The sequence below is a fragment of the Amphiprion ocellaris genome, chromosome 14, assembly GCF_022539595.1.
Source record: "Amphiprion ocellaris isolate individual 3 ecotype Okinawa chromosome 14, ASM2253959v1, whole genome shotgun sequence".
Classification (NCBI taxonomy): Eukaryota; Metazoa; Chordata; class Actinopteri; family Pomacentridae; genus Amphiprion; species Amphiprion ocellaris.
In genome coordinates this window covers 25,815,992-25,960,170 of record NC_072779.1, presented here as the reverse complement: position 1 = coordinate 25,960,170, position 144,179 = coordinate 25,815,992, and the positions used below count along the sequence as shown (strand labels likewise).

The 144,179-nt window shown below is 40.4% G+C and overlaps 2 protein-coding genes across 2 annotated transcripts; both read left to right on the top strand.

The window, feature by feature from the left end:
- The first annotated feature begins 26,940 nt into the window (after positions 1 to 26,940).
- med13a (mediator complex subunit 13a) lies at positions 26,941 to 114,124 on the top strand. The gene is made up of 30 exons (XM_023267427.3): positions 26,941 to 27,541; positions 35,287 to 35,521; positions 48,752 to 48,920; positions 66,766 to 66,911; positions 73,045 to 73,245; positions 73,360 to 73,554; positions 73,689 to 73,851; positions 75,326 to 75,436; positions 78,530 to 79,285; positions 83,440 to 83,656; positions 87,581 to 87,611; positions 88,091 to 88,212; positions 88,524 to 88,614; positions 90,963 to 91,174; positions 92,478 to 92,674; positions 95,118 to 96,040; positions 96,819 to 96,986; positions 97,582 to 97,805; positions 98,073 to 98,262; positions 98,602 to 99,013; positions 99,209 to 99,440; positions 100,474 to 100,665; positions 101,488 to 101,711; positions 102,356 to 102,498; positions 102,598 to 102,756; positions 103,656 to 103,844; positions 104,319 to 104,461; positions 104,582 to 104,746; positions 112,631 to 112,731; positions 112,999 to 114,124. The coding sequence occupies exons 1-30, from the start codon at positions 27,476 to 27,478 to the stop codon at positions 113,129 to 113,131; spliced, it is 6,510 nt and encodes a 2,169-aa protein (XP_023123195.1). The 5' UTR covers positions 26,941 to 27,475; the 3' UTR covers positions 113,132 to 114,124.
- A 2,887-nt stretch (positions 114,125 to 117,011) lies between these two features.
- ints2 (integrator complex subunit 2) lies at positions 117,012 to 140,114 on the top strand. The gene is made up of 25 exons (XM_023267426.3): positions 117,012 to 117,329; positions 118,076 to 118,378; positions 118,474 to 118,612; positions 119,224 to 119,326; positions 121,179 to 121,292; positions 122,199 to 122,329; positions 124,418 to 124,588; positions 125,578 to 125,798; positions 125,941 to 126,066; positions 126,282 to 126,353; positions 127,810 to 127,924; positions 128,398 to 128,466; positions 129,583 to 129,717; positions 129,824 to 130,000; positions 130,821 to 130,935; positions 131,650 to 131,754; positions 131,876 to 132,040; positions 134,018 to 134,219; positions 135,321 to 135,446; positions 135,619 to 135,820; positions 136,662 to 136,943; positions 137,422 to 137,529; positions 137,718 to 137,823; positions 138,170 to 138,346; positions 139,407 to 140,114. The coding sequence occupies exons 2-25, from the start codon at positions 118,086 to 118,088 to the stop codon at positions 139,586 to 139,588; spliced, it is 3,636 nt and encodes a 1,211-aa protein (XP_023123194.2). The 5' UTR covers positions 117,012 to 117,329; positions 118,076 to 118,085; the 3' UTR covers positions 139,589 to 140,114.
- Positions 140,115 to 144,179: the final 4,065 nt, after the last annotated feature.

Here is a 144,179-nt window from a genome sequence, read left to right as displayed (position 1 = left end):
ACAGTGCCAGGGGGGGATATGCCTGTGCAGCTGCCTGTCTTGCTGGCTTGTGTAATCAGTCCTCAGCATACCCCCCACTTCACCCTCACACCCCTCAATTTACTTATAAAGAGTCACTCTTCACTAGCCCAGTTGCCAGACTTGTTAGCTCCAAGTATCTTGATAAAGCAGAACAGCAGCTTTGATTGGTTGTCAGGAGTGAGAGTAGGAGGTTGTCCTGTTTTATGATCTGAGCTTCACTCCATTCACCCACCAGATGTCCTCAGATGTCTCTCTTTCTGCTTCCTCTCATCAGTCTGTCACACCCACCTCACCTGTGCGCAATTTCCAATCAGCTCCCTTGTACACACAGCTGCTCTCCACATTCACTCCTCTACCAGATCATTTTTGTGCTCTTGGCTGAACTCTTCAGTCTTGTTGTCCTGCCTTGTTTGCTGAGGGTACTTGTTTGCAGCACAGCCTCAGCCTTGCCCTCTGGTTTTGTTTGCCTGGCTGCCACCCTGCTTGTAAGCTTCTGTTTTTTCAAACTGCTCCTGCCTGGTTCAGTAAGCATTTGGGTCCTCATCCCTGCTCTCGTGGCACACACCATGACTGAATCAAAGAATCCAGGTTGATCTTAACTTGAATAAGAAAGTAACTTTGTGTATCTGTGCTTTGAGCTGAATGCTAATGTCAGCAATGTAATATACTCACTGTGATAATGGCTGCATGTTGATGTTTTAAAATCTCCCTTCAGTTGTTGATTAAACCTCTAATCTCATCTGTGTGTCAGATTTACATAGAGTTATTTTTTCATGAAAATAATCTTTCCCTGCCTTAAAATGTCTTGCTTCCTCGGGTCTATGTCTCCCTTCCTCTCTCTCCATTCACCCCTCAAGCACACCAGCTCACCGACAACTCTGCTCAAACACTTTAAATCTACTCTACGCTGCAGAATTGCAAGTTGTTATGTTGGAATAATTCAGCCACACATGTTCAAACTGGAATTCTAAAGAAGAAAATGATACAAAAAGCTCCTGTGAAAGCTTGTAAGTTTACAGGATTGATTCCTGAGATTGGTTCCACTGGAAAAGCTGAAAGTCGGAATCTGTGTTTTCAGTCTGTCATCAATACACTGCAGTTTTAATTTGGAAATTGTCAGCTATGCTGCTGACTGCTTATTTTGCTCATAGTGTGTCTTCTAATATGTAAAAACCATCATATGGACACATTAACAAGGTAAAATAGTAGATTTTGACCAGGGGGTATTTAATGCATGATTAGTAATGTTTAGTACTACATACAGGTTTTTCAGATATTTAGTCAAAAACCAAAGTACTGAATGAAACAATATTTATATAAATTATTCTCTGGGAGTGTCTTTTATAAATGTCTGCACAAACCTATATGGCTATCCACAGTTACTCAGACATTTCGCTACAAACTAAAATGTTTTAAAACTGTGCATTGCCAACCCAGTAAGTAGTTGGTGAAACTGGAAAAGTCAGATCATTACTTTTTATTTGCCTTGTAATACTTACTGTTTATATATTTGCGTAGATTCTCAGTCATCCAGGCCATGATAATCCTTTTAGGTTCAAGGTTAACATTTCAAGAACCTTCAAAATAACCTCATGTCTTCAAGAACATAAAACTCCAGTTGCTTTTGACTAAAGCTACTATGACTTACACTTGTGTGTGTGTGCGTGTGTGTGTGTGTGCGTGTGCGTGTGCGTGTGCGTGTGCGTGTGCGTGTGTGTGCGTGTGCGTGTGCGTGTGCGTGTGTGTGTGTGTGTGTGTGTGTGTGTGTGTGTGTGTGTGTGTGTGTGTGTGTGTGTGTGCGTGCGTGTGTGCGTGCGTGTGTGTGTGTGTGTGCGTGTGTGCGCGCGCGCGCAAGTAAATCTTTTACCTCTGTTAAAATTTTCTGCTTGTTCGTGTTTTTACTGTTATGGAGCAAACAATAAATCGAATTCCTTCTGTGTGAAAAGCCTACTTGGTGATAAAATGAATTCTGATTCTCATCATAAGAATAAATTCTAAAGACACCTTGAATATGGCTCAGTGGCTCAGTGGTTTCCACCGTCGCCTCACAGCTCAAAGATCCCCACTTTGCATCCTGTCCTTCCTGGGATCGTTCTGCATGGTGTTGGCATGTTCTCCCTGTGCATGTATGAGTTTTTGTCCAGGTACTCCAGCTTCCTCCCGCAGTCAAAAAATATGCTGAGGTTAATTGTTATCTCTAAACTGTCTGTAGGTGTGAATGTGAGTGTGCTTGTTTGTCTCTACATGTAGCCCTGTGATAGACTGGCAACCTGTCCAGGGTGTCCCCTGCCTTCACCTAAGTCAGACTCCAACCCCTAATGAGGACTAAGCAGTGTACTGTATAGATAACGGATGAATGGATAGACCTTGAAAATCTGTAAATTCCAAATTCCAATTTGTTTTGTGAGTATAGTCATCTTGCATCACAATTGTCAATCTCATCAAACTGCTAGAAAAAGGGACTGAGGATTGCCAAAGTCAGTAGGGTGGATCCCCCTGAGACCATGAATGTCTGTACAGTATTTCATGGTGATCCACTTAACGCTTGTTGAGACATTTCCGGACTGAACAACCACCATTGCCATCCTGTGAGCCATGAAGCTAGCGTGGCAAAATATAAGTAAACTGTGCTCACTGTCAAATGTCTTTACTGTAGCAGCGCTAACAAAGATGAAAGTGGGATTAAGTTGCGTTTTGCTTCAGACTCTGCTCTCTACGAGGCGTTCTGTGATAATTAGATCACTATTAGCATTGTGATTAGTCAGACACAAAGTGTTATAGGGAGGTGGGTTTCTTCATGTCTTTTTATCTCTGCCTGTCTTCTCTGTCTCTCTTTCTGTTCCCATTTCCTTCACCCCCGCCCCTCTTCTCTCCTGACCCCTCCTCTCTTTCCCTCTTCTGATGGCAGATTCTCCCTGGCATCTCGCAGTGTCAGGAATCAAAGCAGGCGGAAAGCTCCCAGGAAGGCATGCAGCGTGCTGTGAAACAGGCTTCAGGCTCCCACCCTCACTCCCTCTCTGTATAATTGAGCATCACCACCTTCACCGTTGAACTGCAATGACTCACACTGTTCATAGATACAGCATCCATTAGAATAACACTACCTACCCTGATGATTATTAGAAGCACACTTCACTCTCAGTGAGGTTGGTTATTGGAGTGTGTGTGTGTGTGTGTGTGTGTGTGTGTGTGTGTGTGTGTGTGTGTGTGTGTGTGTGTGTGTGTGTGTGTGTGTGTGTATGTGTGTGTGTGGAGACAGTAAAGAGGAAAAAGCTGGTTAAGATGCAGTACAGTGTAGTTTGACATGAAAGCAAACCTCCAACCACTTCAAAACTACAGAGAACAGCTTACTTTAGAAAATAAGCTGTGCTGCCATGATAGGAATTGAAATACCGTAGCATACATACAGAAATTGTCCTGTGAGAGTGTGTCTGCATTGTTTGATCAAAAGAGCCATGTGGAAATGTACACTGTCTACAGAAATGTAAAGTGTAGTAAGGCTTTGTAATGAAAGATCTGTAATTACTTTGTTGTGAACAGTAATGGTAACCTCCCACTCCACAGGCTTTTGACAGCCATACAGCTCTCTCTGTGGAATGCAGATTTCTTTATATGACACGGTTCTTTAATCTGAGTACTATGGGATCTAAGATATACTGTGCTGGGTCCAGTTGAGAATTATCAGTGGGAAGGACATTGGAAAAGTCTGCCGTTGAGATGGCTGCCGTTCCATTCTTGGTCTAAATCCTGTATGGCACATGTAGTGGGAATGAATGAAGCAGTAAGGAAGAAATTACTGGAATACAGTATGGTTTTTTGATACTATTTTCTGAACAGGCATCTTTAAAGTAGAGTTCATAATCAAAAGCTTAGTAAAAGATTAGCAGTGAGTCACAATAAAAAAAATAAAATCAGTTGCTGTTTATTGTCTACTATCAAAATGAATGTGTCTTTTTAAATAGGTTTAACTGATCACAGGATTTTAAAAAAAAATCTGTCCAGGTTAAAGATGCTATACAGCTCATAAAAGTCAAAATTTTAAACATAAATAGAATATTAATATAGCAGCAAACACCTATCTGTTATGTAACATAATGGAGTAATGGCATCCGTAGCTGAGAATAAAGTCACACTCACTCTGTGTGAGTTTTAAAAGACTTTGTAATGTGTTGCTTATTAAGAAGTTATATTTTGTTTTTCAGTATGGAAACAGTCCATTTCTAGTGAAAATTTTGTTGCATTGTGTCCGTACATTATACCAAATTTATATTTTGTTTATCTGACATAGTTATTTTTTTTAAAAAAATGTTTTAATAGCTCAGTATATATCCGAGCACTGTGGTGTTATTTAATGTTGGTGAATGAGCACCTCTGTTGGGTTTTAGTGTTGAGAGATTTTCTTGGATGCCCCTTGGACATGCACTTCTGTTCAAAAGTTTGGAGTCAGTTAGAAATGTCCTTATTTTTGAAAGAAAACCATGTTTTTCAATGAAGATAACATTAGAAATACAATCAGAAATATAGTCTAGACATTGTTAATGATGATTTTTAATGGACTATCTCCATAGGGGTACAGAGGAACATTTCCAGCAACCATCACTCCTGTGTTCTAATGCTACATTGTGTTAGCTAATGGTGTTGAAAGGCTAATTGATGATTATGAAACCCTTGTGCAGTTATGTTAGCACATGAATAAAAGTGTGGGTTTTCTTGGAAAACATGAAATCGTCTGGCTGACCACAAACTTTTAAATGGTAGTGTATTTTTTTTTATTATGAAACTGAAGAGCATTGTTCATTCCAAACCACATTTTCCACAGCAGGTCCTCAGAACTGAACCTGCAACCTGCTGGCCATGAACCTGCCTCCATCACATAGAAGCTGCTGCTCCTCTTGCAGCAAAGAACATATGTTTGGCTCTAATGTTTGCTCACTCAGAGACATCTCAGTGATCTTTCATATCACTTTAATAAAACCTTTGACTCCTCTGTTTTATATATTCTTGACATTACTACAGGGCTGCTACTGTCCTTTTGCAATGAATTCCTCTATGATATACTCCTGTGTGTAACCTGAATGATGATTGGCTGCTGGGCCACAGTGCGTCTCTGCCAAGCACCTGCTTTGTTGTTGTTTGTGTTGACACATGCAGGGACTGGAAAAGGTCAATGGCTTCTCCCAGAGAGGGAAATAAGAGAACCTCTGGATCATAACTTGTGCATATCTATGAGCCTGAGAGAGTGGCTGTGACTCGCTTCCGTGGATTTATTGACTGCGTACAAGTCTAAATGGGGAGTCATAATTGTGTGGAGACGAAGGAACCCAAGCAGGCTATATTATGTTAATGTGGCGTCTGCTAGAAGGCAAGAAAGGACTGTAGAATAGTATTTGTGTTTTCCTGCCACTCAGAGTCTACATCTCATGAAAGCAGTTGGCTTCAAGGTTTTCACTCTCTGTGTGTACTAACCAGAGCTATTCATAGCTTTGATTGCCCCTGAGCACAGCTTTGTCTGTGTGACTGACTTACCAAATCGTGCAAGACGCAATATTTCTGAGAAACAGTTGCGTGTTTTTTTGTTTTTGTTTTGTTTAGTTTTTTTTACTTTGTATTCATGGCAGAGAATTTTAAGTAATTCATTCATTTTTAGTAATTCTTTTTAGGAATCTGGAGTCACATTAATTTGACTCTCCAAGACAGACTGAGTCACTTACCAAGTGGAGTGAATCTGTACATAGCAGGGCTCAGCTCCACTGAGTCAGCCTCTGTCTTATGAATGCTCCTCTACCTTTTCCAGCTCAGACCTTTAGATTTTTGCTCTTTCAGTAATGACTGGAAAGTGGCTGCTGTCTTCAAGCCTGCCAATCTTCATTACTGGCTGAAATGGAGTAAATTGATTTTAAAGATTCTGTTATTTTCTCTGAGAGACAGACCTGACTCCCTGGGAACTGATCTTTGTCTGTTCACATGCTTTTGAATGGGGTGTATACCGTGTGATTGTGTGAGCACATGTGCAGTGGCTAGATGAAATAATAACACCAAATGAGAATATAGGCCAATCCAATGAAGCGGCTCTGAAATAATACCACCTTGCAATTGGTACATTGTCAAACTTTAAGCACTCATACACTACCGTTCAAAAGTTTGGGGTCACTTGTGCCCTTATTTTTTGAAAGAAAATAATTTCTTTCAATGAAGATGCATTAAATGAATCAGAAATACATTCTAGACATTGCTGATGTGGTAAATGACTATTTAATGGAATGCAAAATTCTTAATGGAATATCTACATAGGGATACAGAAGCCCATTTCCAGCAGCCATCAGATGTGTGTTCTAATGCTACATTGTGTTAGCTAATCGTGTTGAAAGGCTAACTGATGATTAGAAAACCCTTGTGCAATTATGTTAGCACAAGAATAAAAGTGTGAATTTTCATGGAAAGCATGAAATTGTCTGGGTGACCCCAAACTTTTGAACAGTAGTGTATGTGGAGAAAAGGGATTTGCATGTACTTAGAGTAAAAAACCTTAACTGGCCACATAGCGTGTCCATGACACAACAGAAAACCAACCAGTTTTGATCTTGGCAGGTCTTTATTAAGGTTCAGATCAGAAGGCAATGCCTGAATCTGGATTTTTTTTTTAACCAGCTGTGTGTCCTGCAGTTGATAAATGACAACAAAGCAGAATGGGAGTCAGTGTGCAAATGCTGCAACATGACAAATACCAAACTATTTAATGGAACACACACCAGCAGTGAGAGTGCACATCTGTGTATCGGTATCACTTCTGAAGTCAGTGTCAGGCGAAACCTCAAAAAAACAATCGATATTTGAGTTTCAGGGTTTGTACAGCAGCTGTTATATTTAATCCAGATAGTGGCATAGGGGTGGGCTAAAAATGTGTTCATCATCAGCGTAGATTTTGTTTAAACACATTAAGCAAGGGCCTAAGCATCCTATGCTCGTCCTACAGTCTAACGGTCATTTTTAGCACTCAACTCTTACGTAATTTCTTGCACTGTGTAGAGTTTAGATGCAGCAGTGGTCTATTAAAGGTGTGGGTTATTTGTGCAACAACCTCTAAACAGAGATTCTTTAAAAAAGTAAAAATAGATTTCAAACTCCTTGTGAAAAAAAAGTTTAAAATGGTGTTGATGTAACTACTGTTGCTTCCTTTAGAATGTGCAGATCTATAAAGTCCGTGTTTCTCTCTCTACCCACCCCTCCACACTTGCTGCAGCTTGAGTACACCAGCTCACCTCCAACTGTTGTAAAATCAAAGTGATTGAGCCATACATGTTTGAACCTGGAACTGATTCTAAAGAAGAAGAATGATAGCAAAAGCTCCAATCTGCAAAGTGACAGAATCTGTTCCTTAATTTTGTTATGTATGAAACACCAGCAGTCCGAATCTGTTTTTGAGATGGTCATTTGCAGTTTAAAAATTCAGCCTTAATCCTGACTGTTTCACGGTGTGTCCTCCGGTGTATAAAAACACCGTATGGACATGTTAACAATGTTAAAAACAAAAAAAGCTGATTTTTTGTTGTTGTTTGAGATGGGAAAATCAGGCTTCGGTATTGTCTGCTTTTTGTCAAGAGCTCCAGCCTGTGCAATGTTTACCCACTGAAGACACAACTGAGTTTTTTAATGTACAGTTTTCAACAGGTGTAGATTTCAGGGGGACACAAGTACAGTATACATGCCCCTCACTATTTTAAACATGTGCATTCTTCCCCCTTGTAAAAACATGAAAGAAGCAAAAGAAAACTGCAGTAAGGTTACTTGTTTTTCCTTCTTTTTATGTTTTCCTGTGAATAAGTAAGACATTTCCACAATACATGGATTCAGAAAACGCATATATTTTTGCCTAAAAATCATCAGAATGCACAAAATTAAGAAATTGATGTCAAAAAACCCTGGAGGAGGGAAGTTAAACCCATTAAACTCATTAAACCCAATGTTCACGTGAAACCTACACCAATAATTTGGCTTACAGAAGGGCAAACTATATTTTTTTCCCCCTGTAAAAACCCCAGAATTCAAATACGAATATTTTTACAAAGTTTCCGCCTGACACTGACTTCCCATGTGATGATACACAGGTGTGTATTCTGCAAGTCCTATGATGCTGTCTGGTTTGCTCACTACAGGGCAGACTGACTTTGCCGCTGATTAAGAGATTACCAGATTGTGTTGTGTGTCACTTGCTGTGCAGAAGACAAATATATGCACAGTTCACAAATACTCTACTTTCATTGCGTTGGGAAAAGCCTCTCTACACATTGCTTCACAACTGAGCTTTAGCCGAGCCGCTACTGTATGCCATGTGTGGGATTAGATGTGACATGGCGGTGGATACAGGGGATGTCATGGTGATTCCATCTGTAGTGTGTGTGTGTGTGTGTGTGTGTGTGTGTGTGTGTGTGTGTGTGTGTGTGAGATCACTCTGTAGATGAGGAGGCTGCTGAGCTCATATGTTATTTATATATGCTCATAGTGTTATTTAGAGGTCAAGCTGTATATCCTGAGTGGTGCTGCAGGAGCGTTGCACTACACGATGATAATCTGACTCAAGTGTTTATTCAGACCGTGGGGATAATATCTGAATATCACATAACAACGTCCAGTGCTTCCTTTTTACAGCTTCTTCTCTCCTCATGTATTGCCCTCGGGTAAACATTTCTCATCATAACAAGGCAGTTTAGGGGGATTATTTTGCCCCACAGAGGGATGCTTTCTCACCGTGATGTGTGTCAGGATCGTTCTTAATGACTTCCTTGTGTTTTCAATGGCCCACCAGTCAGTGTGTCCTTGACTCTGTCAGCTGCTTAGCTGCCTGGAGAACATAAAGAGAATGTCATCCTTGAGGCGCGTGTGTGTGTGTTTGCAGGAGATATCTAATCATGTGTGTGTATACATGCTCAGTATACATGTTTGTCTCTTCATGTGCCGTTTTTGTGTGCGTGATCTCTGTGTGAATCCAGTGCAGCAATCCTGTCCTCCACTACAGCACAGGCCCAGACTCCGTTCTTCAGACATCTTGAGGGTCTCTGGTGAGTAATCAGGTAATTGATCATAGAGACAGGTAATTATTCCTGTGCCAAGCTCACTGGCAAATGAAAAGTCCAGCAAAAAGCATCCGTCTCATCCAACACAGCCTGGAGTAAGAGGACAAGGGAAGAGTAAAAATGGGACTCTGGGAGGATAGATGGCCAAACGAAAAGGCCTTAAATCACATGCGTGTATTTTTTTTTGTTTGTTTACATCCTTTAGTCTTGGTATATTAGAGAGGTTTGTGTTCCAGATGTCCATAACCACAACCTGAGACAGATCGAGTGGCAAGCATTGAAATTAAATGGATGGATTCCTGTGAGATACCTCTCAGGGTGCTTCAGCATACATTTCACATGGTCACACTTAAAAAGTTTGAATAGAAGCCTGAAATCAGGATTCATTTGCTGCAATGATTGGATCATTTAAATGGTCAGGTAGTGTTTCTCTCTTGATCCTGCACTCTGTCAGTTATAAAAGGTGAGCTACTCTTGATGTGACAAAGTGCTTACAGGCAGAATTTTACATTCTCCTGCCTACATCTGTGATCTAGATTGCTTGCTTCATTGGTGTCATTTAGGTTTGTTCTGGAGCAGTGAGTAAACCAATCTTCTTACATACACCCCTGTCTGCAGTTTGCCTTGATTTATGAACAGGGTATAACCCAGCCGAACTTGAGGCTCATTTGTCACCTGTCATTAAGATGTACTGGTAAGGTGTTTTCCTGTTACAAATAGCCCCCCTCAGCTCCTTTAGCCACCTCAGTCACTGTGCTGCTGCTGCTGCTGGGCCTGTGCTGTGGAGAGCAGCTGAAGAAGAAGAAGAAGAAGAAAAAGAAGAAGAAGAAGAAGAAGAAGAGCCTTCCTGCCTCTCCAGCTGTGTGTAGCTTACACCGAAGGGAAGGGTATTATGTGTTGTCCAGTTTGTCTGCCGTAATTGCATTGCCGTCTACACCAGAAGATCTCGTTCCCCTCACGGCAATCACTCATTGTCATTTTTCATCTTTGCCAGTGAGCAAGCGATGCCTCTTTTTTTTCCTCTCCCCTCTCCCCCCCTCTCTCTATACCTCCCTCCTTCCTTCCTCACGCACCCCTCCACCACTCACAGAAGTGGTTGCGCTCTTGTGGGCTGAAACTCCCACTGGAGACAGACACTTATTTGGCTCCAGGATAAAGCTAGATGTGTGCTGAATTGAAATGCTAAGTCTAGCATGAAACTCTGGGGCCATGGGAGACTAATCAGTTGTTGAAAGGCAAATAAATAAATAAAGACACGCTGCAAATCTAATTTAGCCCGGACGTATGCTCCTGCATTTTGTGAGCCTGACTGCTGCTAAAGCCTTAGTTGTAAAACAGGCAAGTGCATGAGTTTTTTTTTTTTCCTGCCTTTTGTCTCTGCGTGGAGTGATGGAGGGATGGGGAGAGGGGATAGGAAGGGATATTATCCCCAGAGAGTTGAAGGAGGAGGACGAGTGAAGCTGGCTGAATGGGTGAGGTTGAAAGAGACACAGTTGCAGATTTGTCATTAAATATGTATTTCCTTCAGCAGAAATCCCTCTAAATGTACTCCCTGAACTGACATTCAATTGGTATCCTCCGAGCTGTGTAGGGGGAGACAGAGTGGGGGTGGGTGGGGTGAAGAGAGAGAAACAGACACATAAAGGAAGAGAGACATGCAAACAGTAAGGCAGAGAGAGAGAGAGAGAGAGAGAGAGAGAGTTTGACAGGAATAAGAAACAGAAGCAGGAGAAGCTGTCTGGGTGGAAAAGCTGAGCCGACAATCGCATTAATTTAGCTCTAATCAAATGTATGTCTTAAATATTCAGAAAGTAAACAATGACAGAAAACCTGAAGTATAAATGAGAGCATTGTTAACCAAATGCTGCTTCAAATCCACATCAGATTCTTTTCTGCTGTGAAGGCAGAACTCAAGCTACTGTTGCAATGAAATAACTGGAGCATGAGCGTGGACAGCTAAGATTACATGGTTACACAGCTAACACTCATTAATAACTGAGTCTAATTATAGCATTCAGAATTGAACTTATATTATTAACAGTCAGTCTATTTCCAGAGAGGCTCAAAGTGTTCATTTACCTGCTCACACAGTACAGAGGCGCTTCCATGACTTGTGACAGGTGCCTTTATATGTTTGCTTTAAGCTCCCATGCAGATGAACATGCACAACAACAAAGATGCACAAAAAATTATTCTGCTGCAGCCTGAGCCTCATTAGATCAGAAGGAAGAAACTGAAGATATGTTATTTTTCTTGGCCTGTCTCTTCTTACACTGCTACTCTCCTGCTCACTACGCCTATGTGTAAAACAGCAACTGAGAGCAACAGGTTGAAATCAGCTTTTTGGAGGATGATAAAATACTAAAAATTCACTACATGGGCAGAAAGAAGCTGAAAACAGGATCAAACAAGATAAATTCAACTTTAGTCTGCAGCCATGCAAGCAGCTCAGTCAGGCTGTGCCTGGGCAGGTCAAATGTTTAACATTAGAGTTTAGTGTGTTTGGTTATAAACCAACAAATGGACAATTTGAAATTCATTTTGGGTGCACATTTATATGCCATTTTGTAGCAATTTATCCAGTAGCTGTAGAGACTTTTCATTTAAAACTACCCAACATCATGGCAGTGTGAGGAGGTAGAAAGGTCAACTGACTGTCAAAGTCATAAAGGTTCATTGTCTGGAAAAATTACAAAAAACTATTGCAATGGAATGAATATGAGTCTGATGATGCAACTTGCCATATTGAAGAGGATGATGAGAACCCCAGTCAGCCCCAAAAGTAAATAGTTGTGTGCTGTATGTGAGTCTCTTCATTTCTGTGCAAACATTTAGTCCTCAGAAGTAGAAGAAAACGGCAAACCTTCAAATGCCTAAGGAGTCATTCCAAGCTACTACTTGGCCCCATCTGATCTTTATCTTATCAAGCATCAGGAGATATGCAGTGTGTCAGTACTTGTTACTTAAGGCTAAAGCTACCAGACACAACACAAGGATCTGAGGAATGCAAGCCAGCAGTAATGGGTGGAAAGACACTGGCTGTGGCATGCTGGAGTTAAATAAACTGTTGACTAATCACCAACGCAGCAATTGCAGGATTTTGCTGGTTTGTAAAGACCACTAACTAGAACCAGTATAGTTAAAATGATAATAATCATTATCCTTTTTCTGTTTTATTGAGCTCGAACAGTGGGATGTTTTAGTTAAACTATCAAAGGGGAATTTCTAACATGATACTATAGCATTGCATATAAATAGGAAGCTATTTCAACCACCTTTTGTGTGTAAAGAATATGCATTTTAAGCTTTTTGTGTGTCATTTTATGGTGCTGTAAATAGTTAACATCAGAATGAGATGGGTCATTCCTCCACATGTTGTGCAATGAACTGTCAAATCGAAAAGAAAAAACACTTGTGATGTGACTTGTTGTGTTATTTGGCCTCGAATGATCTTAAGATGGAATTTCCCAAATGTAAATGTGCCTTTCCAGCTCTTTTATAAGTTATTATTTGGTGTTGACTGTGGGAGCATGGCATCCATATCACACGTATAAAGCTGGTCTTAGTGTGCATTGATAGAAATGAATTTCAGATTGTCAAGCATCACATGCATTCAGTTACCTCTGCGCACCAAACTGACAAATGGATTACTATAATAAAAATTACTCAAGGGCATTGTTGAAAGCAAATAAAGCATTTATTTGTTTATTCAGAGTTTAAATAGATTAAAGGCTGAAAAAAGGTTCCAAATGTTATCGAATATCTTTCCCTATGATTTTGTTATTAGAATTTGGAGTAAGCTTTCTAGAGTTCTTTTATAACTACATGTTGTTTTATTCTCAAGCCATAACAACACAAGTGCAGGATGGAAGTGATTACTCTCTGCAGCATGTGCTGATTTGAGTGCAGCTTGGCTCCTTGGCCAGTTTAAAAATGATTACATGCAAGATTGTCATAAAATGTCCACTTGGCCGAAAAAGCGTTTATAGAACTCCAGGAACATTTCTCATAAATTATTTAGCCTTCATTCAGCTCCTCAGAAGTTCCTTCATCAGTTTCTATAGGGAAGTAAAGTCATGTCCACATTTCCCTAACAGTTTAACCAGTGTTAAAACACACAGCCTGATCACACATAAAATTGTAATATCCCTTTTATGAGTTCAGTATTGCACACCACTTGTCAGAAAGGAGAAACCTTCAGCAAAATATCTAAACCTTTACGACTAGAGCTGGAATTGCCATTTATTACTCCAAACCTGCCATATTGGCTCCTTTAGTTGTTCAATCAGTGCACAGTTGTTTGTAATTATAATCCTCTTTAAGCATATACCTTTTTGTTTTCTACTTAAGGTTTTCCTCTTGTCTTTAAAAAAGAGAGCTAAAAATGCTGAGCCATTTTTGAAAGCCTTTGCAAAAGTAATCGAGGGAAGCACTCAGCACTAGTCTGATTTACTTTTGCTTTTTGCTGCCCATCCTCTCAAAAGGAGGGTGAAAAGGCTGTTGAGGCTTTTTACATTTGGTCCTTGAGACCAAATGTACAAAGCCTTGCTGGTCTTGAGGCAGCAGCTGTTCTGTAAAGGTTTAATTGTTAATTGTGAGCTCAGTGCAGCTAGGCCCGTCTGACTCTCAGCAGTTCACCCTGATAAACATAGGTAGTGGATGTCCAGTATGCTCACATCCCTGCTGTGAATGGAGGCTGGAAAAACATGGAAATTGCATTGACAGGCTCAGTGAGAGCTGCTCTCCTCCTCCCTATTTGCCTGATCCCTCAAGGTGTGCAATAAAACCCCTACTGTATACTATAAAAGTGTAGATAAATGATGTCTAAAATACCTTTCCTCCTCAAAATGTGGCCTACAATATATTGTCATCAGCAGAAGAAACTTTTCAGTTGCTTTATTGATGTATTATGTTTCACTGAACTGGTGATTAGTATATTTTACATAATTGCTCTCATGACTGTAATTATGCAATTACAGCCATATTTAGATTGCACTTGTGTACTGTCAGACTAAACAACTGAACGATTTCAAATCAAAATCACAATGTGAAACAATTATTGTTATTACTTTATTTAATTTGATTGCAGAATGTGTAAGACTGACATGCTGCTCCTGAGCCATGAGCCACTGACATGTTAACAGAAATGTCTTATTATTTTCTTCTGAATTTTTATTACAACCAACAGTTATTACTCCGCCAAGGAATGCGGCGGAGTGATGATGGGCATGATCTGTCTGTCTGTCTGTCTGTCTGTGCACAACCTTACTCAAAAACGGACTAATGGATCTGGATGAAATTTTCAGGGAAGGTTAGAAATGACACAAGGACCACCTCAATAGATTTCGGCAGTGATGCGGTTTATAGTGTGTATCCGCGGATTTGTTCAGTATTTTCGTATCATTGCGAGATTGCGCACAGCATCACTGTAACTATGACAACAAGTGAACGCCAAGTCAGCTGCCTGCTGGCGATCACATGATTGCGATCTTACGACAAAACCACCACTGTGGACTTATTGGAAATGATACCAGGAACAATTGATTAAATTGTGAGGGTGTTTCCAAGTCCCATCAATTCCCGCCATGACTATAACTAGCAGCCATAGGTCTTTGAAGTTTGCACAGTTTAAAAGACGTGATCATCTACTATTCAACATAATTTTCATGTTGTGCATGATACACATGTAAATGTATTTTTTTTCTAAATGAAACAAGCTAAAAATTTCTACTTTTTTGACTATAGCAAAAATGTGGTTTCCCAGCAATATGGAAGTCTTGATTGATTATATCTATCCATCCATTATCTATACACCGCTTAATCCTCACTAGGGTCGCGGGGGGGGGCTGGAGCCTATCCCAGCTGACTCAGGTGAAGGCAGGGGACACCCTGGACAGGTCACCAGTCTGTCACAGGGCCACATACAAAGACAAACAAGCACTCTCACATTCACACCTACGGGCAATTTAGAATAATCAATTAACCTCAGCATATTTTTGGACTGTGGGAGGAAGCCGGAGTACCCGGAGAAAACCCACGCATGCACAGGGAGAACATGCAAACTCCATGCAGAAAGATCCCGGGAAAGCCGGGACGCGAACCAGGGATCTTCTTGCTGCAAGGCGAAAGTGCTAACCACTACGCCACTGTGCAGCCCCGATTATATCTATCATTATATATAATTGTTTCAGTATTTTCTACTGCTAATTGTCATTAAAACTAAATTCATTAGAGAGCAATGCTGTCTTTTTAAAATATGCAGGATGGGATTTGAAAGTACAAACACTATCAGAGGGAAATAACTACCAAAATATTTATCTGCATACGTGTTATGTGTTAATCTCTACACTGCAGTGCATTGCATAAATGGAGGTAGGAGTCCTGTGATGTGGCTGTTGTGAGGGTTAAAAGGCCAGAGATTGTCATGGAAGCTAACCAACTCCCACCGCTTGTTCACGCTTTACCCAGGCCAACTGACTCATCAGGTGAAACAGTGTCATGAATCAGAGAGAAAAGGCCAGAGTGAGTGGTGTATTTACTGTGTATGTGAGCAGTGGGCGGAGGTGCCAAGAGTGCAATAAAAGGGCTTAATATGTCTTCAAAACCACATCAACACAGAGCCGCTGCGGCTGATAGGACCTGGCAGATGTTTATCTCCAATCAATATGAGCACAGAGACTACAGCAAAGTCTTATCATCTGCCATCTATTACAGAGTCGCTCCAGTAAAATTACTGTTGTTGTTGTCTGCTCCACCTGTTGTGGGAAGTACAACTTGCACTAGTGAACTGAGTGAGCAGCTTTGCGTTTCAGCGGCAGTGGTTCAGTCAGAGCTATGGTGATGATAATGAAGCGAACTCAGCCAGCTGCGCCCTTCCCAAGCTTTGTAAGTGGTATCATGAAAGCATTCAAACATGTAAGGGCATATCTGATTTGCAAACCAAATACTCTCATCCAAAAACAGTCCCTTTTAGTTATTCACAAGCAGAGTATATTAAAAAGCATTTGACACTGAATTATATCACTTACAGTAGGTAAACAGTCTGTTTTGCTGCTACAAGCTGCAGATAAACTAACAGAATGATAAGCTACACATTACCCATACATGTGCAGACATCTTTAGATCAGGATGACGGAAGCTTTGGAAAACAGTACTGCAGCTGTAAACATGCTGCTGTTTTTATGCTTGACTTATTTGCACATGCACTGAAAGTTTACATGATCAAGGCTTTCAATTCTAAACCATGCATTGCAATTAACTTTATCTTTTTCAGATGCAAGACATTATTATTGGTGTTAAACTGGTCATATGAGGCAGTATATCCCAGTTGAGATTATGAGCTTTTGTCTAGTCCATTCCATTCTGTGCAGGAAATGGTGCAAGCTGATCACACACATTATGCCGACCATATTGCCCCTCAGAACAAGACACTCTACACAGTAAATGCAAGATGCAGATGCAAACATGCATAATGCATGAGTGTTGAGCAAGTGTTCATGTGGCAATGTGAGTGTGCTGTATTGAGAGTATTTATGGCATATTGCACCGTGTATAATGACTCCAAACTCACATATGTGTACGCATATTTGCATATACATTGATGCATGTATGTCTCACACACACACACACACACACACACACACACACACACACACACACACACACACACACACGCACACGCGCACACTGAACAATCCAGTCTCTGCTGGCAACACAGATGGATGCCTTCTTGGCAGCTTATAACCTGTATCTAACTACCTGCTTTGCTTGCACAGAGCAAGTAATGACATGTGCACAATATTATTATGTGTAATAATAGAAATGTACTTTACAGCCCTCACTAGATTGTCAGCTATATTTTGCAGTTTTTATGATAGTGTTCTTTGCTTCCAGAACAGATTTAGTGAACTCTACCTATTGATCAGTGAGAAGAGGAGGATACTGTATCTTTCAGTATTCTCTTCTGGGAAGAGACTGTGTTCATAGACCTTGGATGCTGCACTTGGTAAACTTATTGACAAGTAACAAGTATGTTCAAATAAATCCTGCTCATGAATATTGACCATCATCCTATAAAATATTGACGAGTATGCTGTGTTGGATCCCTGGTTGTGCGTTTTTGTTTGTTTTCCTGCAGATGAATCGATGAAATTCTTTTAAAATGTGTTACATGGACATTGCAGTCTGTAAATAGTCTCAACGTAGGTTTTGACCTTAAAAAAAAGCTAAAAATATGAAGGTTTTGTGTGTAAAACCTGCAGTGAAACTTAATGGGTTGAAGGCTTATGTTGCATTTGAAATTAATTCTTCATTTACAGACCTAACGAATTCCAAAGTGTCTTCTGAATTTCTGATAAAATGTATTAATATACAATTAAGTGCAATTTCATTTCATTTAAAAATTTAAAACATAGGATGACTGAGCATATTCCTAGAGGAACCTGCCCAAATGAAATCTTAATAAAGGTTATTTTACTGTACATCTAGTCACAAAATCTTTGATACAAGAATACAAATTAAAATGTCTGTAAATTTGTGAAAAGGATACAAAGAAAAATGTGGAGAAAATGACAGTTCTTGGAATAAAGTGATGTAAATGATAGTAAGATAAATTATTAAAGCTTTCTATTATAGAATATAGTCTGTTGCACAAGTTAATCACATGATTTTAACTCTGATCAAACAAATATGAAGAGTTTTTATTGATCAAAAATAGATTCTTGTAATAACAGAATAATAATCTCCCAAATGATTGCAAGAAAACAACTGGATAGGATCCCTCTTGTTTCACAATCTACTTGTGAGGTGATTTAACTCTGTTGTCACACTTAAGCTTAGATCTTGACATTTATGAGCTGAAAACTGAATCGAGGCTCGGACCTGACATGTTAAGTGACTCAAGCAAGGTTCGCTGTGTCTCACATCTGTTGTTTGGAATAGAGGCCGGTGATATCCATCAATCACAGTGCCACTTTAATTTACACATTTCTGCAAGTGTTGCATTTTTTCCAGCACGATCAACTAATGAAATGAGCTGAATGCAGGAAGCTAAGGGGCGAAGTTGGATGGGGGGATGGGGTGCTGATGTGTGTTTGTGGTGGTGCTGATGGGGCAATCAGATGATATCAGGCCTACTGGGCAGTAAGCAGGCCTCTCTATCAATCAGCTGACTGGGAGAGTAGAACACATGGGCTCTGGAGCCTCCTCCATCCCACACACAGTCTCCAATTAAGCAATTAGGGGCCGGGGCTGCTCTTACTGGAAACATGGCTGGTCCTGCTGCACACAAGCCTCCACTGCATCAACAGCCCTTCAGACACCCTCCTCAGTGCCACTCAACATGCCCTTGAGTTGAACTCTAACATCTCCATTGCTGTCTGGCTCACTGTCCCCTCTTGTGCCTTCTTTCTCTCTCTGTAAACTTGACTCTGTGTCTCCCTCCACTTCTGTTTCTGATCTAATTGCAGCAGTCCATATGGATGCTGGGAAAACTGCAGTGTCTGCAAACCTGTGTATTTCCTGTGGCTGATGTGTCCTTTATTACAGCACAAGCTTCCATAATCCAAGAAGATGCAGGATTGTGCTGCAGCACTATGTCACACTCCATGTGTCTCTGTGCAGCCTCTTGCATGTGTCCTTTTAAAGTTTTCTTTCTCATTTATTCCTTCACAGAGAAGCTGACTTTGTAAACCTGAATAATTACAGCTCACTGTGTGAATGCTGCTTCCTTGGATGTGACTCGTCCCTCAGTGTCACGGTGAAGAAAATGACAAAGCACCATGTCACAGAAGAATGCTGGGCATGTTGTAGCCAGTCACCCAGGTCAGCCTCCTGACAGCGGGCCAGTTTTATGGTTTTGCTGACTGCTCCTTTTAATGGTGTAATTGTGACAATGATCTCATTCTCTCCTTCCCTCTGCCTGATCTCAAGGAGCTCTATGCTCAGCCTTCTTCTCAGAGGCTGGCAGGCAGGAGAGAGAGGTGGGGGTGCACATTTCATTAGCTTTCAATTCATATTGAATTTATTAATCCCATGCTGGTTCTGCAGGGTGGAAGGCTGCTTAAGAAGGGGGAAAATATCTTCGATATAGACACCTTTTCCTCCATCTGCTTGCAATGTGTGCAAAACTGTCTGGAAGAGGGGAGGGAGGGGGGAAGGTGGGGGAAAGAATGAAGGAACCAAGAAGGCGGGAACGGAGAAAGAGAATAACAACGACAGGCTCACAACAAGGGCTTGTGAAAAGACTGCAGCGGTAAAAAGTGTGTCAGATCATTTACCAGCGGGGATGCACTACTTCGTCTTTTTAAAGGCAGCAGCCCTGCAGAAAGGCTCTTGTCTAGTCAGCAGTGCAACAAAGGCACAGCAATGGCTTTATTTGTGTGCCTGGAATGTTCCTGTGTGCACAAGGGCAGCACCCGAACAACTCACCCTCAACTCCATCAAGGGAGGGAACATGGCACTAACCTCGGCCAGACCTCGACCTCACCCCAGATAGAGAAGGAAAGCATTGTTGCAACCACTGAACTGACAAGCACTTCACACTATTTAACTAAAGAAGTGACTCAACAAAGAGCAGCTCTCTGCCTAACTGCCTCTGAATAACCCTGTTTGACGTCGTTCTGAAGAGACTCGTGTTGTAGCACACTGGTTCTGTTACAAAGCACGCTGTACAGTTGGATTTTAGCAGGTGTCAGATGACAAAGAAAGTGTATCCATCCCTTGTGAAGAGACTCCCCAAGCGTATGTCTACTTTTTTCCAATGCTATAATACCTTGTTGACCTGCAATGCTAACAAGCTTTTTTGGTTGGAGCACTTCTGGTTCACAATCAGCTACGCATGACCCCTCACTCAGCGATCCTTTACATACTCCAGCTTGGCTGCTCAGATGGAGGCTGTGAGGGCACCGAGCCAGCCGCTCTGCATCCTCAGCACTCTGCAGCCCTCTCAAGCTAATGACAAGGGGGCTGCTCCCACTTTGTCATATGAAGAATTTTCAATTTGGTATTTTTCTTCTGTCTGTATGTGGGAGGGGCTGGCTGGTTCCTGTTCAGATTCAGGCCAACTTTGAGCCTTGTCAACCCAGCAGCATGCTGGAGTAAAGTAAAATTGGAGACTGAAAACAGTTTTGGCATTTTCTTCCAGTTCAAAGCTTGTTTGTTTCTCATTCCATAAGTTCAGAACTTTCTGATTTGTGTGTTGCCTAATAACACCTTCTGTCACTTCAGATCATCCCAGCAGCAGCCAGTGGACCTGCAGGCCTCCGGCTCACACAAGCAGCTATTAATCCCAGATATTTAATTTCAGTCATTAATTTATAATCAGGGTTCCACAGAGAGTTCCACTTCAAGGCTACTCAAAGTATGGACAGTTTATTTTGTGGGGATCCTCAATAGGCAAGACTGCATCTTTACGAATATCCAAAATCCAAAAAAGGAAAATTTAAATTTCTGGTTTTGCCATATTTGTATTGCTCCTAAACTGTAAGTCATTTTAGGTTCAATCAGCTAAGGAGCATAAGTTCTCCTGCTGCCTTAAATATATCATTTAACAATACTTCAGTTCATTATTTGTTCGAAATTATGAGTTGTGAAAGTGTAAAACATGTTGAGTTAAATAACTGATCATGAGAAAATAAGTTCAATAAACTTAAATTAATAAGTTGGAACAATAGACAGTGGTTGTAGACACACTTTTCTTTTACATGTCCTAAGTCTAAAGAGAATACACAGCACATTTGTGTCTGTACCATGTCTGTCTTCCCAAACGCCAAAAAACAAGCTTCCTTGGAGAAGTTTAACTCTGGGAAGTCTGCTGATTTGTTAGTTGTGTTTCTTGTCAATAAAATTCAATTAAGTGATGATGAGTTGAAATCTTAATCAACTCAACATTATAAGTCAAAATGGCTCATGTTATAAGAATTTCCGTTTTTAAGATTTAAAGTGGTCTGAAAATGACAATGTGAAATTATATGTTCAGGTAACTAAAAATTAGAAAAAAAATATCATGTATTGACATTAAACAAACTAGAAAAAATGAGTTGATTCATCTAAGTTCCCATATGATACTTTGCAGTGTATACATATTTCTCACATCTCTGTTAACTAGAATAATCACTGTATTAATGATAACAGTCTGCAGTGAATTGCACTGTCTAGATGAAAGTCAGTGTAGCAGTGATGCCACAATGACCCTCAGATAACTTCACTACTAGTACATGCACTGTTCCTAGTGTCAGGAAAGTTGTTCTCTACAAGTTATTTACATGATGAATATTAAATATGTCTGAACTCAGACCAAACAAGGGCCAATTAAATGCTGTGCATGATGTTCCGTTTCTTCCAGTTCATCGGTCAAGTTTTATTTTTACTGTTTGACTTTCAAGCCTTCAGCGTCATCATGTTTTATGTTGTAGTTTAAGTTAGATTTACTCATCTCTGTCCTAATTGCAGCTTCATCAGCAGACACCAGGGCTGCTTTTTGTTTTTTGTTTTTTTTACAAAGCCATGGTCATTTTTCTCCTTTTAAAGCAAATCTCTTTGTTAAATTCAGTAAGGCATGGTGGGATTTTATAGGGCAAAAACATAAGCTGGCCTGTATTAACCCACTTTAACCCATACTTTCACTCAGTGTCAGTTATGACAGGGCTGATTTCCATCTGGAAAATATGAACCAAATGCAATGACTACTTGAGTCTCACATGCTTGTATATTTCAGATCAACCCTGTGCCTCTTAAAGCTTCATATTATTGTAATTCAGGCACAACCTTGGCTCTCAAGATATTTTTATTCTAAATTTTAATACATTTGCAGTCAGTGCCAAATGCCATGATGTCAGTAAATGAATGGAATAAGTGCTTGCTCTTATTATTTTCAAGTGCTTCTCAAACTGTCTCTGCAGATGAGGTTTGTGGGTGCGTGGACACAAATGCTAAAAATAAGCAGCGTACATCTACAGTATGTTTCTGTATGAGAGAGAAAGGCAACGAAGGAGGGAGGGGAAGCAGAGAGTAGATATCCCTGTTTACTTTAACATAACATGTAGGAGGAGGGCTACTTTATTTGAACATGGCACGGTTGTGGACCCTCTTCATAACTATTCCTCCTCTGCAAAGGGTAAGAGTGGGACGTTACCACTTAGTCTCTGTAAACACAAGTTATGCTGTTGAACTATGGACCTTAAAGTCACGCTCTTAAGTGCTGGCTCCCTCAGCTGCGTCTGACCATGAAGGAAAAAACTTTTTTCTGTATGGCTGGTCAGTTTCATTGATTTACAGGCAGCTTTTCAAATTTTTCACATGATTGTTATGATCTTTCAGTAGTTCATCCGGTCTCTTGTACCGTGTCTAAGGTCAGACACAGCTACACAAGCAAACACACAAAAGCTTAAAGCCACACATTTCTCCACACTGTATTCTCACCTTCAGCGCTTTGTGCTCTACTATATTTCAGCATGAGTCTAATTTTCCACCCAACATATTAGTGTTTTGCACCCTATCTGACTACAGACCCTCATTAAATTCAGCCCACAGTCTCTTTCTGGCTAAATTTCAGATTCATTATTCCCTTTCTCATGCAGGATTTTGTCACACAACAGTGAGACAGGGCCCTATAACAAATGCTCCTATAGCAGACTGGCAGGGACCACAGAGCATGTCAAATCAAATGTCAAAAGAGCAGTTGACCAACTTCAAACCATCTTACACTTTTATTTCCCCAATATTCTTGAGTGTTGCTGGAATAGAATATATATGACAGAATGTCTCTGTGGGACTCAGATAAGAGGGAGCTGGAGATAAGTGAGGGAAAACCTTCACCAGATAGGATAGCAATCTGGGAGCCACATTAGTTACTCTGCTATGACAACTGTGCTCATCGACTGCACTATTAGATGTTTTTTTTTCTGTTAAACAGTCTTATACAGATGCTATCATGCCACAATTGTTTTTTGTATCAAGGAGTGATGATAAAGCGTGGGAAGCACAGAATGTGAGATTATCATCCATTCCTATGGGGAGATTTAACATTTGAAAAGCTGCTCAGTCCTTTAGGATCAGATGAAAGAAACAAATTTGATTTTGTGGGGCCTTGGAGATAGCACAATGGAAGCAAAAACTCTTGTTGCATATTGTGTTGGTAATGTGTTTAAGGGGTTGCACAATTAACATATCTATGTTAGATCAAATCGCTCTGATCTGTAATGTTTCCTGTGCTTCTGCAGCTTGGGAACAACATAAACAGCCAGCAAAAGTATTCTGCTTTTTACCCAACTCAAACAGGAGCGGTGATATTTTGAGAAGGCCTGAAGGTTACAGAGTGTTTCTTTGCTAATGCATGAACAACTACTGTAAGTTGGCAGAAGGAGAAACAGAATGAAGAATGTCACCTGCTTCAAGTGTCCAAGTGATTTTTATCCTCACGATAAGTTCTCGGAACAAATCGATCTCCTCACATGTTCTCTTCAGGCTGTTACACCTTCATGACTCCATCAGTGTTTCAGGTGCAGCCAGCTGTTTTCTGGCCTCAGGATGCACAATCATCACCACATTTATGGTCTGCTTTTTCCCAATTCTCACTGTAAGTGTTGCAGGCAGGAAATGCCACTTATGTTTATCCTGGGCAGAGAAGAAAAGAAACTGTTCCAGATGATAGTACAGGTCTGATCTATTTCCACGCAAATATATACTTACAGTTTATTTACAAAAAAACTGCAAAGACAGAAATAGCAATTTGGAATAACAGAGACATGCTGTAATGTTGGGATTAGGCAAAACAAGCAGTCATATTACTAGAAAAAAATGACCAAACAAAAATTGTACTTAGGGACTGTAATTACTCATTAATGAATCACAGGATAACATGAAGAATTATGGGCAAACTAGCCAACCAGCTGCCATTCATTTCAAGAAAGAAATCATGACTAAAGACAGCTTACATCACTTTATAATTAGGAACAAGCACTTGCTAAAAACTCATTATTAATATTCCATAAACCTACGCTTTGAAAAAGAAGTAGCAATAGTCTGGCTGGGAGTGTGCCTTGGGGTAAAACTGGAAAGAGAGCTGTGCTGGCTGAACTGAGAGCAAATTCCTGGACTGCTGCGAGAATTGATTGTTAAAAACACAATATTTAAACCCCACAAAAAGACAAAAGAGAGAGATTGATAGAGGTCACATTCTGCATGACAGTAGTTGCCAGTGTTACATTGTTGTACAATAGAATTTATAGTTATTGTTCATCCACACTGCATGGGTTTGATTCATTGTTGTTGACATTCAATTCAATTCAATTCAATTTTAATTCAATTCATGTAACATGATCTATAAATGTCAGCTCCAGTAGCATTGATTGCAAAAATTATTTGCATGCACCACCTGCAGAGGAAAACTGCTATAGACATGTTGGTAACACAAATTCAACTGGACACCAAGGCTGTCTAAAATCAAGTAGCCTAAAGCTTAATGCAGGCTACACAGAAGAGTACACAAACGCCAAAACAACAGAGGAAAAATGACTTAAAAGGTTTATTTCTTTTGCACTTTGTTGCTCTAATTGAAACCTTTCTGGTCTGGTCCAAACACCAGCTTGGACGCTGGTTGAATAAGCTCAGTGGTACTACATTCCATTACGTAGTGTTTTCCAATATTTTGGGAAAATCATATAAAATTGCATTGTGCTCATTTCGGCAGCAGTAACTGGAGTTTATTGATATACATTTTACTGGTTTGAGTCAAGAAATTATTCCGAAGGAAATGCAGGCTGCAGCCAAAACCTGCAAAAACACACAATGCAGATAATATCATGAAGACACTGTTCAGTAATTTTCCAAGAAAATTCTACAATTACATTTTGACCATTCTCAGTGGAAGAGCACAGCACTTCAAAGAAGAGTCTCTGAGAGGTGGATGGTTTGTTGAAGACGTTTCTTGCGGAACATAATTTTCTTTTTTAAAGGAAAGGCACATCAAACAATTACCTTGCTGTATGTACTGCTATTAGTGCAGCACAAATGCAAAAATTCTTCCTTAATTGGGAACCAAACTTATATTCACGACATTATGGTTCAATATTTTGGCACTGCTTCATATCTCAGATTTCCCCCCTGACCTCTATCAGGGCTACCTGTCTGAGAGTGTGATGATCAGAGAGACGATCATCGACCAGAAGGCCTGATTAAGGCCTCTGTGATTACAAGCACCCACTCTGACGAGGTAGATTTGATCAGCATGCTGGTTCGCTAACTGCTGCAGTGGGAAAACAAACAAATAATAGTTAGAGCTGTCAAGCCTACCCAACCTGATGTGACCCATCATGTGACAACACTTGCAGTAATGACTTGGAAAAGTTGGAAATTCAGAAATGATAAAACATTGTATTACTCCAAATTGCATTTATTCTCCTTAATTAAAACAACTGGAAAATAAAGAGGGTGATAAATGTGTATATTTATTGATAAGTAATAAATACTGATGCTGTCTCAGGGTCAGTAAAAACTGTTTCAGCTTTGCTTAGTCAAGATCAAAACTGATTTAGTCTATCGGTTTGCCAATAATAAATAACTGTCTGTTGAGACACTTGACATTTTAGCTTGTTTTCTCTTGGAATAAACTCACAAAATGATACACAGAAATATAAAAATGAAAACAAAGCTTGCTCTTGGGGATCCAGGGATTTGGATTTATTGTTTTTTTTCATGTACACTGTATTTTTGTAGGGTCATAACATAAGTTCTAAATTAGTTGGGTTCATTTCTATAATTGATAATCCTGTAGACTCTTAGCTTTAAGATTTATTACAGTATGGTAAAGTTGCATTTTATATAACTATTGTAGGTTCTTGGGCTCAATATTTAAACTTGTTAGGTTGATTTATAACTGCAGTCATATTTCTCTACTGGAAAGCACTTTGGAATAACAGCTGTTGCTTTATATATGCTATATGAACAGCTGTGACTTGACTACATTTGTATGAATAATGTATCTCAATTCTTGATTTATTTGCATTTGACTGTGTTTTCACCTCCTAAACATTCCGCATCCTTATTGGCAGGTCCTGAAACTCACTGGTACATCCTCTGCAATCCTGCAACTGAGTCAACAAACAGATTTTCTATTTATTCACCTGTTGAAGAGTTCTCACTGTCCTCTTGCTTCTTAACATGTTTTCAACAACGTGTATTTGTTTCATACATGCAATTCTCTGCGTGAAAAATGTTTGATTTCCCTGCTTTCTTTTTCTGTCTCGAGCCACGCTCTGTTACATTACAGCCAAATGGAAATATCTGAGCGAAATAAAGCAGAAACAAAGGGCGCATCAATTGCATCTTGGTTGTACATTTCAATTGCAAGTGCAATATCACATGCGCTAGGTGGTGCACTGTGTAAGTGAGCAAGTTTATAGGGTTTGATCATTAGTAACAAAATCTGTTGCTCAGTAGCGCCACTTGCGCTGGCCTAGCGGCAATACCTATCAGTCTTGTGTTATTACAGCCCTCATGACCACGACAGTGTCAAACTCACTATACTGTAACACGGACGTCTTTGTCAGGAGTGTCAAAACAAGAGGCCAAGTGACAGCAACATGTGGCGGCAATATTTTTGTGGCAAATGACACCTTAAGAGGAGCAAGCGTAATATTTGGAAACTATTTATGTTTAAAGTATAGCGTAATTGCAATCTACAAGTGTTTATTAATGCTATATTTATATTATTAGTCATGATCTTAAAGCAAACTAATTATATACTTTTATTTTTTCGGGAATGCCGCCCGCTGTCTGCGGCGTGTCTGTGTGTGTCCTATAGCTTGACGAAGCTTTGACCACGAACGAGCCAATAGGCTGTGGAAGGCAGAGTTGTCCCTGTGGCCGCCATTAAAGAAAGGAATCCATGAATTCAAATGGAAACCAACAGGAACCGAGGCTGAAATAATGATCGAAATAATCGTTAAAATATAGGCCGGTGCCAGATTTCGAGAGGTTGTTACAGGATGTCTTTCGTTTTTAGGCTCAATTTTGCGATGGAGGAGTAAGACAGGACGTTTTTATTTTTTTAAGCGGAGACCGTTTTAGGGCTAAGGGGGAGGGGGAGAGTTGCTTCTTTGCTCTCCTTTTCTTTTTGTTTTATGAACATTTTTCGCTTCCTTGAATTTGTTTCTACTGTGTGCTTTTGAGATGTCGACCTAAAGACCACACAGTCTCTTTTATCCGCTTTTAGCTCCAGCTTGGGGAACTGCAATTGTTGAATTAACTATCCTCCAGCCAAATGTTACAAAAAATATTTCTCGTTGATTAAGCCTGCACATCTTTCAGAAAATACAAATCCGCAAATTGTTCTTTATTTCCCGGGAAGTGAAACGATGGAGAGTTGGATCTCGCAGTGAAGAAGGATGAGTTCTTGTTTTGTACCAAACGGGGCCAGCTTGGAGGATTGCCATTCCAATCTATTCTGTCTGGTAAGAGATTTAAAACTAAAGGAAAGCAGCCATTTTTAACTAGCTGAACGGGGGCTAAGCTAACGTTAGCCGCACAGGCATCAGTTGATAGTAGCTTAGCTAGGCTTACGGCCCTGTCGAGCTGACATCATTTTAGGACAAGGTATCCCACTTCGCAAATCTTACCTTGTTTTGAACACTTTATGTCTTTCTTGCAGTGACCTGTCTATTGTACTCTCCTTTCCGCTACATTTCCATTTTACTATTCGCGAACAAAACACTCGAGGTTTACGCCACTCGCTTGTAAGGCTTAATTTACTACATTTCACAGCGCAGACATAGCAACATACTGTCTGTTAGCACACTAATTATTGTGCATTTCTCAGCTCACAAGCACGACTGTGTTTCCCTGCGAGTTTTAGTTGTGGTACTTTCTGCCCTTTGCCTCAACACCTTGTTTATTATTAACTTGCTATCTCGAACTCATTGCATTTCCACTATGTTTCATGAAGTGGTGACCCGTAAACCAAACAGTTGGTGCACTTGAGTGTGCAGAGTTAAGTTGTAAACTGGGGAACCACGATGCTTTTACTGTTAAATACTGTTTATGTGGAACACTGACAACAACTTCTGGATGACCGAATGTCACTGCCCAACTTGCACAGCTTGTTGATAAAAAGCACGCCCCTTAAATCTTGCCTTGAAAGCTCTTTTTTGGTAACAAGCATGCAGCAGATTTGTTATTTACAACTATTTGTGCATTATGTTATCATGTTGTTTATTAGTGGCTTCGTCTTCCTTGGACTTCATTTTCTAGTAATCACACCAACTAGGGCACAGGCCCCAGGCTGATTATATAATCCGTGGCTTTCATTCCTGTGCATTACAAGCACCTAGACAGCTACACACCTCAGCTGCACATAGCTAGGGGTGAAATGCGTGGTGTGTTTTTTCATCCCCGTGTTGCCAATTGTGGCCATTCTCCTAAATAGTTGCGGTTCAGCTCTTACAAACTTGGAGCACACAGATATATTTTAAAACCCCTGTGAGAGAAATAGTGTCATAAGAGCCTCTGTGTGGTGCACAGTCTTAGCCACAACAGCAGCTGTAAAAGTGCTGCTTGAGTGTATGGTCCCTCCTCTGTCCTGATAATCAAGAACATGGTCTGAATGTGTTTGTTGTTGCAGTTAATTGGCTTGTCAGCAGGCTTAACTACGGTTTCACTTGTAGGTTAGCTGTTGAGTGTGCTCCTCTTAACAGCATGCTAACAGCATGCTTCCAAACTAGGAAGTTGTTAATGTGATTTGTCAAGAGCTGAAATGCAACCCTTAGAAAAAGTAGATTTTTGTTATAGATTAAATGACACATAACCACTTTGTGGTGCAGTGCCACGACCACAAAGTGCATAGATTGTAGATGTATTTGTTAATCTGGCTATGTAGAAAAGTTAAATGAGAAGTGAGAGTAAAAATGCATCAATAGTAATGCTGAGATAGAATCTAGTGTAATAACAATATAGTGAAATACTACACTGCTTTTACCGCAAATTGACACAGCATCCAAGCTGTCCGCCCCCTAAAGGTAACATTTCACTGCAGAAAATTCCCACTCTCTCAAAACTACTCTGTTGGGTCGATTGTGTGTGCTGAACTCGTAATTACAATGTTTACGACAGCACTTGAAGGCAGCGTTGGCTACAGTGAACAGGCAAGATAGAGGCTGGTAGTTGTGGTGCTGTGCCTGTCTGGCTGACATTTTCCTGCACACTGAGACTAAGCATAACACCACTGCTGTTATGACTCACTTGCTGAACAGACTCCACTTTGTGGTTTTATGGTGAAAGAATGTGAACACATTGTGGTAGTTTTTCCCCCTTTCGTTTTTCTGTGGATAGTCTCCTCTGGAGTATGATCCTACTTGTTGCATGCTTTTTTCTCTTTTTTTTGGCTTTCTAGTAGGTTTATTGGGATTAACTCAACGTGCAAGTTCACTTAATGTATGCCTGCATTATAATACACAATTGTAGCTGGATTTTTATGAAGTGTAGAGTTGAGCTGCCTTGCATTTAAATATTGAGACGTTCTCTTACTTGGCAAGAATCTTCTGTTTAGTGATAGCTTACAAATCAACAAGAGCTGTGTATAAATTATCTCAAAAGAAACTTACTGAATTTGCATTCTCTTCAACCATAAATGCAAACACACACTTTTTAGTTTCATGTTTGCTTGATGACAGGGTTAACTGAGGGAGAGAGGTGACAAGCAGGAAAAGAGACTGATACTTGGTAGAAAATGAGCATCTGTGGCATGATTTGAGCAGCTTCACCTGTTGCTTGTCTCATATCTTGAAAGGCAGGAAGGCAGCTGTTTGAACACAGGGTTCCCTACTGAGACCCAGAACCCTAAGTTGCCAGAGGGAAGGTGAGCAGCTGGCAAAATCAGGGGTCGTAACCCCCCCCAAGTACGCGTCACCTCAGGAAAACTTCCTGCTTATATCCAGTGGCTTTGCCTTAGAATCTCTCCTAATGCTGCAGTGTGATTTTTGGCTTTGGCATATGAAAGATAAAACTTCTCATGGCCTCCATTGCTTATTCTAACGGGACATTTTATAAGCAGTTGCCCACATACCTGAGCATTTACTAAGACACAGTCAGGGGAGAAAACTGTGCAGATTCACAGCAGTATTTTGAGGCACACTCGAGCACACAGCCTGGAAAGCATGAATGTTGGAAGGAAATACACAGATATCCTTGGCACCTTCTGTTTTTGCACACAGACTGCACATAATTTATTTTGAAAGGACAGACAGAACAACTGCAGAAGGCACATTTATCCTTGATAGAGCAGTCTGCCTCTTGGATATTGTTGATGGGTAACGCAGTACTGACTGTCCAGTCTTTGATGGGGGGCTTTTCAGTTGAATGTATAGACAGAATTACTGTACAAGTGAGTGTAGTGCCCAGTCACATGCATTTTTTTTTTTGCAAAATCAAAGCGTTCAAAGACAAGTATGACCCCTAAAACAAAGCAGAGATGAAAACTATAGCTGACTGATAGAACATTTTTGCATTTTAACAACATCACTTTTTAATGTTACTGGTAACACTTGAATAAAGTAACAAGCTGTACATCCGTGCAGCTAAAGAGATAGCTCGTTTACTAAGTGCTTATCATAACAGCCTTTCAAATCGTGTTTAAAGATTACAGGACGTTCTACTTCAGATAATTGGAGTTAGTGCCTAATTGACGAATGTGTACAAGGTACACTATGTTGCTACAGTTTTCTGGAAGGCATGTCTTTATTGAAATGCTTGCAGTTAGTCTTTTTTGTGTTTCAAACCCAGAAGGTTGCCACCCAGCAGTGCTACATAAATCTTTATCAAATCATCTCTGTGTGCACTTTATAGTTTGCAAAAGCAAAGCTTAAGTTTAAGTATTCCAGCACAGACATTTGCCATTGTATAGTTTGTAGAATCATAGATTGCATAAACACATTTTTTGTCTTCATCATTAGTTACATCCATTATGAATCATCACTGGAAGTATTTGGCTTTCTTCCTATGTAAACAAAATAGATACTGCTTGAAGTCTTGCAGGGGTGGCTGTGGCTCAGGTGGTAGAGCGGGTCGTGATGAATGATCGAAGGGTTGGCGGTTCGGTTCCCGCTCTGTCCTAGTCATATGCTGTTGTGTCCTTGGCAAGACACTTTACCCACCTTGCCTCCAGTGCAGCTACTCACACTGGTGTATGAATGCGTATGAATGTTGGTGGTGGTCGGAGGGGCCGTAGGCGTGGATTGGCAGCCACGCTTAGGTCGGTCTGCCCCAGGGCAGCTGTGGCTACAAACGTAGTTTACCACCACCAGAGTGAGAATGTGTGAGTGAATGAATAATGGATCCATTGTACGCGCTTTGAGTATGCCTTAATAGAAAAGCGCTATATAAATCTAATCCATTATTATTATTATTAGGAGACCGCTTCACTGAAAGTGACTTCAGGTACACAGCAGGTACAGATGTGTCATTAAAACACTTTCCTTACCAGTTCCATAGTTTTACTGTATATTGAGTAAGACTTGACCTGAGCCGAACAGACTAACTAATCCATCCAAGAAAAAAAAAGTCAGTGTAGTTACTTCACAACTTTATAGAATTTTATTTGAGGGTCAAATTAGAGTCCAGCGTGTCAACACATCCACACAGTATTAAGCTGAGAAGCTCACTAGATGTGTGAAGACTCAGGATAAGATTTGCTGTCACTGTGTTTGTGAAAAGAAAAGATTTCAATGTCTATCAAAATGTATTAGACCATAGTGAAATTCTAAACATTTGTCAGCTCCACCATGAAGATGGTCAATGGTCAGCTTTACATACAGCATAACGTGTTATTACAAAGTAGAAAACCTTATCTTTCCATCGGCTGCACGGTTTAACCTGTCATGTCAGTGCTTTTACAAATTCATGCTATCCTAGTGTGACAGTCACACTTTTGCTGGTATTTCATGTGGTAATGCTCCATCCCCTTTTAAATCTATTAAAAGGCAAATATTGAACTGAACCTAAAATTATTTTGTAAATCAAACTGAATAATGTGCCAAAAAAGTCACAATTGGATATTATCCTCAAATCACTCACCTCTATTGTAGCTTAACTATATTTGTACAAGCATTCACCCTCTATTGATCACTGTGATAGTTTTTGTGGCTAATAACGTTTTGGTAGCAAAAAGATTTCTTATTACCATTTTCATCTTTTGAATAAGAATCAGTCTTTAGCTATGATGATGTTGACACCCTGTTGAGTTGTGTAGATGCATCTGCTGTGGTACATCATTCTAGAATAATAAAGAACTGAAGAGGCAGTTTAACAGTGTTTCTGTAATGATGAAGTTAGATATTGAGGATGGATGTGTCTGATATGGGCTGAGAGTAATAAATAATACTACATTCAATAAGTCATTTATTACTGAAGATAATTGCTGGTTGACAGTAACACAAACGGTAACACACATTCAGTTATGTTTTTCCTCTATAGAACAGCTTCTAAAGTGAAAAATCTTTTTGAAACAGTGATTCAAAATGCACTGAGTTGCCTACTTAGACGAGAAACTGCAGGAGAGATGTAAATATCCTGATAGTGACAGAAGCAGTCACAAAAAGGTGATGACTAGAACTGTAATGTAAGATGAAGAGACTATCTTGCTCTTGTAAGTTGCTGAATTTCATTCATGCATTAACAGCACAGGAGCAGTACTAATCATTATTTTAGCTTGTGATGCCTGTTACAGCAACTTGATCTCAGAAATGTAGCAGGTCAAACACTCTGTGCCCACAGGATGTGGTCATGTGGTTCACTGCCCGATGTGTACAGTTGTGCTCCAATAACTACAGATAGTAGCAAGAAGCATATCAGTATGTGGCTTTTTGTAAGGCCGCATTACACTATGCTGATTAATTAAGCTATTTAATGTTCTCATGACCATGTGTAGATGGAGATTATTTTTTGTTTGAAATTGAAGAATGATCTGTGTATTTGCTTCATTAGTTTATGTTGAATTAGGACACACTCACCTAAACAATAAGAAAATATCAAGGAATTAGTTTCTAAGTGTATTCACATTTGTTCACTGCTGTATTAGATCTGGCATGTAAGAGGAATTCTAACATACATCTCCCTTGTGTTCAGTGTTTCTTGGTTACAATTAGGGCATCTGTTGTGGCGTGTTACTTTAAAAACATGACGGAACTTTCTAAGGGTTAATTGAATTTAAAACCACGTTCGGATAGTCTTTGGTTATTTATAAAAATAACTGTAATAAATTTATAGAATAAGTTAAGGTACAACTACGTGTGAAACTGGCTCCAAAAGGGCAAGATTTACTGGAACACTCATTTAAATAAGAGTTATGTTATTCAAATTTAGGTATTGGTGTGTTGTTACCAGCTCGTATCCTGGCTGTCTGTTTGCAGCACATAATCACGTCTAAAAGTGTGAAACCAATATGCACGAGGAGGAGAGGCGGTAATAACATCTGTAGGGCACTTAAGAACAAAACCTTTTATATGGTGAAAGGTACAATACCATTGGGGACTGGCCATGGTCAGTAATATGATGGGGGTGTTCACTTGCTAATTGCCTATCTGTACCGATTATGATCTGGTTTCACAGTTAACCGTTGTCTCCACCCTCCCTTTGCATTGTGTGCACAGATGTTTCCGAGCAAGATGCAGGTGTAAAGTAGTGCTTCTCACACTCCAGCAGGAAGAGCGGCCTAACTGCTGCAGCTATGTCGTTACACACAGACCCAGCTCTGCCGTTTGAACCTTTAAGCTCGTTCTCAGCATGTGTGGCGGCTTTTGAATTCCTCAGGCGCTAGACTGTTCATCAGGGATCATGTTGTTTTGATCGTGCACTACTGTGTTTAGTTATGACAAGACTATAATGCAACCACAGGCTTTTATATACTTGCCAGACACCTTTTCCCCCCTCTTGACATAGTGCAGGGTAACAAATACAACATGTGCGTAGTGTTTATTGAAGGTGTGTAGTGTATGTTTTATTTGTGAAACCAGAATCTAAGCTGTATGTGTATTACATTATGTACACGAATAGCAGTACTAAGTAGAGTCAAAACAGCTTTATCTTAGGCTGTTAATAATTTGTCCACCTGTGTGAACAAATCATTGCTGTGTCTTATGGCTGACTAACTTGTTGTTGTGATCCAACTCTGCCCCAGTTGACACCACACAATGCCCTGTTTTGACAGTCCCCAACTCCCCCAACCACTATCCCAACTAACACCACAAATCTCTCAGCTTATCCCTAGCCAGGCGAAAGACCACCGCTCTGCCACAACCACGGGTAATCACTTGTTCAGGCTCAGCGCTTCTGCACTTGAGTTAAGATATCCCCTGAATTGTAATGGATTAATTGGTTGAATATACAGAGGGACAGCCTGCCAAGTCAGCCTGAACGAAATAGGACTAAGCGGCAGATAAACGAACAGTCCATGTACTCACAGATTACTTGAAATTTCAACAAGGACAGATAGAGAACCAAGATTGCCAGTGGAAATGGGAATGTACAACACCTAAGGCATTGCGAGTGTTTGTGTTTTACAATAGTTAGCATGTGCATGTGTTTAGGTAGACATGGGTAGTCTGACAGCGCTTGGGTGATAAGCAGCAGGGCTAGCTAGCAGTGGAGTGTAATGTTCCTGTTTTAACACTCAATAACCCTGGCAGTGATTTACTGCCTGTGAGGCTTTTTCCTGTGTGTTGTGTTTTCGCTCTTAAAGCCAGACAGCGTTTATAGAAAGGCAAAGCACCCCACCAGCACTCACCAATAATGAGGATTAAGGTGGTGAGACCACATTTACCAGCATTAGTTGTTTTTCCTGTTTGTGTTTTGAACATGTTGTTTGTGGTGATATTGAAAGCACCTGAAGTCTAAGTACACAGTCCTTTACAATCAATGACAAATTTGCCCTTTTCTTTTGTATCAATGCACATTGGTGATCCGTTTTTATGTTTTGTATATCTTTACATCTTCCTGTCTGTCTCCTTAATTTCAGCTTTTTTCTTTCCAAGCGTGACTGCATGGGTTGTTGTCATAGGTAGTTGGTATGTGAACTCCCCTCTAAAAGAGGATTAATACCTTCTCTTAACACTCTGCTCAGCACACGTTTACTCCAAGCTGCTGAGTGGATCCTGAAGCAGCGACTCTGCAGGCTAACAATCTTTTTCTCTCCCCCTCCCTTGTCTTGCAGGCAGACTTGACTGGGATCAAATGGAAGAGGTTTGTGTGGCAGGGTCCCACCTCTGCACCCATCCTCTTTGCGGTGACAGAGGAGGACCCCATCCTATGCAGCTTCAGCCGCTGCCTGAAGGCCGACGTACTGAGTGTGTGGCGGCGCAGCCAGCGACAGGGCCGGAGGGAGCTTTGGCTCTTCTGGTGGGGAGACGACCCCAACTTCGCTGATCTCATCCACCATGAGCTTGCAGGTGGGTGCCCTTTGGCGTACACATAAATGCACGCTTTATATAGCTATGTGGGTACATCCTGTTTATGCAGCTTCACTTCATGGAGGTCAGGGTCAGCTATAGAGCAACACTCAGGGTGCTTGTAGGGATGCAGTAATTGAATTCAGGGGAACAGGCTTGCTTGATGAAGTGATGGTTCTTAAAGTTCAAGAGCAGTTTATTTACCCTGCTGCTGCAAGATAGGCAGTAGTAAGCCAAGTTTTTTTTTTTTTTTTAGTTCTTTTGACAAAATAAATGATTAAATCTGAACTGAAGATGAGGATGGTTATTCTGGGTCTGAGTCATTACTCTGGCACATAATAGTCTGTAAATATGAAATTCATCTACCTAGCAATACTCCCTTTTTTTTTTAGATTTACCCAAGGTTATACAACTAAAAGTATGATGGCTGTAAAAGATAACAGCAAGTGTAGATAGCTCACAGCTTTTATAAAAGAAGCACTTGAACATAGATCACTCTGTCAAGATATGTTATTGGCTGTGCAATGAAAAATGATGACAGATTTCACTGCTTGATTGTCAGGTAGGCACTGTGGAGATACCCTGTAAGTGAGAGCCTGAGGGAAGTGTTATCTGTGTAATCTGATAGCTCCCTAATGCCCCTCACTCTTACCCTCCTCTGACTGATAATCTAGCCAACCAGACTGGTAGTGCCAACACCTGTAGGGCAGATCCCTCTCCCTGGAAAATCTGGGCATCATGCTTTGTTATTATTACCAGTGTGTTGAAGAGAGGGTTAACATATCTAAGTCGCTGTTACCCTGCGGCAGATGAAATGGTACCTTGTGTTTTAGTTTGATGAAATAGAACAAGTAAGCAGAAGTCATGCGTTACTGTTCTATAGAGGATGAAAAAGAAAGGAAGAAGGTATAAGAAACTGAGCTCAGTCCTATCAAAACTTGAGTGAGAAGCACAGCATGCAGGAGCAGCCATGCAGAAATGAGGCAAATGCATCTACCCCCCACTTTCTTCTTTTTCCTCTTGAGTAACAGTAGCATTAGTGGTAGGATATTGGAAATGCCATCTTTATGCATGCTCTCTGCCATGTAGATTGAACTTTGGAGTCTGAGCCAAACACAGCCTGTCTGTGACCCTCCTTCATTATGGGACATTGTGACTGAAGTGGGCTCAGAATGGGAGCTGAAGGCTACGATGGGCAGCTCATTCAAGCCTAACGGGTCCTAGTAATAACCTGAAGCGTTTGGCTCAGGCCCTCTAATGGAGTGTGCTACATTTCAAGTAGGAGGAGGTGATATGGAGAATCTATATTTGGAAATTGTTGGAGTCACTGCTATGTTCTTATCCTGGCTTTGGGGAGATTAAACATGATATCTTTAATAGATAGAAATTAGATAATTGAATATTGACTACAAAATCTGCACCGTATTTGTCCTCCGGGTGTCTTAACAGAACGATGAATCATGTTTTCACAGGACCCTTGGCAGCTCTTGTTTTTGGTGTGGTATTTGTTTGAATTTTTAACAAACATAGTAGTACTGCATACCTATTCTTCTTGGAGATGAAACTGATGTGGACAGTCGGAGAGACATGCATCTTGTGCACCTGATGATTTTTTTTTTCATGTTCACTTCCCATGTTCAGCTGTGTTTCTGTGTGAATGATTCCCAAATGGGTAGTCTAATCCATGCTTCCTGTTTTGGAAACTGCTGTTCCCTTCTCACTAGTGGAAGACATCTTGTTCATCTTTCTTGAGCCTTTGCCCCTCTGTGGGGCTCTGCCAGTGAAATCAAGCAGAGCAGCCCCTCTAGATGAATCTAAAGTAAGCCAGAGGGCTTCTTTATTCTTCTCCTCCTCCTTCCTCCAACCTCTGAACTGCAGCTGCTGATCAGTCTGTTCAGGATGGTGTGTCCTGAGACCTAAAAACACAGCTGAGACGGTGATGGAAGAGTGTCAGGACCTCTGTCCAGATGGCTTTACCTGGATCTGTGAAGCTGTGTGTCCCACTGGAATGGATGCTACTGGCCTGTTGATGCAGTGGACTTCTCAGTTATTTATTCTTTTTTTTGAAGTACTTGTTTTTGGGCACTTTTGTCTGTGTTTTGAAAGGGACAGTAGAGAGATGTAAAATGACACTCCACAAATGATTCAAACCGGGGCTCTTCTCCTCAGGGCATATGTGCCCATGTGTTAGGCATTCACACTGATCAGGTGTAGGGTCACCTCTTCTTAGTCTTTTCTAAGGTTCCAGGTTTTTGCTTGTTCTCCTTCTGACCGTTTTAACTAGTAATTAGAGTGATGTGAAGTGAATGCTGATGGAACAGAAAATGATCTGCATCCTGAACACCAGAATTGACAATCACTGTTCTAGCAGTGTGTTTGCGATTGTGTCCCCCAAGAAGTAGGATGATGATTGACAGTTGGCTGTGTTTATGAACTCTCCTGGGTGCTATGCCTGTGGAGGTGCGAATTGACAAATGCCAGCTAGCATTGGCAGGGCAGACCATGGCAGGACCAATCCAACCTGTGCGCTCAACTGGATGTCACGACTGTTGTCGCCTTTTAACCGCCACACTCTTTTTGCCACTAGTTTGATAGGGTTTTTTGCCTTTGGTCCTAGCCCCTTGGGAATTTTAAAAAGCTTTCTTTTGGTTTTGTGTTTTCAGCCTCTTTTTAGTCTTTAGTGCAATGTTGGCGGTAAACATGAAAATCCGCTCTTGTCCTTTCATTTCAGCAGCTGAAATGGCGCTTGCTCATTCCCCACACCCCCTTCCACCCTCATTAGATTAGCAGCCTGTGAAAGTCTTTTAATTTTGAGCAAGTGCCATTTCTGTATACCAGTGTGCCAGTAATCCCTTCTCTCCAGGGAGATGAGGGGAGAAGGAGTGAGCTAGAGAGATGGGAGTAGTGAAGGGTGGAAACTTAAGGGATCTTTTAACGTCAGACTCTTAATCACCATTGAAGGAATGTAAGGGGAACAAACCACCAAGCCCCCTTTCTACACTGTTGGACAACCCGCCTTCCTCGCACGAACAGAACGAGAAAACCAATTCTAATCTTCCCCTGGCCCTGCACAGAAATTATTCCCAACAAGCGAATGCCATTGCTGAATTAAGCGGCTTCCCTCCCCCTCCCAGTGGTTGAGTATAGGCATGTATTCTTATGCAAATGCTATGCTCTCTTCATCGTCCTCTCCCCTCAAAAGCTGGTGGAGTCTCCTGACCAGGGGCATCCAAAGCGAAAGATAAATGGCCGCCTTTTCCTTCTCTCAAAGACCCACTGATCTTTTTTTTTGCACAGAAATTAGGAGTGGATGTCTGTCTGTGAGGGTAATTGCTCCGTGGCAGATTTGTCCTAACTTCTTACTAGTTTGCCCTGGTCCCTTTCCCCTTCACTGCAGGTCCCATTGAGGGTTCCACTGCTGGCAATCTGACACTCTTGGGTGTTTCCTAGTTAGCTGTGTCCTCAGCTGAATATGAGCTGAGAGTCATGGGCTCCAATTGAAGTCATCTTTTATGTTTCTGATCTGAGGGCAAAATTTTACACAAATGCAGGAGATTTGCTAAATATTCTAAATTCTGCCATTTACTGTCCTGTAAGCTTGTGCAACACACATCACTGGTTGTTTCTGTTTTAGCAACAAAGTTGGGATTATTAGTTATTAAAGGGAAGGTTAAAAGGTAGAGACAGTCATCTGCTGCCCAGAACAGGTTATCAGTGAGCCATCTCCATTGTGGTCAGCGAAGGCCCCCAGCCCCTCATTACTGAGTGTTGGGTCAGATCTCTTGAGGGCGAGATTGGGAGAGAAATGGTGGGGGAGGGGAGAAGATTGCTTTTAAAATGTCCATCTCCTCCACCAATTTGATGGACACATTGTTTCAGATCTATTCAGAGATGGAGGGAAGAAAAGCTCAATTTAGCAGCACTCTCTGAGCTTGTTTCGACAGAAATCTTCCTACAGTTGTTATTGTTTTTGCTGGTATGTAGTAATTCTTGGAATTTTTCTAGTTTTGCCAAGTTCATAGGATTCTTTTTTTGTTCTTGTTTGATGACTTGACTTTCCTCTGTGTGTTTGAATCAAGGGTGAAACAAAAACAACCCTTCTTTGCACCTCAGGGCAGAATATCCAGTTCAAAAGGGCATATTTCAGTAGCCTGTGAGGGGCGTGTTAGCTGAAAGTTTCACTTTCTTCCCGGTCAGCCTTTTTTTTTTCTCTTCTGTGAAGATCTTTCAAGTTCAAAATTTTTGAACGGCCCTTACAATTGGGAGAGATGCTCTGTTTTTAAGATCTACCTGCAGAATACAGATGTTTGTTGACCCACAAATATTCCAAAATTAAAGCATGTGTTGGAATTGGTCTTTTTTCTGAGTGCAATGGAGTTTTTGATGTCTAGACAGTGATTGTAAGGTGAAGGATTTCCTGTGCTCTTAATTTTGTGTATAGCAGACTCAGAATTTCCCTAGAGAAAGATTTTTATTGTTTGTCAGTTCTTTGCATACTTAAAACAACCTTATTGGCATTTTGAGATCTTTATATCTTTTTCGACTTGAGCTTGCACTGATCATTATCAGCTAGCCTGTGGTGAAAAGGGACAGGTCTGTTTCCAGCTCTCTGTACAATCATAATGCTATTCTTGCCTTCTCCTATCCAATACAAGAAGTCATTTCTGAATCTAAAATAAAAGTTTTACAGACGAAACTGCTGCGAATGAATCCTCTCAAATGCATTAAGAAATGCAAAATGATCTTACTTACTGTTTAAAAGAGACGCACATCCTTTTGAAATTGCTGATTTATAGATTGTGTGGTATGCTGATTTGTTGCATGTGGTTGCCTTAAAATGTACTTTTTGAAATGGACAGCTGTGACTTTTAAACATCAGTTATTTTAAATTCTGTAAATCACGTGTATTAATGTTGCTGCTACCACACAGCCACTCTCTCTGGTTTTCTGAAGCTTGTTTCCATAAGCTTATCAATTCCAGTATTTGTTTTTCCCAGTTCCCTGCATTGGCAAATTTTCTTGAGGTTTTTGTGCTTTAATTGTTATGACTATTTTTTTTGACACAGTGACAGTCTAAGTTCACATTTGGCTGTAACAGAGCCATAACCTTAAAGCAAAAATGTCAAACCATCCGTTTTGAGGATGCCTGACTCTGCACTTGCAATCCCATTTTAAAGATTGTAATAGCATATTTGCTCTCTTGGATAGTGACTGAAGAGATGGCACACAACAGTGACTGTGATACAGATTCAGTCCCACAATGATGTAAGGTCCATTGTAAGCACTGTAGCCCAGTGGATGCCCCAGGCAAGGATTCAGAAAGGAGAAATGCCACTCACTCTTTAGAATTTCCAAATGTTATTGACTTGGACAGCCTGTGAAAGTCGAACTGAATTTTGAAATCTCCACACTTTAGCTATAAACATGCACAGAGGGTGCCCAGAAGCTCAAAGTGGAGAGAAGCAGGATTACGATGCATAATTAGGACAGGAAGCATTCTTTTTGTCAATGATGTCTAACTGCCCCACAGAGACTGTAAAAGCTGTATTTTGCCTTAAATTGATCTTAACAAATGACAAATTCTAGTTTTACTACTTTTTGATTGTTATCAAAAAGCCCTGGAAATGCCCAACCTTGGTGAAGCTTGTTGGGCTTACACACTGGATATGTGTGGCTGTGGATGTGTATCAAAGATAATTAGATACACTTGGTTAACCTTAGCTTCGGATTTGTAGTGCTTTCTCTTTTTTTTTTCCTTCAAAAATGGTTCTAAACTTCAGCGTGTAATGCAGAGATTGATGAACAGATAAAACCAGACCAGCTCTTAGGAGGAAAAAGTGGAGGAGGCCGATGGCTTTTGTGCTGGGGATCAATTTTCCAGGGCTAATCTCCTGCCTGTGAACCACCCTCCGCTTTCCTCTTTTCCCTCCTGCTTCATCTCCCTCTCCCTCTCACTCTGATGGATCTCCACTGGCTGGCACAGCGCAGGGACTCGGCCATGCATGCAGCTCTGACCCATGGGTGCAGTCTCTCTCCCTTCTCTATTTATCTCTCTTTTCCCTCTCTGCTCAAAAAAATATTCATTAATTAGTAATGGAGACTTTACAGAGCACCACTGGTTCTCTCTCTCTTTCCTTGCAGATAAGGAGGAATAGAAGGAGGAAGTGGAAGGAGAGGAGAAAACCTTCTGGCCAGACTTGGTAGAATCCCCCTGAGCACAGTTGATCACAAGGCATTAATCTTGCCGTTTAATGACTGACTGCTGCTCTAATTGCTTATATACAGATGAGCAGCTGTGGGGGGGGCACTTCTAAATTTTTTTCCTCAGCTTTTATGAAATTCCTTTGCTTCTTCATCACTTTATATAGATGTCAGAACACCCATTTGCCATGATTTGTTGGACTTAGGTGTATTTTGGACGAATAAAGGACTGATGCTGCACTGTATCTTGATCTTATAGGAAATGCGTTGTGCTCCCTCGTGTCAAAATGTGTTTCTTTGCTGTACAGTATTCTTAATAGAGCTGTTGTGCTCCTGCCTAAGAGCTTTTATAAAGGTCAACTCATCTGGGTCTACTTCACAGGAGGCAGAGACATCAAAGTGTCATGAGCATCAGTTGAGCCCATAAATCTTTGTCTAAATGAGGCCACTCATCTTTTGCCCCTTGGACTGACCACTGTCCACCATGCACCACTCTCTAACCACATGTGCACTCACATCTGAGCAAGTTGGAATTTTGAACATTAAGTGGAGCAGGCTAAAACTGAAACAGGCGCTTGCCCTGCCTAATGCATATTTGGTACAGTTTGGGAAAGTACTCAACAAAAAAAAATCATCAGAATACCCTCTGTTAACCAGTTAAAAGCAAAATCAGTGGTTCCAATTCAATACAGTTTTCAACAATGTCTGTGAATGTCTTCTCTTGGCCTGCTAGCTCTGTTGCATGTGTACAGTGAAAACACAACAACAAAAAATGGTGTTGGTGCACAGGGAAAGAAACAAAATAGTCTTGCTTTTTTATCTCAACTGCTGTGTCAACATTGGAGAATGGTCTGGCTGAACCTATTATCATTCTGCTATGGAGAGAAAAAATGCTCTGACTCTTTGTACTTCTTCAAACCAATCACAGTTGTCTTGGGTGATGCAAAGCCCAAGATGTGTGACAGTGCACCTGCAAAATATGCAGTAATGGTGCATCAACTTAAAATGACCAAGCATTTGCTACACCTAACTGTAAGGATATAAGGATTTGAGGCTTTTCTTTGTTCTATTTAATAGTAAACTAAATATCGTTGTGTTTTGGACGGGCGGGTTGATTTAAAAACAAGAAATTCAGTCTAATAAATTTAAACTTGGGTTTTGAGAAATTGTGATGGCCATTTAAAAAAAATCTTCTCCATTTTGTAATGTTAATTTAAAAAACTTTACCAGATTGATCTGTAATAGTTACGTCTTGCCATAACTCCCTCTTCCAAATAATGGAAGATGTTTGATCAGCTGGTCAAATTAAGAGGTGCCTGTTTTGTTGTTGTTGTTTTGCTTTTGAGCACATAAAGTCTGTCCTCTGCATTCTCTGCGATGGAGGAATGACAATTCATTTACATGGCTGAAATTTCAATCAGTGCTGTGTTACATATTTTCGCCAACTCCTTCCAAATTTACCGTATGTGTATTTGATTATCTTTTGGGAGTGTAAAGTAGTTACCAATTTAGGCAAACCTCATAAGCTTCTGCATGTGTTGATGCCTGATGTGGATTAATGGTAATGAGAGCTGAGGCTTCTGTTCTTGCTTTTGTCCCAAAGAAGACTAATGGATGTCACTTGGGGACCTGGGAAGACAAGTGCAACACGGAAAACAAACATTCTCAGGGATTTGTTTAGGTTTTTTAAGTGTTTGGTAATTGGCCTTATTCTTTTCCCCTGAAGCCATTCTGGCGTTGTTACCATGTAGTTGTGGCAGTTGAGTCCAGAGATGTGCGTCATGGGGAGCTTTCCATTAAAAATTACAAAGCTGAGTCCCTTTTGCCCCAGAGGCAGCCCTGTGTTGGATGTTTTTTATTTATTTATTTATTTTTTTTAAATGGATTGTAATCTTCATAAAATTATAGTAATATCTAGTGAGTGTCACGTTCTTTTCATGTGAGCGAATGCTTGATTTTGACTGCAATGTGTTTTGTCTATGTGTCTGTCAGAAGTGGGGAATGCTGCAGTGGGCACTGCTTGACGAACATGAGGTCATTAGGAACACTTGATGTAAACCAGACGCCTGTTTTAGAGCTGCTTGGTGCTAGAGGGAGGGACTGAGGAGTAACAGGCGACAGGGAGGAGGACGTATGGGGCAGATGTGGTCTTGGCAGAGAAAAGCAGATGGGATCACCATGGCAGTTGATGTAAAAGTTGGTTTAGGGAGGTTTCTGCTAGATTTACAGAGAAGCCATCTTCCACAGAGCATTGAAGTACGACTGAAGGTTTAACTGCTAGTTGGATGTTTCTCGTCATAGATTTGAGCCCTACTGCTCTCCGTTTTTATTTTATCGCCTTTCAAACACTATCAGTCACACTCCTCAGTCTCTTGAATCGTAATGTATTTTACCCTCCCTTTCCCTTAATCTGCCATCAGTGGCTCAGTGGCCTGACTTTCTTGTCTTGTTGACTTTTTGGCCTCTTCGCTGCCATGTCTCTCAGGATAGATTCAGCAGCTGCTAAATCACTTAAAGCAAGCTTAGTTAAAAACAGTCATGAGTCCACACACTTTATTCACATCCACATTTTGTAGAAAGTAAAAATGGCTTTTACTGCCGTTGCTTTATTTTTATTCTGCAATCGCTGTGAATTTTTAGTGGGAAATTGCAGTTTTCCTTCCTTTTTCCTGCCTTTCACCCTGCTTTTCTGTGTTCCTGATCTTATCCCTCAAGATATGTGTGCACCTGATGAATTAGTTTGTTTCTTTCAGAATCACTGGGCACCCAATCCCCTCTACTTGGCAGCTAGCCTTAGGTTGTTTTACTTTGGTTGGATATAATGATTTAAAGGCTAGTTGCTGGGTCTGGTAGAGCTGTAGCATTTGAAAGTGGATTTGATTGGGTTGGGGATACACTTTTTCCCTTCGAATTTAAAATTGACACTCCTTCATTTACATTTTTCTAGCAGATGTTTATAATTGCACCCTTGCGTTGGATAGCTGGCTGTTTACTAATACTCAGGAAAAGCATAAAAACTCTCAGCATGTCCTTAAACAAGCTTTTCATACCTGCCAAGATGGCACAGTCCCTCTCTGTAGTGGCTCTCTTACTCAAAGAAGGAGACCAGTGTAATTTTCTGTGCTGGTAGCCCTGCTATCATCTAAATTTGAGATATTGTTACCTGCCTTTGCAGTACAACAGTAAGCCAAGGGTTCACTTAATAATTCAATAAAATTTTGATTAACTTGCATCTGGGCTGGCTTGTGCCTCCTTGGCACACGACAAGCTGACACAAAGGGTGGGTCACACTTGGTATTTATTTCATCTGCGTTCATGCAGAGACAGTGCACTTGGGGAGATGTTTGCTGCAGACTTGACTGAAAGGAGCTTAAGTGCTGTAAGATGTGAGCAGTGGCTGTTAATGAGATTAGACCAGCATTCAGGCCAGCGCAGAATGTGATTCAGAAAGCAACTGTGATACGTGTCTTAACGGTACATTTCCTCATCCTGAGCAGCTAGGTACAGTTTGGAGGGTGACTTGTTTATACACCATGTGAACCAAATAAATATAGTCATTTTAATCTCCCACAGCCTAATTACAGTCTAGCTCTTTGCAGCTGTGGAACAGACATTCAGAAATAAAAATTATAGCAGGGTTTTGGCAGTGTGCTTGTTGCGGCCTGTTTGCTAAACTGCTAGTTAGCCCTCAATTGCTATATGTTGGACTGAGGTCCTGTTTGAAAGCCTCATGGTTTCCTAGGCAATTAAAGCATCAGTGGACAGTGAGTAGTACATTAGGCAGAAATTGAGTGTCATCAGTGGTCAACCAACCAGTTCACTTTGTTCTGTTCCTAGAAGTGGCTACATCAGACTTGTATCATTTTATTTGCAACAGCACCACCTGAGACTCTCAATTACTGGAAGGAGGCTGAACTGATGAATAAGCTGAATAAGCACAGGGACACCATTTATAGGGCTGTTAATCACAGCACATATGCCATCATAGTCAGTTGTATTTGTAGAAGACATGCAAAACATCATAACAACACTTTAAAGTTCCTACATGTACACCACTATCCCTGTTAAGAGGCTTCTCTTGTTTTTGATCGTGTTCAGGATGTGTTTTTTTACATGGAGCACTGAGAAATCTGGTTATTCATATCTGCATATACATGATGAATACTAGTATTGTAGTTAGAGCTGCAACGATTGTTCGAATTATTCGAGTAATTCGATTACTGAAACTCCTCGGGCCCTATTGTCTGAATTGAGGTTTCATTTAATCCACTACATAGTAGACCCCAAGTCGCTAACTGACCGCAGTCCGAGTCTGGACACAGACTTTATCCTATACGGACCCGGACCTGTAATCAATAAATTATAAGGGGATTTTGAATTTGACGGGATACTTCTATTTAATGCGGCAGGGCTGAACTACAAATGCAGTTCAACATACTCAGATTTTCTTTGTGTGAGTCTGCTCGACAAAAACTAAAACCTCAGGTATGAAGGTGGTTATCAACTTTCTTTGTTAACTCAGACTTTGTGCTGCAAACTCATCCAGACAATCAGCAGCGTTTAATGCATCATTTGACTCATTTTCCGTGCAAAATTAAATGATTGCGTGCAGCTGCTTCAGTCAACAGGTTGTTTTAATGGAGAACAATGAGGAACATAAAAATGTATGATGATTTAAAGCGCTGCTACTGCAAATGATGCAAGACAGGAATGCTGGTAGTAAACTGTTGAATGTGTGTTAATGTACGGTATTTATTTTTTCGATGCACCTGATTATTTCTAACAGCTGAACAATGAAACAATCAAACTTTATATATTCAAACATGATATTGTATTGAAGTGCATGTAGGTCTGACACTGTCTCATAATGAAGGAAATCACTTTAAGTTGTGGCCAAATCAAAGTGAAACTAATGTTCCTGAGTATTCTCTGTAATAAATACTAATAAACTAATCAGTTTTTTAAAATTTGTGTTCTGTCAGCTGCAGGTCAGCAGTTTAAATGGACCAAATATAAAAACATATTTATGCAATTTCTGCATCACCAACTAAATACATTTGGGGTTCCCATAGCTTTGAGTTTTAGTTGAATACTCCTGTACTATACTATATGTGTACAATATACCACAGATGTCCGCCCGTGTTCCCCTATGATGGTTATTTCTGTTGCACAGTGCGCTCACTTCCGCTTTTGATGCTGTTGCTATTCACTCGATTACTAAAATGATCAATAGCTGCAGCCCTAATTGCAGTTACTGATTACTGTGAGCTCTTTGCACAGGAGCCTGCGGTATTTACAACACAGACTAGCAGTTTAATCTGGCATTCTGAAAACTGTTAGCCTTGCCTCAAATTAATTTGACTCTTGACTATTGAAAATGAGGCCACTCTGGCTTATAGTGGGCTTAGCACTATTAAATGTCAACTTCACGTTGTGGATTTGGCTTATCCACCTTATTGCCAGCAATGTGAGACAAGGAGAAAATGTCCTCCACTTTGATGTGCCGTGCTGCCACTGCCACCGTGTTGGACAGTAGAGCATTGGAAGACGATATGCAGCTGTTAGTGGTGGAATAGGGTCGCCTTGATTAGGTTCAGTGACCCCAAATGTGGAGAATATTTACATATGTGTTGGGAATCATTTTACTAGCTATGTGACACAGGTGAAATGTGCATGAGATCAGAGGAAACAACAGCAAGAGCATCAGTCCAGTTACTGATGAGACTGGCTATAATATTTTACAAACTGGGCAGTTGTGGGGAATATCGCTTGGTTGCTTATCAGTTTGGAGTTCACAGAATCACTGATGCAGCAGCGGTCATAAAGTGGGTAACTGGAGTTAAGGTGTATGCATCCATGTATCTTTTTTTGGGGGGGGACTCCAGCTTGCATAATCAGGTTTCCCAAAATTGGGACAACTTCTAATCCAGGTTTGTGAAATCAGGATCTGATGTGTACATACAAAAAGGGATGCTTCAAAAACCCGATCATGATTGGGTATTCAGGTCCGTCTAAATGCTCTCTTTGAATCGTAGCACATTTCTGCTACCTTTGTTTTATTTCACATCATTTACTGGACACTTGTAAAATGAAAACATATTACTATTTGATTTTCCCCACTGTACTGAAAACAAAACCGGGATGCTATTGAACTGTGAATTTTCTGTACTGTTACACTCCCAAACTCGGGTATGCAGGAGTAGAAACATCTGAAACTTCCACAACCTAAAAGCAGGCAGCAGCAGGTTTCTACTTAACCTCTCTCTCTCTGTTTCAGTGAGCACACTCTTTGAATTTACATGGCCATCTTTTTGTAATATCACATAAGAGTTAATGTTTTGCATCACAGGAAATGTGCAACTTCTGTATCAAGGTGTCCAGAGCATCAAGCTCATCAGATTGTGAGAGTAATGTTGTTTCAATTCTCCTGTTATTATTTATAAAAATGAATGAATAAGATACTTGTGTGTTTTGATAGTTGACAATGTTGCACACAGCTGACAGTTTTTCAGACTGTTTCATGTTGTCATTTATTTTCCTGAATCCAAGTATATTTAATCTGTGTGATTTTCGTTGTGAAACTGGGCTTAGAGTTAATATCATCCACACAAATAGCATTAACATATTTAAAAAATAAACACTTTGTCAAGAGACACCTATTTTTTGAAACTTCAGCAATGCAATACTGGACAGTAAACACTTAATAACTTAAAGATGTGTATAATGCGACGATCTGTTTACCATGACAGTTGGTGCTCCCATATGTCCTCTTGTAAACACTGATGAATATTGCTATTAGTGACTGTGCCATCTGATCAAGTGTAAGGCTGCTCTATGCTGCACTTCTACTTGTCACAGCAGAAACGCGCATCAGTGTTGCTGCAATTGTAACTGGAGTTTTTCTGCTCTCAGGATTGACATTGTTTGCCCTAGAGAGTTCTTACTGGTTTATAAAAAAGGCATGAAAACTCTCAAAGCTTTCCACTCCTCTCACCTTTTTATGGGTCTCTTTTCTGTTTTCTTTTCCAGCTGAGGATGATGGGCTGTGGGAGAACGGTCTTTCCTATGAGTGTCGCACTCTGCTGTTCAAAGCCATCCACAACTTGCTGGAGCGCTGCCTCATGAATCGCAGCTTTGTTCGCATCGGCAAGTGGTTTGTCAAACCCTATGAGAAGGATGAGAAGCCAATCAACAAGAGGTACGTTGACGCCACTTGTTCTGTCCAGTTCTTGTCCATATTTTCTCTTCTTTATGACAGGGGTCTGCTCATCTACTTGTCCTGTGGAAATAGGCATTTTGCTGTTTTTTTTCCTAACCATCCAGAACCAGATCATGTTGCTTGTTGTTAGTCTGTGATGCGTTCTTGTGTAGCTTATGGAGCTGAGCAGTGCTCCAGTAGACACTTACAGTTACAGTTGCATGTGTTATTGAGTATGTGGCCTATTATGTTTACATTCTGTTCCCACTGGAGACTTGACATAAATAAATGAATTATATGGTTGCTTTGGAGAGAGACGGATATTAAATAGTATGGATTGCACCAGGGATTTTTTGTTTTTTTTGCAGCAGATCTAGACAATAAACATTTGCATTTGACCTTTCTTTAACATGAAGCTGGACAGTGCATGTACAATCCTGAGTAGGGCTGGGCAGATAGCAGTCCACTGAATATATCTTATTCACAAAAACCCACTGATGTTTTGTTTATGTAGTTTGCATCCACACTTTGGAATATATTTTTGTAACTGCAGCTAACATTGTAAATACCAAGCTCATGTAAATCCCAAAAAACATAACCTTGCAACATTTGATTATGATCAATAATTTGCACTTCAAACACAAATAGGAGGCAGGAACAAAAAGCACTTTGATTTAACCCTAAATAAAACGGGTCACTTTTTATTGCAGGTAGAGGAATTGCATTGCACGTATGAGTCATATTTTGCAGAATGAATATTAAAATAAGCTGCTTTTGTTCTGTCAAGGGAAAAGTATAACCTCCCCTTGAATGTAAAACTGGTTTTATGAATTTGTTCTCTTCTTAAAGGAAATACATTGCTCAAAAAGAGAATAATGACCTAGAGTATGACAACATTAAACATTTCAACTGCAAACAAAGGATTGTATATGGTTCTGGCTTCATATAACATTATTGATCTTTCAGAAAAGCCTGGATTGGCCTCAGTCCCAATCCTGTGAATCTGCTCAGGACATTCACGCATTGTACATGACTTTACAGTTGTGATATGAGAGTTTTAAAGTGAAAGAGGTGCCATTGTACCAGCACTGTCTGTCTCATATCTCCCCTCTTACTCTGAGTGTGTTTGTGTACAGCTGAAGTATCCTCCTCCTACTTGCTATCTGCTGCACTGGATTTCTTGCCTCCGGTGTCTGGGCTTATTGATAACAGATGGAGATGTGGGTTATGAGGAGAAAGTGACCATAGCAGTTTTTGCTGTGCACCCCCTCTGACTTCCTAACTCTTCCTACTTCACCTCGTCTCCATTGTGAACACATAGCTATTACTTGAGAGCTCAAGCAGAGGTCTTTTTAAAATTTGATTTTGAAAATTATGGTGGGAGGTGCCAGAGATTTAATGCTTGTGTATGAGAGATGAGACAATATGAAAGGACTAATTGTGAAAAAAAGCTCTAAAATGAAATATTTGTTCACTTAACAGCTAGCTAGCTAAGTCCCAGCTCTTTTTAGTATGCGCATATGCCAGTGTGCTAATGTTTTTGGAGGTGTTTGCCAAATTTCCTTGTCAGGTGATCATGACAGCCATGCCGTGGCATAATCTTGTGTGTGTACAAACACATGCTTGTTTTTGTTTGCAGGCCAGTTATACTGTCCAAGTTAGAATGTTCAAACCGCTGCTGTCAGCTTGTCTTTATCATTACCACAGTGTAGACTGGCAGACCAAGTTGCCAGCTTAGATGCAGACTCTTTGACATCATTCCATCTGTAGCCAAAAGCTCACATCTCTCAGGATAAGTGAGATAGATTTTCATTTAAACGGACTGATAACAGACAGACGAATAGGCAGAACAACACTGGAGATCAAGCTGATTCTCTTTTAAGCCGTACACATGCCTTGTTTTTAGCTCTATTGCCTCTTTACCCAGTATGCTGATGACAGAGGGCCCCCGTCAAGGGAAAAACAATGGTCTTTTCCTCTGCTATGGAATTCACAGGCCACCCTCTGTCTGTGTGTCTGGTTCTCTCTCTCCTCTCCCTCGCTCTCTCCTCTTCCCTCCATCCCCCTCTGCTGTCACGGAGCAGACTGGGCAGGTTATAAATAGTGGTGCAACCACCCTGAATCTCAGTTGTCGTCAAGGATGTTTTTCCTTTCGCCTTTGGTGTGATCCGCTGTGCCCCAGCCACACTGGGATTTCGACAAACAAAGCACCACAAAACTGTGACGGAAATTCACGAGACCCCTTTGTTTTTTTTGTTTTTTTAATGTTACTGCTGTATCCAGACCAGCTGGTCTGACAGTGAAACATTTCCGGAGCTGCTATTGATGTATGGCTGTGGTGTTAGCAATTATTCAATGGCACAAGTTATGTTGTTTTGGTGTTTTTTTGTCTCTGTGGGACAAAGTAATGCTGACCATAGAATGCAGTCCTAGTCTCTTATCCTTCTTTGCATGTTGTCTCCATAGAGATAATCAAGTTTGTCTTACCAGTATTGCCATAGAGAACACTGTTCACACACTGGGAGTGAGAGCGAAAAGTTCCAGGGAATTCCCACTCTTATTGTCCTGTGAAAACTGTGCTTAACTGTACATTGTTTTGTGCCTGGAATTCTTGGATACTATCCCTTCCCCCCGTTAAATACTGATACACACATTAGACTGATTACTTAACATTGTTTGCCAAGACCTCTGTTCATCTGTCTTCTCTAACCAACTTGTTCACCTTTCATTGACAAATAGGCCAAGCACTATTTAGCATTGTGGCTTGTCTAAATTACAAGTTAATTTGCTGTGAGGAAAAGCAAAAATATCTTCAGCAACATATGTCTTTTGGTATGTGACTATTAGTCTCATAAAATGTATTTGCCCAGTGAAATTGCTTTCTTCAAAGTATAATCTCTCGGGTCATAGGGAGACAAACACTTAAATTGGGGATTACCACATAGCTATCTGATGACTCTTGTAACCAAGATGATAGTTAGCTTAAATCTTTAGATAGTCTAAAATATCTGGTGCTGTTGACAAACTGAAACATCCCACATGCAGATTGAGGAGAGAGTCAAGTGTAAAATAACACTGCAAACACAAGTTAGTATCCAGCTTGTTTATACAATGCTATTTTGTCTGTGTAATTACATTTACGTGTGGGGCTGCAACTAACAATTATGTTTGCGAATTGATCTGCATGCTATTTTCTGTCACATAATAGTAAGGAATGCCTGCCTAAGGTATTTTGTTCTGGCTTGAAGAAGGCATTTGGTGCCATCATCTTGAGAAAATTGGTTAGGAAATAGAAATTGTAAACTGTAGAAGGCAACTGTTTTCTGAAGATATATATGATACACAATTGATCAACAAAAATAATTTAAATATGAATTGGTTATTCAAATCACTGATAATCGCAGCCCAAGTTGATGATTAAATTTATGTATTAAATCATTACAAGATCAAAGTACTTTGAATCCACCATTGTGGCACTTTTCTCATTGTCAGTCATCTTCTTGGGTGTGCAGCTTAAATCAAATCTGCAGATGGGACACCAGAGACCACTCTGATCATCAGATAGCTCCTGTGCCATATCCAAAGTCTCCAGTTGGTGGAGGCTGTAGCCAGCTGACAGTGCTCACAACCTCAACCCCAGACCTCAGCTTGTGTTAAAATGCTTACATCATCTCTCCCCCTCTCCCCTACCTTGCTTCTCATTTTAGCCCGTATATTTGGTACACAGTACACAGCAAAGTTCATTTTTCAGAACCTAATAACCATAAAACAAAGAAAAACAATAGTGGCCTCGCTTGTTGTTCTTTCATCTCACCGTATTTTGAATATTCAGACACATTTTTCCTTGAGAAGCCCATTTTTATGAATTTGCAAGAAAGATCAATATTTTAGGCTTGTTAAAATATAATATTGAGAAGGATTTAGCTGTTTTTTTAAAATGCATGCCCTTAATTAAATAATTGCATATTAATTGGTAAAAGCCTTTGTTTTTAACGGGAACTGAAAATGCAGTAGTATGTGTTGATACAGCTGACAGTAATTCTCTTTGTCTGGAGTACAGGAGGCTCCAAGTTGTGCAGCCTGCTTGTTTCTGTGAACCTTATACTGCTAGGTAGACTGGCTTCAGGAAACACAGAGAAAGAGCGGGAGAGAACACAAGGGAGGAGGGAGGGAGTGAGGGAACGAGCAAGGGAGAGCTCCTCTTGGTTGTCATGGTAGCAGGGAAATGCACCCTGGGATCGTGTGTTTCCAAGGTGAAGTGGGATGCTTGTACTCTATTGGTCAGCTTCAGGCAGACTAACTCGTTGACTTGTTTCTAATTGGCTGCGTTACTGAAATTCAGAGCTACATTATATCCAGTGAGCTTTGATGTCTCAATTTGATCAGGACAAAAGGGATATCATTTCTTTTCTCTGCTTGGTTTGCACACAGTATTTAGAGCAGCATTTACAAGATTAATAATGTATTCCAATTGCACTGCAATCAGGAGAGTGTTGGATGACTATTGCTCTGTATTTACATATGTGTGTTTTTTGTTGTGCTTTTAGTTATTGTTGTCTGAGTGCCAGTGTCATTAGCAAATCAAGATAGTATGAAATGGGGTCAGTCAGCAGCAGCTGTTATTACAAGAGCAAATAATAATGAACAAGTGCAAACCATAGTGATACAGTAACAAGTATGCCTGCATAAACACATCCAATTGTCTACATTTTATTATGTGGGTGAGCACATTCTTCCTCTATTGTTTCGGCCCAATGCTGGGAGTTGAATGTGTGAGTCCTGGTGCGCTGTGGCAGGCGGAAGCAGAGAGCAGCACTCTGTTAAGTAGGACAGTGCAGGATAAAGGGCCACTGCCTCCAGTCTGGGGCTAAAGTGCTAAATTTATCCCCTCCCTGCTCCCAGCACAACACAAACACACAGGGAGACGGGCATACAAACATGCTCGTCAACAAATGACATGCAAGCCAGTCCACATCGAGGGCAGTCGCATAGTTGGCACACAAAATTTTCCTTAGAATGAAGAGTGTAAGACATGAGAAATGCAGTCAGGAGAAGCTGTATAGATAAAATGTAGTGTGCATACAGAGCAGTTGTGCTGATGTGGACGTACAGCACAACTTCGCACTTCTCCTTAAAACCCTGCCCCTGACACTCAACCTCCTACCCCCAGGTCTTGCCTATACTTCATCAGTCTCTCTAGCAACAGGAACTCCAGGGAGACTGGGCTGTTGGACCATGTGACCTGGCACTGAATAGATTGCTGGAGAGATCCTGTCCAGTAGATAAATATGGCTCTTTAAAATGCCAAAAATATTTTTATGGATATGGTTCATTTGCTTACTTGCTGCACGATTATACATTATTGATAATCCATTTAGTTTTTGCATGTTTTTAGTGTGACAACTTACAGCAAAGTCCTTTGCACCACCGATCTGAGACAAACCGTACAATTTATAGTTACCTGCCTTTATACCCACATTTGAATCATCAGCACTAAGGCAGATAATATCATCTATGCTGACTGCATTGCTTAAAACAATATTCATACATCAAATTATTGCCTGAGAGAAAGAAGTAAACACTTTCCCCAAATAAATTTAGATCACTTGGCTTACTGAAGTGGATTATGGCTTTTTGTCATGGTGGTGAATAAGGTTTAGAATTTCCTAGTGAATGACACTACAGAAGCTAACGTGACTTTGATTAACACACCACATAACACTGTACACAGTGAACAAAGCATGTAGAATATTTCAAGCAGTGTGAGGAAACAGACCAGCAGAAACTGGTAACACCTTGTTGTAAGATAACTCACTAATTTCCACTCCTAAATGCCTTCCTCATTTCCTCTAATACCAGCTACAGGCCCTGGGAGAACAAAGCATTTATCTCCCATTACAAAAGTTAACAGCCGTCATTGTCTTTTTTATGTATTGTAGCACTGAGGAAACCCATTTTGGTGTAGGCAGTGAAATTCAAGGGTAGCAGCAGGGACAAATTCCCTTATTCATAGAGGGAATCCTGTGTCCTTACATTTCCTCTGCTGCCTCAGTTCCCCTGTTCTTCTCACCCTCCCACCTCCTCAGCCTCTGTGCCCTGCATTCCTCTCATTCCTACCAACATCCCATGTGACCAGAGGCTATGGCAGAGTACAGGGCCAAGCGGAGGTCTGAAGAAGTCGTCATAGTTAATCCGTCAGGCGTCACTCTCCCCCTGTCTACCCCTCCTGTCCTCTCTGTCCTTTTCTAAGTAACCGTGATTCCTATGGTACTGTCTTTAATCCAGAGGTTCAGACAGATGGTCGCATTTAAAGCAAATCCTTTATATGGTTTTAGACCTTTCACCTCATCACTGTAAACTGCTAGGTGGTTGCAATGTAGCCTGAACTAACCTAAAATGTCCACGTTTGGCAAGCTAAATGTGGGTTTCAGTTTAAATCCTCTGCAGTGTCTAAAATTGCCGCTAAAGAATTTTTGAGACATATTTGAGGTTTGTTGAATCCGCAGTCCTATTACGGCGAGATACGTTACATTTCTTTTCACTGGACAGACGACACTTTGCTGCCATCAGGTGAAACAACTCCTAGATTAGCGTCTCCCTTCAAAGAGCAGCTTGTTTTACACGTAGATTACCTTAAGTACTTGTGGACAGCGACTGATTTTGTTATTGAAAGCAATTTTACAAGTGCCGGATTTTGTAGTTTTAAGTTGCTTGCCAAAAATTCCAATTTCCCTGGATGGAACTAAACAATAGAAGAGGATGTTGCCTTTTTTGAAGAGGCATGACGACTTGCTGGTTTCAGAACTGTATTATGCCCAGTATTATTTGTGAATGCAATTAGAGTAACAGATGTTTTCAAAGCATCAGCAAGCAAACTTCCACTGCCATGCATAGAGCATAAAGAACAGCTTATTTCCGCAACATGAGATGTTGCAATTTAAAGTTTTGTGTGTTCTTCCAAGTTAGACAATATTTTTTATATTGTGCTGCAGATTTCCTCTGAGAAAGCTCACACAGTCTTACCCACTACAGCTAATGCTGTCAGCTAATACTGTTGAAATGTATGAAGGGCATATACTATAATGTGTTCTTCATATGTCATGAAAACAAATCTGACTACTTAATTTGAGGAGTCACAATAAAACATGTAAGTCTTGGTAATCTTTAAAATGAATTGTATAGTGTTGTGCATAAGTTTTACGATAACATAAAACAGAGATGCCTTGAAAAACACACATTTAAAGCAGCACCAGTTCTTCTTGGCACACTTGCTTACAGTTTTACAAAGTACTTGGCTAGCAGATCGTCCCAAGAATCCTGGGCTACATCCACACTAATAGGTTTTCCTCTGCAGCTGCGAGTGCACAAGGTCTGTCAAAGTCGGGATGTAAACTTTTTCAATTATCCCTCTGTGGCTGTCTGTGTTCAGCCCAAGATATGTCTGTCCTCTTCAAAGGCTGCAGTGCGCAAACTCAGAATATGTAGATGCTGATCTACTATGCATGTATGGAGGAAACTCCTTCAAGATGGCTCTATGTAGAGTAGAAAGTTGTGCAGAGTAGTTGGAATGTGAAGCACAGATGTAGCAGAAATCATGTGTCTTGAAATGAAATGTCTTAGTGTCGACGTAGCCTTGAAGAACTTATCACAGTTCTTCAGGTTGCCTCATTGTCTTTTATCTCTTCATATAATGCTGTGATCACACCATCTTTTGCTGGACCCCTGTGCAGCTGATGATAGTTTTTTCATGACTCTGGCTGGGGATAGCTGTTGTGCTCAGAATAAATCTGTGATTGATCAGATGCCTCCTTGATGGATTTGGATGATGGACAAGAATGTAAATGTATATAGTGACTAAACCTTTTCCACACTACATGCACCATCAACTGTTAACCTGATGCTGAAGTCTAATTTCCCTCCAGAGAGTTAGCAGGCCTCTGATATTTATTCTGACATTCACTGCGAGTTAATTAATTTGTTCAGTAGGACAGACAGATTATGTCTCCCTGTTAACCTTTCTGGAATTATTCCCCAAAATTTGCTCATGGCATTTAGTTATATTTATGTCTTGAATGTGTCAAAGCTGCTAGTTAGAGTTAAAACCATAGTGTAATAGTTGTACAACATGATTATCAAAAGGTTTTCAGCTTATTTAAAAGAAATGTGGCAAAAGTAGGCCTTGCTTTTCTGGGTTAAGTGCAGAAGCCCAACTTTAATCCTGGATAAGACTGTCTAATTGTCCTTGGCTCTGGGTACTGAATATTTATTATTACAACTCACACATATGTTGTGATGACTCAGTGCCTCAACAGGCTTTTAAATTGACTTTTTATCTATTTAACTATTTTATCATCACGTCACTATAGCAAATTTAATTCACAAACAGACTCACAGTCTATCTTATCCTGCACAGTTAATTGTTTGTAAGCATATTATGTGCTCTGAATAGAATGCATATTTTCACAATTAAACACTTATCAACCTGCGGTGATACACAAGTGCCTCTTTCACAAGAAGGAACAGATGTCGCATCACAGTCGTGATATGGATGCAGTGATTATGTGAGCATGGTAATGAGCATAATAACTGAAAATATGTTTTTCAGATGAGCAAAGGTATGTGACTCAGATTGAGAAAGCGTTTTTTTAAGCTGATGGCAGATGTATTTTTAAGTTTTAATGCTTGATTTTTATAGTTTTTGCTTAGTATAGCACAAGAGAACTGAACAGATAGGTCAGCAGGACTAATAATCAGTGTATATGTTATATGTAGTTAGTTTTGTGCTAAGGTTACTTTGCCAATAGCCCCATAAAAGAAATAGACAAAAAACAAAAACAGCTAAAGGGTATCAAACAAGAATTACCTCAAGTCTTATCGGTCTCTGTCCGTCTAGTCCCACGAGGAAATTAAAATGACTTTTGTCTTATACACAACATTTATCTAGTAGATAACATCCAAAACTAGTGTATACTCTGACAAAAATGATTCAGAGAACAGAAATCTGGTCATGACAGCAGGTGTATTTGAGGAACCTGGATATATGAGAGAGTCTGTGCATGTCTGTGTCCTTTTGTGTGATACAGCCTAAACAGGGAGGGAGCTGGAACCTGACTTGCTGTCAGGGTTATGTCAGTATTATCTTTAGTCAACTCTGGCTGTATCCGTGTGTGGCTATGATACACTTGCAGAGGATTGGATTCCTCCTCTTTTTATGGACCTGTCGTTCTATCTCTTTCCATTTCTCTTCTCCTTCCAAGTTTAATCTGACATATATAAAGAGGCTCAGCCCCTCTCTACATTTGTGGCAGAGGGAAATCAATTCAAAGTAATAGAGCTCTGCATGTGTGAAAGTGCTGGCCTAAAGAGTTTTAGTTGAGGGTTTTCTCCAGCACCTTGTCTCCCGTGTAAAGTGTACACTAAAGCTAGATCTGGTGTGTCTCTCTCTGGAGCTTGAGTGTTTTTGTGTTTGTGGTACTTTGGCAGTAGACAGTGCTGTTGTTTCCCAGTGGTCAGGTGGCTAGACAGTAGGGAAGATTATATCATCCTGGAAATGTGTCCTCTAATTCACTGCTGTTTACCACATTCATTCTCTTTTTTTTTCCTATTCTGCCTGCTTTATTTGTCTTGTCTTTTACCGTTGAGTCAAATGAAACTGTTCAGTTTCATTCTCATGACATGTTTCCTTTCTCATGTCAAAACTCAATGTGGCATTTGATATGGAAGCCAAATTTACATTGCCTTTCAGTGTTAAGTATGACATCAGCTATCAGGCAATTTAGGCATGAATGCTGTTACTCAGGAAAATAGCCTCCTTGCTCTTTCCAAGAAAATGCCTTAATAACTCACTACGATTTCTCAGCAAGTCTCTGTTACATCACTGTCCAAAACAATTTATCCATGCTCTTATTACTGTAAGCTTCAGTTCCAGAAAAAAACATTGTTTGTTAATGCTGTGCCAGAAACTGTGCCCATGCAGCATGTCCTGTCACTGCAGCAGCACATGACCAGTCAAAACATGTTTACATACCCCAGAACGTAATAACAAGCCGCTACAAATGGCAGATACCCATGAACAAGACAGACCAGAGGTGACTGCTGGATACAGTAAAGCAAAATGGCCAGCAGTGGAATGAAGTCTCTTTCCCCAGAGGAAGGCCACTTGTTGTTGTTGTGCTGAGGAAGTGTACAAAAGCTAAACGGAAGCTCAGTTCTTAGAGCACAGCCAGCCAAGCCCAACAAACATCTGTGGAATGTCACAGCTTGACAGTACCTTCCTTTTTCTTCCATCTCTGTCTTCACATGTTCCCTGAGCCGATGTTCCCACATCAGGCTCCATGGTGTACCACTGACTTTTGATTCGCCTCAGATCAAAGTTCATGTTACCTTTGCAAGCCTGTGTGCATGTGCATTCATCCCATACCTAAACAGAAATGCATTTGACCCCTCAGCACAAGTGGGTAGCTAATGGGCTGGGACAGTTATGTCATTTTTTTTTTTTACAGCTTTAACAGAATTTGCTTCACATTTATTCACAATCTAATAAGACATAAAACTTTGAAACTGTGTTTAAATGATCAAAAATAAAAAATAAAATGCACAAAAAATTTTGCAGCTCATTTAGTGAATGAAGAAATCTGGATGCTCTCTCTCTCTGTAGGTTTACATGGGCAACTGCTTTTGTTGTCATTTGTTGAGACAACAAGCCACAAATTCATCTGCTGGCAAGCCTGGATCCAGATAACACATAGAAGATAATTAGATGATGTTTCTCGTAGAGTAATTGTTTTATTCTGAAAGAACAATCTTGTTTCTTTTCTCTGCTGCACTGGCACATTGTTGATTGTTAGATAGAGAAATACAATGGTTTGGAGGGAGTAAGAATTTATGCTTGTGAGACCACAAGTTTTGGTAAATATAAGCTTATTCATTAAAGCAGATCAGCCAGCTGAAATATGAGTCGATTCACTGATTAGTTGATCGACACATTTGTACAGACAATTTGTTGGCAGGACAAATCAAGCAATTTAAAGACTCGAGGGCTCTGAGGAATTGTGGAGGGCATTTCTTGACCTTTTGTACATGAAACAATTCATTCATCAATTTAGAAGTATTATAGGCAGATTAATCCATAATGACAAACAATAAGCAGTTCCAGCCCTAAAGATTTGTGGTAAACAGTGGAAAAATGTAGAGTTTTGACATAGGATGCTGTGCTGTTTGTGTTAGTTGGTGCAGGTAAAGTGAATAAGCTCTCAGATGAAGTAAAATGTCTCATTATCTGCTTTATTACACAGCTGTGCTATAATTGGCATGCCTTATTTGTTTAAAAAAAAAAAGAATGTCATAAATAAACTTTTGAATGGATGAAATAGTCATCCTCTGATCATGTGTTTGTGGTGCTACACAGCAGAGTATTCATGAGACAATGATGGAGGCTGTCAGTCCCACTCAGTTCCCTCCCTTGCTCTGGTCTCCTGCTGCTGCTGCACAGGTCGCCACTGGTCTTTGACACCTCATTTCCATGGCATGCCAGCTGAAGGCAAATGTGCCCACCTGCCTTCCTTTGTACGTGGCTCTGCTTCAAATCCTCTCTGGATTATCTTTATTGTCTCCTTACTGAGCCAAAGGCCACTAGCCATTTGCATCTGAGAGGTGGAGTGGGGAGTGCCTGTGTCGACAATGAGAGTGATGTGTGAGCAAGTGAACTGTGTGTGATGGTGAGGAGAGGAAAAGGAGAGAGCAGATCAGAGAGCAGCCCGAGCCATTTGCCAGCTAATAGATGAAGAGCACAGGAGAGAGAAGTGGGTGGAAAGGTGGAGACAGAGAAAAGAAGATGATTAAAAGATCTTGTGGTTATTTTTCAGGCTACAACATCAACCCGTTCTCTTTTATAGTCTTTCTCAACATGACAGACACAGAGAGAGGCACATAAAATGTAAAGTGAGATCCAACAAATCTAATTAATGAACATAATATTCTGACAAGTATCAAGTTGTTCTGAAGGCGATTTAACTCTGTATTTTAGGTATGCGGCATCCAGCTGTATCACGTTTTCTCTTCACTGTTTAATGATTTATTGAATTCCTCTTATAATTAGGCAAACATACAAGATGAGAAAAATTTAGTCTTTTTAAACAGGGATTTCTTTGCTGACAGGTGATGTTTGAATTGCAGGCATGCACAATCTTCTGTGGCACTCAACACTGTCCTTGGGTTTTAGCCTTTTTTTGAAGAGCTAGCAGTATCTTGCTGCAGGGGAGATGACATTCTAAAATCCCTGAGAACCGGAGTGTCGAGGCAGGTTCAGCACACTATAGCAGACACAATGTGTCATGGATTAGGACCCCTAAGGGGTCCCGCAGGGAATTCCTGGGGACCCTTAGACGAAGTACTCACTTTCAAATGAAATCATAATAAATTTATGAGTTAATTTGGAGTTAAGGCAGGAGTGGGGCTTTAGAGAGATGTCTCTTCTTTAAACAGCATGAGAAGCCACTGTGATGGGCAATGAAGCAGTGGCACATAAACCCCCCTGTGAAACTGCAAAATGTTGATTTTACACAAAATACAGCGAGCGAATGATGTTTTTTACAGTTTGTAGACAAACAGGCTAGTTGTGTCACCTGTTTCTAGTCAGACTGCTAAGCTAATCAGCTACTGGCTGTAGTTTTATTTGTACTGTACAGACATTAGAGCAATATAATTTGTTATCTAACTCTCAGCAAGGATCAAAGTAGAATCATGTCAGGATAATACTTGTTAAATCAGTGCTGTGGCTTCCCAATTCTTACGCTTGACCTGCTCACCTCGTCTCAGCTACACACGCTTTTACCAGCTGCTGTTTGCAAGTGTATGTGTATGCTACATAGTGTGTTGTGTGTGCACTCATGTTTGTAGAAGCAGCAAGCTGTGTATGTTTGCACAAGAACTGAATTTGGCATGATGCTGTGTGTTTGTGTGTGTCACATGTGTGGACACGACTACTGCACACAGACGGACTGACAGATCAAATAGGCTTGTGCTGTATTTTGTCACAATGCAAGCATTTCTAAATCCTGTTCCTGTTTTGTGTGTCTGTGGGAGAGGCAGTGGAGAGGAAGTGCATCATGTGCTGCTGTTGTTGATGTTGTGGTGCTTACTTGTTGCGGTGACCAAGCACCTGTTGACACTCAAACTATCCCTCTTGTTGAGAGTGGCTCTGCAACTTACTGTTATTAGTGTATAAAAATCATTACATTTAATACAGCAGACCTACAGGATTATCTTACTGTCATGTGTTCAAATGAAAGACGAAGAAGATCACAGAAGCAAATGGTAAAAATATGTATATTTTTTTTTCAGGCTGCACCTCAAAATTCGAGCCTCAGCAGCTTGACAAAAACAGAATCATGTGACATTTAGATATTTAACGTGATATTTTCATATAGACAAATCTATTTTCTATTGGGTAGTAATATGAGCATGTTGAATGAGAATGGTTAAATGTCAACAGCTGGCATGTCTGATAATCTTCTTAACAGCTGACACCGACAGAGCAATCTGTACAATCACATTTGTAAAGGAATTGATTTCAGTCTGGTATGATACTGTATGTGTGTGTGTGTCCGTGTGCATGCGTGTGTGAACTGGACTGTACTTCTGCCTACTGAGCCACAGATGGCAGCCCTCTACCTCAAGCTTGTAAGTGTCCTGAAAACACAGATGTGTTTGAATGTGTAGTGTCAGGTTTTCTTTGCATGTGAGAGGAGAATGGTACTCTATATTTCCGTTGATGTCTGCAGAATACACTGGCACATTTTGTCTCTCTCTGTAGTCTCTCACTTGCTTCTACTTCCCTTCCCCTGTCATTCTCCAGGCCATTTCCCCGCTTTCCCTCCTCGTACATCAATAAACCCCAGTATTAGCAGGATGGCCTGTTGGTCAGCAACATAGACAACAACACTTTTAATTGCTCGGCCAGCTTATCAGAGGAGAATAGAGCCAGAAATAACCTGCCCTTACTATCCTTTCTTGTTCCAAATTTGCTACTTCTTTCTCTATTTGGCTCCATGTGGTGCAAATGCTTTCTATGTCCATCTTTGTTGTTTTTCTTGCTGTTTCTCTCACATGCTGCTGGTGGTTTGGTGACATGTCCTACCTCAAGACTGGATGGGTACACAACACACATACCCTCCAGCTGTACACTGCAGTCAAAGAGGCCTAGTGTAATTTACTACTTGGGCACCTGAGCAGTGTTGACACACCTCCCAAACAAAGGTGTCTTTGCTGTCTGTGCCAGCATGTGGCCTAATTCCCCAGATGTCTTTTCACAACCTCACCTGGCTACACACCCGTGTTTTCTTTGGTCTGCATTAGTCTTTCTGCTTTTCTACTGATATCCACTGGTAAAAGACGTCGCATTTTATATTTTATCCCACCTATGCCACTGGGCAGTAAATCCCACTAAAATACATTCATGTTGACAGTAATGAATTAATTTATTACACTAAAGGTCAGAGCAGGATGGTGACCCCAGATGTTATATTTTTTATTTTCTTAACTAATGAGGCATTCTGAAAGTGATGACGCTTTAATTAAAAGTATGAGAAGAGATCCAGCTTTTGGCAAGTCTTTACCTTTAGTCATTGTGTAATTCTTTTCTTAATTCAAATGTCGAACTTTTTTAACTCTATTGCAAGAATGTGACTATTGTTCCTCAAGTGTATGTGTACACAAACAACACAAAAACCTAAATGCACAATATTTATATTGCTAAAAGTGTATTTTAAGTAAATTATTAAATTAGGCTCAAGGCTAGAAGACATGTTGGAGTTGTAGAAATGACATAAACAATCAACTTCTTGGGATTGTTCAGGGGGTGAGAGGTTGGAGGTTTTTCTCTCACAAGTGATCTCTGACTAGCACAGACATTGGACCAGTGTTTTGTGACGTTAGGGGGCGGCATTGCTTGGATGTTAAATTGTATGTGGTTCATTTTTGCCTTTGTGGGAGGTTTGGCTGTTAATGCAATTCAGTCATTAATTGTGACTTCCATTCTTCTATGCTTCTGTTGACTGACACCTATAACTGAAAAAAACTAAACAAAAAACAGCTGCACCTAGTAATTATCAGGTACTTCATTTTTGTCTCAGCTTTCTAGAGGACAAAAATGTATTACCCCATTGGTGATGGTCCATAGGGTCACATTTTGCAAGTTGCATGGACAATAGCCAAGCAGATAAATTTTAGCCTACCATCCAGTTACTCATTGAATTAATAATAATTACTGTTAGATAATTTGACTTTTGGAAATGTTTGTCAGACAAAATATGTGACAAAATATTTTTTTACATTCAGAAAGTAACCTTTGCATGCAAACGCCAAAGAATTCTGCAATCTAGAGGCTAGCAATCATGCCGTGAAGCAGGAGGATCAGATCCAGATTGATTTTATTCTAGCTGACTAGGGTGCACTAAAATATGCCCAGATCAGACCCAGTACTGATCTTTGGGATTAGGATATCTCTAGCAAGAAACAATATTATACATTGTTCGACATGTACAGAACACATTTAAATTTCATCCATTTGAATGAAATTAAGTTACTTATAAAACAGAAAATCCTTGTGGCACAAATAAACTGAATAGAGGAATGGTTTATGATTTCAAGTTGGCAGATAGTGGAAAAAAACTGTTACAGGCTATATGTTTAGCAAAGTAAAGATGGTAGGAGACTGTTAAATATTTTCCTTTGGGCTGTCTTAAGAGCTATTGGTTACTACATTCATTTATGCTCTAGTAAAATAGGACTGTTTTGCTACAAAGTAAATACCAGAAATGCTCATTTACAGTTTCCCATTGCAGTGACCTGCTGGATGGCATTGCACTGTGTTGAAGCAAAAGTTGAACAAGATTCAACTTTGCTGCTGGATGAACAGCGCTCATTATGTTCTTCTACATTGAAATAATTTTTCCATTCAGCTCGAATGTTTTTTTTTTAAATGGTCTAAAACAAATTAAATAAGAATGTTCCAAAACATTTTCAGTGTTAGCAGTGCAACAATTCATCTTTTGTATTAATGTATGTACGGCTCTACAAAGAAACACTAAACAGATTTTGCTCTCAAGCTTTAAAGCTTTGATTGACACCCATCTGATTAGTTATATTGCTGTCTGAAGCTTCATATTTTTTTCTAATTATAGAATGCAGAGTTGATTTTTCGCTGAACATTCAGTTACTCCGTCTGCTGAAGCCTTACAGTATCCTTAGGTGAACTTGTAGAATGCATTTTTCCAGAGACCAAGGCTTTAGGAATTTGTCCCCTCATCACTTACACTGTAGTTACATTAGGAGGGTTTTACTATTGTACTGAGAGGAGGAATGATGACAGTGACCTGTGACTCAATTTGCTTAATGCGGGCATGTGAGTATTCTATTAAACACCTTTCCTTCATGGCAGTCATAGTCTAACACCCAAACACCAAATATGTTCATTTGAGGTAGCTCTACTGAGGATATCAGAGTCTCTCTTTGGCTCTGACTCACCCACCTTCCATCTATAAAATTAGAATATTCTACATTCATAAGCATTCACAGGACTAGAACTATGCTATTTTTACAGAAAAAACAAGTGTAAGATGAATGTCAAGCTCTGGGGGGCTTAGGACATCTCTCTATTACGTAGGTGGTATTATCTTATTGAAGTGCTCTCTCATTCTCCCAGTCTGTCTGCCTCACTCTCCTTTTTTTTGCTCCTTTCCTTTAATCCTCTGCAGAGTAGGTGTGTCACAGCGCCAGTGACATGGAGAGAAGACTGATATTTGCTTAACCAAATCCTCAGAGGAGGCAACCCTCTTTGATCCACTTCCAAATTCACTGCGTCAACTCTCATTTGGTCATTCGTCACTTGCGCTGTCTCTCGTGCTCTCTGCATTGTGTGTGTTGGAAAAGAGAGAGGAAAGCCTGCATACAATGCCTTGCATTTTGCCTTGTTCCTCTGTCCTTCTGTTTGCCTCATCCTTGCTTTCCTCTTGAACTTGTCTTTTTTGTTGTGTGCTGCTGAAGTCAGACTGGCACAGGCAGGCATTGAAAGCAGAAGAAGAGCTGTTGTGTGAGTACAAGAAGGAGAGAGAAGGTACTGTTGTAGCTGAGCTTATTGGCTAGAGTGCCAGGGTTAGTCAGGGCTTGCCCCTTTGTTTTACACACAGCACCATCCACACTCAACAGACAGAAGCACATTTTCACTCACAAACTACCTGTGTGCATTGCTGTTTTGACTGACTTGCGTCCTGATCTCTGCGCACGTTATTTAAATGTTGACACTTTAAATCCCCACAAACGTGTCATCTCTTGAAGGGATTGCTAGTGAACATAATGCTGGAAGGATGCAGGACACACCTCATTATCATCTATAGTGGTATCGAACTAAAAAGTTGTCCAGCTCTCAAAAGAATTTCATGCAGGCATACAAGGCATTTTTCTATCAGATTAGTAGTTTCTTCTTTTACTCCCTTGTATCTATCTCTGGCTTCATCTTTTATTTCCAGAGTCTCAGTCATGTTGCAGCAGAATATGAGTGAGAAGAGAGATTCCATTGTATGCTTTGACAGAAAAAGACACAGGTTTCTACTGTCATATTTTTTCTCTCTACCTTTCCTCTCCCTGCCATCTCTTCTTTTTCTCTCTGTACAGAAACACGAACAAGACTATCTGATCTGCTGCCTTTTTTCCACACAGTACTCAATTCTCTACCCCACAGTCTACTGGGGTTATTCATTGCAAGCCTTACTTCTTTTCAAAGGTTCATATTAAAGTAGTGGGATCCCAAATGACTCATCTCACTCTTTCATCCTCTCCTTCCTTGCAGTGAGCACCTATCCTGCGCCTTCACCTTCTTCCTACACGGTGAGAGTAATGTGTGCACCAGTGTGGAGATCAACCAGCACCAGCCTGTCTACCATCTAACGGAAGAGCACCTCACTATGGCTCAGCAGGCGTCCAGCCCATTCCAAGGTGGGTCTCTGCTTTACCTGGTAGTTTTGTGAGCAGCTCTCAATTGCAGTCTGCACATGTTCTGAGGCACCAGTTGAGGGAAAACAATTAAAAAAAAAAAACATGCAACGGTAAACACTGTATCCTTTGTGAATTATGCAGCCCCCTTTGGGCCACTTAGAAACAAACGTAACCTCATCATGATGTGTAATTGTAATTGCAAGTTTGCCTTGGGACTTCATTTGAAAATATTCAGTGCTCGTGCACATGCTGCCCACTTGTTTCCTAAAAATCTGATGAGTGGCTGCATCATACATAATGTAGTACAGGGGTATTGTACATATATAGTATAGTACAGGGGTATTGTACATACATAGTGTAGTACAGGGGTATTCTACTAATATAATGAGAACCCCACATGTATTTATTTTATGTTTTTTTGTTTGGTCCGTTTAAACTGTTGATACTGCAGCTGAAAGAACTCAAATAGGAAAACCGATCAGTTGATTAGTATTGATTACAGAGAATATATTATCAGTAACATTAGTTTCACTTTGATTTGGCCACAAATGAAAGTGATTTCCTTCATTATGAGACGGTGTCAGACCTACATGCACTTCAATGCAATATCATGTTTGAATATAGGAAGTTTGATAGTTTTATTGTTCAGCTGTCTGTTAGAAATAATCAGCTGCATTGATTGTTAAAATAAATATATTAACACACAATTAACAGTTTACTACCAGCATTTCTGTTTTGCATCATTTGCAGTAGCAGCTTTTTACCGTCATAATTTTTTATGTTCCTCATTGTTCTCCATTATAACAACCTGTTGACTGAAGCAGCTGCGTACGTTCATCAATTTCGTGCATAAAACGAGTCAAATGATGCATTAAACGCTCCTGTTTGTGTGGACTAGTTTGCAGCAGAAAGTCTGAATTAGCAAAGAAAGTTGAAAACCACCTTCATACCTGTTACCTCTCAGGATATAGTTTTTGAGCCAACATATACAGAGAAAGTCTGACTATGTTAAACTGCCTTTGTAATTCAGCCCTCTGTTCTGCTAAATGCTATAAACAACTAGAAAAGCTGCGCTGATTAAAATAGAAGCGTAACGTCAAATTTAAAAACCGCTTTTAATTTATTGATTACAGGCCCGGTTCATGTAGGATGAAGTCTGTGTCCGGACCCAGACTGCGATCTGACAGTTAGTGACTTGGGGTCTTGCGTGTAGTGGATTAAATGAAACCTTGATTTAGAGAATTTGGCCTCGAGGAATTTCAGTTATCGAATTACTCGAATAACTCAAAGAATCGTTTCAGCTCTACTTAGAATCGTTCGTCATGTTTTCTTATAAATATTAAAAGTTTAATGCTCAGTGTAAGTGATGGGGTAACATAATTTGAATTAAATTTATTAGGCAATCTATGTGTGCTGTGTTGCCAAGATAATGCATATATAATCTTCTGTCAGCTTGTCTTTCATTACAGATTGGCTTGCAGCCAGTTTAAAGGAAAAGCCTCCGTAGTCACTTTAAATTATATTGTAGTGCAGTTAGAAAAATCTGTGACTCTAATGATATTACATCATTGGCTATAAATTCATTACCCCATCCCAAGCCAAACACGGGATGTAATCCCAAAGCCATTGTCTGCTTGCATTTCCACTCACACATAGAAATGTTGAAGAAAAAAAAAAAGTTAATGTAATGACTATAATATGCATTCTGTCTTACTTGTGTAGGAAAGGAAATGGTTAGCTTTCTGAATAACATTATTGTAAGATTTCATATTATTTCACACAAGTGTCACACATTTATGCTGTTGATATTTATATCAGAAGAGAGATATGAATGTGCATAAACAGCATTATCCAGCTCTACTCAGCCTTTTCGTTTGCATACTTTGCTGACTTCTTCTGAATGTTTCCTCAGCAGCATTAAGCAACATAAATGAGCTCTATTGTGATTTAACAGCATGTCACCGGCCCCAGACTCCAGATAAATACACAGATTAACCCTTTGAACATCAAAATCCGCCACCAGAATTGAAAGGCACGTTTTCTTCAAAAATTGCCAAGACAGCATGCTTTATCAAATGTTTTGGTGCATGTAAAAGGTCTACAAACTTGCAAAGCTGAAAGTCAGTGCCAAAGACCGGTATTCTCTCCAAACAGAAAGCACTGCTCCTTAGCCGCCTTTAACACTTTATTTGAAGCTTTTCCTGTGTTGCTTACTTATGTCACCAAGTAACAAATTTGCATAACATAACACATTTCAGACCGAGGGTGAGAAGAGGCACTATTATGCAGTATGAGAAAAATAATGTAATTTTTAAACTTTAAAACATGTATTTACTATACTATAAAAATGTAATTCTAAACTTTCAAATGTGCATAATGTGGGCTCTTTAAAACCATGCATGTCCAAAAGGAATGCTGCATATAAAACTGAGGAAAGAGGATTTTTTATTAACACTTTGGATTACGTAGATCGATTTTCTCATCCTAAATTTTCTGAATGTACTCTTTCTACTAACAAAGTAGGTGGAGTGACACATGAGCATAAAGGAGAAGTTTCCTCTTTATCTTCTTATCTATAGTTACATAGATAGATGTGATCCAGCTGTCCTCTCTCCGTACGCCCCCTCCAGAGTAATAATAGTGATCACATCCTCCATTCACCACAGTAATTCCAATATCGCCAACCGCTTTACCATCTCTAGAGCCCTCTTGGAGGGAGGCAATAATATCCTTCAGTTAAAGACTAATCCTTGGGATAAAAATAAAATGATCATTGGAACTTGGCATATGGATTCCTATAGGGATGCTGGTGTTTTTTGTAGCCATTTAAGATGATCATATTGCTCCCCAGTCGAAAGCTACTAGAGAGTTTTACTAATTTTGTCTGCTGTTGCCCTATATTGCTATTATCCTCAGTCATGTACTTCAGGACTCATCATTTTCACGTTTCCCTGTGTTTCATTCATGTAATGCCCACATGCATACACGCCTCGTCTTTCCATTGTGAGATAATTCTATTTACTTTAGGGAACTGATTAGAATACTCTGATCATGTGGTTTATCTTCATGTTGAACTATTAGAATGATGTGTTAATTCTTATATTGATGGAAATACCCTCAAGCCCTCCTAAAGGTACCCGCATCTCATTTTGAGAATACTGATTTATGTGTATCCAAATGAAGCAGACGTGTGTCTCTCTGTAGTGTGTACGTGTTTTACAATCAGCGCTTTGAGTATGGTGTGTGTCTGTGTGCAGGTGTGTGTTTTCACCGCCGCAGTGTATCTCCTCCGGGCTAACTAAGCATAACGTTGAGGAAGGGCTGACTTCCATCCCCGTTCATCCATCCATCCCCTCGTCCCCCCACTTGCTCTCTTCCCGCTCACCTCTGCCAAGCTTGGTTTACTGTGCGGCAGAGCGCTCCGGCAGGCAGACCTCTCCAGGATGTGACCTCATAAAAGGGCGCAGAGTGAATGTAATGAACTCTCAGCCCATTACACTGATCTGAGCACATTTGACATGTCTTCAGGGAGCTGAAGATAGACTCACGGCCAAGAGAGAGAGAGAGAAAGAGAGGCAGGAGGATGAGGTGGGGTGGTGATGAGGAAAACGGTAAACCATTTCCATAATTGTGCTGAATTTGATCTCTCTTCCACAACTGGCCTCAGGTCTTACAAATGCGTGCGCAGCAAGGAATGCAAAAATGAAAGGAGTGGGGTTGAATTTAATCAAGGTTAATATGATAGGCCATAGCTGGATGTTAGTGTGTATCGCAGCATAAATAACCTTTTGTTCTTCTCCCTGTTGGGCTGTTTTTGCTGCGGTAGTGTGTTCTATAGGCTGAAGTGAAACTGTATGCTGAGGGACATTCAGGACTCATTGTGTCTAGACAACATGTTTTCATGATTTCAAAAAAGTAATATTTAGGTGCTCTGAATGCTGCTCGGGCTCCCTTGACAGTAAAGAATATTATTTCTCAAGGTGCCAGACTTTGCATGGTAAAGCTCAACAGTGCTTCCACTCCAGCACTGTGGTACTTATCTTCCATGAGCACCTGCCAGCCACATCCTTAAAATATCCAGAAGTGTTGGATCTGTATATGAGACTTTTCTGTCAAAACAGTAGCGTCCTTCTCGATTAAAGTCTGTTTGGCAACAAACATGGTTACCGCAGTAACAGTAAGTGTGATTGAACACTGCAGCGCCCCTTCAGCACTGACTTTTTTGATTCATGGCCTTCATATACACAAGGCATGACCAGTGTAGACTTCCGGTCATGCTACAGTATACATACAGTAGTCAATCTATGCACACAATCACACTGAAAAATACAAGAGGATCCTGTGGATGTTTCTGAAAGACTGACTGACTGATTCCTCTGCTGCTATTAAAAACTGCTATATAAAGAGCTAATTACTGAATAGAAACATATTGAATGGCTCAATGAGTTAAACGTTTGTTAAATCACTATCACTGACCTGGATCTTTATAAATCGCAACTCAAAACCTTCCTGTTTAAAATGGCTTTTCATGCCTAGCGGCATGGTGATATTTTATTACTTTCATTTCTTTTAGATGTTATATTTTAGTGCTGTTTTATTGCTGTTTATTTGATTGTTTTATTGTATATTTTACGGGCTGCACAGTGGCATGGTGGTGAGCACCTCTCGCCTTGCAGCTAGAAGATCCCTGGTTTGCATCCCAGCCTTCCCGGGGTCTTTCTGCATGGAGTTTGCATGTTCTCCCTGTGCATGCGTGGATTTCCTCGGGGTACTCCGGTTTCCTCCCACAGTCCAAAAATATGCTGAGGTTAATTGATTATTCTAATATTTGCCCATAGGTGTGAGTGCGAGTGTGATTATTTGTCCTGTTTTAAGTTACTGTAGTGTTTTTAAGTTATTTTCTTGTTTTTTACTGTGAAGCACTTTGGTCACCCTTTGTGCTGTTGTAAACAGCTATATAAATAAACTTTGATTGATTGATTGATGGAAAATCTTAAGGAATACAATTCAACTGTTGTAATGTTTGGGTTTTGAAGCTCACTATTTGCAGGGTGTTTTGTCAGAAAGCACCCTCAGCTGCCAAGGTCTTTCTATTGAAACACTGTTGATGCGTCTTGCCTCCTTTTTTTTCTACCCTTTTCTTTTCCATTGTCTCTTCCCATTTTCCTATCATGGAAGCTGTTCTGCGGTCCAGCCACTGGATCAATACCTGGGGACCGAGGCCATCCAGTCTAGTAATGACATACTAGAAAGACAGAGCAGAGAGGGACATTAACAAATGCTCACATTCACACCCACCCAGCCAGTCTGTTCGTAGCACCATTATACCCCCTCTCCACATTCCAATGCATAATAGACAAGGAGAAATAGAAAGAGAATAGATGCATTGCAAGATGACAGCTTGTGCGTTTATATATGCATGTCACCAGTTGATATGCATATGGTTTCTCTGCTCGATATGTATGCATTATGCATCTTAGTTTATGGTACTATCTGCATTGGCTACTGGCTGTCTGTCTGCTCTATAAGCAGATTGATGGGTTCTTTCAGTGGCTCTCATATGTCTGTGAGGTCAAGTGTGTTTGCAAAGGAGTGGCCCATTTATAAGCCTCTGTTTATGGGCTCTGAGAGGTTGCCGCTGCACAATAATTGGTTTCTGAAAAGGTCAAATCGCTGCTGATTTGGCTGAAGATGGCAGTATAACTGTGAAAAGAAATCTTATGCAAGAAGAAAGAATGGAATGATGATTAAGATAAGGAGAATTAGATTGCTACAGCAGTGAGAATAGGAAGAACAAAGAAGAGAATTAGGGAAGGTGTGAATTAAAGGACAGAGGCGAGGACAAAAGACATACAGAAGGATAGACAATTGGAGGGAATGAGGCCGAGATAGAAGGATGATAGGAGGAAGGATAATGGAACGATGGGGAGTGGGGAGAGTTGAGAGGAGAATAAAAAAGAAATAAATGATTTTACAATTGGGAAGTGTAATAATGTTCAACATTGCTAGAACTGGAAGCAGTTGCAAGACAGTACAAAACTGAAGCAATGCAAATATTAGGAAAAACATGGCCACTGCAAATTATGATGCTGACTCATGTTGTCTTGTCCCCCCCCCCTTTTCTTCTGACTAGTGATCCTGAGTCCATTTGGCCTGAACGGGACGTTGACGGGCCAGTCATTCAAGATGTCAGACCCACCCACCCAGAAGCTGATTGAGGAGTGGAACCAATTCTATCCCATCAGTCCCAGTGCCAAGGAGGGTGTGTCAGAGGACAAGGGAGAAGAAATGGACTGGGAGGATGACTCTCTGGCCTCTGTGGAGGTCCTTGTCGGTCAGTTTGTAAAATATGAATCATTTAGATTGCCTGTTGCAAAGGTAGGATTGCCTGATTTGAGTTTCACTGGTTTGGTTCCTGAACATCCCACCTGTGTGTCTGTGTGTCTAGGTGGTGTACGTATGGTGTACCCAGCCTGTCTCGTGCTGGTACCCCAGTCAGACATCCCTGTTGTGGCCCCTGTGGGGTCCTCCCACTGCACAGCCGTCTACTCGGGTGGCCACCAAGTGCCTGCTTCCCAGCGAGAGCCCGCCATGTCTTTGGTGACCCTCACCCCCCCCACATCACCTGAGGAGGCGCAGACAGGTAGTGGTTTAAACAGAGTGTGGATTTAGAGCCTTAAAACTTCAGTGAAGTCGAGGCTTTCTCTTGACATGGTTGGGAGAGTTGTTCATTTTTTTTGTCAAATGGTCTGCTGACTTTGCTTTTTCTGTACACAGTGGACTCTCACTCGGCCCAGAAGTGGGTTAAGATGCCTTCATCATCTGATGCGTTCAGCGTGGACAGAACAAGTCACCATGGAGGAAAGATTCCACGCCGACTAGCCAGTCATGTGGTGGAGCGTGTATGGCAAGAGTGCAATATCAACCGTGCCCAGAACAAGTAAGTCTGCTACTATGTGTCTTAAAAGTCATGGAGATTGATTTACCATGCTGTAAAGGAAAATTCTTAGAAACATAAACATTGTCTTTACATATACATACAGACATAATTTAAGATAAGATACGATCTGCTTTATTCATCCCGGAGGAAATTCTTCTGCCAGAGTACAATAAACAAAGGCTATTAGAATACACACAATTACACAGAGATTACTAGTAAAATAAAAATAACAAAGAATACAAAGTACAAAATGCAAGTTATTAAAACTTTGTGTGAAGTGTTTCAGTGTCAAGTGTCTTAAGTGTGTAAAGTGTCTAGAAAAAATAAGAATTAAAATAAATAAGAAAAATAAAATAGCACAAGTACAACATGTAAACTGTATACTAATACGAATAACATAAAAGATTAGCAGAAAATGAACTGAAGTAAGAGTAGACAGATGTATTGCACCGATGTATTGCACTTGAACAATGATAATACAGATCTTGCCTCATTCTTACTCTTTTTTGTACTATCTGTGCAGAAATGGTCACTACTGCTGGTTGTGGAATTATTGTCGTTAATGTAAATTAAGCATACAAGCATACAAATAAGGCACTAAATCAATCAATAAATGCTTCTACTCCCCTTTATTGTGCAAAGTCATCACCAGTATGCCACAACCATCAAGCCATTTGCCAGCTCTTTCATGTCAGTCAGGAGAGGCTGACCGGATAAATACATTTTTGTACTTAAATGGTGTGTTCTAAGTAACAAGCAATGAAAAGAAGAGCATAGTTGTATAACAGTGTTTAAGTACCCTTGAAACATTAAGACCCCAAAAACCCAGCTACTTCAGTCTTCAATATTTTTTCTGCTTAGTCTGTGTTTAGTTGGTCAGTATTTGAAAATTTTCTGACTACTCTGCTTTACTCTCTGTCTGGTGTGTCCAACAGCACTGTTGCCGTTCTGGGGTTTTTTTTTTCCAACTTCTCGCTTGACACAAATAAACTATATTTATGTCTGAGTTTTCCATGTTTAATGTCTCACATCTAAACTACAAATGGATTCTGAAAATAGATGAATGTAATGATCACAAGTAATTAGAATAAAAGCTTGTAGTTTTGTCCCTTGGTCTTTTGTATTATTTAGTGAATCTGACACATTGGGAGCACCCCGGGATCTGTTGCCCCTTGACCAAGCACAGAATGTCGGCTATAGTTAGCTGCTTCCTTGTCAGGCAAAATATTATTGCTCCAAGGACAATGATGAAATCAGCCTTAGCACAAAGCCCAGTTATAGTCAAGAAAGATGAGACAAAGCTGTACACTTTTGGTGATGTGTGTCATTATTTTGGGTTTGTTTCAAAAAATGTATGGATGATGGGCTTCTCCCCATGTAAAACACTGTAAGAGAAGAGTTTAGGAAGTGGCAAGTCTCACAATGAGAGTTCAACCCCAGGAGTAGTCTTTAATGCTGTTCGTTTCCTCCTCAGGCGGAAGTTTTCAGCTGCAACCAACGGTACCTGCGAGGACGAGCTGACTGAGAAAATGGGAGCCTGGGATTTTGTTGAGCATTCACAGAGGTCATACTGCAGCTGTTCGAGGTCAGTCTCTTTCCACGATCATGCACAGTGTCTGCAGGTATTGCTCCTACATGTGTGCTCAAAGACATTTCAAAGAGTTTATACAGTCCACAGGGCTTTGAACACTGGCACAGAGGGCCATAGTCAGCAAAGTATCTGCAAGTTATATCCACGTCTCCACTTTGACAAGCATATTATTCTTCATATTTTTCAATTTATCACTATTTTGTGTAAGTGACAGCCATGGCGGAGCTGAAACCTCTGCTGGGGTGTGTGTTTCTGTAAGTCAGACATTTTTATTCCAACATTGATGGGAATAATTTCAGGGGAAAAGAATAGTTTGACCTCTGATGGAGCTCTAAAGACATTCTGTGCTGGTAAAAGGAGTGCGTGCTGCATGCAATGTTTACAGATAAGCTCAAAACATGTTGAATGAGTTCATATGTATGTGGTAAAATGTTGTTGCTTTATCTGCAAGGACTGACAGGCAGAGTAATAACCAATACTTCTAGGGGTTAGACAGGCAAAGTCTACACTGAGTGTGAGCCTCCTCCATGTCTCAGTTGTGAGCACCTTCCTTTAGGAATACAATAAAACATGAACTGAATGCAAGCATATAATTTTCCACATCATAATTTGACACCTTAATGTTAATGCTATTCTTTGTGTATGTTACCAGCAGACCTTTATTTCTCTTGTATGGGAAAATTTTAGTTGTACTTGTATTTTCTTGTCACATTTTAGTTAATTACGGTCTTTGGGGCCTCCTCCTTGAATTCTACACCAATCTGCTGTCTCCTGCATCCTTCAGGCTCCAGCCTCTCTCTCTCTCTCTCTCTCTCTCTCTCTCTCTCTCTCTCTCTCTCTCTCTCTCTCTCTCTCTCTCTCTCTCTCTCTCTCTCTCTCTCTCTCTCTCTCTCTCTCTCTCTCTCTCTCTCTCTCTCTCTCTCTCTCTCTCTCTCTCTCTCTCTCTCTCTCTCTCTCTCTCTCTCCCTCCCTCCCTCCCTCCCTCCCTCCCTCCCTCCCTCCCTCCCTCCCTCCCTCTCCCCACTAACGGCAATTGCAACCAGCTGTTAAATTTACAATTGCTTGTCAGAGCAATCGTGCAGATTGTGTTGTTAGATAAATAAACAAATAAATGAATAACAGCGCTGTCCAAACTTCCATTTGAAGTAAGGGAAAGTGTGACAGATTGTGACACAGTTAGGATGACGATCATTGTGTGCACTACACATCTTTGAGGTGTAACTTATTATGTAAACAGAAGACAGCATGGCAAGTGGACCAACATCCTAAAAGAAGTGTTGTTGGAAATTCTTCTTATCGGAAAATGGGTGGGCTGTGAATATAGCTTGTTACTGTTTATTTTAGTTGCATAATTTATTTACGTATACTTTGTCTCTCGTGCGGTGTCAGCATTCCATTTAATCCCTTTATTGATTTATTATGCAGTAGTTACCTGTGTAGAAGTCAAACATGATCTAAGTTTTATTCAGCGTATTTAAGTCATATTTCTGGTTATAGTATGTGAATTCTTTTTACTTGTTAATGCGTTTAATAGCTGACTTGATTTCTTGTACAGTGTAGTGAATTTGATGCAGTCATTCTTGCCGAGGCTAACATTGTTGCATTTTGTAGGGCTGCTTGGAGGTACACATTAAAACTAGTAATTTACTCACATCAGAGATTACATTGTCAGAGTTTATATGTTTATCCATAGTTTCTGAAACTTAAGAGGAGATCCTTCTCATGTTCTCTCTCTGGATGTTTTAAATTCAAAAACTGCCACCACTATGTATCTGTGCAGCAACAGCCGTCTGAACTCATGCCCCCTTCTGAGTAAAGAAGTTGAATGTAAGCTTGTCCACTGCAGACTGCATGTTTAACCAGTGAGCTGAACACCTACTGGTCTGCTTCATGGGAGACCAATACAATATATTGAAAGAAAATTTTGATTGGTGTTCAAAAAGCAAGTACAATTTAAAGTGCCTTTTCATGTCCAGTTTTGAGGCACCCAGTCTATGTAAGTTTGCACGTACTTCAACTGAGGATTCCTCTGCACCAGACTTTTTTTTTCACCTAGGGTGAGGAGAGCCGACTTGGACCGCAGATGAGAGCAGAGTGGATTGGACTAGTCAGCTGGAGCATGTTAATTTGTTGGAAGCCACCCAGCACTTTGGCAACACAGAAATGGGATGCTCTGCTTTGCCGGTTTTAATGGCCATTGGCTTTGTTTTGTAGATTGAGACCTTCTGTGTGTCCGCTTATATTCACATCTCATTGTCAAGACACACAACTACCCCAGTCATGAAAGAGGCACAGCTTACTCATCAGCACACTAATGTGTAACCACAACAGTAGGCTGAGTGGTGACATAGCAGCAGAGGTTAAAAATCACAGATGCTGACCCAAGACTGTTGGACACGCCTACCAGGATAGATGAGTTTGTACAGTGGTAGTGGTAAGATAAGGCTTAGTTGGTTGTAGGTGAGCTAGTTAATCACAAAGCAGGTAGCTATTAGGGAGACCAGCAGGTCCTGATGATGTTGTAATAATGATGTGTTGTATCAAACATAAAACAACCATAAATGGTCCATTTGAAAGGCAGAAGGCAGTAGAGATTAGATAGTGAGATATTGCTTATTTTCTTGTAACAGCACTTTGCTTATTTCCTTCACTGATTTTCTTTTTTGGATGTCTCTGAAAAAGAGAATACAGAGGCTTTTAGAAGATGTAATTTGTTCATGTCATGAGATTGGCTGAATAATTGGGAAAATGATAAATGCGCAGTAGCCTTTGTAGATTAGGTATTGCAGTCTTATTCTCAAGCACCTTACTTGATATGTGAAGTATGTCTTTCCTGCTAATTGTTTTGTGTTAAATTAGCGAGACTGTCTTGTTGCAGGTGAGAGTAATTGAGTCAATTGACGTTTTCTACAAGAAGCAGATGTGAGGGTTTAGATTGAGATTTTACATAAACTGCACAACATCTTTCTGCATCATAAAGATGAAAAATCCTCATGGCATAGATCATTTCTGTCTCTGCTGCTGTTGTGTTTGACATTGAAGCTTCACATTCTCACCATTTTTCCTTGTTTTTCTTCTACCCTGCAGATACAAATCAGTGAAACAGCGAACAGGCAGCACCCCAGGCCAAGCTCCATCAGCAGGTCAGCCCTCCCAGCCTCCTACCAAGCACAAAACAGGAGGAGAGAAGCCAGAGAAAGGTGACAAGCAGCAGAAAAGACCCCAAACACCCTTTCATCATCGCAGCCTGACCAGCGACGAAGCTTCCATAGAGACCGAGACAACTGCAGGGCAAAGGCTGGCCATGAGGGGTCAGGATGGAGGAAGATTTCCCAGCATTCGCTCTGGAGATGTGTCCGCCATCCAAAAGGCCCCCCAGCTCCACAGTGGTGGGGTCAGTGCTGGGCCATCAGAACAAGCCAACTCCCCCCAACCCCCACCACTTAGCCCCCACCCCTGTGAGCATGGCGAGGAGTCAGGAGAAGGCATGAAGAATCCTTCAACGCCCAACAGCCAACACTTTTACCAGCCACCCCCTGAGCCCTGCCTTGTTGGTGTAAAGGATGGTGGTGAGGAGCCTGGAGGGTCAGAGGGTCTGAATCAGCACTTCCACTCCCATCACTCCCACCCTCATCCTGGAGCCTCGGCCTACTCTGAGCCTCCTGAGCCCACTGTGTATGTGGGTGCAGCAATCAACCTGGAGGACGACAGCTCCCACGCACCATGGAGGTTATTCAACCTACCCCGCAGGAAAGAAGCTGACCTGCCCACACCACTGCTGCCTGGGGACAAGCTGAGGGACGAGGCCTCGACATCACAGGACAACCTGGTGTCCGTCACAGAGTGAGTGACAATTGCTAATCAATAATCATTATTCAGTGCTCTTGTGCTCTGACTCACACACAGGGTGATAAGGGTTCAGTCATTCACAGACTGATTAGATAGTTGGGTGTCCAGGTCATCCCACGTTTTCCCCTTGTTACAGTGTGGCTCTGGGCTGCTTTGAAGCGCTTTTAATAGTCCAGAAAGGATTGTTTTGAAAGAGTAATGATGCAAAACCCACCTTCTCTTCTTTTTCTCGCTCTCTCAGATCCCCTTACTTCACTCCCCCACCCATCCCTCAGAATGTTCAGTGTAGCGCTTAGCTGCACACAGCATGTTAATCTCTTGCTATGTGCCCTTTTGACATCATACATCACCAATGTGCAGGGCCAGCACTGCTCATTGATTCCTACACACACACACACACACACACACACACACACACACACACACACACACACACACACATGCACGAGCTAGGAAAGAAGAAGAGTAATGATAGGGTTAGATAAAGATAAACCACTCCTATTGTAATGGAGTTGAAGCTGATAGAAGTCCTGTCTGTTGGATATCAGTTTGACAAGCATTGGAGAGAGACTTTCACCAAGAAAAAGCTCTGCTAGCAAGGAATCGCAGATGGACAGAGTGAGGGGGGGTTGTCCAATGTGATGCTATGCGGGGTGACTTGCAGGATGTCGTGTGGCTGTAGTGGGAATTATCAGCCGGGTTATGCAATTCCCAAGGAGCCAGCCACTTGGATGGCCTATTCTAGTGGGCTGTAATCCTCCCAGCCACAGTTCTGAATGGCGGCTAATCTCTGGCCCAGGCCACTGCACACCATCACCTTGCATCAGAGCTGGTCAGGCATGACGAGAGGACAGAAGTACAGAAAAATGTTGGAGGCAGTGAAGGGGAGGGATAGCACATAAGTTGGGTCAGTCCCTTTTCTCCTGCCAAGCAGCCAGTAGTTGTCTTCTTTTCCATCCCTTCGCGGTCTATTACATATGAGGAACAAGTAGTGCACAGTCTTCGTAAGAGATTTTGATGAGTGATAACATAACAGGTGATGACTTTCAGTAAGTGTGCGAACAGTCAGAGTTGGAGTTGCTGTGCTTTCATAATGCAGCACAAATGTAACTGTGTGACAACAGACTCGATACATTGGTTCTGCTGCATGACAGCTGTTGGAACTGTTTGCAATCGCTGCCATTTCTGTGAATGCATATAAAAATGGGAGCAACACTGACATTATATCAAGCAGCACCAGGCTAAAACTGATCAGTTGTGGAAACACTTCTTTTGTTTTTACATGTATATATACATATTCAGTCAAGCCCGAAATTATTCATACCCCTGTCTAGGGTTGGGCGATAAATCGATTTTATCGATTAATTCGACTTTGTACTTAATGTCGATTTGTTTTAATGAAAATCGATTTTCTCATCAACATCTGCCACCAACGCCTGCCTGCTGGGCTCCCGTAGTTCAGAGTGCGCGCCCCCCCCTTGATACACAAACAACATGGCGGCGAGCGGTGCAGATCTAAAGGCATGTGTCAACTAGATGCGATTTTCCCGCACGGCAACATACCGCATCTGAAAATCACACGGCCAGCGGGTGGTCACTAGCGGACCACAACATGGTCACATGACAGCGCTGAGCAACAGCAGGCCGCTACGTGGTGACGTCACCGAGCTTTCAGCTGGACAGTGCTGCAGACAGGTGGGATAATCACAGCGGCTTGGCCGCAAACTTTCCCTTTTATTTCAAAAAACACGTCAGCGAGAAGTATTTCTGACAGCATTTGAGGCGAGAAATAATCTGTACAGCAGCTGAATCTGTCCTCGTTTTATGTCACTGACGCCTAGTTTAGAAGTTTGAGGACAGTTTACCGATGCGTGGAATCTCACGCCTCACTGAATTTGCATAAAGTAGAAGTCCAGTCTACTTTATGCAAATGAGCTGCAGCCCTCTCCGGGTAAATGCACTGGATCGCAGCGGGAAACGCACCGCAACCGGACCAGCATGCCAAATGCAGCACATTTCCAGCTGTGATCCAGTGTGTTTACCCGGAGGGGGCCGCAGCTCATTTGCTTAAAGTAGACTGGACTCTGGCATGCAGAGATTAGGTAGGGGGTAAAAAAAAAAATAAAAAATCGGATAAATCGTGAATCGGGATTTTTTGTGAAAAAATCGGAGATTTTTTTTTAAGGCCATATCGCCCAGCCTTACCCCTGGCAAATTTTGACTTAAAATTACTTTATTCAACCAGCAAGGTTTTTTTTTTTTTGATTGGAAATGACACAGGCGTCTCACAAAAGATTATAAGACAATGTACAAGAGGTATCATTGTGGAAAAAAATTGTTCTCAGCTTTTATTTACTTTTGAACAAAAAGTGGCATGTATTCATACCCTTCTCAATAATCAATAGAAAAGCCTTTATTGGCTATTACAGCAATCAAACACTTCCTATAATTGCTGACCAGCCTTGTGCATGTCTCCACTGATATTTTTGTTCATTCATCTTTTGCGATGAGGTCCAACGCTTTCAGGTTGGAGGGTCTCCTTGCCATCACCCTGATCTTTAGCTCCCTCCACAGATTCTCTATTGGATTCAAGTCAGGACTCTTGCTGGGCCACTCCAAAACATTAATGTTTTTGTCCGCTAACCATTTCTTCACCACTTTTGGTCTGTGGTTTGGGTTGTTGTTGTGCTGAAATGTCCAGTGGTGCCCAAGGCCAAGTTTCACTGCAGACTGCTTGATGATGTTGTTGAGAATCTTGATGTAGTCATCTTTTTTCATGGTGTCGTTAACTGTGATTAGGTTCCCTGGTCCATTGGCTGAAAAACGCATTAGGTTCCTGCCACCATGTTTGACAGTGGGGATGACATTCTTAGGGTTGAAGGCTTCTCCTTTTTTTTCGACAAATGAAGGCTACATCATTGTGGCCAAACAATTCAATTTTTGTCTCATCTGACCATAAAACAGAAGACCAGAAATCTTCTTCTTTGTCCAGATAAGCATTTGCAAAGGCCAAGCGAGCTTTTGTGTGCCTTATCTGAGGAAGTGGCATCCTCCTTGGTCTACGTCCATGGAACCCAGTAGTGTGCAATGTCCGTTGGACTGTCTACCTTGAGATGTTGCCACCAGCAGGGCCCAGATTTTCCAGGATGGCCTTGGTGGTGATCCTTGGATCCTTTTTCACCTCTCTCACTGTCCTCCTGGCCAGCACAGGTGTCACTTTTGGCTTCCGATCACATCCTTTGAGATTTTCCACGGTGTGGAACGTCTTGTATTTTTTAATAATACTTTGCACTGTAGCCACTGGAACTTGAAAACATTTAGATATGGTCTTATAGCCCTTTCCTGACTTGTGAGCAGTCACAATGTACAGCCGCAGGTCCTTGCTGAGCTCCTTTGTCTTTGCCATGACTGTCCACAAACCAACTGCAGAGACTTGCTGTTTTTCATCCGTTGAGTTGATTAAAACAGCTGTTCCCAATGAATCAAGGTAAGTAGGATGCTTTAGAACAGCTTTGACTATTTGGAATCGTATGGAACCTGGGATTCTTCCATACACTGACAGCTTGCAATGGGTATGAATAATTTTGGACATGCCACTTTTTGATTAAACGTAAATAAAAGCTGAGAACAATTTTTTCCCCACAGTGATGCCTCTTGTACATTGTCTTATTATCTTATGGGAGAAGCCTGTGTCATTTCCAATTTAAAAAAAAAAAACAAAAACTTGCTGGTTGAATAAAAGTAAGTTAAGGTCAAAATTTGCCAGGGGCATGAATAATTTTGGGCTTGACTGTGTATATATATATATATATATATATATATAATTATTATTTTAAAATCTATTCACTGGCCCTGTGATAGACTGGTGACCTGTCCAGGGTGTCCCCTGCCTTCGCACTAAGTTGGCTGGGATGGGCTGCAGCCCTCTCATGAGGATTAAGCAGTGTATAGATATTGGGTGGATATTCATTTACATACCACTGTGCTCTTATTTTTTTTAGTACTTATCAGTCTGTTATCTTTATGTAGCTCTTGAAATTCTCATTAGGAATGAGTAGGCGGTATCCGTTTACTGTGCATTGTAAGTATTTCAGAGCTATCTAATGCTACCCCATTGTCCTCATGCCTCTGTATCTTCATTTCTCCAGGGTGATGTCCACCTCTAAATGGCCACTGAAGGTGTCTGAAGAGCGTGTTCAGATGTATCGAGCCAGGAGAAACCAGTACCTATCTGCTGCCATAAGTGATGGAGATCATGAGCCCGAGGTCGACCCTTACGCCTTCGAGGAAGGAGACGTTAAGTTTACATTCTCCAACAAGAAGGATAAGGCAGGCGGGGAGCGTGAGCCAGGCAAGAAACATAAGGTAAGGCAAGCTAAGTGGAGGAGTGAGGATGTTCTCCAGTTGTAAGCTGAGCAGAACTCGTCTGAGTCTTGCTGGAGTGGATACAGTAATGGATGTGAAAATGGTCCCTTTTGCTTATTGTTGCTCTGGTTAAGAGCATCAGACAGAGACCAGGTACAATGTGTGGCAATGGCTCATCTATTATGTTTTGTCTTGTATGGTCATTACCAACTAAAAGGCAGATATGTTGGAAAGAGGTTTTGCAACTTGTTTCCATAACAACAAACTGCAGTACCTTTCAGTATTGGCAAACATTACCTTTGTATAACTCAAACATTAAACTGCATCTCCCACAACATATGCACGACACCACCTCCTAATTCTCTCTGCATCTTATTTTACCTCACACTGATGTACCATTTGCACCCACATTTTAGATGTTTTTTTTGTTTTTAGTCTAGATGCTCTTCTCTGAGAACATCCTTTAATTTGAACTGTAATTTTTACAGTTGAAATGCCAACCAAACCTAAACTTGATCACAGCATGAGATCCAAAACGTCATGTCATCATTCTTCACTAATTAAAAGTACCAAAGTCATGGTTTTAAAATAACGTTTGTTGTCTTTGAAAGCAGAAATACTTAAATTAATAATACAGAAAAATCCAGTCCACCGGATTCTAGCCTACAGATCAGCACCCTACTTTTGTGGCTCGAACTAGACACACTTTGTAACCCTGTGTAATATATAAACTTTGTGTTTTTTTTATGTAAATTCTTGCTCTGCAATGTAACTTGTAACTATAACTGTTAAAAAAATGAGGAGTAAAAAGATACATTTTTACTCCATTTTCCACCAGTGATCATCATAAGATCTCATCTGTGTCTTACGAACAACAAAAAATATATATTTTTATTTGTTTTGTATTAATAACTATATTTATTTAGCACCTTTTAAAAACGAATTATAGTTGACCAGTAATTGGTTTTAAGAAGTGATTTAAAGCAAGTAATTGATTCTGCAGCCTTAACTCCTCAGGCATGTCATTCCAAAGCTGAGGGTCCCTGATGGCCCCTTTAGATTAAAGCCTCGACCTTGGAACAGCCAGAGGGGCCCCACCTAAGGCTCTAAAGCTTTGAGGTGGCTCATATGAGGTCAACGTTTCTTTTATGTAGCCTGGGTCCAGATACAGATGAGTTTTGAAGGTGATCAGTAAGATTTTACAGTAATTTCTAAAATGAACAGGAGTAGTCAGAACTGAGGTGGTGGGATGTTTAAAACCTGTAAGAAGCCGAACTGCTGCATTCTGAAGTGGTTGGAGGAGAGAGAGTGACTTTTGGTTTAAACTAGAATAAAGAGAACTGCAATAGTCAAACCTGGAGAAAATAAATTCATGAATGACATTTACCAGGTTGCGTGTGATTGTATCTTTTATTTCTGGAGATAGTTTTCAATTGAAAGAAGCAGGACTACATATCTAAGGTTGTCAGTCCCTCAATTAAAGGTAGATTATCTCACAAAACATGGAGGCATGATGATTTAGCTTTAGTTTAGTCACCTATAAGTGTAGTCAGTATTATTACACTTCCATTTGTATTTTTTATTTTTCATAGACTTTCCTACCAGCTCAACATCCTGGTTTTTTCCACAATATAACTAGTTCACCTCAGCATGTTAAACATTGCTTTGCCTATAAATCAGCTATACACAGTGCTTTTTGGCTGCTTTCAATCCCTCTTCCAGCTGTAGTCTATTGGATTCATTACAAAAACTGTAGTGACAGTTTGAAAAATGTGAAGTGGAGTGAAACCTTTTTAAAAGCAGTCTAGAGAGCAACCACTTCATCCATGCTTTCGTCACTAGTTGCCCGAGGTAAGAAAGGGACAAGGGGGCTCATTTTAAGATCTGGGAGCAGGCGAGGTAGAAAATAGGCCATCAGCATCTTCAGCAACACTGGACTAAAAATAACGGAGCAACCACTTTCTATATACATCCGCTTTCACTGCCCAAGTCTGACCGAACAGGAAACCATTCCTCAATCACCATTGTTATTTGCAACCAAAGGAACACCAAATAGTTAGCCTGTCCAATTTCCTTGAGGTTATGTTTTTCTGATGTGATCTGCCATCCTACTTTCTACTCTTCTCACTGTATTCTTTTGCTCCGTATCTGGCTATTGGCTCCAGTTTCAGAGAAAGGCAACCTGTTAGCTGGTATTGCCCCCAGCTCTGAGAAGAAGAGTGCGTGCGTGCGTGCGAGCGTGCGTGCGTGAGTGCATGCGTGCGTGTTGGTCTGCATGTTTGCTGCAGGCTTCACGGAGCCACAAACCTGGCTCACTGAACCATTAAGCTTAAAAAGCACACTCAAATATTTTCTTTCTCTTCTGTGTGCTGAAGACCCTGCTGCACAGCCCTGATCTGTGCTGGAATGTTAGGGTGAAGGCTGCTCTCAGTGGAGTGAAGAGTCCCTGAAGAGCAGTCTGTGCAATGGAGCTCTTCCTCCGTCTGTCTGCTTTATGTGCTGTGTGTATATCTACCACATGCCTGTGGGTGTGGGTACAGACATGCAGATTCCAATTCCGGCATGGTTTTAGCTTAAACAAAAAATTTCATATTGTTGGAGCTCTTTTCCTTGAGATGCTTTTATTATTGTTGCTGCAATGTACTTGACATCCCACCTGGCTGATGCTTAATATAAACCTCGCAGACCAAGAGAATCTCCCTGTAACTGATGAATTTAGTGTTTGAAAATAAAAGTTTGAGATTAAGTAAATATTCTCAGTCATTTTCTCCTGATCTGCAAACTATATTCACCGCTTATCAGACTATTAAACCACTCGTTGTAGTGCAGAGGTCAGGTTTGAACCATACATGAGCGAAATCTAGTCATCATGCCATCTTTAAACTGGAGGGGTATTGACTATGCTACAGGCCATGTGGCTTATGCAATAATAGGCCATCATCTGATCACGGCTACCACTGAATAGAAGTGGTGTGCCTGTGTCAGTGCCTGCTAAATTAAGTATAAGGTGCAAGCAGGGAAAAGTCTCCGATAAATGAGGAACCTAAGATGGAATGCTTTCATGCATACATCCTTGGAGTCAAACAAGCTTTTGCAATATGTAAAGATCCACACATACACACTTTCTCACCCAAGGCTAGGTTACTGATAAGGGGTTAAGGCGTTGTTGCCACCTATAGATTGTGGCCTTGGCGTGGATGTTGTGCTGTGCTGTAGATTGGGCCTTTAAGGGAGACGGATTAAAGCCTGCGTTACTCAGAGAAAAGCCCTGGAGCGTAATGAAATCAATGGCTAGGACATAACATTCCTGTTCCTCAGCTAGAACTGCTCAGCACACAGTGTACACACATCCCATCGTAAGAGCACACACTCACACAGAAGGCCAGCCCTCGCAGATATTGATGTCTGGGTGGGAACCTAAGAGGCTGTTCCTTGGATCATGATTTCACTGTGGTCTACACTGGAAATCTCATTTGCCACAGCAGAGGCAAAGAGTCCCTTTTCCCTGCACTACTGTTTCTGTCCAATTTTCTTTTCACTGTGATATCACTGTTATTATTTGTTATTTTTCACGTTGGTTGGAGAAAGCAACACTTTTTATAAGTCGAATCTGGCTGGTTTAATAACGTGTTATTTTTCTGCATCCATTCCTCCTCTGTGGAGTAATTTAGCCAATTTATTTGTATATTGTCTTAATCACAATTTTGGGCGCAAAGGATTTCACACAACCACATTTTAACACAGTAATGAAGCAGACATTGCCCATTAAGGGCCATTAGGAAGAAAAGAAATCATCATTGATATAAAATTGCAGTTTTGTAAACAGTTTATCTGTCTGAGGATTTTATAATTTAATATTCACTGTTTAATAGATTATTTCAATTTGTACTTTTTTCTAAGCCACTTTTTACTTTTTCCTGACAGGGTGAAGATGGAAGTGCGGGTCCATCAGATGGTAAGGAGCATCTTTATTTCCCAACATCCCCTTGGCTGCTGTCGTCCAAACACATACTCTTAGCTCTCTGAAAACCTTGATAATGACCACCAAATGACACAGGTTGCATCTTGTTGCTCATTCGGAGTTAACATACTGAATATATAATAATAATAATGCCTTATATCAGTCTTTACAATATGTCAATTGAAACTACATTCATTCCTCAAATAGTAACATTCTCATTTATTCGCTATCATTTTTGATTTTTCTCATATAACAGATTTGTCATTGCCACAAGTATTTGAATTTTTTTTAGAATTTTTTGGAATTAAACTGAAGTGAGTGAGGCCAACCTGGTTGCCACAATAAGCAATCCCATGTTAAAGCAAGATGTTTTCCTTCATAAAGTTCTCAAGCAGCCAAGGTGTATTTGTGGACATGAAGAGTTTAAACTCAGAAATATTTAGTTTTAACATCACATATTTGTGTGTGTGCAGATGCTCAGCGGGCAGCCGCCCACAACCGCATGGCCTCCACCAGCCTCATCCATGAGACAGACCTGGTGGTGTCCATCAACGACCTGGACAACCTCTTCAACTCAGATGAGGATGATCTGGCGGTTAGTAGAGACCTTGGTTTACACTGCAATGAATATCTGATTACAAAGTGTGGTTTGGCACAGGGTGTGTACAAGTGTGTGTTTCCACTGGTGTTCACGTGCCAGAGTAGTGTCTCCACTCTGCCCATCATCGACTTACAAGTCTCACTCCCTGTTGCTGTTACTCTAAGAAATGTCATGTTTGATATTTAATTACAGGCCCCGCAGGTGTGAGAATTACAACAGGAATGAGTTTAGAGCACTATTATTAATTAACATTTTAAGCTACCAAAATAGTCAGGTGTTAAAATGTTTTGTTTTTTTATCCACAGCCTGGCTCCAGGCGACCAGTCAATGGAACGGATGAAAAATTCGGCAGCAAGGAACAAAAGCAATCCACTTTGGACCCGGTATCCTGCATCAGTATGTATCTCTCAATCTGTCCCTACTAATGTGTGTTTTTACTGATGTGTCATGTCTCCTTCAACTAAAGGGATGGATTTACTGCAAGAGTTAATCTAGAATCAGATCCGTCACACCTAAGCCTCTTGAAAATTAAAAATGGCACACTGAGATTTTCCTAGAAGCCACTTTAGCTTTAAATGTAGTATTCCCTCTGCTCAAAACTTCAGCTAAGTGAAATGGCATCATATCCTTTAATCCACTAAATGAAATTAAGGTTTTTGCTGCTCAAGCACAGCTGATGCTCCCACTTGGCTTTGCCACCTAGTGGTGAAGAATGTGGCTGTAATGAACTTAACGGTTTGTCAGTGTTTGGCTCACAGCAGCTTAGAGACATCCTGTAACTGCTGTCTTGTTGTCTCTTTGTTATTCTTCTACAGGCTTTCTTCAAGCTTACACCAGTCTTGCCTTATACCCAGTTTGCTGATTTAAGCACAGATGGACCAGACACTGTTTTCTGTGGAAGGACAGAATATTTGTTACATACTGTTATTTCTGAGCTCAGGGATGCAGAAGCAAAGAGAGTTTAAGGACACTGTATATTTTACTGTGAAGCAAATTGGTCTCAGATCACCCATTGTCTTTTATTTTTATGAAGAGGTAATATACAGTGCTAGCCTCTGCCCTTTTATCTTGAATTATTTTTGTTATCCCCCTAGATGGTTCTTTCCATTACAAAAAAATGATTTGAGAGTCCCTCCATTGTCTGTGGCCATCTTTGCATTTGGCTTCTTCACCATGAAACTTGTCATTGAAGTATAGGCTTATGTTACGTAAATGAAAGCTGTATTAATGGGGATTTCTTTTTTTACCCACTGTTCAACAGCTCTGCTGAATTCTGTAAATAGTCTCAAAAATTTGTTAAAAACAAAACAGAGTTTCTATGAAAATGCCAAAATAAGTGATAAACTTTGCAAACATTTCTTCATTTGCGGGAGAGATGTCTTTTAGACTTTTGTGTAACTAGTATTTATCTGGTTCATATTTCTGTGTAGCGGCCTAAGACAACGACATGCTTGTCACATCTACAGTACAACAAAACAAACATCAGCAAACAGTTTGACAGAATGTGTAAAAAACACTGATAGCATAAAATGACACATCATGCATTAAGTCATCCACATTATGTGCATAATTTGCTGTCACAGACCGATCCATACAGCTATGACAAGTAAAGGAGATGCACATAACAAAGCCAATCAACAAATCATTTATTTGGAAAACATTAGATCAGGTGTAGGTGCAAAAACACAGGCCACCATCAGCCATTAAAACCTAATGGGTGTCTCAGGGAGAAGCGCATCGGCAACTAGGCTGAGAATGATGGAGAAGGAGCACAGACACTCTGGGCTCAGGTGTTTCTAGTAGTACTGATGACCCTCTGCCTCACCCCCTCCTACAGCACCAGCAAGGAAAAAAGCCGCACAAAGCAAACAACAGGCAGACAGGAAGAGATAGAAGAAAACATTGTCATACTGTTATCTCAAGAAATGATTTGTGTCCCAAAGTGCCGTTTGTCCAGTAATTTCAATATGGGAACAAAATATAATCAAATTTGTCCAGATGTATGATAAGAACAACAGTGTTGGACTACACCTTTTTGACCTGTACATCCTGCATTTGTTCCTCTTCAAACACATGAATCTCTTAATACCTTTATGATACCAGCTTTATTCGTGTAGCATTTTTTAAAGCAAGAGTTTATAAAGTGCTCTTATGGACAAAGAAAAAGCATGAGACCAGACAGTCCAGCCAAACAAAGCAAGGCCAAATTAAGGTGAAATTACGATAAAGTTAAAACAAGAAAACATCACATGCAAAAACACCTATTGCAACATGTCAGTATAAATAAATACAAATAAAATAAGCAATAAAAAAATCAGTCATAAACAGATGACATCACATAAAAGCAAGTCTATAAAACTCGGTTTTACAAAGTAATTTTAAAAGAAGTTATGCCTTATCTCCTCAGGCAGGTTGTTCCGCAGCTTAGAGGCCCTGATGGTCCCTTAAGATTTCAGATTTTCAGGATCTAAAGCTGCAAGCTGGCTCGTATTGGGTCAACATTCCTGCTATGTAGCTTGGGGCCAGTCCCAGACGAGCTTTAAAAGTGATCAGTAAAATCTTACTATCAATTCTAAAATGAAGAGGGAGCCGATGGAAAGTCTGGACACGAGTGATGTGATGTAGTCTTTGAAAACTAGTAAGAAATCTGAAATAGTTGGAGGCAAGCAAATGATTTTTGGTTGTGATTTATTTTAATCAAAGTCCTACATGTATTGACGGACTTTTGTTCTTTTTTTCACCAGGTTCAGCAGACCTGCACCAGATGTTTCCTACGCCTCCTTCCCTGGAGCAGCACATCATGGGTTACTCGCCCATGAACATGTGCAGCAAGGATTACGGCAGCATGGAGCCCAACACAGGCATGACCACGCTGGATGGCACCTCATCGCTGGGAGGCCACTTCAAGATTGAGGTGGAGGAGAGCTTCTGCAGCCCTAAGCCATCTGAGATCAAGGTGGGTCTGGACACTTGGTATTATTGACAAAGCAACTGACATTATTGTCGTGTCAGTTACAAGTGACTGAATCTATAGGGTGAATGTACTGCCAGAATCAGTAGATGTCTTCAGTCAAAGTGAATGATTGTAGGCGAAGTCTGTCCCTCAGAGTAGGCATCCAGAGTTCATTCCTCATCAAGCAGTTTTCAGTTGTCACATACAAATTTTTAAATTCTGTGTCTCACACTTCATAGCAGAGCCTTCAGCTAGCGACCAAAAAATTCACTTAAATTCATTGTATTCATTTTTGAGCTGAGAGTGGAGGGTTATCTTTAGTATTAGAGAAATACTAGTAAAATAATTGATGAAGACACACAATGAGAATTACATTGATTAGACAGGGGGCATCCTCGTTGGACAGGCAAATAGCACAGTGATTGCACAGTAAATATTAAAACAAAATCCACTGAAGGTGCTATATTTTCCAGATATACAACACAGATGTTTGAGGCCCTCATGAATTCTTGAATTGTCTTTATTTTCATTGAGCTGTTTACAGCAAAATATGACTAAAAGCTGAGCTGATTCAGTAGTTTCACATGATTTTAATCCAGTGATTCATATGGTTTTTTTTTTATTTTAGAATTATTTGTCATAGGTTTATTTTAGAAATCATTTTTATTTGAAGCCAATGCCTAACCTAGATAAGATATGGGATTATCAACATGCTCAACATGTAGTTGTGTTTCTAGTAAAACGAGACAATAGCCATCATTGTTGAATGTCCTAGTAAACTTGTGAATGAAGGTGTCAAAAAACAAATAAAACATTATTTATATGGTCTATTTACAAAAGTTCTGACCAGTCATTAGTTGGCAGACTTTTTAATGTTACTATTTACAGACTTTTGGGAATTCTCCTTCACAAAATTGTCCTGTATGTTTATAATCAGGTAGTCAAACTCATTAAAATATGCACTAATTAGGATCAGTGTGCCTACATTCATTGTATTTCAGTTTCTGCAGCATGTCCAATAGAGAACAGAATCAGCCAATGTATGCCCTGTCAGGTATAAATAATATATTACCTTTGACTGGTATGAAACTGCCATAGTTTAGTGTTCATTAATATGATGTAGCAAAAGAATGCCTGAATTTGCACCATGTGTAACGGTAGTTTTTTTTTTTCCTGTTTTGAATATTTCTGAGGTTGTTGCTGTCCATGCTTCCCTGTGCCAGTATCTGGCCAAATGACAGACTTTTCTGCAATGGTCTGGAAACACATAATTATTTTCTTGCTTTATTTTCTGTCCGTCTTGCAGGACTATTCTTTTGTGTACAAGCCAGAGCTGTGCCAGCCGTTCGTAGGCTGCTCCATGTTCGCACCTCTGAAGACATTGCCAAGCCAGTGTCTCCCACCTATCAAAATACCAGAGGACTGCATCTACCGACCAAGCTGGACTATGGGCAGGGAGATGCTCAACCCCGTGCCTGTAATGACCTTCCTCAACAAGGACAGGTATGCTGCTGCTGCAGCATGATGTTTCCATGACAGTGTTACCTTCATGCATGACAGTGCATGTCTCATTTTTTCCTTCTAAAGTCTGTGGAACCAGTTCAGATTTCTGCCAGTTTTAAAGATTCCTTATATTTATCATGATGATCTGGACAGAAGGTTACTGAAGGACTCTAATTTAGCCTCACAGAAGATATGCCAAGACTGCGCTGGAGGGTTTTATGTGCAAAGAAGCACATATTCATAGTCTGCTCTCTTTCTGTCCACACACCCTGTTGTCTCTCCCTGGACACCACCTTAGCAGGCAGCTCAATTTCCCATGCATGGCTGCCTCAGGCAGAGCGGGGAAATGAGTGTAAAATGCTTTCTTGGTTGAAGACAAGGATTATCACTGGAGTGGTGAGACGGGCCCCCACAGCGGCTCCATGCCACCTCGCTGCTCATACCAGCTTGGCGTCTTTAGTATATCTGTCACTGCGCCTCTTAATTCCTCAGCTGCACCTCTGCTACTTTTCATGCAAACAGGATGTTTTTCTGTTTATCAGAAAAAAACATCAAATTTGATTTTATTTGATTGATTTTGCATTTGGAAGTCGGCCCTTGTTGCACTTGTATGACTAATTTACAAAAGACTAATTTATTATACCCGTGTGTTTGATGAATGACCAGAACATTCAAACCACCTGTCTGATATTGTGTAGATCACTCTTGTGCCACTGAAACAGCTCTGACACATCTGACAATTGACATTGGACCTCTAGAGGTGTCGTTTTTTTGTCTGGCACTGGGAAGTTGGCAGCAGATCCTTTGGGTCTTTTGTGGCGTGACTTGGGTCCTCTGTGGATCTGAGGGAGTTTGGCCGCTAAGTAAATACTTTGGGCTCTTTGTTGTGTTTGTCGAGATGCTCTAGAGCAAATTTTGGCGTGTGTTAGGGTGCATTGCTTTGCTGGGCTTGATGTTGTTGCTTTCTGGAAAAGTGTTCAGGTAGATGATCACGTATGACGGGACCCAAGATTTTCCAGCAATGCATTGTGTTGTAACAAGATAATCAGTGTTGCTCACTTCATCTGTGCTTTTATTGTCATGGCTGACCAGTATATTGTCACGTTGCAATTCTTATTTCAGTTTTAAGTCATGTCAGTCCTACTTTGTGTACTTTGCTGAATTTTATTGCAGAAAATGCTCAACATATCTTTTAGTTTTTAACAGACCGCACAAACTCTGCAAACTAATAAACTGGCCTGGAGCAAATGTCAAAGCATTTCCTCAGGTATGACTGTGATTGGAAAATGTTTTGGCTTATTAGAAAAGTGAGATGTGTTGCTGTTGGCTAAAAAGTGAACTGTTGGCATACATTCAGAAAGCACGTTATTCAGAAAGCTCAGACTGGAAATGCAGACTGATTTTGGACATAACAGGTAATTATTTTTTTGCAGAGCTAATTGCAACTTTGGGCTCATACTTTTGACTGATGATAGGTAAGATTATTAACCTTTCTCTTTTTATTTGAGTACACTAGAGCATGACAAGAAACAGGACAGAACAAGCAACCAAGGTGGTCAAATTTTAAATGCTTGTAATGACTACAATTTGTGGAAGGCTCTTTTTTTTTTTTTTGCTTTTTAATTTGCGGAAGTGCTAAGCTTTGTTAAGGTTGACTATACAAGGAGAGAGGGGCAAATGCAGTTGACTAAGTTTGGCTGGTGTCCAAAGCGTGATTGGTAAAGCTCTTAAAAAGTTGTCCTGGTGCTGCCTTTGGATCTGCATCTTATCGTGAATGTACCCTGACTGTAGAGAGAGTTGTGCTGGGGCTTCCTTCTAATGGGTCTGTGCCAGGAGTTGTTCCCCACATACAGCTAGGGACACGATGTGCTCACCCTCCCTCTCGCTCTCCTGCGCTCTCATAGACACTCGTTCTCTCCCTGCTTCCTCACAGTTGCTTGCCAGCCCAAAAATAACCCTTACCTCAGAGGGACGCTTGTTGAAATGTTTATTGAATGGCTTTCTCTCTCCCTCTGCTTATTTTTGCTACTCGTTTCTCATTCTCACTCTCCCGCATTCTTGTTCTCTCATGTGTAAACATGTGTGCAGTCTAAGCCCACTCTGCATTCCTTTTGTAGTGAATGTCGTCATGCCCTACTGCCTTATTACTTGAACTGTCTGCACAAATTCAGTGAGACAGTCATGTAACGGTATGTTGTAGACTGAAGCAATGTACTGAATGTTGCTGTTCTGGGATGTAGGAAAACAACTGTGGTCCATGTGCTTTTGCTGGGTATGTTACTTAGACACAGTTAGGTATACAGGCCATGAAGAAGCCAGCTGATGATACTTCTAAAAAAAAGATGAAAATGTGATTGTTTCACAACTGTAGCACCTTCTTTTAGTTTTTTTTTTTTTTTTTTTGCCTTTTCTAATTCATGTCCTTTAATCTCTCTGCCCTCAGTAACATCCCTAGCGTGGGCAGCACCATGGACCAGGACTACAGCCAGACCTACACCCCTCAGACCCAGACGCCCTTCATGTCAAACAGTGCTCCACCAAGTAACAGCGGTGCGGGCATCCTGCCTTCACCTGCCACCCCACGTTTTTCTGCTCCCACCCCACGCACGCCACGCACTCCACGCACACCTCGCGGCCCCTCTAGTGTCCAAGGCTCACTCAAGTACGAGAATTCCGATCTGTACTCACCAGCGTCCACCCCCTCCACCTGCCGACCGCTGAACTCAGTGGAGCCGGCCACAGTACCCTCCATCCCCGAGGCCCACAGCCTCTACGTCACCCTCATCCTCTCCGAGTCAGTCATGAATCTCTTCAAGGATTGCAACTTTGACAGCTGCTGCATCTGCGTATGTAACATGAACATAAAAGGAGCTGATGTGGGCGTGTACCTGAGTGACCCTGTTGGAGAGGCCCAGGAACCCTGTAGCTGCGGCTTCAGCGCTGTGGTCAACCGACGTTATGGGAACGGCTCGGGTCTCTTCCTGGAGGATGAGCTGGATATCATCGGCCGCGGCTCGGACGTCAGCAGAGAGGCAGAAAAGCGCTTTGAGGAGCTGCGGTTCTCCTCGCTGGAGAGAACTGGAGTTGGGAGGGGAGACCGCGTTCCAGATGAGCTGATTCTGCTCCTGCAGGACCAGTGCACCAACCCTTTTTCACCCATTTCAAGTCTAGAGCATGACATAGTGACACGGGGGCCAAGCGGGGCCCCTATACCTCCCTGTGTAAGGGTGGAGGAGAGAGACTACCACAGCGACTGCTACATGGCCCTGGAGCACGGCAGGCAGTTCATGGACAACATGTCAGGTGGCAAAGTGGACGAGGCTCTGGTCAAGAGCACCTGCCTGCACCACTGGGCCAAACAGAACGGTGAGAAATAAGACATTGTACCAGATTTTCCTTCTTGGCGCAGAAAGTTTGTGAGGTCTGCATTCAAATCTTTGACATGCCATAAATACATTCTACACTAAATGGTGTTTCTACATTTTTAGGAAATTGTAATTTTTTTGTCTGTTTTTCACTGGAATTATTTGTTTGGGATGTTTCCTTTATTCAGCATCAGTAGAGATACAGAGAGAACAGTATGGGGGTGTCGTGGTACTCGACTCTATTTAACCACAAAGAAAACACCTGTAAAATAATAACACATGAAATTAATTGGTTAATCATTCAGCACACATGTAAGCATTTATTTGCATGGCAAAAGGATTTCAAGAATATTTTTGAATCTATTTATTTTTTGTTGGCCTGTGATGGTTTTGTTTTGAGATGTCATTTTCTGACAACTTAAACAGCATTTTAACATCAGAAATCTCATCAAATATACATCTAATATAAATGATTACAATAAATAGACAAAAATGTGTTTTTAATGTTGATATTTCCATAAGAAATTTACGTAAAGCTATGAAACATACTTAGGTGTTCATGTAAGCCAAATTGGTGTACCCGTAGACTCATACCAAAGTAAGTTACATTGTCAGAAAGGTATAGATTGGCACATTTGGCTTGAAGAATACCTCATTAAATTTAGGACTGAAAGATGTGCTTAGAAGTAAACAGACATTTGTCTTTTTTTTCCACCCACTTCATGGTGTGTCTCATTGGGATTCATTTTTTGTGTCTGCTTTACCCATGTGTTCTTCAGCAGTGGATGTGAGCGCGCTGTGCTCTCAGGATGTGTTGCGGGTGCTCATGTCCCTGCAGCCTGTACTCCAAGACGCCATCCAGAAGAAGAGGACAGTGCGATCGTGGGGCGTTCAGGGTCCCCTCACCTGGCAGCAGTTCCACAAGATGGCTGGACGGGGCTCTTACGGTAAAACTGGGGCCAAGCTAGGGAAATGTGTTTACTTAATAAACAGTTCTGACAGAGGCTTTGCTAAAATCCAGTGTACTTCTATTAAACACACATTAGTAAATCAGTGTTTTCCAGGACATAAACACAAGAGGATTCAGTCTGCCAAAAGCTCCCTCAAAGTAAAAGAACAAAATCCTTTTCATTGTTGTTTTGAGTATGAAAGTATTGGCTTTGAAAAAGGATTATTGCACAATGCACAATATGCACAATATCTACTGTGAGTGCTGTGGTGACAGCATTTGGCGTTTGTGCGCTTGACATTTGGGATGTGTGTGTCTTGGGGTGGAAAAGCTCTGAATGTTGTCAGATCAATAGGCAGTGTAGTCCCTCTGGTGTGGTCCAGATGTCAGCTCTGCTGGGAGGAGCTGTCAGATCGTTTGGTGACCTCCAATTCTGATGCACAGTGGAGGGTGGAAAGAGGAGAGTGGGGAGCTGACACATTACCTGTTAACAATACTCACTTACTGCTCTGTCTTCCTTTATGTTTCTTTGTACCTCCTCCCTGCCTTGCTTTTCACTAAATTCTTCCTCTGTTTTCCCATTGCCCCCACAGGCACAGACGAGTCCCCAGAGCCTCTGCCCATCCCCACCTTCCTGGTGGGTTATGAGTATGACTTTGTGGTGCTGTCTCCATTTGGTCTGCCCTACTGGGAGAAACTGTTACTGGATCCTTTTGGCTCCCAGCGGGACATTGGGTACCTGGTTGTTTGTCCTGACAATGAGGCCCTGCTCAGTGGCGCCAAGAGCTTCTTTAGAGACCTCACTGCTGTCTACGAGGTACAGAAAAAGAGTGCAAACATTTCATTGTTGGCGCTGTCTAAATATGACACTGCTTCAGTTGTGTCCACTTCATGTTTCGGAGTTCATTTTGTAAACTGAATAATTGTCTTAGACTTATTACTAACCAGTATATTTTTTGTTAAGCTGTTTAAGGAAAAAACACTGCAGAAACAACTGTAGTTACGTTGAGGCCTCCATTCCATTTATGTATCAGTTCATACACTTACTGTGTTTGACACGCTGCCTTTATCTGTTTTTGTACAGTCATGTCGACTGGGACAGCACCGGCCCATTTCCAGAGGCTACCCCGATGGCATAGTCCTCGTCGGTGGCAGTGGAGCCAAAAACCTGGTGGATCAGCCAGTCAGCGACTGGTTCCTCAAGGCTGCCAGCGGCAACAGTGACGCCTTCACTAAACTCAAACTCTATGCACAAGTGTGCCGCCACAACCTCGGTAAGTGCCATTTACAGTGGCATTTACTGCCAGGTAACTGCTGCAGTTTACATTCTACATGGTCCCTGGTTCTTACGCTGCTCAATGTGTGATTCAGTCAGCTTTTTGTTGTTCAATTACCACCTTCAACACCTCTTGATTTAGTTATTTTGATATTATTGCCTTCCTATTAAAAGGCTAGCCAAAGAACCTTGACTACTTGAAAAAGCTTTGAAGTATAAAAGAAGTGTTTTCAGTGAAAGAGGATGTTGAAATGGAATAAACTATCTTTTTATTTTTTCTGAGTGTTTCCTGTTATTCATAAAAATCTAATGATGGTATTTGCGTTTCTCGCTTTAGCGCCATACCTCGCATCGCAGCCACTAGACAGTTCCCTCCTCACACAGCCCAGTCCCCTGCCCTTGTCCAGCCAGTCGTCCACACAACTGCCTAGCTCCACCTCCAGCACAGTCAGCCAGCAGGGCTCAACAAATACTGCCGGCTCGTCTGCTCCCAACAACAACAGCAGCAGCAACAGTGGGTCTGGAAATGGCTCTGCGTCATCAAACAGCCTCGTGACGTCTGCGGGCCAGTCTGGCAGCACAATACCGTCTGCCAAGCCAAACTCTTTTTCCCCCTTTGGGAGTGTGGCGAGCCAGGGAGTTGGTCTTCAGAGTGGACAGCTGGGACAGCAGGCTGGTACCCAGAATACTGGCACCTCAGGGGACAACTCCAGCAGCCAGACCCAGGGGCCCTCAGAGCCTCCTGAAAGGTACTGAAGAACACAAACCTGAATGCTCATTTTGTTATTTGAATAAACTTTTGTTTAGAGATGAATCAGCTTTTTAAAGGTGTTTTCCAATAGTCTTTAATGTGACACAGCATTTAGTAAAGTGTGTAAAAAACTAAGAACTGAGCTAAGGAAAAGAATAGTATTGTAAAACTGCTCTTCTTGTGTTTTCCCCAGCACTTTGGAACGAGAGAAGGTGGGCGTACCTACAGATGGGGAGTCCCACGCTGTCACGTACCCACCTGCCATCGTTGTTTACATTGTGGACCCCTTTAGCTATGAGGAGGCAAGCAGCAGTCCAGGGCCAGTGCCGGCCCACTCCAGTGTGTGGACATTGGGTTTGCTACGCTGCTACCTTGAGATGCTTCAGTTCCTTCCCCCACACATCCGCAATTCGATTTCTGTACAGGTAAGTAGGCTTCCCAAGAGAGCAACATTTTTATTGCTGACCGTATTTTATTTAGTTTCCATGATGCTTAATGCATTAGGGGGAATGCATTAATTGTGTCAGTGTGAGTGTGTCAGTCACTCCTTAATGGTTAACAGATTGCTCTCAGTGGCTTCACTGCTAATATATCATCACCATTAGAAGCAGTAAATTGTTCATAGCATACCCTGAGTATACCAGAAAAATGTTAAACACTGTGATAATATAATCCACCATGGTTGCATTTACACCGAGCCTGTACCCAAGTTTACTATTAGTAGCTGAAATGGTTGACATTTCAGGGGAGGACATTTGTCATGTCCTTTTGGTCCCTGCTTATATTTGACAAATATTATTCATGTTCTCTGCCCTACTAGAGGGCAGTTTAACACACCAGAAGACCAGCCACCCCACTAACAGTCTTATGTTTTACCTGCAAAACACACATTTCAAGGTCTTCATTAATCATTTGTGCTGTCAGAACATATTTCCACACAGAACAGAAAGGAGTTCTTGGTCACTCTGCCTTTTGTTTCTTTCACAGTGTTGTAACAAAGTTATTTTAAGCCATATTTAAGTTTGTGTTATGTGTATACAGTGAAGTAGTAAAAAAAAAAGCAAAAATGATTTGGCTTCTTATTGTTAATTTAAATCACTTGTGTTTATGAGGCAGCCTTAATGTCTGCACAGTTATATTGGATTGCATTGCAAATGTATTATGTATGCATTATGAAGAAGAAGAAACTACACGACTGAAAGTTAACCATAAAAAGTTTTAATGAAGAGTTTTTCTGATTAATGGTCACAACACAAGTTGTAGATATTGCATGGTTTTTCCTTAAATATTTAAACACGTTAGGTAAATTTGCAGCATTAACCATATTTCTCTACTGGAGGGCACTTTGGCTCGAAGTCGGTTATAATAAATGTGCTGTACATATAAGAGTGACTCGACTTGCAGTAGATAGCTACAGTTTAGTTCCTTGTATCTCACTACTTGTCTTCTTTGTCCCAGATCGTCCCATGCCAGTACCTGCTCCAGCCAGTACGAGGTGAAGATCGTCATATCTATGCCCAACACCTCAAATCTCTAGCATTCTCTGTCTTCGCTCAGTGCAGACGGCCACTGCCCGCCTCCACCAATGTGAAGTCACTGACAGGCTTCGGCCCGGGCTTGGCCATTGACACAGCACTGAAGAGCCCTGAGGTACATGCGATGCACAGCCAAGTGGTAGCAGTTGCACTCTAATTGCTTTGACATAATCCATCTGCAAAGCAGAGACAGTTGTTAAGCATGCAGTTTCAGTTCACTTCTTTAGCTGCTCCCTTTTGGCACCATGAGTTAGCATTAGTGTTAGCGTTCTGGGTCGTCTGATCGATATGCAAGCAAAGAGAAGCTGACACTATGGCCCCAGCAACAGCGTTTTGGTTGCTTACAGCGTTCCAGCAAAACATGAACCTGACCTGATTTGACCCTGCCGGCTGTGTTCAGTCAGCCTCTGAAAAGAAAGAAGGCAATGAGATACAGAGTTTTTAGCGCTAACCATCCTCAAAGTTTGTTTTTTTTTCTTGCTGGAACAGGACCAAAGGAACTTGTAACCCTCTGCTACTCTAGAGTTTTCTTTCCATTATCTGCTTGGGTAGTTCCCTGAGACCTTCATAATGGGATCCTGACTCAAGGTTTAGACAAAAGGGCCCTTTAGATCAGGACCTAATTCAGTGGACTTCCTTCCTCACAGCAGGTGTTACCTTTTTCTTTTAACACAGAGACAAATCTTAAGCTGCCTTGCTGGGATACCAGGTATATTGACGGGGAATGGGAAGGAGACAATGACATTTTTTTCTTGTACAGATATATACTATGTGAACAGAAGTTAGGATGAGAAGTATACATTTTCTGCTAAAGATTTTCTCGCGGTTATATATACTCAACTTCCAATCACCTTGCAAAAAATCTGTATCTATCAAGTTTTTCTTTCAATTTCTGTTGAAGAATTTGTCCTAAGTCTTTTATCCTTTCTATCTGCAGAGGCCAGAGTGTCTGCGTCTGTATACACCTCCTTTCATCCTCGCACCAGTAAAGGACAAACAAACAGAGCTTGGGGAGACATTTGGTGAGGCATCGCAGAAATACAACGTTCTGTTTGTAGGATATTGTTTATCTCATGACCAGCGATGGCTTCTGGCTACATGCACTGACCTGTATGGGGAACTCCTAGAGACCTGCATCATCAACATAGATGTGCCCAACAGGTAGGACCATCATCAGCACTACATAATAACCTACCATCTGTCCACTTTTATTACCATCACTTCTCAGCACCTAAAGCCACTGGATCTCCAGACTGGTTTTTGAGTTACTTTGGGTTTTTCTCACTTTGAGTTATGTTGGGAATTTCGAGATCAATACTTTCACTGAACAAACAATGATGTATGACAAAGTGACAAAATGACTTGCAAGTCGTTTTTGTAGTTTTGCCCATTGAATTAATTGGAATATCAAACACTGTAGTGCTCATGCCAGTGTAGTAAAGTGTTGAAAGTGACTTCACACCATCCTGCACACTTTTGAGTGGTTAGTTTTTGTCACAAAAGGTGCATATCAGCTGTTAATGGCACTCAAAATGTGTCTGCTTGATATCTAAACTGTGATTTCTTCCTCTGTTAGCTCATGCTAGCTGTCAATTGACACTTTGTGCAGAAATATATGTAGATTAGACCTGAGAGGAAAAGCACATAGCTGCCCGTCAAGCACAAATTCCTGAGAAGAGCCTTCATCTGTGTGAAGATCTTGGGCGCACAGTATACAGTTTTATCAGCCACTTCTGAATGGTTGCAATATGCAGTGTATTTACATTTTGAGAGTGCGTTTTGACATGTCTCTATGTATTTCACAGGGCACGGAGGAAAAAGGGGTCTGTCCGGCGGCTCGGCCTACAGAAGCTGTGGGATTGGTGCTTGGGACTGGTGCAGATGACATCTGTTCCCTGGAGGGTGGTGATTGGCCGATTGGGCAGGATAGGACACGGAGAGTTAAAAGGTAAGGGTTGAAAAAAAACCCCCACAGCATTCATGTGTTTTCATACCAGTGTGTCACTTGGTCAGTCATCCCTGTATATCTCTTTTCTTGATGTCCCAGACTGGAGTATTCTGTTAAGCAGGAGAAACCTCCAGTCACTCAGTCGGCGTCTGAAGGAAATGTGTCGAATGTGTGGTATTTCCGCCTCAGACACTCCCAGCATCCTCAGTGTGTGCTTGGTTGCCATGGAGCCGCAGGGATCCTTTATCATCATGCCAGGTACAATGTGTGCATGTGACGAAGATTTTAAATACACTTACTATTTGTTTGAATGCACGCTTCTTATCTGAGTGACATTACTCCACCCAGAGAGGCAGCACAGATCTCTGTGTGTGTGTGTGTGTGTGTTTGTGTGGGGCGTGATGGATGGCAGCAGCATATCACAATGTATGTCCCCTCCTTGTCCAGAGCAGATTGATGGCAGGGAAGATCGTGTACCTTTTGCTCATAAAGCACTACCTCTCAGATGCCCATTGATCTCAATGCAGTGTGATGGAGAGTCAGATCAATGGGTTTATTTTGGGAAACGAGTGGGGGATTGTCAGTGCATCATACCAGGATTGTGTTGAGCTATGCTGGGCTGACGACATCTCCTTTCTAAAAACCTTTTCAAGCTGAAAGAGATTAGCAAGGCTGTGTTAGCCTCAGATGACTTTGACTAAGGGGGCTGGCACTAAACATAACAGCTGTTCTGACATTTTAAATCTAGTTTCTTACATGATGTACATATGAGGAAACATTTTGATAAATTTTAAACCTTACCTCTGTGACTTTAACTTATCCAATCAATTCAACTATGTATTAGTATTTAACCAGTCATTTCTTTCAGTTTGAATTCTGGAGTTGCAAGTGGGGTTATTTTAATCACATATTTTAAAACTTTAATTTGTTGCTCAGATGAAGATGTTACTTGTATATTATTGACATACTCATTATTATGTTGCAATGAAATCAGTTAAAACCAGTGATATATGGACAGTTTGCTCAGTAAAGGCCAGTCAATTGATTTTATTCATGCTAGATAAAAGGATCGTGAGAAGGATTCCCTCCCATTTTGTTTGATCCTCCTTCACTGCACTCTTTATTGACTGTCTCTTAACTCCTCTGTGTCCCATCAGACTCTGTGTCGACAGGCTCAGTGTTTGGCCGCAGCACCACCTTGAACATGCAGACGTCCCAGCTGAGCACCCCACAGGACACCTCCTGCACCCACATCCTGGTCTTCCCCACCTCTGCCTTCGTCCAAGTTGCCAGCTCTAATTACACCAACATCGACACCAACATCGACATCCTGAACGCCACCACTGGTCAGTAGCACTGCTTCATCTGTCTTGCAGTTGTTGTCTGGGATTTCTGTTTTTTTTTTTTTTATTGAGTACAGCTCATCCTATTTGCTGGACCCCAAACAAACTCACAGCAATGTAATGTTTACTTTTTTCGATTTGCACTGTTTGTTTCCAAACACTTGCTGTTTACTTCCCCCAGTTATTTGAGGGTCTGCGTTGTAGTAGTGTATGCTTAATGCATTTGCAGCAGTCTTGAGCAATTTGAGCTGATTTACTTTTTGAAAAATATGTTTGTCAGAAATGTGAAACATGTCAACTCGCACTGTATTGTATGGTGAATGGCAAACTGACCCCTGCTGGCACTATAAGTTAAAACTTACACTGTGGAAGTTCATCATATAGAATATCATATCTTAACATACAAACTCAAGGAAGGGTATTTTCTAACGAGCATGTGGTTGCAAACCTATTGAGTTATTCTCCTGTTCTTCACAGATGGGTCTGATGCCATTGGGATCTTTGACCTGTTGGACCAGGAGAATGAGCTAGTGGACCCAGACATCATTAACATCTCACCCACCACCTCACCAGTACACTCCCCTGGCTCTCATTATCACCATGGAGGTGATGGCAGTAAGGTAAGACAATATGCACGCACACACACACACACACAGTCAGTCAGTTGAAGCACTTAAAGAGTAATATACAACATGATAAATGAACAACAGAGCTAATATTAAGTTTGCGCCTTGTTGCAGGGCCAGAGCACAGACCGTATGGAGTCCCATGAAGAGGTTCCTAACCTCCTGCAGCAGCCTCTAGCACTTGGCTACTTTGTGTCCACAGCCAAAGTCGGCCCACTACCTGACTGGTTCTGGTCAGCCTGTCCACAGGCTCAGAACCAGTGTCCACTCTTCCTCAAGGTAACACTCCCTGCCTCTCTCATATGGTTATGTGTAGATTTTTTATTTTTTTTTAAGAGTTGTCTTGAAACACAAGTGTTATATAAAACAATGATGGTAGGTCATGTTGCATTAAAGGTCCAAAATGAGCTGTAACAAGACCACTACAGTAAACCAGTTAGACTTGATATTGTTCTTTGACGGTTTCAGTGATAATTCATTTTCCTTAACCGACCTATTCAAGGCAAAATGCCAGTGTCCTACCTATTGTTTAAGTGAGACTTACACCATATTCAGCATATTCAGAGCATCCATAGGTGTGCTGCAAAATGTATAGAATTACAGGTTACACTTGTACAGCGTATGGTTTTGGCAATATAAGACAGTGTACTTTCATTTTGGGATTGTTGTGTGTGGTTTTTGAGACTTCAAGTGTTTCACAGAGTTTGTGTGATATGGCTAAGTTGACCTATACAGATTATAGTAGAGTACAAGTTTTAGTAAAAGTTTTACTTTGAAACACGGTGGTGCATGACTATCGTTTTCAGATTTATTGTTAGTTGTCTAAGCACATCAGTGATGTTAAGTTGGCTAACTTTACATGCTTTATTTGGATCCATGTGCATGTTTATAGATATGGATAATGCTTGCTAAGTTGTTTGCCTATAGTTTTGTCATATTTGCCATGTGAATGGTATGTATAATGTGTTTCATGAATGGGTGGTGTTTGCATAAAGTTGTGTGTTTTTTATGAACCTGTTTTCCTAATTTTAAGTACGGTGTAGTCTTAATAGTATTCATTGTGGCGTAAACTGCTAATCCATAGTGCATGAAAATGAATGGGATTTATAATGTAGCATCTATATTGTTTATCTTCATTTGACTACTGAGTATTGAAGACAACACATAGCTTTATCTGACACTGTTGAAGGTACCGTAAATCAACAAATGCGGAAAGCTTGACTGACATGATTGAGGCACAGATTGTCCATTGTTTTGATTAGCTAGTTATTGTGAAAGGATATGTACATATCCATGTTGGGGCATTAACCCTATTTGAAGCCCATTATTATCTTTGTGAGTATTATTAATGAATAATAATTAAAAAATCATTCCAGATTCCAACAAATCAGGCATAAGTCAGACAATTGAAACAATATTTAAACTCCCTTTTTGTCTGGCACCAGTTTGGACTAGTTTGAATATAGTGGTTGTTTTTATCAGCACATGGGCTAATGAGGTTTGGCTGGGGAAAGGGCAATAAAATTGCCCTTTTGGGGTTTTTTGCACACATAGAAAAGGTTTCAAAAATCTTAAACTGTGTTTTGGATAGTTGATGGAGTCTATTTGTTCCTCAAGTCCAAGTATAAATGTTCAGTTTTTCAGATATACCTGGTCTAAAGGCATTTTTATAAATCTAACAGTAGTTTCACAAATGTGAAAGTGGGTTATAAACAGTCTTTAACTTGGATATCTTCACACTCTTTAACAACAGTAAATGGATAAAAAGACAGCTATAGTTGTTATGTTATATTAAAACTGAGTTGAGTGTTTGTCAGTGCTATTTTAGAGATGAGACTACTTAAAGCTGTTGTCTAAATAAAATGGTCAGTGTGATTCAAACAAAAAAAGATTGAGGTGGTTGAATTGTATCGTACATCAGTACCTAGACCACTGCTTCCCCAAGCTAAATTGCTTCTCATGTCCAAATATAGGTTAAGGTGTACCCTTCAGAAATAAAACAAGCAAAACACAGATTCAGAGTACAATTATGTTAAGTCACAGTATGAACTGAAAGACACTCAGCTCCTCTCAAAGTCGGCCTTGAAAGTAGGCTGACAGTTTAAATGAAAATATGAATGACTGCAGTGAAAGAAATTCCATTTAACTAGGTTAAGGGAACAGCGTAATTCTTCCCTCTTTAGCTGCCACTTGACAGCATAAAGGAAATAAGTGATAAGGAACTACACTGCCTGTCCAATAAAAAGTTTCCACTTGGATTTAACTAAGCAAATAGGGAAGAGCCTTCCATTGGATAATTACTGCAGTGATGAATATGTTTCAGCTGACAACAACTTATTTAACCCTAACTGATGCAGTTAATAGCTTCTCACTTCTTAAACAATCATGTCAGAAGACACATCCTATGGTCATGGAAAGGATGTTAATCTGTTTCAGAAAGGCCAAATTATTGGCCTTCATCAAGCAAAGAAAACTAAGGAGCTTTCTGAAACTACTAAAATCGGGTTAAGAACCGTCCAACACATTATTAAAACCTGGAAGGATAGTGGTGAACCATCATCTTTGAAAAGCAAATGTGGTCTTAACAAACTCTTAGATAATCGTAGGAAATCAACAGTAGAACTCACGGCTATGTTTAATAGTGAAAGTAAGAGCATTTCCACATGGATAATGTGAAGGAAAGTCAAAGCATTGGGACTAAACAGCTGTGTAGCTCTACGAAAACCACTGATCAGCCAGACTAATCAGAAAAAAAAGGCTTCAGTTTGCTGGGGAGCATAGAGATTGTACTCTGGAGCAATGAAAGAAGGTCATGTGATGTGATCAGTCCAGATTTATCCTGTTCCAGTGTCATGGGCGCTTCAGGGTAAGAAGAGAGGCGAATGAAGTGATGCACTCATCATGCCTAGGGGCTACAAGCCTGTGGGGGTTAGGGTAATGATGTGGGGTTGATCAGGTGCAGCAATATTATATGCCCAAAGAAGCTGACTTTCTGAATATACTGAATGACCAGGTCTGTCCATCAATGGAGTTTGTCTTCCCTGATTCCAAGATGACAATGGCAGGATTGAGAATCTTTGGGATGTCCTGGAGAAGAATTTGTGCAGCAGTCCAACTCTCTCATCATCAATATAAGATCTTGGTGAAAAGTTAATGCAACTCAGGACAGAAATAAATGCTGTGACATTGCAGAAGCTTATGGAAATGCCATGGCGAATGTGTGTTGTTCTCAGAGCCATAGGCGGTCCAATGAAATAGTAGAGTGTGCAACTTTTTTTTGGACGGGCAGTGTATACTCAGTGTTTAACTCCAAACCATGGAAAACCTACCCAAAGTCAGTGTGCTGGCTGTGACTGCTCACTCTGTAAGTGCTCTATAGTTGGGCTCAGAGACACCTTGTCGCAGTCAGTACAGTACCTGTCAGTCAGGCAGTTCTGTGCTTTGTTTTGGTTATTCCCATGAAAAGGCCATTTCACACATAGAGGCGGAGCCAAAATAAGCTTTGACCTTCAGTGCACAGGAGGAAAGGAGAAAAGAGGAAAGTTTTCCCTGCTCACTAGTCCACAAAAATTATCGTTCTTTGACCTGGTTTGCTTTCAGTGTCACTCTGCTGTTCACTTATTTACATGTCCACTTCATTTGGTAAAGAAAATCCACCCTGCACTCTGATAGTCAGTGTCAATGGAAAGAAATGGATTTGTGATGAATTTAACAAGTCCTCCATGTCATGCATTTCCTGAAAACACCTGTCAAACTCAGCTACCAGAACTGTTCAGGATGAAATTCTCCTACAATCTATGCCAGTGTCTCCACATTTTGGCAGTTTGTAAGTCTCCTGTTTTTCAACTGAGACTTCCACTTTGGCTTTAATTGCAGTTGCAATGCTAATTATGTCATCACATGATATGGTTGTGTACTCAGAGAGGTTAGTGGAAAAATCCTGCTGAATTGTATTACTAGTCTAAAACCTAGACATTCATGCCTCCACAGCCTTAAATTTGTCCATCTTCCTTATTATAACCTGTCTCTTTCTTCTAACTATTTGGGTGTACACTCACTGGTGTAGTTTTTAAAAGATTGTACATAAATCATTTCAACATTAAAACAAAAACAGAAAACATCCCAGTGGTGTGCATGTTGGTCGTGAGAGCTGGTTCACTCGATGGAACCAAAGCCGCTCATTAAGTATTCACCTAATTCACTAATTCACGAGTTTTATTTCACAAAGCAAACAATGGTTGAAAGCTTAAAATGAATGAAAATAAATTGACGGTGATGACAATGCCAGTGAAAAGAAACGGTTGAGAGGATAAAACCCTGCCTGGCTGTGTGTACAGAATGTGTGAGCTTTAGTGTGTGGTTGCAATAGACAGGTGGAGAGAGCAAGTTAGACTCTTCATTTAACAAATTAGTTAAGGATTTAATTGCCGTGCCCTGGCCATTATAAAACTAGATAAATAAGAAATGAACAGTGAAGTCAGATTAAAGGCTACATAAATTGAGGAGGTTGGAGGTACACTACCAATCAAAAGTTTGGGGTCACCCAGACAATTTCATGTTTTCCATGAAAACTCACATTTTTATTCATGTGCTAACATAATTGCACAAGGATTTTCTAATCATCAGTTAGCCTTTCAACACGATCGGCTAACACAATGTACCTTTAGAACACAGGAGTGATGGTTGCTGGAAATGAGCCTCTGTATTCCTATGTAGATACTCATTAAAAATCAGCCGTTTCCAGCTAGAATCGTCATTTACCACATTAACAATGTCTAGACTGTATTTCTGATTAATTTAATGTTATCTTCACTGAAAAAAAACGATTTTCTTTCAAAAATAAGGACATTTCTAAGTGACCTCAAACTTTTGAACACTAGTGTATGTTGGGAAGGCTGATTTTCTGCACGTTTTGTCATGTGTGGTCTGAGATGTTTTGTGTACAAAGTTGACAGTCAGACCTGAGAGTGCTGAGTGATGATACATACTCAGCCTTTTTCACAACAGACATGTTATGGTTTGTGTAACTGATGAATGAGACTCGTAGAAGACTGCACACATGAGTGAATGAATGACATGAACAATGGTTGCTTTCCTTTTATGTCTTCATATATAACACCATGGTGTTAAGAATGCCTTTAAATGATTAAGTGCCAGGTGTATCCTGTGACCAAAACACTGCAACTTTGTTCAATGGTTTCTTCAACCATGTTAGTGTGTTGTAATGGACAAAACTATTTCCCTCTTATACCAAACTGCAGTTTTTTCAAGTGAGACTTAAAAAAAATGATATTGCAATGGTAGGCCTAAATAGATAAAATAATTACAATTCCTTTTATTTATTTTACATACAGAAAAATAAGTTGTCTTTTGTCCTACAAAATGCCGAGCAGTAGGTGAAGGTTTAGGGTTCATACTAGACGTCATACCAGAAGTTCTGTGTGCATGTTATATTTTGCCATCCCAAACTGTGATTACTGTCCACAATATATTGTTTGTTAGCCATAACTAAGGGAAATGATAATGTAAAGTGCTTACAACCTAAACTAGATGTGGAGGCTTTTCAATGCAATTGATTAAGGGGTGTTAAAATACTAAGTATCCCCCAAATTATGCTTTGTTATTGACCTGCCTTTGTTGTCAGAGTAAACTATGCAGATATCAACCCTGACCCAAGCCTTTTTTGGGTGCTTTAAAATAGCAAAATTAGTCACAAACAGACCTGAAAGAAAGATTGGCTGAGGAAACTGTAACTCTTTTCCTAGCCTTTCAAAAGTAACTCTGACACGTCTAAGTGAAGTCTAAAACAAGTGACACCTTCCAAGTTTCAAAGAGTCTTGTGGATAATCTGTTCCTTAGAAAACAAGCACTGTAATACTGTAGTGCTTCGTTAAAGCCACAGAGCCTGTAGCATTTCAATTAATTGTATATCTTAGTTTAAAAATGCACACAGGCAGATGTAATTCACTTTAACAGAGCTGTATTGAGCAATTTAAAAGTGTTTAAACTGTGGTTGGGGGAAGGGAAGAAGGAATGGATAAGGGAAGGAGAGAGAAAAGGGGTGAGGGATTCAGGAGGAAGGATGCTCTGCTGACACTAAGGCCTCTTCTTTTCCTCTCCCTCCTCTGGTGCTTTCTTTTCCTTCAGCCTTTCCTCTCCATCCTTTGTTTCACCCCTTTCTCCATTTCTTCTATTTTACTCTTCTGCTTTTTCTTCTCATCTTGCTACTGTTGAACTTTCTTTTCCAGGTGCTTCTGCTCCTTTGTGGTAAATGCAAGCTCCTGGAAAGAGACAGGATATTTTAGAATCTACTAAACTGTGAAGCAGTCTGAAACAAGCTGTTAGGATCCAACAAGATGCTGTTGTGAAGTAAAACGATGAGCTGAGGCTGCGTACCTGAGGCTGGTTGTTCTGGAGATGAGGAATTTGATCTCCTCATCTGTCTCGCTTGCCTTCATTTTCCATTCGTCCTTTTTAAACATTTCTCACAGACCTTCTCCACCTCCTGCACTGTCCTCCACATTTTATCTTTGCGAGCCATGTACTCTTTGAGGCCAGGTTCTAGAGTATCACAATGCTCTTCTGTTGCTCTTAACTCCTCTTCAGCTCCTTGTCTGAGAAGGTGCTGAAGAGGGACATCTGAACAGGGACATCCAGGGTCTTCCTGTTTTCTTGTGATCCTTTTAAGGCACTTAGCATTTTGCTTTAGCTGCTCTCAGAGATGGCTCATCTCCTTCCTATGCCTGTCTTCCAGGAAGACAATCTGTTCCTTCAGAGATCTGTTATCCTCATTGGGAGACTTTATCTTTGTTGATAACGGAATAGAGGGCATCTTTTAGTCTCTGCACAACTGTGTTTTAAATGAGCTGATCAGAGCATTGCTGCTTCATGTAACTGACCTGGATGGATTTGGCACAGAGCCAAATGCCTGTCACATAGAAACACATGTAGTCAGTGCTAACAGTGGACAAAGAAAAACACAACACTGTATACTTAATTCTACAGGTCAAACTACTGAGCACTACACAGCAAAATTCTTACATATTTTATGAAACCTGGAACTTTCAATATCCAGTTATTAATTATTAGAAGTGCTTATTAATTAAGTTTGAAGTTGAATTTGGGTCCTGATGGATAAAATATTCTACACTGGCATTTGAAGGTCGATATTGATATCCCTTTTTAGGAGTTGGACAACAGGTGAATTGTTTTAGACTAACAAACTTCCTGTATTTGTTAGTTAAATGATAAAGTACAGGTAAAATGTTTAATGCAGTAAAAGTAAAGTAAAGATGTACATTAAAGAAAGGTAAAGACAAACATATGTCAGATCAATATTTGGTTTGTGCCAGCTACACCTGCACTATACTGGGTTTGGAGCAGGTTTTTTTGTGGACTTAGTCCATGTCAATGTCTCCTGTTTCATGATTGAACATGTTTTTATTTATTTCTTTTACTCTGGTTGGGTGTTTGGTCTCAGTGTGCTGCTACAGGATTAATTTGAGGCTGATCAGACACCTCCTGATAGTATCATGACAGATAAGAATCCACACATGTGCAAGTCCTTAAGGTTGTTTAAAAGCAACATCTCTAAATGGTAACTCCCATCCATCATATCAGCCTTGTGTCAACAGAAAAAGTACTGGAACACTTTAAAAACAAACAAAAAAAACCTGTAATTACAGCTGCGAAGTATGAAGACTGGAGTAACAAAATTCACCAATCACAGCGTTGTTTGATTTGTTTTAAAAAGGACACAAAGAAAGGTGCTGAGGCTTATGAGGGGTCTGTGTTAATTCACGGCCCCCAGCGAATACCTTGTTCAGCATTCCCATAAAACCACAACTGTGTTTAAAAAGGCTGTAAACTGTTAATGAAGTGCAATTTGTTTCTGTTGCATTTCGTTACTTGTGTGACCGTATCGGAACACGTCTAATTAAACCCTTGTGTGTAATTGCACAACTGAAAACTGCACATATAAAAGAAAGTGCAGTTTGTATTTGCAGCGTTATCCCTTATTTTCAGCTGGTTGCAGACTCGCTGCTGCTGCTATCACTCTGCTGTGAAAAGAGCTATAATTGTTTAGATGAGGTGTAATAAAAGGCTGATATGTTCATTGTAATACATCCGACACCCCCTCTCTCCCTTTGCTCTCTCTCTCAGGCCTCTTTGCACCTCCACGTGTCTTCAGTGCAATCAGATGAACTACTGCACAGCAAACACTCCCACCCCCTCGACTCCAATCAGACCTCAGATGTACTCAGGTAAACAGCACCACTATACACTCCGCCTCAAGTTAAGTGCACAAATTACTAGTGCCACCCTGCTGACTGTGTTTCCAGGGCGTGTTTTGTGTTTGTGGACTTTATCTCAAACGGACGTTATTTGTGCACAAATGCTAACACACAAAGTTTAACATGTAAATTCCATTTATATTTTTTAATTGTAACCCAGGACTGAATCATTGGTTTGTCACCCTGTACATACCTCTCAATGAAAGATTAAGTGTATTTTTTCCTTTACCTGAACAGATTTGTGCTGGAGCAGTACAACGCCCTCTCCTGGCTGACATGTGACCCGGCTACACAAGACCGAAGATCGTGTCTACCCATTCACTTTGTGGTGCTCAACCAGATGTACAACTTCATCATGAACATGTTGTAACCAACGGCCTGTTACATGAGGGATGTAGAGAAGCATTTCACCGAAGAGGAACACGACAGCTCCAAAGGTGTTTCATCACAAGTGAAGAAAACCAGAGTTGGATCCTGCATCCAGATGGGATTACATGGCTGCTCAAAGCCTCGCCAGTCCTGTCTCCCCATTTGTGGCTGTTACTGGTTGAGACAGTCCTGTCCCTGTCATTTAAAGACATGCACATAGAGACAAGGGAATAAAGAAGAGGGGCAAACCAGAAGTTAAGTCGCTATTAATGAACGTGAGAGAATGACAGATTGGTTGTCATGTTATGTAGCATGGCAGCACAGTCACTGGCCAGTCTGCATTGGAAAGACAAGTCTGTCTGTAAAGTTATTGGAAGAAAAGGGACATATTTGATCAAGGAAAAAACTCAAGAATGGATCTTTGGTTTTAAGACAAGAAATTCCTTTTTATTCCTTTGGATGAAATTGTATCCAAATGAAATGCCTGCATCTATCTTATTTATTGTAAGTTTTAAAATGTATAATTTGTCTTATTTCTTAACCTCTTTTATATATAAAAAAATGGAGAAGGTTTATATCACCTTCCTGCTTTAAAGCAATTGGTCTAAGATATATGTAATCGTCTTAATTAATAAAACAACCAGGAAAAATCCCATAAAAATTAAAGTCCCAGTAGGTTGCATTTAGAGTATTATTTTTTGTAATGGAGACAGAATATTTGTATTGTCACAATGTACAGAAGAATTAGAGTGGAGAATTATGTTCCATGCCTTTGAGCATGAAAGACTTACAGCAAAGCTGTAGCTTCAGAGGACTTGTACAGCAATGAACTTCACTGTGTTCAAATAAAGAGGTACATTGTTGTATATAGTATTTTATACCACACATTTAGACACAAAAACCAAACGGCAATATATATAAATAATTATATATGAATGCCATGCCAGCAGTTGGTGGTGTGGCTTCTGTTTTAGGAATAAAGTGCGTCAACTTATTTTTCTGTGCTTGTGGTTATTGCTTTGGGGAGGGGGACTGTGATGTGCAATTGGACAGTGACACCAATAATGGAGTGAGAGGAGAACTATTGGCAACTCTTGGAAGTAGCTGAACTCAGGTTTGAGACTTTTTTTAACAGGTGAAAGAAAAGAGTGCTAGAATGAGTGTCTTAATGGCAGACGTGCAGTGTCCTTTTCAGCACGTCACTCAACTTCACTGTACCTCTCCTCACTCTGATTGGCTGAGGTCCAGCTCTTTTGGCACCACTTCTGATTGGTTATGGATACATTTAGACCAATCCCATTTTACTTCAATGTGAAGGTAAATGTGTGGTGTAAATGAACTTTAACCAGCTGTGGATGGCTGCCCTTTGCAGTGTTTGTGCACAGAAGAAGATGTACTGTCTGGATTTCTCCTTTTCAGAGGAAGACTGTACTATTGAGAATCCAATGATATTGCTCTTTATCTTGCATATTTGCCAACATTTGTTGGTTTTCAAATTTGACCATCAAAATGTATTTGGTCTTCTTTTGAGTGTAGATAAATACATTCAATATTTAATAAACCTCTGAAAATGTATTTTGCCATGTTTTCTTTTTGGAAAACCATGGTCGTTTGCAGCAACCATCTGCTTCTACTGCAAGCTTGTTACCGCACTCTCTATTCACAAGTGGGAAAGGCATTGAAATAACCCTGCATAATAATTTGAGTCAGATATCTTACTTGTAAATTGCTGAATTGCCCCTGGGTCATGTAGTAGCAGCTGGCAGCTCATTCTTTTGAGAATTTCCTGCATTTCCTCTCGCTGTCAGCAGCCTTTGCGTAAACAGAGGTCCTGCTCTGCTTTCCTTCATTTCTCAGCAACTGCTGTCAATGTGCCCTTGGAAATGTAGTGGAATTTACACTGACACCATGTCAGTGACTGGCTAGGTCGAAGTCTGCAACATTTACGTGAATGTTCTAAATATTTACTGATCAATAGACACTTGGGATGTTTGATTAAGGCCTCATGTAACCGTAAAACCAAGTATACCAGGACAACTTAGATCACATGCTATTATACAGTTACAAAATACTGATGTGCATTAGGGATGTTGCTGTTACACTCGCATTGCCATTAACAGTGACGTTCAAAAAATATGTTATAGGTATCTTATTCCACATGCTAATTTCCTAAATAAACCAACACCAGTACCTATCTAGTTTGACACTCCTGCATTCTGAGTAGGGATGCATAAAATTATTATTTCCACTGTTGATTAGTCTGCCAGTTATTTTCTTAATTAATTGATGAGTAGTTTGGCCTATAAAATATCAGAAAGGACGAAAAATGCTGATCAATATAACATAACAAATGTCTAGTGTTGTCCACAGCCCAAAGATAATCAGTTTACAGACAAAGACGAGGAAAGGAACCAGATAATATTCACATTTTAAAAGCTGGTGTTGTGGACCCTTCTTGAAAAATCTTTTCCACTGTGCTGCCATAACAGGGCTCCGCTTCCTGACTAGCGCATTTCAAACAGTCCAAAATATGTTGCCTTCATTTGGCTTATGTTTTCTCACTCAAAATAAAATACCAAATATCTCTAGTTCTAATGTGAGGTTAAAGACTGCACTGATCCTGGTTCAACACATTTATTTTCATGTTTGAAGGAACAAAGACTCAAACCCAGCCCTTCCTTTTCTCACTCCTGCTCATCAACTTAATAATTACAATAAATCCAAAAAATATTGTTCCAGATATTTTTGGACATTACAAAATAGACAACAAAAACATGAATGAAAGAAATGATTAAACTCTGGAAAATATCATTTGTAGTCAATGCAAAAAACGTGGCTCCAGTATCTGTAATCTAAGAATTTTTTTTTTCTTAAACAATCACTCAAACCAATTAATCAGTTCTCCAAATAGTTGATAATTAATTTAATAGACTACTAAGAAAATTAGAAATGAATATAAATCATGACAGTACTATTTTTTTCAAGTTATCTTTAAGTATCCTGATAATATCATTTTTTAAAATTTTTTTTGGGACAAACTAGTCATTTGAAAATCTGATGTGTTACCCCCCAAATGGCTTTTCTTGAATCAATACATATGTTTCACAGCTTAAACAGAAATGATTAACAAATCTGTCCACCTCTTGGGCTTGGATAAGAAATCATCAATTGCCATCTACTTTATTATAAATAGTGCAGAAATAGTTCATAAGTGGTAGGTCATTAAAACTTCACTGACGAGCTGTTAAGGACAGAAATACACTACCAGTCAAAAGTTTGGACACATCTTCTCATTTAATCATTTTTCTTTATTTTCATGATTATTTACATTGTAGATTCTCACTGAATGCATTAAAACTATGAATGAACACATATGGAATTATGTAGTAAACAAAAAAGTGTGAAATAATTCAAAACATGTTTTATATTTTGGATTCTTCAAAATAGCCACCCTTTGATTTGAAAAAAGAATAGAATAAAGAAAAAAAAAGAATGATTACTGCTTTGCACACTTGGCATTCTCTCAAATTCCAAACTTTTGACTGGTGCCACTAGAAACTGAATTTGAGCTGCTCAACTTAATTAATAATTGTATGAAAAAGCTAAATTGAAATCAAATAAGTTGAAATTGAATTTACTGGACTGAAATTCTGCTGCTCTTAAATATATCACATATGTATTGTGATGACGGATCAATAAAGTGAGTCTTATCTTACTCATATCGTCACTACTAGGAGGGTTTCTGGCCACATATTAAAATAACGCTGAACTTTGTTTCTGTTCTGCAAATGAAATGAGATATACATTCCACAGTTGGTCAGTACCAGCCCAGTGTCTGCTATCAGGGCAGGACCTGATCTGCCTGCCTCCAGCATGTGTCAGAGCTCCAGTCAGTCAGCGCTGCTCCGCCGTACGGACAACATCAGGTCCCTCACTTTCACAATGACAGTGTGTTCACTGTAGATACGGATAAGGTCCAGTCGGGAACTATGATAGACAGGACGTGACAAATACGGCGCTAAAATCATTTCCATAAACCCACCGGCTTCAGCCAAGACCAGCTTCTCTCTGTCATTGATTCAGGACTGCCCTGTAACGGTAGACCGTAGGGGCTGACGGTACACAACAGAGTCCGAGGTCTGAAGGCCTCCATGGTGAAATATCTGTGTAAAGACTCAGTATCATCCTAGTAAAGTGAGGTAAGGACGTTCTTGTTAAACTATTGTGCTTACATTTGATGTGTACATGGCGGAGACAGACAGGGGAGTACACAGGAGTATTGTCCTCTGACAAACTAGCCTAGCCTAGCCTAGCCTAGCCTTAGCTGGCTAGCACCATGCTAAGAGTCGCTCTGAAAGAATAAGGAACAGTGTATGAGTGCTGCTAGCTAGCTAGTAGCTAACGTTAACAATAAAGCCCCCAGTTAAGAGTCGAGTGTTCCTTAGCTATATTACATGTGCTTAGGAGACATTTCAAAGTGCAACTCGTGTTTCAAGATGTTTTGACCCTGGACAGGAAAATTCTACGTCAGTTAAAGTTAACAATAATTGATTTTCCCAGCAGTAGCTAGCATTAGCGTGAGTTATCAGCTATAGACAGCTTTTGCCTTGTTTCGTTTGAAACAATTGACGTTTCTTTTGTTGCAACTGCTCGACCAAACCTCTAGACAAATTACCATTAAGCATATTACCATAGTAGTTACTAACGTTGCAGTTAACATATGTAGAAATAGATAATACCACATTGTGACAACCGTTACTTAATCATCTTCTGTCAGCTGAACTTTCGCCTGTCTTTGTGTACTTTTACGGAGTTTGCACACAGTTTTCTAAATCAGTGCATTATGACCCACAGGAGGCATGGTTAATTTGCATCAGATGGCATCATATTTTGCTCTTTAAATTGTCTTTTTAAATCAAAATCTTGTCTGTCCCCCAATGTTTAGGTGTGGAGAGATGGCAGACAGTACGGGGCTGCAGTTTGTCAGCCCCTATGCTTTTGAAGCCATGCAGAAGGTGGATGTGGTGCGACTGGCTGCCCTAAGTGACCCAGAGCTGAGGCTGCTGCTGCCCTGCCTGGTGAGGATGGCTTTATGTGCTCCTGCTGATCAGAGCCAGTCCTGGGCACAGGACAAGAAGCTTATCCTCCGCCTGCTCTCTGGAGTGGAAGCTGTCAACTCCATTGTAGCACTTTTGTCTGTGGACTTTCATGCTTTGGAGCAGGATGCACGGAAAGAGCAGCAGCTTAGGTATAGATAACTTTCACATGGTAACATGAAATTCAAAGCTACAGTCTGGTTATTCATCAACTCATACAAAAAGTGCCTCTTGTCTTCTCTGTCAGGCACAAGGCAGGTGGCTCTAATGGTGAGAGCATCCTAGTGTCACAGCTGCAGCATGGCCTGACTCTGGAGTTTGAACACAGTGATCCCCTTCGAAGGCTTCGTCTGACCCTTAGTGAACTGTTGGCTATCATGAATAAGGTAAGGTCAGAACTTCTTGCATAATTCAGTGAGTCACAGGACATTGACAATGTTTTCTTTTCTATTTTTGTTTTTAAGAAACAAAATAACAAAACTTAGATGTAATTTTAAGCAAATTGTTGACAATTAAGTTTAAAATCCCATTCTGTTACATTAAGCTACCTTAGTAACTACAGCTGTTTATAGGTTGTTAAGAGGCTGCACCCAAGAGGGATTCAGTTGATATTACCAGTGTAAATCTGAGCTGCTGCCTTTATGTTTACTGTAGAGATCTGTAGAGATGCTTAAATATTGACAGGCAGTGCTGAACATTTTTTTAAAATGCATGAATGATTTAATTAATGAATGATTAAAAATATCTTACTTGTGGAAATGGGTCTCAGATGAAAGAAATAAGATTGCACAGCTTTTTAAAATTGTTCATCACAGCTTATTTTGGTATAAGAAATTACTGTTATGAAATTACTATTTCTGGCAGCTGCTCCCACATTGATTGAAATGAGATATTCTCAGCACTGCAACTGTCCTTAAGTAGTTTAATCTTCATCTAATAGGGTGACTTGGATGATTGATCCACACAGTCTGTCTCCCATCCTCTTGTTGTTTTGCAGGTGGCAGACTCAAATGGAGAGTTTTTCTTGAAGTCTTCTGAGCTATTTGAAAGTCCTGTGTACTTGGAGGAGGTTGCAGATGTCCTCTGCATTTTACAAGCAGGTACCCAGCTTCTGTTTATCTTCTTATGAATTTTACTTGGAGGATGATTTACAAGTGAGAATGTACTGCATGTGACAGCTTTTGTACACAAATGTTCTCATTGCAAGCAATAGACAGTGATACATAAATGGATATTTTACTAGCTATGCAAAATTACAGTTCAGATATTGGAATTTGAGGTGATAATGTCAGGTATTGTGGAGCATTGCTACGGAGGAGGGATGCCACTTAAAAGCTGGGTTTGAATGATAAATTTTTTCCTCTCCTCTACTCGCTGTGTCACAGACCGTTTGCACGAGGCTGAGCTCTCTCTCACACACACACACACACACACACACACACACACACACACACACACAACTCCTTCTATCACATTCACACACACTGCAGACAGCAAACTGACTTCAGAGCAGATAAGTCCTGGCAGAGAGAATGAAATAGACTTTGGGGTATTGTTTACTGGAGTTGACAACAGCAATGCTTGTTATCCTTAAGTGCAACAAAATCTACCTGTGTAATGTTTTAGACTTCTTCTGTTTTTGGGGTTTCTGGGGTGATACAGGTGTTGCCAGTGCTGGGAAAGCAACTTTTTCTGTTGGATTTTCCGCCATTAAACAAGACTTCCCATCATGTTAAGGGACATGCACGCACAGCTCCACATGTGTAACCAATGACCAGCCCAAAGGAGCAGTGCAATTTCTCTGACAAGACCTGGGATTGCCCAAAGTATCTCATCAGGGTTATATTTTCTAAAATCTGAAATCGGAGTTAGTAAGAGTTGCAGATGTCAACTTTCCAGAGACCTCTTGAATAACAATATGCTAAAAGTTTTTTTTATGGAATTTGTTCCCAATGACACCAAAAAAATTACTGCCTATCCCAGTTTTAATCGTTCTACCTAGTTTACAAAAACACAACTAACATCTCTGAGTGTGAAACATTAAACACAAAAATATCAGCAACCTTATTGACCCCAAATTACATATCAGTGCAACTCTAATGAGACAAACAATTAAAAATGGCTTCAGTCTACACATGGCTCATGCAAGATTAGCTTCGATCTAGAAATTTCTTGCATGATGCTGTCGCTTCAGAATGACTGGTCAGAATCAGTCCAATAATTTCCAAATTTGTCCATCAAGGCTATTGGAACTTACAGTTTAGTTTGCGTGATTCACTCACTGCTGATGCATTCAAAGATTTATAATGTTAAAGATAAAGATAAAGATAAAATTCTTTATTTCTCCCCACTCCAGGGGAAATTTACATTGTTACAGCAGCTTATGTAACAGTGGACGTAGTGATAAGAATAAAATAATAGAACAATAGTAATAATATTTACAGTATATACAAGGGTGAGAGATGAGGATAAAGTGGCTTAACAGAAAAAATAAAAATAAAAAATAAAAATAAAGTTTAAAAGTGCAAAGATGTGCAGTGCAAGAATGTCAGTGCAATGTTATGTTATATGCAGAAATTTTGAATATACAGTAATGTTTTTTTATGTGGTAAGACTAATCAGTCATCAGCAGTGCACCTTATGTAAAATGCCAGCAGATTACTGTCTTTGTGTATTTGTGCAACAACGAATGATTCCTCACTACAGAAACAGTCTGAAAATGTGCATCACAGGGATATTTTTGACAAAGATTATACATCAGAAACTGCAACAAAATCTGCGCTATCTGCTACTGGTGTTGATAATTAGATTGCCAGCAACTAATATCAATAATATATCAGGAAAAAACAGCAAATACTTCTGTGAAGCCAGCCTGAAAATAATCCATTTCAGTGATCCTGTCTTCTGCAGTTGACAAATTGTCCAGAATGTGTTTATTTTTCTTCATCTTAGAGCTGCCTTCCTTGCTGCCCATTGTGGATGTGGCAGAAGCTTTACTTCATGTACGCAATGGCGACTGGTTTCTGTGCCTGCTGGTTGCCAATGTTCCTGACAGCTTCAATGAAGGTAATTCATCTGTCTCACAACACTGCACATGCTGTCAGCAGATAGAGCAGCTGGTTAATTACCAGTACTAGTTTCATGTGTTGAGTCAGTGTGCCTGGATGTTACTAAACATTACTTCAGGAACTTTCTGTGATAGTGTCATTATACTTAAAGGCAACTAATTATTGAGTTGCAACCCTATATATATTTTTTTTTTACTTTTTCTCTTGACTTGATTTCCTCTCTTACTTCTATCCATGCCACTGGCCCAAGGGTGTGCACACTTTGTCTTTGACGATGAACATTTCTGTCTCGCTCCGACTCATAAAGAGTGTTATGTGTGCTTTGAGAGATTCATTAGAAAAAAAAGCCTGTTGTCTCCAGTGCCTCCTTGTCACACAGAGGGTCAGAGCTAAGTGTATAGTGCATTTGTGTGTTACATAGCAGTCAACATCAAGTCCTTTTGGCTTTGTTACTGGAAAACTCCTTGTTTCATTGGATTAAAAGTGGAATAAATTGATTCAAAGGAGTGTGCGAAATGGTTCTGTCGAGAATCATCAAGATCTGTCATGTTGAACACCAGCTAGTAACCAGACCTAAGTCCACTGGCTCTTTTATGGCATGTGAAATAATTCAGAAGTAGAAGACATGGAAACTAATATAATTTCAGAACATGTTACAGTCTGAGCTAACCATACAAGTTTTAGTTTTTAGATTATCTGCTGTGGAAAAGTGCAGGGAAAATTAGTTAAAAAGAAGTAAAATGAGTCATTTTCCTATGGTGTATAGTATTTATGGATGAGATTACTTGGTCATGACATTGCAGAAATGATAGACTGTTACTGTCAGTGATGCACAGACAGTTCCAGAAAATTCATTAGTCCAAATTATGTTCTGGTTTTTAAATGTACTTGTCTGTCATTGTAGTTTGCAGAGGTCTAATCAAGAATGGAGAGCGTCAGGATGAGGAGAGTGTGGGTGGTCGGCGCAGGACTGAGGCCCTCAGGCAGCTGTGTCAGATGAACCCCTCACAGGCCCTCAACATTAGGGCTATGGTGGTCAGTTTGACTATTAAACAACTAAATGTTGTTTTTTTTTACATTGTTAACATCTCCATATGTTTTTTTTTTACTTGCTAGAAGACACATCATTAGCAAAATAGGTAGTCAGTGCCATGACTGAGTGTTTCCACACTGAAACTGAAGTTTACTGACGACAGTCTCAGTAACACAGATACAGACTTCCAGGGTTTCATACATGACAAACCCTTAAGGCCAATTTGTCCTTTTCATGTCTGCAAGGGACACGTCACATACTTTTTGTCAGCCACATAAGTCATTGCACAACCAAAAATCTGTTGGTGCACAGACTGTTACAACAAAAAGTGTGAAAGCAGATTCTCTGTCCTACAGACCTTTACAACTCATCATTACATGAGCTGTAGTTGAAGTTGCAGAGGACAGACTTTGGAGGAGCTTAGATTTCGACATTCTTTCCATCAACTGTGCCCAACACAGTGGGAAGATCTACATTCTCCAGAAATCCACCCAGTGTGCTTGCCACACCTCAGGAATAATCACTGACATGGTGTTACAGCCTGTAACAAGCTGCTATATCCTGTAAACAGTGCAATGTCACATCCTTACAAAACCTCCATGGGAGCCAGCAAATATTTTTCAGTATGATTGTCTACAGACCGACAAAAAGTGAAAAAAAATTAAATATGCAACTTTGATACACAGAGATGTGTTTTTACGAGTTTAATCAACGTCCTCAGAGGGACTTGAATATAATCACACACAGTACATTCTGGGCTCTGAAGGCAGAATCACCCCTAATCTACAATATCCCAAAAATCATTTCAGATGAAGAATAATTTCTCTTATCTGGGAGCTGCTTTATTCCACTAGAAGTGCATTTGTGCCACATTTATTCTGGTGCAATAGATTTTTTCACATTAATTATGCATATGTAAACTAAAATGAATACTTGTTAGCACATTTTTTTAGAATTTCCTCCTTTGCTGTGATATGCTTTCATGACAAAATGTTTGTTTTACAGGATAGTTGTGTTTGCAAAAACATTGCTTCATTAAATATTTGGTATGATCTCAGTATAATTCTTTGCAGCTAGTACATATTTTAAGCGATTTTGTAGCCTTTCTTAATAGCAAATAAATTTAATGCAGCACTGCAGCCATACTTTATTTATCTCTGCATTTCTACAAAGTACAGTTGTTGGGAATTTTCAAATCATACACAGAGTGGCTTTAATATAGAGGGTATCCATAACATTATCTCAGACTCAAAGTATGTTTGAACGATAATATGCTCCATTACCTGGAATGTGTCACGATGCTTTGTTAAATAATGAATGATTTACCAGCAGTAAATACAGAGGTATTATTTCTGAACAGCTAAACATCACTGGAGACTAAGTTTTGTTAATTCTCATAAAACTGACTAGCAATAGACCCTGTTGTGCCAGGAACTTTTTTTTCCTTACTTAGATCAACTCCCCTCATAAAGGTTAGTAAAAAGATTCTCTTCTCTTTACTGATTTATGTTGTGGTACACTTTGTGATGCTATCCCTGAGGGGAGAAATTTGTCTTGTTGCTTCCCTCCTTCTCTCACGGAGGTTACAGCACAAGGTCAGTTATCGAACGAGGCCCCAGGAGGTAGTAGAAATTCATTGCCTTGCTGAATGATGCATCAGCAGGACTCATACTTGGCTGTACTTTGTGAACCCAGACAATCGGGCTTGGGAATTGATGTGATGCTATGCTGAAATTGTGTGTTTTCAGGGAGTACTCAGCCATGGATGTTAGTAGCTAGTGTTTCTTAACATATGGATAACTTTAGTTGACTTTGCTAATAGCTTATGATCAAAAAAATATTGAAAGACCTACTAAAAGGGGCAATGACATGCAGGGTGATGTAAGTGATGTAAATACCAAGTAATGGTGTCTACAACCCAACAGTTAGTTTATATGATTAATATGCTAAAAGATGCCAATATTCAATTGTGGGTTGTACTTTGAATGTATTAAAAGATTCTACAATCATAAAACTATCATACATACACAGAACTGAGGACATTACTAATGAAATGTGTTTAAAGCCGTGTGTTCTTTTGTTATTCTCAGGTTGAGGAGTGTCACCTGCCAGGTCTGGGTGTGGCTCTGACTCTGGACTACAAACCAGATGCAGCAGATGAGGCAGTCAGTCCCTTAGTTTCTTATGTAAGCGGTCTACTGCTGGGCACCAATAGCAAAGTCCGTACCTGGTTCAGCATGTTCATCCGTAATGGACAACAGGTAAGGACACATCTTTACTCTGTATTGTAATTTTTCAAATATACACCAATTAAACAAAACATTAAAAATTCCAGTAGATACAAAGCTGTACTTGTACAAGATAAAACAAAACAAGTAGCCTTGTGTTAGGAAGAAAATAGTTTTTTCTAACGTGCATGCAATGTAATCCATAGTGTAAAAAGTATAGATTCATTCCGACACGAGTCTTTCTGTACTTATGACTGCCCTCAGTGGCATCCCCACACTCCACAATTACAACCAAATGCCTAGCCTAAACTCTTATTCTAACCTCACCTAGAAACGTGTTTTATCCCTCAGTCCTTTTAGTTAGTGAAGACTGGCAAAAATGTTTTCAGAATGCTGAAATGTCCTTACAGTGTTGATTTAAAACTAAAATAGAAAACAATACAAAAACAAATGAAGACCCCAGTGATCTCATAAAGTGTCAGTTGCTAACATTCAGCATAGGATACTGGTGGGGGTTTGGTTTGGTGTTGCTCCTATTCTTTCCCATATTACTGAATTGAATTGTTCTAAATTTATGCCAATGATCTAAATTTAACAAAAGATACAAAGGAGGTCATGTGTCTGTCTATGTGCTGGCAGTTCTTGCAGTTTATGAAGGGCAGATGCATTTTACAGTCTGCCTTTCACTGCAAATGTCGACATTTGTTTGTGTTTTCTTTTATAAAATGTTAGATTTTTTTAAACAATAAAAGTCTTCCTGAGCTGGGAGGAAAAGCCTCTTTGCAGCACCGGAGAAATGTACTGAAATGCTCCATCCATATATTGATTTATGGGTTTGGTACATTATAATTTGCATCTAAACTATTGCTCACACATTTAGTTAGTTTTGGAAATAATTGTATTATTTAACTTGTTTATAACGAAGGAGAACACGATTTACTGACTGTAGCCCTAATATTAACACTTGGATGAAAACAGCATTTGACAGAGGTCTTTGCTTCACTTTCTCTCTGTTATGAAAGCGCAAGAGAGAAAGCAGCTCAGTGCTGTGGCAGATGCGAAGACAGCTACTGCTAGAGTTGGTTGCCATCTTGCCACGCTCACGCAGCACCCATGTGCCTAATGATGGCGACATGGAAGAGGAAGGCAGTTCAGGATACTCTGGCCTCAGAGAGGAGCATGTGGTGAAGGCCAGCGCTCTGCTGCGACTGTACTGTGCCCTCATGGGTATCGCAGGTCTCAGGTAGGTCAAAGACTATGCAATAACCCTCCTATTACTTCATAATTGTGTAGTGATGATTTTGACATGTATGTGATTCTTTTTAGAGTCCACAGATATAACAGACGTTTTAATAATTATTGTTGTAAATGTGATTTCTCTCCAGGCCTACAGATGAGGAAGCTGAGCAGCTATTACAGCTAATGACCAGCCGGCCTCCAGCCACTCCTGCTGGTGTTCGCTTTGTCTCTTTGTCCTTCTGCAAGCTGCTTGCCTTCCCTACTCTAGTCAGGTACATATAGCTGGTTCGATTGACTCCTACTTTTAAAAGTCTTACTTTTCTTCAGCCAACACATACAGTTTGGTATCACAAACCCTATTCAGCTACCAGTTTTGAATTCCTGCCAATACATACTGCGTTCCAAAAAACTTCTCTGTGTCATTTGGTATTTAGCAGTCTCCTTTTTTATATGTAGAGTATGCATAATCCTGTGTGTGTTTGTGCAGTACTCCAGAGCAAGAACAGCTGATGGTCATGTGGCTCAGTTGGATGATCAAAGAGGAAGAATACTTTGAGAGGTAAGACAGGGTCTAGATGTGTGATACTGAGATGTTGGGTGGAAAATGTCTTAGTTTGCATGTCTAAAAGAATATTGAATACATTTTATCTCTGGAAGCTGTCACATGAGATTTTAACAACTTTTACAACATTCAGTTTTACTCCGCCGAAAGAGGCAGGATTAAGTTTTCACTGTTATTTTAAATAGTGATGTATAATGTGAATGTTGGAAGGATTCTGTGATTATTATCCCGTATACATATCTCCCATTTCTATTTGTAACAGCAATTGTATAGTAATTTTGTGTGTGCATTTAGTATGCAGTTTAATCAATGCAAATATTAATGTACTGCTCTTAATTTTATTGCCAGTATAAACATTCTACTAACTTTAGGAGGCTGTGCTGAGTTCATAAAATTACAATTTATGTTGCAAAGTGGTAATGTAAAAACATTTATGCTAATATGTCATCACGTCTATAATGATGCAACTGGCTGGTTTCACAGAACTAATAATAATTTTATAATGCAACATTCACCAGTATGCGATAGCATTATTTATGATTCATACATATATTCAGTACTTGATATGTAACTGACAGCTCTGCTCATTTTAGAAAAAGCTGCCATTTTTTATTGTAATTCATTATTTATGTAACACTTTCAGTAACTATCTGATTTCTGTGGTTTCACTCCAATGTTGTAAATGTATTATCTTGCTTACAGCATTTTGGTTTCTTTTTTATTCTTTTTTTGTGTGATTATTATGGGATGCGTAGCATACACTGTCTTCTCTATTGCTGCACTTTTCGCATTACACTCTTATGGTCTTGGTCGTTGATCTTTTGCTACCGAAAAGCGTGTCTGCTACAGAATTAAGTGAAACTTTATAACAAACCAGGGAGATGTGAGGAAACAGTAATAAAATCAACAAGGGGCAGTAAAAGTTAAATGATGGCATAAAATCTGTTAAGTGCTACGTCTCTAGTCACACTTCAATGTGTGTGTGTTTTATGTCTGTCCACAGTTGGGAGGTGTTTGACCCTCCTTCTGTAATTGTTTGTTCTTTGTGGGACTAGACAGCAATAAACTCAGCAATGCTTTTGTTTCTTATTTGTTAAAATGAAGTTAATGTGACCTGTCCTAACAACTACAGCAGTGGTTATCAATGTGTGTATGTTTGTTAGTGACTCTAGTCCATAAAGCATAAATTATTACGTGACCTTAGTCAGACTTTAATCTTACCTAAAGGGCTACCGGCAGATAGAAGGAGGTGTGTGTGTGTCGTGTGTGTGTCGTGTGTGTGTGTGTGTGTGTGTGTGCACGCGTGTGCGTGCGTGCGTGAGCGTGTGTGTTGATGCAACTAGCATAATGAGTTTATTAAAATTCTGTCCTGTAAGATGCAGGATTAACGGCAAGCCTAAATGTCTTTCCTCAATTGCCTCTTCATTATATGTGTGTCTCTTCCTCCTTACAGTGCTGCAGGCGTATCTGCTTCTTTTGGAGAGATGCTATTACTGGTTGCCATGTATTTCCATAGCAACCAGCTCAGCTCCATTATTGAGTTGGTGTGCTCTACTTTGGGGATGAAGGTAAGGTGGTAGGTGGGAGGGAGGCAGTGATCAATACATCAGTCTGGCTGACCAGCTACTGGCCCCAGTCCTCCACTGCAGCAGTGGCGCATATAAAGACTATATCACTAATGAAACACTTGCAGCATACACATATCTGGCAAGGCACCCCATACCCTGAGGCCAATTTGCTGTTTTATTACTTATTAAGTGCACTATTGTTTCCTGCCTGTGTGCTAAGTAGTTTTCCTGTCTTAGTGTATTTTCCACTAAGATGTGTAATGTAATTGGATTTAGAGCCTGTTTGTTTCCACCCCTAGGGCAATCCTCTCCATTCAATGTTGTGCCTGCCATGTAGAATTTTTCTTATGAAATATGAAAGGAGGGAATTACAAAATACCAGCACTGCTGCCTGAAGGTTGTTTTCACTCAACAAACCTACCACTATTGATGTGTCTTATAATTTTTGTGGGGTAATTTTCAACTTCTTACAGATTGCCATCAAGCCCAGCTCTCTAAGCAAGATGAAGACTATCTTCACACAGGAGATCTTCACTGAACAGGTACATTATATTCCAGATTCATCCTTCCACCCTTCACATTTTGTGCTTACAGCAATGAATTTGCCTTCTTGCCAGTAATTCAACCAAGCTTTTATACTTATCATGCCAACAAATATTTTTACATCTATGAGAGCTAAATTGAGGTGTGTAGTGGCTTCTGATGTAAGAACTTGCCATAATGAAATGAGCTTCTAAAGGTGTGCAGGTAGCTTCAGATAACTTTAATGTATATTATTTATTACCACCAAGCAATTTTAGGCAGTTGTGTGTTTAGGAAGCATTACAATGCTGTAATCAAAAATGTCTAACACCTTTTATAACCATTCCAGAAATGTGGTAGTTGGTATCAACACCACCAGTACTATTCTATGATTCTCAATATCACAGCTAAAAGTATGCCATTGAAATGAATACACTCTTTAATTTGCAAAAACAACTTGGGATGGAGCTTTTAAATGATAAAATTAAAAATGCTGTTTGAAACACTATCATGTCAGGAAAAAAAACTTTTATTGTGGCATGACATTTCTATGGCATGTGAAAAAAGAATGTAAATAATAAATTAACTACATGTAAAAAAAAAAATGAAAAAATAATATTATTACAACAACAGTGAAATGTATCCTACAAGTATTTACAGTACTTTATTATCAACCCTCTTGTCCAGGTTCCTCTTTTACATGATCTGTGACACCTTATGCATTCTGACTTTTGGTCCTGTGGAACGTGTACCTGTACATCGACTCTAAAAATCACTCAACATCTCAATACATGGTGTTGTGTTTTTTTTACACATGCATGTAAATTATATAGTACTGTGAACCTGATGGTCATAAACCACTTTTTCTCAAAGATGTGCAGATTTGTAACAACAGAAAAACACAACCAAACATGATAGTATAGATTCTCTCTATGACAAACTCTCACCCTGTTGTTGATACAGTATATCATCATGAGACTTAATCTTACATCTGTGTATTTGACAGTATGTTTGTTCACATAGATGTTACTAGTGTAACTGGAAAACCTTCTACCTTCACATTACCACGCTGTCAGTTAAAAATCAAAAGGACCTTTTTCTGTATTGATAACATGCTTATTATTTTTGTTATGTAGGTGGTTACAGCCCATGCTGTTAGAGTTGCGGTGACCAACAACTTAAGTGCCAACATCGCAGGATTTCTCCCCATTCACTGTATCTACCAGCTGCTCCGGAGCCGAGCCTTCACCAAGCACAAAGTGTCCATCAAGGTATGACACGCCTTATATGACTCAATATGATGACTGGATGATGTTAAAGGTACTCCTGTGTAAAAGCTTGTTTCTCTCTGGTGCTGTCCTTGTGTGTGTCTTCAAGGACTGGATCTATCGCCAACTCTGCGAGACAACAACGCCCATCCACACACAACTGATCCCCTTAATTGATGCCTATATCAACTCCATCCTCACTCCAGCTTCCAAGGCCAACCCAGAGGCCACAAACCAGCCTATCACTGAGCAGGAGATCCTCAATGTCTTCCAGAGCTCTGCTGCGGTGAGTGCTTCGCTTGAGCTGCAAAAAATCTAAATCTGCACACAAACAAGTTAATCGTTGTGTACATTGCATTTGTCGTTTAGTTTTGTAGTGTGAGCTTGATTTTCCCTTCATACTATGATATACAGTATATTCAGCAATATTTCAATTAACTGAGTCAAGTCTCTTTTTTTAATAACATTTTACAAAATGTTATCTTAATAATGCTTAAAACATACTCTCATTCAGTTATTCTTGCTTTACTTTGCTTGATTATTGTTACAGCAGTAGTAAATGTTGGAATTCAGTAAGAGCACACTGTACTTAATATTGTCCATCCTCATCCCTACTGTTACTTTTTCATCTTAATAGGTTTAACATGTTTTCAATCTCTATGTAATTCAGAAAGGTACAGCTTATTATGTAACCATATTATAAAAATATGAGTATGATGAGAATATTGTTTAACGAGTTAGAGCACTATGAACACAACAATCATATTATAAGTACTGAATTTTTATTTTGTTTGTTTTAAAAACATTAAAATGAGCCTGAAGCAAAATTGTTGCTGCAAACACAATTTTTATGACACAAAATTGTTAATAATGGATGAAGTAAATTTTTAAAGTTGGAGTTTATTGTATTGTAGGTTGTTATATTGGAAATGTATAGCAATCACTGCCAATTTCAAGCATCCCAAGAATTTTCTTATTGCTGACGAACTGCTGAACCCTTTAAAAGTGTCCATCCTCACTTTTACCGATGATACTTAGTCCTGTTGTGCTACCTGTCTCCTACCCATAGATGTTATTTTTGCTTGTCCTTTTTCTCTATTGGTTAGCAAGGAGATAGTAGTCGAGGAGGAAGACAGCGCTACTCCATCACCACCCAGCTCCTTATCCTCTACTACATCTTGTCTTATGAGGAGAACCTGCTAGCTAGTACCAAACAACTGGGTATGTGCAAGACAATAACTGTATCCAAACAAAACACTGCACTGTGCCTGGCTCCCCTCTGCTGTTGGCTCACTGCCTTTCCATTTCTTATTTTCTCTTTCTTTGCCTGTCTAAAGTGCATTCTTTGTCATTTCCACTGAAGAAAATATTGTATGTAAGATGGAGGGAATTTGCCAGGCAGTGAGAAGAGAAAGGAAGCTTTTGTCCTCTGTTAAGTTGTAGGAGACGCTCTCACTCTGGATGTGCAGTCATTCATCCTTTTCTGTCTTGGCACTGAATGTTGGCTGCTTCATAGAGAATAAATGGATGGCTGACAAAGAGCAAAGTACAATGGCTGCAGGAGCAAAGCTAACTAGGACAACTGTAGGTTAGATTGAGCATTAGTAGTTAGCCTAGTCAGTGTTTATTCTCTCCCATGACGAGCTCTCCTCTTGCCCTTCATTAGGCCAGATTTATGTGAGAGTTTATGCCCATCTCTTTAATTGCTGTGTTTACCCAAGTGCTCCCACAGCCTTCAAAGAAGGAGTAATGAAGCCCATCAGCAGTGGTAATGAACCCACGTCAATGAAAAATCACCTCCGTTTCTTTAATGCACAGTGGCTCTGGTGTCCTTACACAACCAAATAAAACACTTATGCTCCGTCTTGTTCTTCTTTTGCTTTATGTTCTCACTCTCCCTGTTTACTGTGCTTCATTCACCCTTGTTTTTTTAAGCTCTGATGCAGAGGAAGCCCAAGTCCTACTCAGCAGCTTTGATGGACCAGATCCCCATTAAGTACTTGGTTACCCAGGCCCAGGGGCTGCAGCAAGAGTTAGGAGGTAAAATGTTTGATTACAGTTATTTGACTAAATAAGTGATAGATTATGCAAGTTAGCTATTAACACAAAAACACAAATTGTTTTGTGTGATAATCTGCAAATAAACTCTCACTGATTCCAGGTCTGCACTCTGCCCTGCTGAGACTTCTTGCCACCAACTACCCTCATCTTTGTCTAGTGGAGGACTGGGTTTGTGAAGAGGAGGTGACTGGTACCCTGCCCCTTCTGAGGAGAATGATGCTTCCCAGCAACACCTGTCGATACACTCAGAGCCAGCTCCATCAGGGTGAGCCAACAGGATGGGAATATCAGCATCAGATTGGGGGAGGAGGTTAAGACTGGTAGCTTTGAATTTACAGTTCCCATGCCTTTCTGCTAAAATTGCCCAATGTTTAGACATAATGATATAAGTAAACTGAAAAGAGTTCTTAAAAAAACTCATATGAAAGAAAAACATCGTCAGGTCAGAAACTTCTCCTTGGGAAGTAAACTAGCACCATTTATACTTATCCAGGGGTCAAGGTTGTCTAGATGAGATGTCATGGTATCAGCCTGTGATGAAAGAAGGAATAGATACTAGATTTATATTATACATTTACAAGTGAAAATCTTTTTCCAATTGAAATCTTGTCGCAGTAGTTAATCCTTTGGGATTTAAAGGGTATGCTGTAATAGGCTTTTCTTTGTTATAGATCACTGACAAAATGCAGTGTGATGGCATGTGTTCATATTGCGTTTTTCTCCAGCAGAAAAGCACTGGCACTGTTGAGTGCGTCATCAAAAATGCAAACCCACATTGTGGATGGGTTTTGTAACGATGACAGCAGTATCTTGACAACATATCACCACTTTGATTTTTCGTCATATGATGGATTAGCATCACCCCTTTTTGTGATAATTTCTGTCCAACAGCTGAGCTCATGATAACATACACGGCCAGAACAAGCTTCTCTTCCATTTTTATGGTTACCAGGGTGACAAGCCCCACCCATATGACTGGTTCCCTGAAAAGAAGCAACAGCGATAACGCCAGCGCCTCCCTATAAGAGTTGTCAGATTTTTCACTAGAAGTTCTTGGAGCAGGCACACAAAAAGCATGGAGCTAGGTATAGTGCTATATCTCTGAGTGACTGCATGTATACACATATGTTCTCCCCTCATTGGGAATGATTGGGAAAAAAAGATTGCTTTATGGACAGAGCCTGATAATTAGTGTCATGCACATTTACACAGGATATTGTACGGTGTATATATATATTTGCAAATGTGCCCGCTTATGTTGTCATAACGCATCAATGTTGTATTTTTAAATTCCATCTGCAGTATCACTTTTTCAGGGTTGTAATGACAAGAATAACAATGAGTTAACTGATTGCGAATTGAGAAATATAGTCATAAGGAGAAATGCATTTCCTCTGCCTCTCTTGGCTTGGTGGCAGGACTCGAAAAGCGGTTTCAAACATGTGAAAACAGATTCCATAGAGAGGTGAACAACTTGACCCTTTAAGTTAATGACTTAGTAGCTTTTTTTCATTTTGTAGTTTAGGTAGTTGAGGCTGATCTTCAGTAATCAAGGAGACTGATAACCAGTATTTGATACAGATGTTTATTTGCTGAGAAATTAAACGTTTGGTGCAAAAATGAGTACACTGCAAACTCCAACACAAAACTTAATTAGCATGCCTTTGTTACTTGATGTTCCTTTCAACATTTATACTTCAGCATTGTTGAGCTTATACTTGTGATACATAACCAATCAGGTAGCCCTGTGGGCAGAACATTGCTTGAAACCAGAGTGGTTACTACTGATAGAGAGAGGTGGCTGCATAAGAGCCGAAGTGCTGCATTCTTGAGTTAAACTTATTTTATTGAAAATCGTTTTGAAAAAGTAGTCATACTGATAATTACAAAAATGCTGAATATTGGATCCAGTAATCAACCAAACCTAGAATTAGTTGACCCTTACTTCTTTAATTTACATCATTCACAGTCTGAGTGCTGAAAGGTATTCTTAATTGTAGACAAGAAGTTATGGAATTTATGGATTAAGTGTTGGGGTTAATTACCACTGTAGTTTATTGTTTTCTTGCCATCATTATGTCAAAGTGAATGTGTTTCCCCATGCATACTTAGCTGGTGCTTCAAAACGTTTTGGTTTCTAGTCACTTCAGTGTGTGCATTCATTGACATCAGTTAAGAGAACACAACAAGATAACGCAGCCCTAGAGTTTGATGAGTTAAGTTCCACTTTTTGTTCCCCCAGCCTTCCAGAAGTTGCCATCCAGCAGTCCCAGACTAATGCGGATCCTGGAGCATTTAACGCTGCTTTCACCTGGAGACTTGATTCCTTATGCAGAGGCCCTCACAGCCAGCATGGCTCTGCTGCTGGAGCCTGCTGTGCCTCGCCGTATACTGCAGACCCTCAACAAGCTCTGGATGGGCCTTAACACTGTGATGCCCCGCAGGTACATGCTCTGGACATGACTAGATCTTGTGGACAAGGTATAGAAAAAAACATTAATGTTAAATTTGTTGAATTTAATTTTAATATAAGATAAAATCACTGATATATGAAATTGGGTAGTAGGCTCCAAATATGCATCTTGTCCTCAGTAATTAGAATTTGGTATGTTTTGCAGAACTTCTCTCGTGGCTGCCAGTTAAATTTAGACATCTTTTCTAAAAGGTTAACAGTGGTGCTTGACTGGGTCTTGTCTCTCCCAGGACTGTGTAAAGTTGTTGGGAGTAAATGGATTAAAGGAAGACTTTTGGAGCAAGAGTTGTTGCCCTGAACTCCAGGCTGCTTGCTCAATGGTTATTGTATGAAGAGATCAGAGGTTTTGAGCCAAGCATTCTGTCAGACTGTGTGAACTCTCTGGACAGATGAGGGTCACCCTCATTGTGCCCCAGGGCCCAAAGGAGCACACTTACCAAAGCTCTGAGCAGACATACTATCGATCCAAAAGGGTCCTGTAACAAGAAGAGCTAAGGGCAGGAAAACTGAGCAAGGCTCTCCATGAGGTAGATGTAAGGGATTTTTGCCCCCTCCCCTGTCTCTTCCTTGCTCCCTCTTGTATATTGAGTGTTGCAGCGGGATAGGAAAGAGAGGCTCTGGTGAATTTAGGAGGAGGGCAGCCGTGTCAGATTTCACACAGATCCGCTGATTGATGTCAGTGCGCAAGCTGCATGAAGGCTTGGAGTTCCGAGAGTACCCTGCTGTTTAGAGTTTAAAATCAGTCTGATAAGAGGGATTGAGGGTGAGATACTGCCATGGGCTTGTCTATGAGTAAATGAAGTCATTAAACCCCTAGTGAAGGGTGTGTGCCACATCATAATTTAGGGGCATTTGAATATTTGTGAATTGTTTTTGAAGTGCAAATCATATTTCTGTTAACCAGCAATTTTACTGTTCTTTAACAAAACGATGTGTCACATTTCATTTGAGTCATGATGCGCCAAAGCCAGGCAACAACAAAAACTAGTACTGTAAGTCAGATGCAAAATATCCCTCACTTCATAAAACTTGATGTGACAGGAAAGTTAAAATGAACATATCTGTGTTGCAGGTTGTGGGTGATGACAGTTAATGCCCTCCAACCTTCAGCTAAGCTGCTCAGGCAGCAGAAGTACACTCAGAACGACCTGATGGTTGATCCACTCATTGTGCTGCGCTGCGATCAGAGGGTATACAGGTAACTACCGGGCACATAGGAACACAGTGTTATGACCACATAGATGCAGTGAAGTGTAACAAGAATAAAGGGAGAAGTTGAGATTGTCAGGAGCATTTTCACAATATAGAAGAATAATTAATATGTGTCAGTTAACTTAAAAATGAACTTTTCTTTGGTTTGTTTTGGCCAGGTGTCCTCCTTTGATGGACATCGTCCTTCACATGCTGAATGGCTATCTGCTGGCTTCAAAAGCTTACCTGCAATGCCACTTGAAGGAGACAGCTGACTTTGATCGGCAGAGCCAGACTGTCTCAAACCTAGGCGTGCCTGGACAACCTGAAACACCTGAGGTTACCAGGGAGGAGCTGAAAAACGCCCTTCTAGCTGCACAAGTACTTTAACCATTGACAGACACATTTTCACACTCGTATTTCACACATACTAATCTCACTTTTAATGGAGGACTTGTATTTTTATCTTAATGCACTTGATCCAGATTTTATCAGTTCATATCATTTCCATACATAGGGGCCATAGAGTCCTCCTTCATCTTCTAGTAGGTGCAGCAGGCTTGTTATTATTACCCCATTTAATCTAATCGCCTTATTTAATTGTGGTGGAGTCGCAATTTAGAACTTACAAAGCGGAACAGGTCTACATATGGAAGCTGGAGGGGGTGGAGGAGACACAAGTCAGCGGACTTTCACACAAGAGACTTGAATGCCAGACACACCTCCAACCATTCTTATAGTATTAATTTTATACTTGAGTCTTATTTTGAGGTTTGCTTTCACTCAAAACTTCTTGATTAAGTTTACAAAAGGATAATTTGTGTTAAAATACACCTTTTTGCTATGTTTGCCACATGATACAAAGTTCCATTTTATAGGTTTCAAGGGTGACAGTTCCATTAGAGATTTCACATGGAATTATTCATGTGACGGCAAGAGGTCACAGATGTTATTGGGATTAGTTTCTGCTTTGTCATATAGCATCAGATCAGATCAGATGATAACGTGATTACCGAGTCAAGCAGAATGTGGAAAAAGTCCCTGCTGGCTGACGTGTATGAATATAACGGCCATTTAATGTGCTGATAATATCCGAATTGGGTGCTTCATGTAATGGGTTTGCACAAATGCTAAAATAGTATTTCACGAAATAGCACTAAAATATGTAAGGATGACCTTTTACGCCCAGTCATTGCACCCACATGTTTCTGTTTAACTCCAGGACAGCGCAGCAGTCCAGATTCTCCTGGAGGTGTGTCTGCCAACCTCCGAAGAGCAGCAGCTGGGGGCCACCACAGAAAGCCTGTTGAGGAGCATTCGGGGCTCCATGCCAGGAAAATCGAAACAGGGAAGCCTGGGGCCGAGAGCCAGAGGGGGCGTGGAGGATGCTGAGCCAGAGGGAGGCCTGCTCAGTGACTTGAGGGAGGTGCAATGTCTCATCTGCTGTCTTCTGCATCAGATGTTCATCGCTGACCCCAACATTGCCAAGTTGGTTCACTTTCAGGTAATACAACGCGAAGAAGGATGGGTTTAGATTACGGAGCCATTGCTGCATAGCTACATATTTAAGCTTCCCCCAAATTTTGCCATTGAAAGTAACATTGTCATAGTAAATGGATTGCATCATGGTGCAGAAAAAACCTTTGAGAGGTTTTTCATGAAGAGCTAAATCACATTGACCCCATTAGTCATCACATTCTGCCATGGCATTAGGAATAAGTGACTGCAGTACTCCCAGAAGTAGCAGCCAGCCATATGGTGGACTTCATCAAACCAATCCTTCCCCTGTCATAGTAATCCGCCTTTATCCTCACTGGTAAGCAGAGGCTGCTGTGTGCCTCCATGTACACACACGTGTTAAAGATAGCAATTGTGTGTGTAAATGACTGCTTGAATAACTTTTCTGTGTCTTCCTTCTTCCTCCCTTAGTTTCCTACTTAAATCATAAGTTTCATATTTCCCGTTGTCTCCCTCTCTGTCAGGGTTACCCTCAAGCTCTGCTGCCTCTAACTGTGGCAGGCATCCCCTCCATCCATATCTGTCTGGACTTCATCCCAGAGTTGCTGGCCCAGCCCCAGCTGGAAAAGCAGGTGAGGCCTCCCAGTCTCCCCTCCCCTCTTTTTCTGGCTTTAAATCCTAGACTTGCCCTGGGCTTGTGCCAGAGCCTCTCTTACACTGTTGTGATTTTTTTTAAAGCACTTCTACTGGGTGTTTGCATATTTTCTACATAAATAAATTGAGCAAAATGTGTAGCTGTTGTAATTATGTGTCCCCACAGATCTTTGCAATTCAGTTGCTGTCATACCTGTGTACCCAGTACGCCTTACCCAAGTCCCTGAGTGTGGCCAGGTTGGCCATCAGTGTTATGGGAACGCTTTTAACTGGTCAGCAAACATCTTTTTTTGTCTTTACATCTTGTGCCCTCGCGCATCATTTCATGTACTTCTTCTTACCTGCCTCTGCGTGTCAGTCATTTAATTTGCTCCCAGTATTATACAGACTGTGTAATGTATCTAACAGTTAGTCTTGCATAAATCAGCTGCTGTCATACAATTGGTCTGGACATTTTTATTCCTATATTTGGCTGCCACCATCTGGCCTTTGACTGTTAGTACAGCATTCGTTCTTCATTACAAAAGTGTACAATATGTACCAGCGTGTCAGCCACTGTAGCCAATGTTTGCACAGCTCTTCTGCATCCTCTAAGTGTGTGCGTGTTCTGCTTTATAGTGCTGACTCGTCCCAAGCGTTTCTCCTTCTTCATGCCCACCCTGCCATGTCTGGTGGCCTTCTGCCAGGCCTTCCCTCCACTCTATGATGATGTGGCAGCTCTGTTAGTACAAGTGGGCCAGGTTTGTGCTTCTGATGTGGCCACTAAAGCCAGGGACATCGACCCTCTTATTGCCCGTGAGTACAGTTTGTCATTTGGGTGACATTATTACGGTTTCAGATTTCATTAAGATTTTTTTCTTTAGGTTACACCATTCCTCAGTACATACATTAGCGTTAAAAAGTTTGGGGTCACCCAGACAATTTCATGTTTTTCAAGAAAACTCATTTTTATTCATGTGCTAACATAATTGCACAAGGGTTTTCTAATCATCAATTAGCCTTTCAGCACAATTAGCTAACACAATGTAGCATTAGAACACAGGAGTGATGGTTGCTGGAAATGTTCCTCTGTACCCCTGTGTAGATATTCCATTAAAAATCTGCCGTTTCAAGGTAGAATAGTCATTTACCACATTAACAATGTCGAGACTGTATTTCTGATTAATTTAATGTTATCTTCATTGAAAAAGACTGCTTTTCTTTCAAGAATAAGGACATTTCTAAGTGACCCCAAACTTTTGAATGGTAGCGTATATTTTGAAATAACCACCATGTTCTCTTTGTTGATCTTTTTTTTAAAAAAACTCTTGTAACCTGGACATACATATAGTCTAAGACTAAGTTAGACCAAGAAATTAAGAAAAAGTATTGATAGTGGATTACCGTCTAGTTAGAGGCACCACAGACAGTGGTCCTACAATGGTTTTTTGTCCTGCTGTGCCCAGATGGCCAGATTAATGTCATGGGGCCATCGTGTTGTGAACGCACAATATCTTATCCAGCTTGAAAAAAAATTGCCCTCATCACCTTTATATACTGATCTTGCAAAGTGACTCTGAAATTGTAATTATGGAAAAATATATATAGTATGTAGACTTTGAAAAGTGGTCAATACATTCAGAATTTCTGTATGCTGAAAAAATAAGTTATATTTTTTGTAGGGTTAGGTTAGGTTCACTTTATTCTGTGCATTGACAACACAACTGTATGTTGCCATTGATTATAGGGAAATGGTGTATCGTGGAAAGTGTTTCTAAAGATATTGGTAATACATAGAAGAAGACCTTGGAAAGATCTGCCATTGTTAAAGTAAGAAGGCATCATTTCTTCAACATTTTTTGCTTTCCCACCTCAGGCCTGCAGTATCTAAAAGAGAAACCACAGGAGGCTGTGGTTCCAGGAGGAGGCTCTTCCAAGCTGACTCTACCACAGAAGACAGCAGAGGAGCTGGGGGGAGCTGACCCTGATGTCCAGCTCTGCTACTGCGTAGAAGCCACTTTTATGGACATTATTAGCTCCACTCTTCATGGACTATAGAGTATACGCATTCTAGAAAGAGAACAGGGATTTGACTTTGGTCACCAACCCCAAACACTGTCTCTGAAAGACTTTGTCACTCTAAGAGGGCTAGTGTCAATAGAAATATCTTCATCTTCAACAAATGGACTCTGATGTCATCTTTGTCAAGGGCTTTCAGGTAATGATAGGTGGTGGGTTACTCTCACTCTGTGCACATGCTGTACCACATATCCACTCTGGTCTGTTCTGTGTGGACAATGAAAAATGCACGCTCCAATCATCAGGCTCTGCTACAAAACTAAATAAGACATGATTTGCAATTTATTTAGAACATGAAAAATGTTCATGGGCTCTGTCACAATTTGTAGAAAGTAAAATACTGAAACTGATAAACAGGTTAAATGTTTTGACCCCTGTAGGCATATTTTTCTAATTTGCAAGTGTTGTGACCTTTTTTCCTGACATGAAAAAAGGAAACCTTGTCTTGACATGTGTAGAGCTTTTGTACTGTATTTGTTTGTAATAAAACAAAAGAAATCTTTGACTGAGGTGTATTCTGGCAAATGGGAAAACATTGTGGCAGATGTGGTGTGTTGTGTATCCTCTGGTCAGAAATTCAGTCTTTGTTTCCATACTTGTTTTTGTTACCTGTCACTTGTTAGGTTTCTATCTCAATCTTCCACAAATCTCGTGATTTTTTCAGCTAAAATCTTCATTATTCGTCATGAAACACATATTTAAAAGAAAGAACGAGAAAACTGACCCAGATGAATTAGCAACCGCTAACCTAGCTTACATGCTACGGGGCCTGATTGAAAAGCCACATGCACATTTAAAGACATTACCCACCAGACAAAAGAGGAGTAAATCATGCCTGTGTACATGTTGAGTCAGCAGGGCTAATATTAAATGAGAAAAGCTGATCTACAAGAAAATATTTGAAAGCAATACAGAATGCCTGAGAGCATTTTAGTTCATTATATGTGTTTTGAACTGTCAGCTAAATTTTGTTTTACTTTACACACATAAAGTCATGATTCAGAAAAAGCACAAACTGACAAATTACCAGAATGTCGGAGATGAAGTGTTTGATGCTCAGAATTCCCTGGAAGAGAATGCCAAGACGACCCCCCACCACACACACACACACAAACAAACAAACACTTTATGTGACACATACCCTCTGCAACATGTTTTCCAGTAGTTACATGTCACTGAGTTAGATTTTTTTTTTTTTTTTTAAAGACCTCCATCATGTAAACAGTATGTGATTTATAAAGGACTATCAGTTGGACCAGCAGCTAACTAGAAGCCTTTATGTCCAGACTCGTTCCTGGAGTTGTGTTCTTTGGCTCACGGTCATGTCTGCTGGTACGCCTAATTTAACAGCCATCATTAATTTGATTAGTAGCACCGGTGCTTTTCCCGCCACGTCAACTCTGAAAGTCTGCTGTGAAACAGAAATAATGTGTCTCTAAATCCACCACATTATACATTTTACCTGCTGTACCCTTTCAAGCTGCAGCTGAATTTCAATTCCTTTTATGTCACTACATGTATATTGGTGTTAATTCCTCATACCAAATTAATTCCTACTGAAGATATTAAAGATTTCCTGCAAAATTAAGAAAAAATGCCAGGCCTCTACTGTTACAAAATGGCTCACCAATAAGCTTCTTTTATAGCCGTATAACCATTTATGTCCCTATAAAGGAGCTGTGTATGTAACTGGCTGTTCCTCCACTCCAGCCTTGAGCATGCAAGTGTCAGATTATGTTTTTATGACATTTTATTTCCCAACAAGAAGATCAGTGCTGTTTTACCAATAACCCCTCTAGCAGGAATTAAAAGGTTGGTTGAGAATTTTTTTTTTTTTTTTTGCCTAAGTCAGCCAGTTTAAATAGGTGAAGTTAAAGGCCCACTGAGATTTTTCATTTTACAGTGTTAATTACTGAGTGTCGTTTATTGTAGCTATAACCCTGAAAATTCAGTAGTATGGTGCAACATAATTTTGTAGTCATGTCTCTCCAAACAGATCATTTGTGAACTTTCTTTTTATGTATGTGATGTGGTGTGATTTCCATTTTGGCAAATTGTGGTTCACTTCAGCCACTGTGGATCATAAGATTTGAGGAAAACCCAGCCACATGTGTACCAGCCTTTAAAATGCAGCAAGTTATGATAAGTGAAGTTAGTCTTTAATGATTTTCTGCACTGGTTTTGCCAGCTGAAGCTGTTTTGCATGGTCATCATTTTTAAAGATGGTTACTGGGTTACTGCAGTTCATCTTTAATCTAATTTGGACTCAACTTAAGTATTCTTGCCTACAGACCTGCTACTCACATACATTACCTGACTACCTCATGGTCATTTTCTTGTTAAATTGATTATTTACAAAGATTAACATAATATACTGTGGCATGTACTGAGATTAGCAGCTTGAAATTCAGAGCCTCTGTCTGTGATACCATTGTTGCCTAGTGAGAGCATCTTAATGCACACATTAGTCTGTTGCAATCACTTCCTCACATATAACATCACCCTTGATTAACTCATACACGTAGCCTCTTCCAAAAACAGTAATACTGTCTTTTGTGACATCGTTAAAGGACCTGTAGCGGTGAATCTTTTCATGTAACTCTTCATTGCCGTATTTTGCTGGAAAAAATGGTTTGAATGTTTGGCAAAATTTGGCACAATTATGTGGGACACATAAGGCCTTCTTCCTGTGTGGGAAGTCCTTTGGCAACACCCTGAAATGAGTCCCAGAAGAATCAGAAGAAGAGGAGCAATCCAGCAACTCAAATATTGAGAGTGCCAAAACCTTAATGACAAAACCAGAGATTTATTGTTTTTATTATTAACTTGTTCCTCTTTAAAGTCACAGTTGACATTTGAAGTCTTTCCAGTGTCATTGTGTTGTTAAATTTGGCATTCAGTAAGTTCTATCAGGAATTTAGAAGTTTGCTGTAAATGACACAGACTGTTAACAGCTACAAAGCATAGCTATTTTTCTTTTCTTTTACACTTTTTTATTTTCTGTACTTATTACTACATGGAATTCTTATTGCAACTGTATTGTCACACCCTGACAGATGTATCCTGGTAATTCACCAGAGGGCAGTCTTGCTACACTAAAAACAACAAATCTGGCCTGTTTCACTAAAACCATTAATTAAATAAACCTTTCAGCATCAGCAATGGAGAACCAGAGAATAGTTGTCAAGGTTTGCTGAAAGATAAAACTATTCCTGTTAAGAGATGCAATGTTACGTGGCTTGTGATTCACAGTTTTTATTAAAAATTAAATTTATTTTTTTTCACATTGACATTTTAGGTGCCACTACAGAGATAATCACTGCTACATGAGTAACCAAAAAAAGAAGCTACATATGTAAAAATTGCTATTGCATTTCATAAAAAATTACACAGGAAGATACAGATAAAGGGAATATATACAAGCCAGATTTCTAGATTCTGTGTAGTATGTTTTGTATTCTTCTGTGCAAAGATATGTGAGTAATTTGCATCCACAGAATTCAGTTTCTCATCTGTGTTTGTGCTGCGGAGTCATTTATGAAGTGCTCTGCAGCAGTTTGTTGTGCTGCTGCAATTTCCCAATGCTATGAGAGATGCCTGAAGCAAGTGAGGGTGAAATCACAGAGCAGTTTTGTTTTCACTGGCGTTGCCACTGTGCTTCTAACATCTAGCACCCAAAAATACAACACCTTGGAAACTGCAGAAAAATAGTGCCGGGAAATAGACAGAAAGAAGGTGGAAGGATGTATGAACTCTTCATGTATTCACTGTGTCAGCAGGAGAAACTCTAGGTGACATTCATTATCTCCACAGGTTTATCCAGGAAGCAAAACATGTTGCGCTGGTTGTTAATGGCGACTAACATTTTCTATCCTGGGAAGACCTAATCATGACATCCATGTTGTAATTAGACGCAAGCTCTCATGCTGTAAACTCTATTAACAAGTTGATGGCATTTCAATATATCAGATGTAGGCTGATTAAGTCATGGATGTGACACACAACGTAACCGTTGAAATCCCTCAGTGTACAAGACAAAGGCATTATACTATTAATCCAATAATATCCTACAGGTAATGATGTATGTCTTTTGTAAATAAAAAGGTGACTTGTAAATCAAAAAAGTGTCATTTGAGGTCAACAAATGTAACCAGAGCTTCATTCCTTGTTAAGAATTCTGTTTAGGCACATGACGGTAATTGGGATTCAGTTCACAAGGTTAATGAACTTTCAGCTGAAACTCTTATTTGTGGCGTCTTTTTCCTTACCAGCCTTTGCATGTTGACCAACCTTAGTGAGAAGAGTTTCACAACAATGTTTTTACCTCTTTAGAAATCGCTCCAAGATCACTGAAGGGAAGCACTTAAATAGTCTTCTTAATGCACTTAGCCAGGTACACACCATCACTACACTCAATCCACATTACAGGTCTATTTGCTTCTGTTTACTCGCAAGTAATAAAAGGCAAGCCCTTAAGAGGCAGCAGAAAATCCCACTTCAGCTTGATACAAGAGTCATTGAGGTTAGCAGAGCATTCTTTCCCTGTTGGTCTCAGTGGCTCTTTGAGAGA

Coding starts and splice junctions, on each gene's coding strand:
- med13a (XM_023267427.3), top strand. CDS start 27,476: ATGAGTTCTTGTTTTGTACCAAACGGGGCCAGCTTGGAGGATTGCCAT. Junction 66,912..73,044: donor GGCGTCCAGCCCATTCCAAG/GTGGGTCTCTGC, acceptor TCTTCTGACTAG/TGATCCTGAGTCCATTTGGC. Junction 101,712..102,355: donor AACATAGATGTGCCCAACAG/GTAGGACCATCA, acceptor TGTATTTCACAG/GGCACGGAGGAAAAAGGGGT.
- ints2 (XM_023267426.3), top strand. CDS start 118,086: ATGGCAGACAGTACGGGGCTGCAGTTTGTCAGCCCCTATGCTTTTGAA. Junction 119,327..121,178: donor CCTCTGCATTTTACAAGCAG/GTACCCAGCTTC, acceptor TCTTCATCTTAG/AGCTGCCTTCCTTGCTGCCC. Junction 124,589..125,577: donor TCATCCGTAATGGACAACAG/GTAAGGACACAT, acceptor CTGTTATGAAAG/CGCAAGAGAGAAAGCAGCTC.